The following is a 115,102-nucleotide window of genomic DNA, read 5'->3' on the forward strand; positions in this document are numbered from 1 at the left end:
AACACCTCACATCAGGGAGAAAATGACCTCAAATAATTTGTAGCAATATTTGTAGCTAAAAGTGATTGTAAAACTTATTGCTTAATGCAAATGCATGCCACACAATTCAAATGTTTCCATTTTTTTATTTAAAAACAGCTGAAAATCAATGTTGGCCTTTCTCTTTGTTATTATGTATAATTATGTTGTGTCTGTCAAATAAAAATAATTGCATTATAGTTTGCATTTTCAATGGGGAAAATGCCCCATAGATTGCAAATAGTTCTTTGCAATCTATTTTGCAAAGAACTGTAAATAGATTGAGGACCTTATGTGTTAGAGATCATCCAGATTTCCACTGTAGGACTTGAAAGACAAGATGGATGTGTGTTTATATAAATATATAGGCTAATGTGATGGAATAATCTTAAACCTTATGCCAGCCACTGCATAATCCATAGAGATGAGCTGATTTTGGTTGGTCTTTTCATGTCTGACAATACATCTCGCCATCTGTGTTTACAGAAAATCATAAAACCCAAAACAAAATGCAAAACAATTATTTTGGCTCTGCTGCTCTTTATTTTATCTAAATTACGTAAATCTACCATGACTGTTGGTTTTGCACACATATAAGTCAGTCCACCATTTGAATCCGGAGCTTGCCTGATGCACTCAGAGTTTACTGTAATTGTTTTTGGCTCATCTGTCAGCACCTCTGACCTGCAATTAACACTAGATTATTTCCTCAACCATTCACACCAAAATCCAATGTTCCTGTTCTTCTGGCTTGTTTACTTGGATCAATATTCAAACACTGCCAAAACTGCAGAGGTGAAGAGTAGCCTGCTGATTGCATTCATCTGCATAAGTGCTGCATACAGTGAAAGAGGATTTTCTGTTTGTACTCTCTTAATTTATTCAAGAGGAATTAAGCCACATTTTTGATGCTTAACAGTTATGAGAGCAATTTAGAATGATAAATATAATCGTGTCTGTTGTGAAGTACATATAAATATGTATTTCTAATATACCTACAAGTAGGTTTTAAAAAGTCTACAGATAGCGTCATCACTTGCATTTCAAAGGAGAAGCTAAATTCTTGTCCGTTTTCAGACACGTTCTATAGAAAGTTAAGTGGGCAAATTTTCCTAAACATTCCAAATTGTAATCTTTTTGTGAAAATAATATTTATGGTAATTATTTTGACATTTGTTTTTTTTTAAGCCAACTGTCTTATTTAGACATAACATATTCCATAAATAACCATATCATTGTCATTGTGTATACAGCATGCGTAATAACAGTAAAGACAATTTATTTCTACTATTGTAGAAATGTCATGGGCAAAAACCCATGTGATCTTTGCTAGTCTTTAATATTACATACCAAACACATTTATCCAACAATCTCATCTGTCATGGCTAAATTCAGACTCAGAAATGTGGTTTCAGTGTTTGAAAACATCTATGGATGTGATGGAGAAATGCACAGTGCGGGCAGAGGGTGTGGCCTCAATTGTCCTGCAGTAAGCAGTTTGCTGTGTGCAATGTAGATATTCCCAAGTATACTTTCATGAAACATAGTTGTATTTCATGAATTCATATCATTTTTTCAACCAAAACAACTTAACAATGTTAACTTTCAGTGTTCAATGTTTTAAATTCCAGTTTTATTGCAATATATTCATGTTAATTGCCATGGAAAGTTTCCAATCTTGAATATTCCCTGGAGTTTTGAAAACCCTTTCATCACAGTGCATCATGTTCTAGTTTCACAAAACCTAGTGGTTTCGCTATAGCTTAAAGCCTGAACTTTTAGGGTTATGAATACTTCTGGTTGCATTAAAGAATTCACACAGACAATGAGTAAATAAATCCTGCATTATGAGAGATTTTATTTCCCAAAATAAACACAGTCTCCTTGTTTTGCTGCTTTTCAGCTATGACTCTGCATGACAAATCAGCAAAACTGCATACCTAAAAACATTGTCAGACAACAAAAAAAAAAAAAAGAAAAAAAAAAGAAACCCCCAACCGCGCAGGCACAGTGCAAAGCCCTTATCAACACGTACAAACACAGCAGTCAGCCAGCAAATCCAACGCACACAAATGCATATGACGCAGCCAGATGAATGGCCTGGCCACGACACAATGGTGCTAAATTAAATCAGCGATGTCGATGTGGCCCAAAGCTCTCCCCCTTGCACAACATGCACTCACACGCAACCGAGGATCGACTAATAAGGCAGCTTTGTCTGCACGGTGATGCATTTAGGATCAGGTGATATCGGCCGTGGCCTGGAAGATGCGAGTAGTCGATCGCTGCTCATTATGCAAATAAGCATGGCAACAATTGTTCTCAAGCCCCATCGTTCTGATTCCTGAAATAATGATTTGCTCCCCAGACATTTTAAAATCTTTTGCATGCCCTTCTATTTAAAGATCAGCTCACACAGAAAGGCAATTGTACAAGCCAAAATGGAGAAGCATTTTTTTTTTTTTTTTTACTTTTTGCCAGACTAAGCATCAGGTGTTAGGAAGCCAGGGTACAAACACGCCTATTATTTCCACTGCTTCACCTCTGTCCCTACAGCCAGCAGGCACCTGTCTAACATGGGCCAGTTAGTAAACAGGTGGGAACATCAGTGTCACTCAGGCATGAACTGCCCCAGTTGAGCTTGTCAAAGCTCATATGTTCATCTGTGACCTTACTAACATACTGAGCTGAAGTGAGGTTATGAACTCAACCTAGTTTGGAAAACAGGACAATGGCTGAAGATTTCCAGAAAGTGATTGATTGTTGGCTGACAGAACAAAGGGGATTAATGTCTTATATGTTTAATAGCCTCCGAAGAATTAATTTAGAAACATAAGTCAAATGACCTTATCTTTATTTAGCCAAACTTTTGTTAACCCATGAGTCCAGTCCAGATTAGTTTGAGCAAAAACATTTAAATGAATGCATCGTTCTTTTTGGCAATTAACTTTTTAGCCACACATAGACATTATTATACATATACTGTATATGTACATGCTGTTTTATCTTTCCCTTTTAATAAGGATTTACTGGGAAATATTTTTATTTTAATCTTTAATATGCAGAACTTTAATTTTTTTTTCAGTCTGATGACATAATTTTTAAATATTGAATCAGATGATCTGATCAGTTTCTCAGCATTCGAGTAACCTTTTTATTAAATTCTTTTTTAATCTTGAGTAATTTCTTGGACGGTTCCTTTATACTTTTACTTGAGTAAAATATGTTGAAGTAGCCCTACTCTTATTTGAGGACAATTTTTGTCAACTCTGATAACAGGTTTTATAGTTACATTAACAATCACGTGCTAATTTAGAATACTAGAAATCAAAAACACATTTATATTTTTGTAAAAAAAGAAAAAAAAAATAACCGTGAGTTTTTGAATATTTTTGTGAAGATGATTTGATTAAAATAAGTCTTAGTTTTGCATCATTGTTAGGCGAAACAGTCATTACGAGATCAAACAGTTCTTTGCTATTAGGACTAATCCTAATTAAGATACAGTCTTCAGATCATTATTGTTATGTTCAAAACTTTCCTCACAATCAGTTTTCCTTTGCAGATTCTAAATGAGATAAAGGTCTTCACTCTGACAGAGCCTCTCTCATGATGGCTCTCTATCAACAATTTCCCAACCACAGTGACGCTGTCTTTCTCATAATCGTCTTATTAAAAGCAACTGTGCTGCCCAGGGCCTGGATTTCATACTAACAACCGGATGCTTTCCGCCAGAATCCTAATGCATTATTCTGTTTGCTTTAACAAAATTGCCAAGCTCATTGACTGAACATTGCAATTGTGGCCTCATTTAAAACAGCAGCATGAAAACAGGAAACATATTAATTTATCTTGAAAAAATAAAGGTGGCCTTTGACGTGGCTTTCTGCTCTGTTGGTATGCCTTTGAGTCCGCTCACCAGTGGTGGGCACAGGTGATGGTTGAAGCTAGTATCTGAGGTTTGTGATTCACAAAACCCTTTATTATGGTAGTAAAAGAAAAAAAATGCAGTTAATGCCAAGGAGACTCATGGTGGTGGGTTATGACAATACAGTTGTTTTCATGTAAGAAAATGTGTGGTTGTACCGTTTTTTTACCTTTCATTTTACAGTACAAAGTCTCAGTTTGTATCAGAAGAGTGGATTTTGTATTTGACCATCTACTTTGAAAAATGCAGGGTATCCCATCCTGGGGCCCCTTTTCATTAATATCTACAGCCTCCTGCTAGCTGAGATTATAACAAGTAATAGCTACCATAAGTATGCAGATGATACACAGCTCTAATACAATGCCAGGTGAATGTGAACACATGCATAGATTATAGAGAGCAGATGCTTAGAACAAATCAGTGCATGGATGTGCCATAACTTTCTTCTTAAGTAATTAATTTTGGAACAAAAGAGGAAAATCAAGAGTTCAGTACACAGCCTCAGCTATTACAGCTAAAAATGTCTGAACAACCAGAACCAGAATCTTGGTGTAATGATGGACCAGAGTCACAAAAAGACAGTTATTAAGTTGGTCTTCTGTCACCTGAAGAACTTTTCCACGACTAAAGTATGATTGCGTCTCAGCAAGAGTTTGAGAAACTCCTCCATTCGTTAACCATAGGCAAATAAAAAAAAAAAAAAAACTGATTACTGAAACAGTGTTTTCACAGGTCTCCCTAAAAAGTTAGACAGCTGCAGCTGATCCAGAACACTGTTGATTGTGTCCTCTCTAAAACTAGAAAACTGAAATTGTGTTCAGGCACAATTTAAAAGTACAAGTTATACAAAATATATGTGCTCAGGTTAGCTTAATTTCTCCTGACAAGTACATCTTAATGAGATAGTTTCCTTTAGCATTTCAACTTATAGTGTAAAACTAGTATAGAGATTAATTCCGTAGAGTGACATTGTAAATAGTTTCTAATTTTGATTACCACTAAACGAAAACCCACATATAGTTTCTCAGAAAAACAAAACCAGTCAAGAAAGATTTTTAACAGAAATTTTATGTTGTTGCCAATATCTTTACTGGTTTTATGTATGTGAATGGAAAGTTGAGAGGATGGGAAAACCTGGTAGAAAAATGTGTACAAGCAAAGGAGATGTTGGTCTTATGTACTATTCAGATTTTCTAAAATCTCTACTTCAAGATGTATCACTTTCTGAATCATCAATCAAATAAAGTAACTTTTTGATAATTGTTTTAGTTATTAATATAAACCTCCCGTTAACTTTACAAAGTGAGCAGTTTGCCATTTAATTCACCTTCACCACTACTTCCTGGTGTTTCCATGGACAGTCTTCCATACGAGCTGACAGGACCTGGGTGCAATGGAAAAGAATGGTGCAGAAGCAGCGGTTTGTTTGCTCGTCTTTCCCCACGCAGGATACTCACAAAGCTGTAGCATCCCCGCATCACCAGGTGCAGCGGAGCAAAACTCCACAACGTGGCCGCGAAAAGGGGCGGAGGGATTAAGGCAGGGAGGGGGCGTTGTCGCTGGAGGCAGATGGAAAAAAAAAATGAGAGAGGGAGGGCATGGGCTGGAAAGGTGGCAGGATTTTAGTAGAAACCTCCATTCTGTCAGACATGCGCAAGAGCAGAAGCTTCTCCACCGCTGCGCCGCGTTTCCGCCTTGGCTGAGCAAACGCGGGCGCACACAGTCCGAGAGGGGCGGGGAGCGAAGCCGAGACGCAGTGGTGGTAGAGAGGGGAGACGCAGCGAGCACGGATTCGAGCAAATTATACGCCAGCCTCCACGTTTTCCCCTCTTAGAGAGGCGACCTGTGCGGCGCGCGCCGAAGCCTTCCCAGCATGGACACTGCGCTAAAGGAGAGGCACTAAGATGTGACGCTCGCGGGGCAGATCAGGGGAGACAGAGAGCGCGCGTGTCTGTGTGTGCGTGCTCGTGGGGAAGAAAGTGGGCTGCCCTCATCTTTCTTTCTTTCCCCCCCCCGCCCGTTTGCCGGTGATTTCAAATCTGAGCTGCGCGGCGAGGAGATGAGGAAGTTTAACATCAGGAAGGTGCTGGACGGCTTGAAAGAGGCGTCTTCCTCCTCTTCCTCCTCCACGCCGTCTGTCCAAGTAGGGCCCCAGGAGAACAACCTGATCCAGGAGACGCTCCAGTCCGAGCATTTCCAGCTCTGCAAGGTGGGGGAGACTTCTGATTCTTATCAGCTCGTTGGGACTCCGGCTAAGCCATCCTGTCTGTGTGCGCCGTTTTATTTTTTGTTTGGCTTGCTCTCATCCCATTCCAGGATGCACACGATGCGGGAAAGCGGCAAATAATTATATAATTATTAGGAGATCCTTTGTTCTTTTCAAATCTTCATCAACTATTTCCAGGTTTTTTTTTTTTTTTTTTTAAAGAGACACGGGGAGAATCTACCGTTCACTGATTGCATTTTAGTTTGTAAACCCATTGAGAGGCAAATCTTACGGTGAAGTGACTGTGCGCTCGAAACAGTTTCAGTTTGGTTGCATTTTTGAACCTTTTCCCAGTCATCTGGTCACAGTATGGTGACATGCGTTGGTACACTCTGTGCAAAATGTCAGAGTTTGCCGTGTGTGTGCATGGTCTGAACTGTCATATCAAGGGGCTGGGCACAACTGATCCTTTCTTGCATAATCTGATGGGTTTGGATTAGCGAAACGCTTATCATGTGCATGTGTCTTTCCTTTCGCACACACTCTTCCCCCCCCCCCCCTCAAATGCGCACATCTTAACTCCACTCTTCACACATAAAAAAACATTACCAGGCTCTCTGTCCTGCAGGGAGTGATGTTGCCTGAAGTGACTCGGAGCCTGTTTGTAGGAAATAATGAAAAAAATAAATAAATAAAAAAAAATGTCTGCATCTCTCCATCTAGAGTGCACAGAGTAACAACAGAGGGGATAATTAAACACTCATGCAATTTTCATGCAGTGCATGCTACATCTCAGCCCACTGCAAAGTTAATTTGGCATTTCCCCAGTTGTGTTTTAATGATGGTGTGGAGTTTTAATAAACCACACTGTGTGTGCTGGGTATCGATCTCCCCCCCCCCTCCCACACACACACACACACACACACACACACTTCTGACCTCTGTGGTTGCTAAAGACTCAGTTCCGGATTGCTTTTAAACTTGTGATTTGCCATGACTGTTTTCATGTGTCTCCAATAGACACAGTTAGCTGTGTTAAACACTGAATCAGAGTTGGGGTGGTGAAGTTTCTGCAGAAATCAAGTTTAGACTTATAAAGACTGCCTGAAATAATAATGCAAGCAAGATGCAGAGATCAGACTTTTTGTGGTTCAGACTACTATCTGTTTTATTTTTTTATTTGTTTACTTGAATTTTTACCAGTTCTGATTTTTGTTTCCCTTTGGACTGCATGACCTAGGAGAGAGAAAGGGGACCAGAAAAGTATTTTCATACAGGAAGTAGTTTTAGGGCTGCTGAATTAGGATTGTTGCAATGTATGCATCAAAACATGACCATCAAAACATGACCTTTAACTTTAAAGACACAACAGAATAAATTAGAGTAAAATTTATAGCTAATTATTTTCAATATTTTTTAAATAAACAAGAGAATATATTACATTGTAGATTCACACTGTTATTCAATCCAGGTGTTAGTTTCTATTCATTTAGATGATTATGGGTTACAGTTAATAAAAACTCAAAGTTCATTTCCTTAGAAAAAATGAAGATTAGATGAAAAAGACAGTTGGTTTTCCAGTTGTCCTTACAACCAACACAAGGATGGTGACTCAAAAAAAGGTCATTGCTATAGAAGCTGAGTGTTCATAGACTGCTGTACATAATGTAAAGTTAAGTGGAAGGAAACACTGGTAGAAAAAAACCTCACAAGCTATAGAAATAACCACAGCTTTTTGGGAGAACCATGAACCAAAGCACAGTAGAGGATTTACATGGTGTGAACTCTGCTGGAGTCACAGCTTCAGAGCCGCCATACTCGTATGTGTCCAGGACCTGGACTCCAACTATTTCATTCCTTTTGCATTTAAGACACCGCCTAATAAAAATGCGTTTCGTCTTTAAATTTTAATCTATGAAATAACTTCAACAATATATAATAATTTATTGAGTCACTCCTCAATATACACAAGATCAGCTGTGTTGATGTGTTGCTCCTGATAAGCATCACAATTGGGATGCTGGAGAAGCCGAATGTTCCAGGAAGGCACATAAACTCTGTTCACTTTTGTATTGGGGATTGAATGACTGTCGCTATGATTTTTGCGTTTGTTTTGCAAAAATCAAAAACGCCTTACCTCTAAAGGAGAAAAAAAAAAATTGTTAGCTTCTGGATTTATGTAAACATACATGAAACACAGGGCAGATCAGGACTTTCTGTAGACACAGCAGTTCAAGCATGTTAACAAAAAAACAACAAAAAAAACAGCCAGACATCTGATTGAAGCATCTTCAAATGAGACTTCACACTCCCTCTTGCACCTTCCCTGTCTGCCTAGACCAGAACTGTCTGTAACGTCTCTGCAAGAGAGGCAGGTGTCTCTACTGCACTGAGTCCTCCTTATGTAACATGCTTTAGCCGTCTGCCACAAAGCAAACAAATCCAAGGGCCCACCGATGACTGACTGATGCCATAAAACCACAGTCACACATGCACCAACCAAGGAACATTTTTTTCCCCTTGTCATACAGGCCTGCAAGGGGACCAGATCATGAGCAAATGCACTTTATTGATGTATTTTATTTCCAGACTTCAGTGTAATCACGACTTTATGTGGGAGGCGGCGAGAGAGGAAGGACAACAACATAAAACAAGAAATGAGGGAGAAGAAATCTGAAAATAGGCCTGTGATTAGAAAAAGAGGCCAGAATATCAGCCTTTTGCAGAAGACAAACCTAGACAGAAACATAATTTGTTCCTTTTTCTCATCCTGTTCTCTCTCATCTTTGCAATTTCAAGCTTAATTCTTCAGTTTCATAACAGCCATCCACATCCATCTGGGCTATTTGTTTACCGAAATCAGGTGTGTGACATCCTCTAACAAAGCAACACCCCTGCTGTGAAATGCAAATTGATATTTTCTGTTATGAAATCTGACTTTTTTTTTTTCCCCTCCGTCTCCATCTTCTACCTGCCAACCAGACTGTCCGTCATGGCTTCCCCTATCAGCCATCGTCGATGGCTTTCGACCCCGTGCAGAAGATCCTGGCCATCGGTACCCAGAGTGGAGCTCTCAGATTGTATCCTTTCATTTACCTTTTGAACTGTTGCAGAAGTCTGTGCCCTGAGGCGGCAGCAGGTAAGCGAGCGAACATCAAAGCTGCCATAGTCTGAGGCTGATGGACAGTTCTGCTCAAAGGTCTTGAGTAAGCTTTCGTTTTTACGTGTTTTGCTTTTAGGAGTGAGACTTTCTGGTAACTTGATCATCAGTTTTTGCAGGCTTTCTATAGGTCTAGTTTCTTTTTTCCTTTCAGTTTGATCTGGTTTTTCTCATTTTTAGACAAGCCCAGTTGTGTTTTAACAGTCTGAATAACACTTGTTCGTGCCCCATTAAACTTTTTTAACAATGTTTCATGTTGAAGCCACCAGTATCGATGTGTTTTATTTGCACAGCGTGGAGGATTGCAATTGGTGGATCAACACAGGGCAGTTTGTAGCTCAAACGCTAAAAATTACAGATATAATAGATATAATTCCAGTTGTTAGATCAGTTCTGACCAACTTCATTTCCCCCCTTTGAAGAAAAAACATCCTCACAGGCCATCACCATTTTACAGTGGAAATGATGTTTTCAATATGATGTGAAGTGTTACTTTTCTACCATTCATAGAGTTTTATGCTGTAGGCCCAAAAGCTAAATTTTGATTTCATCTAACCAGAGCATCTTCTTTCACGTGTTTGCCACATCCTAAGAGGGCTTGTGGGAAACCTTAGTTAGGAATTCTTATGGCTACATTTTAACAGTAGGTTTCTACTTGTTGCTCTTCAATGAAGGTCATATTTGCCGACTGTGTGATTAATAGTTGTCCTGTCGACAGATTCTTCCTCCTGGGCGGTGAATCTCTGCGGAGTTATCACAGGTCTCTAGTCTGCTTCTCTGATTGATGCTCTCCTTGCCAGGTCTATCGGTTTAGGTTTTGCTGATGTGGTATATTCTTTTCATTTTCAAATGATAGATTAAACATCTCCTTGATATCATTTAGTAACCTCACCCTTTCTTTTAAACTTCTGCATGGCTTTTTATTGGCTCTCTTGCTATGTTCGACGTCTCTACGGTGTTTTTCACCAACATTCTCTTAACAAAATGCTGTGCAAGTGGATTAGGTATTTTCTGAAAGCAATTGGCTGCTCTGGTTTGCATTTAAGGATAGCAAAGTAAAAGAGGAATATGCTAATAAATAGCACACTTTTTTATTTGTAAGGAGTCTGTACACATTTCTGTTTTTGCATGTGTGTGTAGCACTTGTCAGCTGTGACTGCTCTGAACTGCTTTTATAAAAAAAAAGGTTAGTATGGTAAAGACTTTTCAAAACCATACATAATTTTCCCTGATATTTAAAATGATGCACCATTTTATTTGTGTAATTGCATAACATCCTGGTAATGAACTCTCAGGTTTATGGTTGCAACCAAACAGAATGTGAAAAGTTCAGCGTACTAGTGACGGTGTTGCCTCTGTTTTTGATGGTTTTGGATGAACAGCTCTGCAGAGCATCTGCATTTTTGAGTCTCAGTGGTAGAGGAATTGTAATTCTGCAGACCTCTCATACCTTTAAGATAATCATGTAGTACAGTAATGATGAAATGTGTTAAGTTATACCAACTCTGCAGTACTACTTTATGAGGGCCTTTTTTCCCTAATGACACTGCTGTTGAACCTTTTGTTACATATTTCAAGTGACCGAGTCCCATCATGTCCTGCGACTCGCCACAAGTGCACCGCTGTCTTGCAATTTGAGAACATTTACGCAAGCAAGAAACAACAGCTTGCCATGAAATGACACCACGGGGAGTCGTATAGCCTCAGAGAACGCCTGCAAGCGAGCCTGCGTGAGGCCACCTTTACAGCTCCTCCATGTGTTCCTCTGCCTGTCCAACAACCCTTGCCAGCTCATTACAGTGCGATGAAGAGCGGTCCGCCTTGTTGTCTCTCCTTTTCTACCTGCTGGCAGCCGTGCTCATGACTCAGTCCTCACCTGTGCTGCAATCGAGAGGATCAATAGCAAAGATTCTCTCGAACAGTCTCCAGAATCACAGTTTCAGCAAAAAAGTAAAAAAAAAAGCGTAACCTAGCCAGAGGAGATTCACACACATTAGTTGACAGGCGATGAAATGTCTGTGCTGGTGCATTTGCAGGAACTGGAGCATATAGACTTAATAGGGCTTATCTCTTACATGCTACTACATTCTTCCCTGGGATAAGCAAAGAAAGGCTGCAACCAAGAAGTCTGGCACCAATCAGTTTGGAGATCAAAATGCATCCTCCCTTCAGATTATCCTCAGCTGGGATCCTGCTGGGGAAAGTGGTCGCTTTGAAATCGAACGAAGGGAGGAATGTCTCACGTTTGACTGATGTGGATCAGATAATTTTATCAGTCAGACGAAAGTGAAATGGGAGGCGTATATCTGCTCCTTGATGCTCATCGTCCTCCTCTGTTATTCTGATGTTTAGTCAGCCCTGACGCTTTATCTGATGCCACTGTGACATTGAAGAAGGGGTTAAATAGAGGCTTCACAACTCATAAGACTTGCATTGCTGTATGCTTTGTTACTAGATGTGTTGTAGTTTTGGCTGGTTGTGTTCCCTCCAGGGAATCCCATGCTTTATGTGCATTTCTGTGCCTGGGCGACCTCCTGGACATTTGGTTGCACCACTCTCCCTTTGGAGCATTTACAGGAAGTGCAGATCAGAGGCTTTAGCCTGGCAGTGCAGCAGAGAGCCGAGAATTACAGCAGAAGCCAACGTGTACCCTCTGAGGAGAGGCCTGATCTATTCACACCACAAAGCCAATGGAGGCTTTATGGCTCTTCCACAAAACTGTCCCATGTTTCATGCTAGCCTCTGCATTTGCTTTGTCCTTCATCAACCGGCTGGAAAAACATCTGGTCAGCAAGAGAACCTGAGTTTGAGCTCAGGCTGAGAGAAGATGGAGAGAAGGGGGGGTGGAGAGGTCTTGGGGAGGCAGGCTATCCCTTTTTCTAGAGCTAATGGCCAAGAATAGAATCCTTATTGATCTGTGTGTGGTAATGCACTGAGTCAGATATGCCCAAGTGCATACACACACTTTATCACTCTCTCTCTCTTGCTCGCACGCCGAGTCAATTGTTTTCAGCACAATATATCCGCAGTGAAAAGAAGTCATGAGTCTCAGAAAACAGGTTCTGCTGCACAAGCAGTCACCTCATATTAGCTATGCGCTGATTTAACTGTGTAATTTTAAAAGAAGGAGAAAAAACCCCAAGCAGGACCAATGGTGCTACATAGCAAGGCTACATCATTTCTGTTTAAAGGCGGAATAGCAAAAAATAATAATAAAAATGAAAAATCGTAGACCCCTTTTTGTTTATTGGTCCATTATGTTCTAGCCAAAATGAACAGAACTACCAGAACAGAATCTGTATTCCTTGCAACGTTAAGCAGATCAGTGAAATTAAGTAAATGTAACTGGTGTACAAGGAACATTGAAGGCCAGCTATCAACATACATTAGCTGCTTGATGGAACGTCTGATTTTATTACTTAGAAAGCATCAGCTAATCTACAACTGTGCAAAAAACAAACAAAAAAAGCATCGTTAACACTTTGCCTAGCAGTTCTTTTAATAAAAAAGAGATGCAATTAGTTTATGCATTGTTTTTTTCTATAAGTAATTTGTTTTTTTCATTTTCTTTTTTTTCGGGCAAATGCCAATCAACAGCCATATCATTTTTTCTTCTTTTAAAAGATGGCCTGACTAGCTAATTCACAATTGCAATTTTCTCTCTAAGCACTTTCTTACTATTTTTGTGAAAACTATTGTACTCCAACTATTCAATTTAACCAAAATCCATATAATAGCTGAAGGCGATTAAAGGAATTACAAGATTATTTCCATTGAAGCATCAGAAATGGTTTCTAGCCCTTAATCAGAAGCAGAACAAAGTGCATCAGTAATGATTTGGTTGATAATGTGTTTATAAGCCAAAAAATATGGTTTATTTCTTCACTGATGCATTAAATATGCAGTAGAAATATATTGATTTTTTTCCAGCATTTGACCTACTGATCACTGGTGAGAGCCCTATTAAGGGAAAACTGGTCAATTGATCGGTGCATCACTGTTTCTAATTCAGCATTTTTATTTGCTACCCACCTACTGTATACACACAAAGCCAGTTTCTGTGTTTGAATGTAGGGAAATATTCTGACAATGTTTTCTTTGGGTTTTTTCTGTCATTTATAGTTCTGTGAAAAAGTATTTCCCCCTTAGCAGTCTTAGCTTTTTTCAGTTTTTATTTTGTTAGACACAATATTCATAATTTGAATGTATTTCTTATTTACTCAAGCCATCTTTATCTATTTTTTAGATGTATTTGAATAGAAACATTTAACTGCGACAAAGTAAACCTGAAGATATCTGAGAGTGCAAAACTTTTTTCACAGCACTGCATTTAGAAGAATCGTTGTAGTAATTTCCCTTTTTTGTCATTGAATGCATATTTCAGGTCAGTAGAACTAAATGGTTATTATTTAAAATAAATCTATACAAGCAACAATTCTACAAGCCTTTAATAAATAAATATTGACGAAGTTGTTTTTTTTTTTTAAATGATAAACTACAATATAATTACCATTGGCATATTAACTGGCTTAGTTCTTTATTTTGCATTTCTGTTTTTAATGAGACATTTTAAAAATATTAGCTACTTTTAACAGTGACTCAGAATTTATATTAAAACAAATTGAATATGTAATTCTGAGTTCAAGCTCTTTTTGTGCCTACATTTTTGGGTTCAAACTTATACTGCAAAAAATTTTGGCCGTAGGGTAATTGAATTAGGAAGTCTAGATAGTGGAGTTGTTGTTCAGACTAGCTCTTCAGATGCACTACTTGTGCTTCTCCTTTTTTAACAGCTGGTGTCACTATTGAGCAGATTTACCCCTTTTAAGTGAGGCCAGAAGAAGAGGTCTGTAACGTCACAGCTTGAATTTAGCAGCTTATATTTAAAGCCTTAAATGTTTATTTAATATTTGCAAACAGTATGAATTATTTTTTTAGTTCAGAGACAGGGAGGCATGTGGAAACTAACTCGCTCACTCTTCCTGGAACCTTTTCCTTCAGTATCAAAGGTCAGTTGTGCCAAACTATATAAAGTTAGTACAGTTTAGAGTCTGAGGTCTCTCACTGAGCACTGGCGTTTGGGAAGTTGGCACCAGCTTCCCAGATTCCCAGTGTTAATCTGTAAGGAGCAGAGCAGCACATGTAATATTCTGCCTTTTGCATATGACACTTTTGATGTAAAAACCATAAAACTGGCATTTTTATTCAAAATCATCTTAAACCAGCTTCTGCCTATCCTTGATTCTGTAATCCTGTTGTTTGCAGATTAAAGCTTCTCATTGAATATTTTTTAAGACCTTTAATAAATTTCATCAGCTTACAAAAAATGGAGAATAAATCCGTTTTCTGCAGATGGTGATGGAAAAAAGACTGCTTTATTTTTCTTTTAGAGGAACTGCATAATTGTCAAGGTTTTGGTCAGAGACATGAATGTTTTTAGCGTTTTAACATGAATATGTAGGCTTTTTGGGGGGCTCTACAGCTGTGTGTGACAATATTGCTGATTCCCCTTCTTGTTGGTGGTGGTCAGAGGAAATGGCAGCACCATAACTCAGAGGCTCTTAGGCAGTGGGAGAGATGCAGATCAATAGATCAAATTGTCAGTCTGTGCTCTTTCTGATTATCTCATCGACAGACTCAAGACATCATAGCTCTCACACACCCAAATGAGGGCAACACACATTCTTACTCACGCGGACATTATTTCAGAGCTGGTAGACAGAACATCAGTTTGTCTTTTGTGGACACATCAGTGGATGAGTTGCACAAATGTTAATGAATTTGCACGCAAATAATGTAGGCTGCACATGCACAGAGATGTTGGCGGAAACATGTTTGCAGACTTATCTCTGGACACACACAGGCATCATCAATAACTGCTGCGTCTGATAGTGGCCCTGTGCATCTTCTTGCTGCAGCAAGGATTGACTGTGACATATCTTTATCATTAATCTTCCTTCTGATTCACTCAGTATCTGTGCTGCCGTTCAAGCTTTTTTCCCCCCTGCAGTTACAAGAAAACCTCACTGAGCTGTGAGCTCCCTGACTGGACTACAGAATAGGAATAATTTCTGGTGTTAAAGCAAGGAATACTCCCGACCACATTGGTCAAGATGCTGCCCCTTTAATATTGGTGCATACAAGGTTCCTGTGAACAATATTGTATTTGAATTTGTTAGCAAAATTATAGAAAGTTGACATCTGCACCTCAGCATTGTCTATTGTATTTTTTTGAGGATTTTTGTAAGAAAGATTCACTTTATTATCAGTGTTATTAAAACCGTGATGATGGGTTTGCAGTGTAATGTACTAGCTTTTTTTTTTTCTTGCTCACTCTCTTTGTTATAGTTATCATAAATTATTTATGTTAGGATCAAGCATGATATAATACAAAGCTTGTGGAACAACAGTCTATTTTAAATTAGAAAATGAATAGTTTGAGTTAACCGAATGTCTATCATATTTTAGTAATTACCATAGTAAACGTTCCTATACCAGCAGTTTGTCTCAATATGCAAGTTTTGATATACTGTAGAACAGGGGTGGGCAATTACTTTTTCTATGGGGCCGCATAAGAGATAGAAAATATTGTGGAAGGCCGGGCCAAAAGGCTGAACATGTTGGTGTATAATACAATGTAAAAATACCAATTTCTGATCTGGGTCAATTTCACTCATTTTATCCTGCATACGTTTTAAAAGTCTGACATTTTTTCTGTAATATTTGGACAACTGTCCGCGGTAACACCTGCCAATTTCTTCCCATTTCAGTTCCAACTTGTCCACTCACGTATTTACCTCCGTGAGGAGATTGCTCCCTGTCGTCGTCCCTTTTAAAGACCGCATAGCTGCCAGCTCCTCCATAATCTTGAAGTCCGGCGTTATCCCACGGAGAAATATGAGTAGCTGGGCTGTGTCGCGGACATCATAGCTCTTGTCCAAAGCTACAGAGGAAAAAGTCAAAACTTGGCGCTTCATGTTGCAGCTGTAGCTCCAGGTTCCCAGCAATGTCCTCGATCCTCCTCACAGTCCGCCTGGACTTGCTCGAATGCGGCTTTTTTTTCCAGGGCATATTAGCACTGCAGAGTCTACCAAGCACTCTTTCACAAACTCCCCCTCCGAGAATGGCTTGCTGTTTTTGGCTATTTTGTGGGATATCAGAAAGCTGGTCTTGGTTTCTGTATTTCTGGATGTGTGGAGCTTGGTAAAAAAAAAAAAAGCCTTGCTGGGTTCGCACTTTAGCTAACAAAGCTTCCGATTTTTGCGCTTTTTCGGCGTCAGTCAAGTTTTTATATTTCTCCCCGTGTTTCGTCTGGTAATGCCGATTCAGATTGTAGTCCTTAAACACATCGATATGGTCCCCACAAACTAAACACACGGCTTTACCTCCAACTTCAGTAAATAAATACTTAGCCATCTGATTTTTGTTGAAAATCCTACATTCAGAATCTACCTTTCCTTTTTTTTAGCCTGAGCTGACATTTTGAGGGCTAAAGTAGTCTTCTGATAACGTTCAGTCACGTGCACGTCTTACATGAATAAGAAAAACAGCAACTTCAGAAAAAAAGCAGGGTATGTGGTCTGGGCCGTACAATGCCCAGGTCTGTCATACGGGCCAGGCAGGGTTACCCAGTGGGCCGGATGTGGCCCGCGGGCCGTATAATGCCCAGGTCTGCTGTAGAAGATATGACTTCCTTTTAAATTGCTTCTGGCATCTTCTAACTTTTCCTGCAACTCATTTTGAAACAATGGCAACAAAAAACAAAATAAAACAACTAACTTTGAGTTTTTGTTCTCAGCAACTGCATCCACACAAAAGAGCGTATTCAATGTGATGTAGTAGATCTTGTGTGTAGTGCCTTTCCCTAATGGGAAAACATTCTTTCTCTTTTATATTTTCAACCAAAAGGGTGCCAGTGTGAGCCATACAAAATGAAACTATCAGATTCACCAGCCAGTTTCTCATGTGATTTTATTGTTTAGCTTTTTGCACTGGATGCTTTTTGCTGAGCCAGTGCATCACAGTTGTATAAAGTGCAGGGGTGCCCTTAAATGAATGCCTCATTAGCAGAGCTCTGAATGACTGCTGATGAGGAAGTTTAGTCATTTTGATTCAGGTGTGTTGGGGAAAGGATGCGTGTAAATGTTGCGGGATTTGATGGTAGCTCTTGAAGACTAGATTTGATGTAGTGTGACATACAAGTCTAAATAAGTGACTAAGAAGTTACTGTTTTACCCTAACTGACCGTAATGGTCAGTGCCGTAGTTTATCAAATAGGTGTGAGTGCAAAGATTGGCTGGTGAAATTGGGGAGGATGAGGGGGTAGGTTTTCAAGTAGAAGAAAAATGCTGTGATGCCTGTCCTTGGCTTTCATGTCATTTCAGTGCACATCTGCTTTGCACCATTAATGGAACACGGGATGTTTGTCTGAATTGAAGGACTGTTAATCAAAGACCCCTCGCGTACTCTGGTTTAATCTTTTATGCCTTCTAAAGGTACTCAAGATCTTCTATTCTATACTTCCTTTTTTTAGATATACTGGGGCTACAGCTTTTTTAGTCAGTTCACAAACGGAGGGGAGAAGGAAGACATGAACTAATGGTCAAGAGGTCAGAAGTCAAACCTTGTACAGCTGCTTCAAGGTCAATTAAGCTTTGTACATGGGATGCCTGATCTAATTCTTCGTCTGTGCTCTCTTACTATTGTTTCTGTCTTATTCTTTTTGCTTTAAACGGCAGCAAATGTGACCAAGCTTCAGAAGCACTGCTGCCATGTCGCTTTGCTTTAAATTGTTTTTTATATTTTATCAGATTTGTTTCCCCTGCTTTTTTTCTGCTGATGGCTGACTTGCTGAATTGTTTCTTGGTGTTGGATAGGAAATAACCTTGAGGAGTCATATGTTAGACCAGGTACCTACGCACAGATCGGAGCTGCAAATCCAGCAAAATAATGCCCGTCTTTGTCAGTGACTCATCAAAATTTACAAGGCCATCCAGGGCTTTTGTTCAATAAAAAAATGAAGGGGGACATCAACGGCTGCTGTTGGTGGAATACTAAGTGCTGGCTGTAAATGATTGCGTTTTGTAAAACTTAATTTTGAGACTTTTGATTCTTGTTGCAACAGAAAAAAACAATTTGTTCACTTTGCATCATTCTGGAGAGAGAGAAAATAGAAATGAGACTGTTAGTGGGTATGTGTATTTTGTATATGGAAATTATCAATACATGAGAGGTCACCAATCGGTGCACTAATTGTTCCTGCAGACATACTTGAGTTCCACAATGGAAATGCCAAATTTTCATGGCTGGTTTGACCTTTATTCGTTCTCAATGAGAGAAAATGTATGGTTTTCATATAGTTGAGGATGGAGTATAAGACTTAAGTGTGAATCAAAAGCAAATCGGGAATGTCTTAAAACCATTAAACCCCAACCAGAGAGGAACGGTTGTAAAAGTATTTTAAAACATCACTATTTAACCCTAGTGTTTGTAGGCAACCGTAGAATATTTTTGTGAGATTAAAATATTAATAAAAAAAATCTTGTCTGATTTGAAGATAAAGTTCAGTTCTTATATTGTAGTTTACAGATCATAAGATGAGTCTGGACAACTGCAGGCTGTCTTGAGATGAGCGTTGAGCAGTGAAGTGAATATATCCATGCTGCATGCACTGCATACTTGTTTAATTTTCTTTTTCATTTCCCATCCTTACAAACTCTAATTAACTGGCTTAAAAGAAAAAAAAACTTGGAAAAAATCTAATGAAATGGTATTCCCAAATTAAACTGCAAGACCAGTTATAAAGAATGATAAATGCTTATATGTCACTAAACTAAACACAGGCCTGAGATGGCTTTTTCCCACATTTGCATTAATTTTGTAACAGTTGACTCAGCATGTTTAAAGGTAACCTGGCATCGTGGGGCCTGGTGGCTCTGATGTACTGTTGATATGCAGATTTAAAGCTAAAAACAATTGAGGATGCTGTGCTTCATTCCTTAGCATGTTGACAGCTGCCAGTAACTTCACTCTGCCAGTAACTTCACTTGTATTTGAAATGTCAAATGTATTTGATGGCTGATAAGATCATCGTGACATTGACTACATCTGCCTTTATTGTTTTGGAAAGAAGTGCAATACTTCCTGTCAGTACTGGTATAATGCTAATTTATTGGCTTTATTTAAGGAGAAGCATATTTTGTGATCATGACTAACTTTATTGGGTGGTGATGTCAACAACCCCCAAAAAGTGGTAGTATGGAATGTTTGGGACTGATGCTTCATGTGGCATTATGTTGTATTTATACTTCAAATATATGAACTCAATTATTGTGTAGGGGTTGTTAAAGATGCACAGTCTTACCGAGCTTTACCTTTTTTTTAAATTCATTTTTGTTTTCTATTATTCTTGATTTCAGACTTGCGCAGTGATTAAATAACCCGGTATTTCACCAAGCCAGTACATCAGTGTTTTGTGATTTATGATAGAATTGACTTGGCTTTTTTTGCAGCAATGTTTACGCCCTCTGTAAGCATCATGTTCTTCCTTATTGATTTGTGCTCATATTAGTGCAAGTCAATATGTTTCTGTTATGTGGAGATGCTCTGTGACCAAAGGGTTTGACCGCTGCTCACTCTCTATCCCACAGAGATCCCCTGGCATCAAAAGTGAAATTTTCAAAGTAAGTACTGTATCCTACACACTATTGGATTTGTTTAAAGCAATCGATTCAGGACTTCTCATGCAGGACTTTACCCCCTAGTAACACTATGCCTTCTATTGATTTCATTTGTTGGTCTGACATTCCTATTATGTTGACACTTTGGTAAACTCCCCAAAGATCAAACCATGCTGCTTAAAAAAAAAATCAACACAGCAGTTTCCTGACAATCAAAATAAATATTCTGAATATTCCATAAGAACGTGCACTGGTGGACAGTTTGAAGCACAGGCTGTCTGTGACATGACCAGAGCAGAGAAGGACATGAACTGATGGCTTGTCCAGTTGTATGAATATGGACTCGGCATACATTCTGTGAATCCATTGCTTTGTATAAACATCACTGTCATTTACCGTTCTGAATGCGACATCGATGGAGACTGACTTGCATGAAATCTACTATGCGTATTTGAGGTTGCATGAGAACGTAACACCTTCAATTACCTTAAGTAAACGCGATGTGTGCGAGGTGATTGCCTGACATTATCATCCACAGGTCATGTTGTAGGGATTTTTATGTACTCTGCTGCCTGAGAAAGTTGTTAATATGCGAGCCAAGAGCTTATTTGATCTAATAAGATTTTTGTTTCAAGGTGACCTGACTGAATAAAAAGTGTCTAGAAACTCACACAAATTGCCTTTTACGATCTAGGGATCACCCTAAAATAGCATTTTGCTTGGCTGTAACTTTAGTTTTAGTGGTTGAGACGTTGTGGTTTTGCCTGACATTGTTGCTGGGGTGTGGAAGTGTGGCGGGGTTGAGTCAAACTCCTGCTGTCAGGTTGCCACAGTCCCTGTGGTGCTTGTAAAGGGGACTGGCTTACAGAATGCTGTGAAGCACAAAGATTTTGTCATCTCGCTTTTCTGCCTGCCTTTCATGTGACCTTCGGGGCTCCGCTTGGCCGGAACATACTGAAATAATTTCAAGTGTTTCTTCTGCTTTTCCTCCTCCACCGTGCTGTTTAGTTTCTTAAAATCTGCTTTCTGCAATTTGCAGTCCCATGGATGTAATTATTTTGCTGTTTCTGGATGGTAAGATTTCTCTTAACAAGGTTTACAGACTTGTTTCCTCTTCCATGCACTCCCTTGTTTTGCTCCTGACCCCGTGTTTCATTATTTTTGTGTAGCTGCTGTAGATAATCTGCTGCTCTGGTTTGGGGTATCGGGGTGGGGTGGGGGGGAGCAAGGTGGGAAGTGTGGAGGATAGTCTCTGTTCTCTTCCCATTAATGTTTCATATGTTTTCTTTCTATTTGTCTCTGTAACATTATCCTCTCTCTCAGCTGCCTCGCCCAGACATCCAGAGGGTAGCATTTTTAATGTTCTTCTCAGGCTCTTTGTTCCTCACCTCAGCGACCTCAATGAAAACAATATAATTAAGGACTAATTCTTTGTGAAATCCATTATGAAATACATAAGAGGAGTTAATGTGACCTTTTGTTTTGTTACTACTGTAAACATTAAACAATAAACAATACAGAGGAATCTTCCAGTTTGCATAAATAATGTCATTTGTAGAAGTTACTGTTGAAAAATGCCCAATGCTTTTATGACGCAGAACCAAATGGATCCTTTAAAACTGAATATACTTTGAAAAGTAGCTCTTCCTATATGTAATCAGTAACATCTCATTTAAACAGCTGTAAAAAATATACATGTTTTTGTATTTTAAACATGAATTTTCAACTGAAGCAGAGCAGTCACTGAATAAGAGCAGAAAAAGTAAACTGAAAATGTAAATATGTTTTCCTTTTCAAAAATTTGAAAACTCTCAATTTATGAATATCTTTTTTACATTGATTAATGTAAATTGCATCTTCTTTGCTGTACTTCATAACTTTTGTTCAATTTATTGATTATTTAATAGAATACACACATAAATACACACCAATCAAAACAATAGCCCCCCTATCTTAGATCAGGATTTTTAGTCTGGTTCTATAATCTTCAAACTTCATCTTCTAATGTCAAAAAGCCTCAATATGGATTTTTAAAAGAAAATCCATATTGACTTCTTTGCCAAAACAAAAAGCATTGCAAAACAGCTCTTTAATGTACTTTGTATATATTTAAGTCCCAGACTAAAGGAAACGGCTGGAGACATTTGGGATACCCTAATCAAGATGTTTGGTCCACTAAACTTGGAGTCATATAGTATTCAGTTTTTCTTGACGTTAGTGGGATACATTAATTTTGCTTACTACCTACCACAAGTACAATAAAGACCAGCAAATGTTTGATCAATGAGAAAACTACCCTGTGTACCATGAGGCCAAGCAGTGACATTGGGCAAACCTCTGAACTCCAGCCTATCTGGAGTAAAGCAAGTAGTAGTCACATCAGATAACGTGCAGGTGATATTGAACTTTTTTCCACCAGGTCAGATAGGGATGTGTCAACAGAGTTGGGGATGATTCTAATCGCACAAAAATGACATTATGTGGTTTGGATGGAACTGGGACATCCTTAATAAGAGAAGCAATTTTCAGGTCAAGGTGAGGTACAGATGGCAAGAAAACTGTGAGAGACGAGCTGCAACTTGACATGCAGGGTGTCACAGCAGAACATCTTTGAAAGAGTTGCCTCGACTAGCTACAACATAAATTTTCTGTAAGATTTTAGGTTTGTATTTTTGCCATTATCTAAAAGACAGTTTGACTGCAGTTTGGTAGAAAGGAAGGTGTCGGTGAATGCATTTTCTGCTGACTGGGGATATTAAAGATATCTTGACCTTGAAGGATGGTGACATTTCAGTAAAATTAAAACTGTTTATATAACATATATATATATATATATATATATATATATATATATATATAACATTTCAAAAGTTCTTCATGTTTTCACTAAACACAAACTATCAAACAAATAAAAGCTGCAAAAACAATTTTTTAGTCTATTCAGTCAAAGGGGAAGGAAATGAGATGAGTGCTAAACAGAAAATGCTTAAGATGTATAAACAATAAAGATTTATCAAAAAAGAAAAAAGATGTTTAATTAACCCCAGAAAGGTGTTTGTAGCTATGAAGGAATATTTTTTGTTCTCTGTACTTCTTTTGGAGCTTGCATCTAACTTTGTCTTTGGTGATGTCAGTATTTTTTTCCTAGAAAGCCACAGGGACAAATTACTTTTCAAAATATTTAGTCCCGTTTCACCAACAGTTAATGATGGACTTGTGAGGCTGCAGTATTTTTGCCTATTGCCAACAGCAGCACATTAAAGAAATGCTTGAAATTTTGCTTAGCTGAAAAGACGGGCTCTTAATATCATCTCAGTGGCTTAAGCCTTGCTGCTCCAGCCTAAATAGATGGCATTTTCTAATGGACTTATCTGGAGTAAAGCCCGTGTCCGAAACCTCAGTCAACTGGAGCTGTGATGGCCTGGATTTTGGTGCTTTTGTCTGTTAATGAAGGGTATGCAAATGAAAGTGCTTGCAAGAATCAATCCCCCTGTTGCTCCAATTTATATATTATACTATGCCGCTTTGCTGAGCGCCTGCAGAGAAGATGCACACATGTCGCATGGCATGATGACTCAAGCTTTCATGCCCCAATGCCAACCCCGCCCCCTGCAGCTCTTAGCTTGTTTGCGATATATAGGCCCATATTTGAGTGCATATGAGAGCTAATATTAATCGTCCGTGCCTGCAACAAAGATGGTTGTGGGGCTGCTTGAAATGTTTTCACTAGAGGAAGTACAAAATGGATTGTGCTATCAAAATAATAAAAATGGTAGGTTTGATGCAAGAAAGTCAATGCAAATATATTTTATATGAAATAACATCAGTTTCTCTGAGCACTTTTTGAAAGTGTTTTTTTTCTTTTTTTCTCCACCGCACTAGAGATTGCCAGAGTCAACAGCATTAAACGAAACTTGAAACACCTGAAAGCTGGATTTGACCTTGGTGTGTCATTCACTGCCACACAAGCAGGAGAGTCCCTCTGTAGACAGAAGAGACGAGATGGAAAGAAGACTATTGTAATGATGAAATTACTGCAGACTGACCACATTCAGAGAGGAAGGGGAATTAGACAAAAACTGATCTGTCTGGAGTCCAAAAAAGCTGTCACACTGTTTCTTATTCTTGCATATTTAATATGTGTCTAAAAATGAAGAAGGGAACCAGATTTTGTGGAACACCAAGTTTCATCCCATCTGTGAATTTTTGTCACCTCTGATTTGCCCCTGTTATGTATCGTGAATGTATGATTAGGGGTCAGTACAAACTGGGTTCCTTTTACTTTGATGTCAGCCTCTGAATATGAAAGTTTATGGCCCTTTATACAAGCTGAGTGTCCCCAAATGATCTAATAGTTGAAGGACCTGCACACAGTTGAAGCAGCTCCAAAGGATCCAGCATTTATCATGTAATCTTACTTTTGAGTCATTTTCGCACATTTTTTTGCAGCACTTTCTGAGATGGTACATAACTTTGCACAAACATAGACACAAACTTTCCCCTTTCCCCGATGACAGCTTACCTGACGGCTTGGAATCAAAACACCAAGGTGGTGTTTGACATTTGAAACTCCTGTAACACGGCAGGTTTGCTCTATTGGATACAAGACAACCAAAACTAGAACAGTTTTAAATGATAAAGGGGCAAAATTACCACAGTAGTTTGGGATTTTTTTCTAACTAGATAGCAGCTGATGAATTGCCCTGGTCTTATTGGTTTTTCACTAGTTTTTCACAACACAAATAATGCCTTATTGCAACATATCTTTCTGGTCTGTTTTTAAAAAAACCCTGTGCCTTTAATGAAAAACCCCAATTACTGAGAATAAAATCAAATACTGAATATTTGTATTTGCATTGCATTAGTGTTGTTTAGTATTTTAGTATGATGAAAACCCTAATGTGTGGTAATTATGGGTATTCTGAGTTGTGATGCGCATGTGAAAAAAGTTTATTTTTATTTCCAAAACATTAATGGCATCCTGTGTAAGCTGATGCTAAAATTATCTATGTTACAGTGTCAAATGTAAAAGCAAGGTGATGCTGGCACATTGTAACGTTGAAGCTGCACTTCCACTGAAACACAGAGCAGTAATGCAGCACTGCAATATTCGCATTAGTTATTCTTGGTTTGCAGATATTGCTCTTAGAGTCTTGACTCTGAGCTATGTGGTTAGTTTTTTGCAGAGATTGAAAGGGAAACGACTGGCTTCTGATCAAACTATAATCAGGCACTCTGGCTGTTTGTGTGCTGCCAGATCAAGAGATAGACCCCATAATTTCCAGAAATAATCATCTTTACTCTAAATCAAAACAAGTGCAGTATTTGAGGGAGGGAACAAACTTGTAGCTTGTACATCACTGCTTCAATTTCAGAGTTGAAGCTGCTAATTTGTTTGATACACCAAAAGCCCCTACCATCCCCCAAACGCCAGTGGGAGTGAATGATGAGCAGTCAGTGGAGGAAGTCTCAGCCAGCGCTGCCACTAGGCTTCTATTAAGCCTCGATTGGGGTCTATTGGCTGGATTTCTCTTCCTGTCTGGTGCTTGGCAGCACTTTACCCTCACATTAGACGCAGGCATTGAGTGTTGATATCACAACGAGGAAAGATATGGAGAACATTAACTTGTTGAATTCCCTGCTGCTGATTTAACTTCATAAATACATCTAAAGCCATAGTCCATGCCTTATTTATCGGGTTGTAAGATTGTTCGAATTGTCATTGTTTTTACTCCGTATGGATCTTCTGCTCGTTTTAATTTTCAATTTTTTAATTCTTTCTTTGTTTTGGTGGTTCGCTGCATATCGACCCACAGCCCGCCCTGCTGCTTGTTTTAGAAGCTGTTGCTGCAGTGCCTTGCATTTTTAATGCCTTAGGCCGTTGTAGCTGTGTGTGTACATTGGTTGTATCTTTGTTCTTTAGGAGAGTTCATGGTAGTGTATATTCAGTGCAAATAGAACATTTTTTTAAATCTCTGAATAATAAAAATAAACAAAAACAAAGGCGATCCAAATTAATTTGGATCTTAAAAGTACTTTTGAAGAGGTGTTCACATGAGTGACATTAATGCAGGTAGTTCTATGCTGTCTGATTGTTTTGTAGAAGAGTGTTCCAGAGAAATGAGGCTTTGCATTTGAAGCATCTCTCCGGCAAGCTCTGAAATTGGTCCTGAGTGGCAGACGTGTGAGGTTGGAGTTTTATGACTGGGGGGAAAAAATGATAGTGTAGCACTGAAATTCTGTAAAGTAGAACGGGTCCTGGTCATGGAGGGCTATGAAGGTGAGCATAAGATATTCGACTTAAATTTTAACATATGGAATTCATCAAGGAGTTTGGAGGGAGAACTACACATTGGAGAAATTATGCCAAGAAATGAGTAGATGAAGGTTTTAGCAGGAGTACAGAGTGAATAGCAGAGGTAAGCAGTGAAGGAGACAGTTCTGAGAGGATGATGATGTGTCTGTGTGTAGGGGGGGAAGAGGGACTTATTATGGAATGGCCCAGAGTAAGACCAAAGGTTAGTAATCAGGTTAGTAAAAGCCTTAGGTCCAGTTATGCTTTTGACAGCATTACTTGACCTTTTTGATTGGATTTAGCTCTGCTTTGGGGAAGTGTATTGCAGGAAAAACGGAGAAATCATGTCTGAGTTCTCGGTGAGTGAGGAAAAAGTGTAGCACCCTTCCTTTATCAGGCAAATTATCAGTGTGCAGCAAGAGGTGGGGAAAAGGGAACAATGGTGTTCTCACTTTTGGTTAGTCTTTAACTTTATGTGGTGTTTCTAAAAAAGGCTTTAAGGCACAAGTTTTTAAATCTAGGTATGCCTTGACATCATCAACTGGCCCATATCTAATGTAGAACAACTAATCCTATAGGAGTGTGTATTGGAGAAGTTATACATTTCTTCCAACTTTTCTTCCATTCACTTTGTGGAAGAAAAGTTGGATAATTCTGTAACAGTTTATGCCTGAAAAAGAGATGGACACCTGCTCTAAATAAGGCTTGATGCTCACAGAAAACTCATCGAATGCACCTGTTGTTCCAGTTTCAGAGGGTAGGAAAAGTTTGGTGCCAACACATAAATATTATTGGTCATACATACACAAAGCTCAAAATCTTGGTGCAGCATTGCTCTTTGTGTGTGCAGGTGTGTTCTGAATACCAGTACGAGCGTGAGCTGGCTGCACAGCAGGAGTCCTGAAGGAGTGATGGAACAAGAAGGAGGAAGAAGTAGGAAAAAAGAGGAATCAGACAGAGAGGTGATACAGATAAAAATGACAGTGATGGTACTAGCGAGAGAAGCGGAAAGACGACAGAAGGGATTAGCACCAGAGCGAGAAAGATCTGCTTTCTCTTTTTTGTCCCCTGAACTCTCCTCTTTCTCCTTTTTCTGTCTCCCACATGCTTAGCACACTTTTGCTAAACACACAGTGATGAAACTGACTGTGCCCTGCCCTGTGTGCCCTCCACACCACATGGCATGTCTGCAAATACCCACATTTACAAACACAGACAATCCTCGTGACTTATGTAACGGCCTTTGTGATAATCTGCACTCCCTTTAAACCCACCCAGAATGGTGAGTTACATATGGTGATTATATTCGGGGCTGTCTCTTCTCCATTGTGTCTTTGGTCTTCACCTGTCTGTTTTAATCTCTGTTATTATCTAACAACACAACACATAAGTATTGAATCCTGTGTATGGACTTTTATTACAGGACAATGAAAGTCTTAGAACTGATGTGTAATTGAGTACGTGACATAATTTGTGAATGTACACAACTAATCCTGCCATATGTGCCGAGGCTTTCTTTTTAATCTACTGATTTGCTTAATTCAAAGAGTAACTTCAGTGCAATTACCAATGCAGTCCTCACTCACTGTTTTTTGTCTTTGTAAAATTATTCTTTTATACTATTTTTATAAATTCTTACACTTATAAGTCCAGATTGTCTTTTGAAAGCAATGTGACCTCAATATATATTTTATGTAGACTTTTGCAAGATTAAGATAAAGCCAATTTATTGTTCATCACCTTTTGAGAAAGGTCTCTGACATCTGGCAGAAATCATCCATATAACAAATAAAACACAAATAACCATTAAAAATAAAGTAGCAACTTTATAAACCTGTTATAAACTAATTAGCATCAAAACCATCATCACTCTATTAATCCAAGAATATGTCTTTAAAAAACCCATCTGACTACAACAGGGAAATTAAGAAACTGTAGTTGGTAAATGTCAGAAAAGTTCTGAACAGGGACAGTAAAGATCCATAACTTGTTGATTTTAAAACACTTGTATAAGAATACAACATTACTCTACAATTATAACGGTCCAACCTAATGTTCAAAGGTTCACTTGATGCACACCTAAGGACTATTTAGAGTGACCAATGAATGGTACCATCATGTTTATGGAGATAGCCCACACATGCACAGTGAGAACATGTGAACTCCATCCCAAGATCTCCTGTCTCCTAGAGTCATAGCAAATATTTTCTAACCCATTGCTGTAATTAACAGCTCCTGCAACTTAATGTAAGATGCAGGACACAGGCCATAAATAAGGAAACTTGAAAGTGATTAATAAAACATGTTTTTATGCTGCTGTGACTTAAAACAAGTAAGACAGGTGAGACCCCACTAGTGCTCCATCTCTCTACAGTTGGTCAGGAATTAATTACTTTTTGCTACCATATTAATTACCTGGTATCCTTATATCTTATTGTTTCAGGGCTTTTTAGTTTTACTTAAGTTATCTCCTAGCATGAGGTGATTTTAATAATGTAAGCCATATCTCTTCTCTTTAACAATTATTAAAATGTTAGTGAATATGTATAAAAATCTATTAAATGTGTTTTCTACCCTGCCTGTTTTTTTTTAAGTGAAACCTGTTGAAGCATAAATTACTGCACAGCACCTAACGTCTGTGAGGCAGATGGTCACCAACATGGGGAACTTTAAACTTTTGTCCTCCAGTCGAAGGACACTTTCACTGCTCTTTGTGTGTGTGTTTCTCAGTGTGTGAGTCTGTGCAAACGTGGATGTGGATGCTCACTAATGGTTACCATTTAAGTGCTGGGAATATTTGGCCATTGATTCTTGTAGAAGAGCAAAGGACAGAGCTCAGGTTCATATTTTATATGCTGTGTGGATTTTGGCAAGATGCCTTTTTCTTCTGGCAAGCGGACAGCGCCGCAGTGTATGGCTGGTGTCTAATTAGTCCTGAAGCAGATACAACAGAATTAATGCCCACAGGGAGTGATGTATAGAAAATTCAAATTCAATCCATCAACATGCATAAATCTATACATTATATATGCTGAAGGTATAAACTGCCATTTTTGTGAGATGAAGAAATGAAAATCATGATAAATGATTTTCATTTTTGCTACCTTTTTAATGTGACACATTTTGTACAATTTAATTGAAAAAAAACCCAAACAGACGTGTTAGGGAGGAAATTCTAAATATCGTAAATAAAACTGTTGCAATATCCTAATTTCACAATTCTGCTCAGCCATAAAACATCTGTGGATTCAATTCCAGGACTTGGTCTTCTTCTTTGGTCAGAGTATTTACACCCCACAGCTCGTCTTTGTGATATCTGGTGACTCTCATCTCCAGAAATTGTGCAAATATACACGATTGAATTTTTCTAGTTCACAGAGCTCTTCAGATTAGACTGCATACTTTCAGATTTAGTTTAGTTCCAAAAATTGTATTTGGTTCTAAAGAAACCGTTATCTGGTGACCTCCGTTGAAGCTAAGAAAATGTAATCCCTGAACATGATGCCCCAACGCTATATTTCACTGTGGGCAGAATGTTATCTTGGTAATACTAAATGTCATTTTTTCCCCAAACTTATCTTTTGATATTGTGTCCAAGTATACCATGTTTTCCCACATTGTTTTAGAGTATTCTAGACAAGTCTGGATATTTTGCTTGCAACATGGAAGCCTTTTCTTCCAATCTTACTTTTTAGCCCAGATATATATAGGATGTAAGAGGTTGCTAAGGTTGCAAATGTGGGAAAGGTCAAGAAATCTTCATTTTAGATTAATAAATTGAATTTAATTGATATGAGGTGTCAATTCTCAGATACTGAATGACTAGACTAAAGTCAGAAAGGGATTATAGAAAATACTAGTTTAAGGAGAAACATGTTTATGCAACTAATTTACTATACCTTTTAATTTTTTAGCCCCTCTTCAGACGGATTTTTGTTTTTCAGGATGCACCCAGGATATATGTGGCATTAAAGGTGGAAAAAGTTTTTAAATATTTCTCACAAAACTCATTTTAGCAGAGGGGTGTACACATTTTGTAGGTAAGTGTACCGATATCTACAGTTGGAACCATAATCTGAAGTTTAAAATAGCTAGAACTGTGACAAACACGACTGGATGAGGATCCAGGTTTATTTTGGGATGGGAGGACAGGGGAGGAAAATGAAAAAAAAAAAACAACCTAAAGCTGCTTCTTAAACTGCAGCATTTCTAAGATTATGCTGGATGGATATACTGTAAGGGTTTTTATCGTTACATGGGCTCCCAAGCAGTGAAGGGTACAGAGATTATTGCATGCTACAGAGTCTTCAATTAGTGAGGTCTTGCGTCTGTTGATGATGTTTGCACATGAAAGCCTTTGCTGAAGTGATTGAAGAGGTTATTGCTTGTTTACATCCAATTGTGTCTTGACAAAACTTACAGAAAGAATAATAATTAAAAAAAAAGTCTCCACACCCCTTGCAGCTCTGATCACCACAAGGCTGAATGGAGACTGAATAATAAAACACAATGACCGAGGTGCTACTGCATGGTTGGCAATATGCTGATTTTTGCTTTACTGGCAGCTTGCAGGCACCTTGAAAGCAAGGCCTGGCTCTGCATCGGTTGGCACATCGAAGCATATTAGAGGCCAGCAGTGGCTGATCTTCCATGGACTTACCTTTGAAAAGATTTGTTTGATATCAATGCCAGAGGGTGAGTATGTGTTTGTGTGAATGCTTGAGTCCAGAGAGATGAGAGGACACATTGATTGCATTGGGACAATTTTTTGGGGGGAAATATCTGCATTTGTTTGCGAGCTATTTTTAGCATTGTACACAGTTTCCAAGTTACTTTAGTCACTACACTGGTTAGTACGGTGTACAAGAAAAGCAGAGTACAGCATGGTCTTTTTAGATTGAAGGATTTCGTCCTGGCTCAAATACATTTTAAAATAGTCGTGATTTTGTAAACTAAATGTGTATGATGTTAATTTGAGATGAGGTTTCAGTTGCAGAGGTGGAACACATTTCTCTTTCTGCCACTTGAAAAGTGTAACACAAGTAGCTATCTAAATGCATGTGGTTGCTCCCGATTCTCACATTCATTATTCATAGAAAGGAAGAAAACTTGTCAAAGACTTCTTTTCCCCCCTTTTCTACTGGTATAAAGCCAAGCCGTGTTTTCCTTAAATTATTCCCCTCATACTCTTTTTAAAGTGTCCACTTGGGTTTTGTCTTTGAAAGTGGTACACCTGTTTTTGTTCCATTTTCTTCTTCCACTGAGACTTGTGATCGCTTTCGTTTTTTGTAAATGAGAGAAAGATGGATGCTTAGAGACAAGAATGTAGGAATTTGTATAATCCACAGTAAATGATTCCGTTCTCCTGGCTGTGGACTTCAGCTGACAAAATGAATGACAGGAAAGGGCACATAGATCCATTTTGCTGCCTGCATTACATTTAGGCCAGTATAATGAAAGTCTGGGTCATACAAGAGGTACCTAAAAAATGTTCTTAAACTAAAATGTTTATATATATTTTTAACCTTCTCATAGATTGGACATTGCTATCATTTCTTGAGCTCTGAAATCTGCAGGGGCAATGCTTAATATGTATAAAGTTACAACTACGGAAGTGAAATGTGTGTCGAGAAAATACAATATTCTGAGTTATGAGTGTTTCTGTACTAGCCCCTTGGAGATGTGAGGATTGTGCATTAGATTTTTTTTCATACATCATAAGGGATTATTTCTATTATAAGTAGATAGAGATTCAGGCAGAGTGAGCATACAACCAATGCCCCCAGAGATTTTTGAAAATACAGGCAGTATTTATTATGTATATATTGTTATTTCATAGAATATACATTTGTGAATCTAACCTACTAACTCATGGTGTTAACAATCCCTGAATATTAACTCCAAGAAATATATTTTTTAGAAATGCATCTCAAATCTAGAAACTGATTGATACCAAGTGAGAAATGGCAAACACATATTGTTGACTTATCAGCTACCAACCAACTTAATCCCACTCACCAAATATCAATAAAGACCCTTTATAAACTTGGACTCTTCCATTTTCTTGTGACTTCATAAACATGTCACTCCATGTTTATGAAGTCTCAAGTCTTTCTTTAATGCTAGTTGGCTCTTTTTTACTATAGATGTTGAATATGAAAAATGAAAAATGCAAGTAGTTGGTATAAAACAAAATGCTAGTCTGCAAATCCAAACCTCAGTAGTTGAATATTTGGTTCCAGATGTAACACATGAAACCAGTAGTTTCTACTCCATGATGGATCAACTGCTCCTATCTCCCCTCTCCAGTTGGAGCATTACTTTAACACACAGCGACATCACACCTGTAAAACTCACCGGGGATTAAAGACGAGATTAATTTTACGGTAAAATGAAAAATTACCTACGGCAATTTTATTACACACTGCAAACTGAACTGAAAATATGAGCTTTTTCCACATATAGTGAGGCTAGGTAATAATCTCCCTCGTTATACAGTGTGTAGTCTCAATGGGGCGTATTACCCTCTTAGCACATCTACGCATGCCTGAGGGAATAGCTGAATAAGATGGTTAAAACCTGTTGATTTCAGGAGGGTCTTGGTGAACTTGTCGGACTACTCTTGCATTTGCTCAAATTTCTATTTTAACATATTGCTGTCTGTCAGTTGCGATTCTAAATGAATGTCCTGCTTAGTTTATTTTATGTCACTGTAGAAATGTATTGACACTATATACATGTGCTGCACTGTATTATACTTTCCATGACAATGAGAGATTCAGCCTGTTAAATAGGGTCTCGGGACAGAGGATCTCCATCCCTAACATAAGCCCTTTTCAGGTTATCCTGTCATTTCATGCCCCTTTCTAAGGCTGACTTGCTCTTTATTATGAATTGCATGAAAACATGATTAACATTAAAATGCAGTTCTGAATATTAAATTGCATGAATACCAGAACATCTCTCCAAATTATATACACTCTCATTTGAAATGTGACTTTTAGCCAGCGTTGGAGGGGAAAAATTGCAATTTTTTTAGATGATATGAGAGCTTTAAAGTTTATAGGGACAGCAGCCGGGCAGCAGCCAGACAGCGGCTTTATCCTTGTGCTTGTCCTTGGTCCAGCACTCATGTAGAATACCTAATCATCCTGTACCAAGCTGATAAGTATCATGTAAAATATGGGCAACACAAACAAACTATTGTAGACAATGTAATCCACAAAGCTGCATGAGTTGCACTTTCCTTTTGATTTCTTTCAGAAAACTTTCATCTCCATTTTTAATTGAATACACCATTTATAAAGGCATCATACTCCAGTTTTCTTTGTTTTAATTACCTTAAAACTTGAAACAATGTATTGATTCTATATTTTGAAGTTATGGGGGAATAAACTTTTAATTAAAAAATGATGGCAACTAGGCTGGATGTTAATCACAGCCCACACCACTTTCTTAAATGATCCTAAATGTTCCTGTGGTCATTAGATTATTCCTGTCAAATAGTAATATAATAAAGATCAGCGGTTCTGACTCTCACTGACGGAAAACCGTACATGCTTTTCACATAGGGGCAACAACTGTCTGTACTGAATTCCTTCTCAGAGCAAGACTGACAAAAAAATATACCCAGTGGAGACACGGTCTTGGCCCAGAGGCTTAGACGTCTTTCTTTCAGGTGCCGTCCCCAGGGCTGGGACTGCTCTGCCTCAGTCATTTTCTTTCTGCTTGCGAAAAAGCCATCTCCACCTTGAGCCTTGAGGCTCCACCTCAATTAAAAGCCTTGAATATTGTTTAATTTGAGTTGGGTCTTTAGTATTTAAATTAGATTTCATAACCAAAGACAACACAGAAATATATATTTTTTTCTAAACTAGTCCTATAGTTGCTGAGAATTTTTTGCTCTTTTTTTTTTGAAAACCTGATGCCATTGATCCAAAGATTTAAATACCAAAAGGAAACCAAAAGCAACAGTTTTTTTGACAGTCAACATTTAGTTGATTGTCTACTGTATTTCCTCCTTTGTATACATTTTTTTGTTCACGACATGCTGGACTGTAAATACTATGTTGTTTTTCTCAGATTTTTTTTTCCTCAATTATTACTGTTTGTACTGGAACATGCTGTTTCAATCAAAAACATTTTAGACAACTGTAGGTGTGATGTAGTTTAATTATCAGGTAGTAATCTCCCACATGTCACGAGTTTTATTCTTTTTTTTAAGAATAATTACAGAAAAACTGATTTTCATTGCATAAAAGATTTATATCTTATATTTGGCACACAGAATAGAAGTTACTTATCTTAATGCACAGGTATTGTTAGTTATGTATGTGTCTCTTTTGCTTTATGTAGTGCCTCCTGATTAAAATTCTTTCACTTGCTTTTCTTCCCTGACAGCCCCTCCCACCCTCTGTTCATGTCTCTTTCTATTTTCACCTCATGCTGCCTTTTTTCAAAATTTCTTCTACTCTTTCTTATGCTTTGCATGCATTCACTGCAAGGGTCAGCCGCAAGCTGTTCAGCTGACTCAACATTTATTTTGCTCAGAGTTTGTACCCCCTCATCCCCTCCAGCTTCCATTTCCACCCCTCATCCCCTGCACTTCTCCATCTCCTCATGCTCTTTCCAGCCTTTAATTTTCAAAGGCTCCATTTTTTTTTTTATTTTAAGGATATTTAATCTTCACACTTCATGTACAGTCACACAGTGCTGAGATACTCTGGTAGAATAAGATGATGTACTGGGTTATCAACACCCTTCTATGAGTAGAATTGGCTTTTCTCCAATAACCAACTATTCATATTATCTCTACAATATGGGGAGGTCTTCTTCTTTCTTTTTTTTGTCTGTCTGCACTAGCACTGCTTTGTTTGCTGGCTTACTCTCAAACCTTTAAACAGAGTAAGATCATGCTTTAAGTGTTGCTTTTCAACATATTAAACACACATTTGATCTAGACCTAAAAAGATTCTTGTCTAAAATCTCTCACTTGTCTGGTGGGTGGAGCTTACCACCTTTTAAACCCCTTCCAGCCAATCAGCTTCAAGGAGAAAGTACAAGAATTTATCAGGCGCTCATTCACGAAAGTGACACAGGGAGACGTCACATGTACATCAGAAGTTTTACATAATAGGAGTTTGCTTCAGCATTAATTATTCAGACGAGAAAGTAAATTAGGCCCTTTTTTACTTGTAGTGTTCTGTAGTAGCCGTGGTAGTACAGTGTGCCTTGAATCCTCCTCCATGCTTTACTGTAGGAATGAAACATGTCGAAATTATTTGCTTAACATTTCTGCATCTCAATGACATGGACATTGAATCCAAAATCCAAATTTTGGACTTTTTGGACAAACAGATTTTCTGTGATTGAAAGTCCAAGTATTTTTCTCCTGGTTGTCATATCTGCATCTTTTGATACAATTTGGCCAGGAAGGCCTATTTCACAGTCTTCTCTGATGTTCAGATGTGCCTTCTTGAGATGTGAGTTCTCAATTGAGAGGCTGTTTGTTTGCTGTTTGAGGTGACTAAGTCCGTGCATCAGAAGTAATGCTTGATTTTTTTTTTATTCTTTATTTTTTGCTGGATTCAGTCACCACGAGTCAGTTTCATTATTGCACTTGATGGTCTGTGTAATTAAACTTTACAGTACTCTTCCTAAACTGTTAAGCTATTATTGACATTCATTTCTTAAATTAATGATGCACCATCATTTTGCTTTCGTTAGGTGAGTGGCTGGTGCAGTATTATGAATTACAACTTTAGTCAAATATGATTACTTACGGTATAGACCTTTGAACCTGCCCTACTTGTGCACAACCAACCAACTGATGGTTTCAAACACATTAAGAAGGCAAGACCCTCCAGAAATGAACTCTTGACAAGGTAATTAATGGGTTAATTAAAAATCATTTTAGGGAACTACCCCCTGAAGCTGACTAAGAGAATGACAAATGTTTTCAAGGTAGTCGAAGAAAGACATGGCTACTTTGAAGAAGTAGCCATGCTTTATATATATAATACATACAAAATATTCTGTGTTCTTTCATAGTTGGATGTCTTCTGTGTTAATTTATAGTGTAGAAATTGAAAAAAAGAGAAAAATATATGATCTCTCTGCCAGCTATGAAACCACGTCTCTCTTTTTATCTGAGGATTGCTGCAATGTTGAACTGTGTAACTCAGCAAATAGCTATTGTCAAGAATGTCATGTAGATGAATCTTTGGAACAGGGACCATAATAGATGTAGGAGTTGGAAATGTGTACGTGTGTGCACAACAAAGTGCATTCCAAGGCTATTGCGTGCAAGCTGAAGCAGTGACCATTATTTAGTGGCTCCGAAGCAGTTTAATTGTTTGCAGGCATAATAAATTAAATGTGTCGAGGGAGATTATTTATACAAGGGATGTGTTAAACAAATTAATCACCAGTTTTCCCATCTCTGGGTCTTTATCTTTTTGCGATGTAGAATTGGTGACCAGGCCTAAACATGACATTAGTGTGTTACTTGCATTTTTGTTTGATTGCAGAAGATTTGTGGAGGCTTTCCTGTTTTTGCAGCTTATGACTATGAAACTCATGAGGGAGCTGGGTTTTCATAGCTTCTCCAGGCTCTTTCTGTCATTGATGTATCATGGGCTGCTTGAATGCTCTGGCAGATGAGGGGAAAGGAAAACAAATTAACACAAATAAGTCATAGGGGGCCCTAAAGTGCTACAATGTGTAAATCTCTTAAGCTCAAGGGGTGAAGACCTATGTGAGCAGCGCTGATTTAGCTTGTGGCCTTTGCAGGATGGGAGTCATTGCTACTGTTGCTAAGCGACAATTGAAAACTTCCCTGAAATATTTTATATTTTTTGCTTGAGTTATGATCATTTCCAAATTTTTCTATTGCGTCCGAAGTTCAGAATAGAAACTGATGGAATATCCCCTAAAGAAAAACTTTAAAATTGATCAGTCAACAACAAAGAACATTGCTGCACGAATTTACAGTGACGAAAGTAATAAAACTGGCAAAGGTCAGAAATAGTTTTTAAAAAGTTGAAACCGAATCTTCATATTTGTTACTGTAAACGTTCAAGCTAAGGTTGGCACAGTAGCACACCTAGCTCTAAGAGATTGAAAGACAATTTTCTTCTGTCGTTTATGATCCTTGCAGTGATTATTCTTCCAAAGAAACCCAATACTGATGGCAGCTTTATTGGTCAATTTCCAAACAGCCATTACTTTAGAAATGGCTGTTATTAAAAAAAATGTTTTAGAACATCGGTTCAGGGGTCTCATTTATAAATGTAACATATGCACGAAACACACCTTGAAACGGCTGTGCTTAATTCTCCACGAAGAGGTTGTGATCTTTAAAAAAACAACTTGACGGGAGAACGTCGAGTTCCTCAGGCAAACACTGACCCTCTGATCCTACTTATACTCATTTTGAAGTCAAGAGAAACTGGCGACGCAGATGGTGAGGTGGGGAATTGAATTAAATTATACCCCAGATCTCTGTTCCCAAGATTAGTTTCTTATCCTTTGGAATCTTGAATTCAAAAACAGCAATCCACTGAGACTAATCATTTGAAGGTTTATAATCTTTTAATAACCTAAGATGCTTGGAATTGTTCTATCTAATGATCTTGCTTACTCCTTAGACTTTTTTTTATGTGTTTATGGATCTTTTCTATTTATGGAGCTCTGATTACATCAAGTCAGAGCTCTGTCCAACAAAGACAATTTTCTATTATCCCTTTTAATAATTACCTTTCATGTTGTCTACTCCTACTTGGCCTAACACAGTTTATCAACAAATGAGAAGTTTATTATATGCTTCATTAACTTTTGTCAAATTTAGTGTCTTTAGACATTAAACCCAGAGTTAAGATTTCTGCCTCACAGTTGATTTGTTTGCATTATGTAAACCTATAAACCGTGTGTACAATTGTGCTGCTTGCCATAACATAATGATTGAAAGCAACTATATTTGAAGATATTTTACTTTAAATTAACAAACAGAAGAAAGACAGGTGTAACAAAAAACAACCATTCCACCTTTATCCCACCCAGAGGGCATATGGTGACCATTGCAATGTTGACTTTTTCAAAATAAGAAGACAGTAGCTAAAATTGTTGAAAAGGCTGGGAGAAAATCGTTGTTCTTGTAAAGAAACCCAAAGTTCGATTTTTAGGAGAAGTGTCTATCTTAGTAACTGGCTTAGATCATTACAGGATCAATTGTGTGGAGGAAATCGGCTCTCAGCAACCTCTAAATCAGATCTAGCTGAGAGATGGATGACAAACGGCGGTTCAATAGTCTGAGGTCAAGGTAGGCTGCAGCATCATGGAAGACTTGGACTGTGGGAACAAACAACTAAGCTTCCGGTTTCATAATTTAAATGGGTTGTGAATTTAACTCTGTTTAATGCTGCAAAACCTTGTCCTGCTCTGGTCCTTCTCAGGCTAATTCCCTTTTTTATTTCAGTTTTTTTAATCACTTTATTCTGTTTTCTGCCTCCTAACTTCAGTAGCCTGATTCCTTCCTCTGAGCCCATTGCAGATCAGACTCTGATCTGGTCTCAACCCCTCCCTGGCAGAGTGATGTATGAGTGGCTAGCTTTTACGTCACTTCAGGCCTGACGTCATAGCAACTCAGTGCTCCCAGGCTTGCTCTTTCTGCCGCTTTCTCTCTCACCCTCCGTCTTATTGCTTTTCCTCTTTTTCTTTCTAAATATTCTTGTCATTCATTCTTTTCTGGTGTACATCACTTTGACATTTTCTGACCCTTCTGTGTTGGAAATTTTGAACATACAGTATTTTAGAAAGGGTGTGCATATTTTTCTTTTCTCTTTTGTTTGAACCAGGTAGATATCTTATCAAGTAAAATAAAAAAAATTTTCAAGAAAAGCTGAAAGCCCCTCCTCTGGTGTCTATCTCATCTATTTCCAGCTACACCTTTAATAATATCCCTCAATATAAAAAAAAACAAACATAACTTTTGTAATTTTCCAGTGTTCTCCAGCTGTATAACTTAGCCAAATACCCAGCAATTTACCTTTGTTTATAAAGAAATAGGCCTGTGGCTTGGGCAGAAATAGATACAAGAAGAGCAATATGAAAGTGAATTTAGTCAACTTTGACTTCTAGAAAAGCTCCAGAAATTTTCATTGGATTTGACGGGACACGAAGCTGACCCACTTTCTGCTTTCACTCTCTGTCTTCCTGTACTCTTGTCTTGTTGCTATCGCTGCCCGCGGCCAGTCTGTCTACTTATAGAGTTGGTGCAGTGTGGGGAGAGGATGTGGACCGGGATAGAGACCTCACTCGGCTTAAAAGGAATGAGGAATGCTCCTGTCAGCAGCATCTCCTGTGAGGCCTGGCCCACGTTGATTGAGAGGGGGCACGTCAGAGGATCTTTAGGTCATGTTTGTTAAAATAGCGGAAAAATATGGACAGCTGAGATGTCGGTGATCTTTTCTTGGAAAGTGCTGGGTGTTTTTAAAATTCAGTAAGGGACAGAGTGTTTTAGGCTGAAATGCATTCGAGTATCACTAATAGACACTAAACACATTCTGCTTACTATTTAAACAGGGCTTCAAATTGAAGATTTGGGAGACCAGATATGTGAAAAATTATACGTTGGCTTTGTGGGGTTAACTGTTTTTATTTCAAAATGAAGATAGCTGCTCCTAAAATAGCATTGGTTAGTTACTAGAATAAGTTGCAGCTTGATTCATTTAGGTGTACACTTGAGCAAATATCTAAATCTAAAATTAAATGCCAGGTTTTAAATCTTTTTGCCATTGGTCTTCATGCACTTATCCATTGTCTGGTATGGACAGAGAATGTTTATGATTACCATAATTTCTTACAAGATAGTTAAAAGATTTTTGTTCAACAGTGTCAAAGATTAGTAATGCTAAATTAAAATAATGTGCAGAACAAAATGTTTCCTCGCATCCAGCCTGTCCATGGAAAATTGTAGTAAACCTCTTGCCTGAGGGATAACATAATATTTTGTAACACAGCATTTAGAAGGAAGTATATATTTCCTTTTAAAAATAAAGCAAAAGCTTTGTTTAATAATATGGACTTCATTGAGATTGATAGGATTCCTATGTTTATCTTGATCATTATACCAACCCCCTTACTTATGAACATTGAATTATCTCCCATTTAAATGCATACAAAATGCATAGATATTGTTAATACATTTCCAAGATGATTTTAAGTACTGTCTGGGTCACGGTGTGTCTGTGTGTGTGTGCTATGACAATGGAGTTGTCGGACGGCTGGCTCTCTTCAAATAGAAGGCGAAATGAGCAGTTTAAAAAGCACATCCTTAAATCCTTTCCTCTCTCTTTCTGAGCCCCTGGAAGATTTGGTTGCCAGGCAACATTAGGACAGAGCTTTCAATTAACTCACTCTGAGTTGGCTGGTTTGCACTGTTGTTGGGTCCAAAGCATTATGCCTAACACCTAACTGCGCTGCTGTATTTATGCTCATTAATGTTCTGTGCAGAAATGAAGGATGGGTTCTGAACAGAGGACGATTTTTGAAAGTTCCCAGATTTACACAGATCTGCAGGGAAACCTGCTTGTTTTTGTGACTTTGTGAGTCATACAACCTTTTTGTTGTAAAGTGTTTTTGACTTTTCCTACTATTATCATTATCGTTATTATAAAAAACAAAAATAACAGTGCCCAATATCTTACCAGCACCAGATGTTAACCAGTGTAATTTCAGTTTGTAGAAACAGCTTGAGCCCTGGTCACAGGGCTTCAGCATTCCTAAAAGGCTCACTATTTCTACAAACTTTTAATACCCCATGTTTTTCACCGTTTTCCGCTTCAATTTAAACTGGGAGCTTTTAAAATGTAAGCTTAAATGTCTCATCTTTATCACCAAATATCTCCCAGCTCATTGAGGGTTAAACAGGCCAAATCATTTTCATGCTTTTTAAGCTAAGCTGTCCACATGACTTGGTGGGAGATTCGATTGTTACTGACTTGGTTGCACCCTCCTGGTCTTGCGGTTCAAGTGTCTTCACTCCCCCTGGAGGCTTATTGGCTTAAATCCACTAAAGCTGGTGGATATTTTTTCTGGTAAAAGGATCCTCAGTGCTCAGATTTAATCCTTGGATTGCCTCTTTAAAAGAAAATAACATGGCATAATTCACCTGAAGAGTCTAGAAGCAGATCTGAGGAAGGTGAGAAGCTCCTTTCCCTCTAATATCTTGCTGAGGCTTTTAGGTGGGGGAACCTTGCTACATTCTCGTATTTGCTGTATGCTTGTTGATTTAAGAAAGTTGTTCAACTTATGGTTATTAAATTTCTTCATGTCTACAGGTATATGCAGCTTGGTGGCTTTGCTGACTCCAAATAAAATAGCTTCCATCACTGCATGCACATATTTGATAAACAGTAGAGGTGTTGACTCTAAGATGGTTACACCTCCATGAGACCTTCATGATAAATTGCCACCTCAGCTGATGTTCTTGGGGAAAATGAATGGACATAATCAGTAAGGTTACTCATTCATCCTCCTTGAACAGTGAAACCTCTTATTCTCTGTCAGCCTCCTCCTGTTTATCTTTTCCTCTGTTTACTTCTGAAATTCAATTCCTCCCTTCTGCTCTTTCCTTTCTCTGTAGCTGTCATAAGAGTTCTTCCAATTGCATTTATACTCTCACTTCAATTTTCTCTTTGGGATAATTTTTTGTACTCTGCATAATGTCCACCTTTTGTGTTTTGATTCAGTTTCTGTGTGTATAAAATTTATATGTTTTATATTTCTAATTTATATATATATATATATATATATATATATATATATATATATATATATATATATATATATATATATATATATATATATATATATATATATTTGGAAGTTTCTTTTGTTTTTGTCACAAGTTGACTGAATATGGTAGTCCACAATTGTCTGACCAGGTCACCTTATTGTGCTGTGAATATATGTCTTCCAAAGAGTTTTGCTTTCATCTCGACAGTCTGCAAAATATTTTCCCAAAAGACTTAGGAAATAAGATGTTGTAAAGTTATATAGTCAAAATGGACCTTCATATGTACAAGTTTGTGCATTGCCAGTCCTAATCGCACAGTTCAAAGGGGGTGAACCTTTCAGTAAACTAGAGTTAGTTCAGGGTTTTCTTACTTTTTTTCTGACAGTTGTAACAACTTAACTTAATATAAAGATGGCTGAGACGGTTCACCAGTTTCTTCTTGCATGTGAGAGGAGAAATAGATCAGCATAGTAACACCCTTATTTGTGTACACATTTCATAAAGCTTCAATCAGAAGTAAATAAAAGTGGTATGCTTACTTTAAAGCCTTCCTGTTCAAACTCACATATCTGCAGAGCTATAGTTCTTGACTGAGATTCTCCAGGTTTGGTCGTCCTGGGGTCGAATGCTACTGTCAGCATGAGAGTGGAGCAGCCGTCATCCAGCTCCAGTTTCTCATCAATGAGGTGGGTTCCATTTAGATTTTTATGCCTCAGATGCCAGATGACTGCAGCTTTGCTGTGTCACATCCTGAAGTGTTCTTTGGTATGAAGTTGAGCTTCAAGTTGTATAGGTGTGGATGGATGAATTTGACTTGTGAACACCAATTGTGTTTTTGACTAGAAACGTTTTGAATCAATTCAATGTTTTGTGATCAGAGATTTGTGGTCCGTTTTTGAATCTGTTTCTTGTAAGTTCATTATCTGCCTGATTTAGCCAATTCCTATTTCTATATTTTGAACAGAATCAAATTCTGTTCAAAATATTTCTTAATGCAAAATATTTTTTTATGCTGAAGGAGTAATTAAGAAAGTAATGTGTATGTAATATAATTCAAAACAAAGACAGTAGGAGTAAGGAATATACATTTCATGTATATTTAACATTTTATATTGCTGATTAACAATCTGATTAGCAATCTGATGTTGTCTACACCCAACAGCAGTATCTTAGATGTTATTGTTCTTTCCTTAGTTCAACACCTGAATCAAATAATGATTAATCACCAGGCCTCATCATATGGATTGCTCCACTATTTGTTTCAGCCATGTTTGATTACAAAATATCAAACTCATTTAGGACACGGGTCCTTGAAGACTGTAGTTGGAGATCCCTCCCTTAGAGAATGTGAAACATTAACCAACATTTACAAAAGGCTAAAAGGAACGTGGCCTTAATACATTCGACATTGCTGGGGTGGCTCCATAACATTTGGGTCCTAAATCGATTCCAAAAATCATCCAAAAGCACAAAGAAGGCAATTCTTTTTTTTGTGCCTCAAACCCTCAAAAAAAAGTATCTTACAAAATAGTAAAGAAACAAAATAAGCAAAACAACAGCTGCACCCTTCTGTAAAAATCTTTTCAGTTTTTACAAATTTTGTGCTTCCTTTCATTTACCCCATTTAAACCTGACTTACCCTGATTTAAAATGGATGAATTTGCTTTGTTACAACTTCCATACCAAAGAATAGTAAATCACAGATTTTTGAGCTCCTAGGTTCCTGAAAGGCCGATCACTGGTCAGGTGTAAGATCAGCCAATTCCTGTTGCACTCAGATGTCTTGGAGGACGACTGAGAATTTAAAAAATGCTTATGAATACCCCTGATTTAAAAAAATAAAATTACGATCTCAGACTGTTAGGAAAATTATCCTCCTGTTCATTTACTCATGAGTTTATTTTACAAGTTATGTTTTCATATTATTCTTTTCATATTATTCTTTTATATTATTACTCTCATATTATTCTTCTTTTTATATTTTTACTTAACTTTTCTTTCTTTTGTAGTATGTTATTAACTTTGTTTAGGATGTTTGCTTAGAAGCTAAAAACGTTAAACATTCATGTGTTATTAGTTCCATATGTAACTGATTAGTTGTGGTCAGTCACATGCCCTTGTAAGGGCATGTCCATAGGAGGTTCCAGAATGTAAAGACGGTTGGTCAATTCTCTGTGTGACTGTGTGAAGAAGCCCAACCTCCTTTTTCTATACAATAAAGAGAAATGCAAAGAAAGAACTGGCAGAATTGAGTCCAGACAGTGTTTGACAGCGATTCGTCGCGTCTGTTCTCAATTCTCCTATTCTGCAGAAAAGAAATTAAAAGAAACCTAATCTCTGTCTCTGGCTGATTCTTTGCAGGTTATGACAAATAAACCTATCACAGACGACATTAATATTAATGTGCTTATAGTCTGTTTTCATTTAAAGAAGCATTTTTGAAATTAAAAATCACAGCTTTTGAACCGAAGTTCTTATTCCTGTTTTACTTTTAACAGCTCAACCAATACCTTGCTTTGCAATGGCTCAAATTAAATTCAAAATTCTATCCTTATATTATTATAAACAATAAGACAGACACAAATATCGGCATGCTCTGAGTGGGAATCAGGAAGTCTTAAACATGCCCGTGGTCTGGATTACCTCCAGGCCATTCTGAGTCACTTAATAAAACCAACTTGATTATGTTTTGAAACGTATTTGGTGAAAGCAGCATTTCATGCTCAGTCGTGTGTGTTTTGTCTGTGTGCGCCCGTGTGATTTTGCGTCTGTGTGATTGTGACTCACCAGCTCAAACAAATCCTTGGGGAGATGGAGATGATTTTTAGTTCCTCCTACATGCACACATACACTTTTATACATCTTATGAATCATCATCGTTACCTGGGAGCAAACTGCCTGGGAATGTGATTAATATTCTTGGGGGGGGAATGCAGTCTGAGGATGTGTTTATGAAAAATTCAGTTTTAACCTCATGTATTTCTGAATGTTGGATTTTATTTTTTGATAAGTTAAAATAAAATTTAAAAAAAACTTTATGTCTGATGTAACAGGGAGCGCTGGTGAGTGCTTTGGCCGATGACAGCGTCCACTTGTGGAACCTGAGGCAGAAAAGACCAGCAGTCCTCCATTCCCTCAAGTTCAACAGAGAGAGGTAATCTGTTTGCGAAAACACTACAGCAGATGACGATCAGGATGTCCACGTCATTGTTTTTTTTTCTTCTCTCTTCTAAACGAGACCCTCACACTTGGTCTGGTGCAATATGAACTGTGACTTTCCGAGCAGGGGCATAATCACACTTTGCTGCTTGTGTCAACTGCTAGCGTTTGCACTTGTACAGTATGTAAACAGACAGCATTTCATTTGGCAGCACTGTTTCAGCGCCTGGAAAACCATTTGCAGGACAAAGATGCTCCCGGAGTGGCTGCTTCTCAGCTTCTATTGTACTTTCTCTGTTTGTCCCTGCTGATATTTAAACACTTGCTATTTGGGTTACTTTCTATTATTTTAGGATTTCCCATTGCGTTGGCACAGGTGTGATCCTTACCCAGCTGCAAGGGGGTAGACTTGTACATATGTGCCTCTTCGTAGATGCTGTTTTGTTCATGGTTATCTGAGCATTGATTCTCCATCTTATGTCAGAATGATTCCATCCAACCAGAAGCTAATGAGGTACATCCAGTGACTTTACTAAAACTGCAAACATTCCAACTACCAACAGCTATTTTATATTTAGCATCAGGTGAAAAATAGCACATTTAACTTTTTTTTGCACATAGTCAGAAAACTTTCAATGATGGTAGATAAATACCTCTATAAATATTAAAAAGCTAAAAACAAATTTCCTGATTTCTTCCAAATATGTCTTAAAATTTTTTTTAAATGTATTTATAAATATTGTTCAAGTTCAAAGAAGCAAGTGGAGAATAACCTCACCTCAAGGAAGTTTGTGTCCACTGTCTCATCCAATCACAAACGTATCCACTATCCATCATAGCCAATCATATCATCTGACAGTGATTTGCCTCGATGAAAAGACATGAAGGGGTTAAACGTCATAAGCAATAACCTGAGAAAGCGCTGATGTGATGGACAGGTGGCCAGCAGCAGCTTTTAGGGCGGATTGTGTTCTTGTAGAGGCGCTTGACCGCCTCTGACATTTAGTAAGCATTTTGAACGAAATGACCTCAAGTCATGGCGCCGCAGAAGAGCGGAGTTTCTGCGTTGCTTAAGAGATGTCAAGATGGGAAAGATGGGCTGCAAAGTCACTTGACACATTTCAAATGTGGATGGAAGAGAAGTTCAACTTCTGTAGCACAAGAAAATAGCATGTTCTTTTTGAAGATTATTACAAATCAAAAGTCAGACAACTGGAATAACAAAAAGTGGTATCGAAAGATCAAATGCTTATGGTTCTTGCTTTTTGTATCAGCTTCATGCAGATTAGTTTAACAACGTTGTTGGTTGTACTTTGATTTTTTTTTCTAAAGTAAAGTATTGCATCTAAAGGATTAGCCATGTTGCAATACTTTGCATCATCTAATGAGTATCAGGAATGAAAACATCAGTCACCCAAATCAAACCCAGTTGCTGGTAGATGCATATTTAAGTAAATTAAGAAAAAAGGAATAGTTGAGATCTACGTGACAAGGTAAAACTGAGTTTTTGTGGTCTTCAGTTTATGATCATTTGATTACAATTGCAAGATAGACCTGCACAGGGAACGCATTTTATCAATTCGGGTCATGATTTGAGTCAAACTGAGTATTCTGGGCTTGTTGAGCTGTTGGTAGAGGAGCAACAGCAGTAGATGCATTCAAATGATAAACTTACAGACTATATCAACACTATAACCTACCTGTCATTTCCAAGCTGAAGTTACAGATATTAAGTAGATAGGCACCCAGAAATCACAGTTGGGCACATATGTCTTTTTTTCCCCCCATAAAACAACAAAATAGATACAAATATATTTCCGTCTTGCCACTCTAAAGGCTGCTATCTGTGTGGTAGCAAATATATACCTTTGTTGAATAAATATATAATAAAATAATTATCATTCTGCAACAGAAGACAAGCTGTTGTACATCTAGCAGCATTTTATGCTTTTCGGGTCAATTTTGGGTGCATCATTTCTGTGAGTGTGTTCTGAAAAGCATTTTCACAAGAAGCACTAAGACACAGAATGAAAGCAAACAGGTAGAAAGGCAGATGAGCCCACACACAGTAGGGAGTGTGGTTGGTCCCATGGTAAATTGCAACATTTGTAGTTTAAAGTGAGCAAATTCCCTTAATAAATGACATTATTTTTGCAATATGTTTTCACTCAGATGATCTTTGTCTGATTATTAAATTAGTTTGACCTAAAAAAAAAACAGAAGAAACTTGTAAGGGGGCAAACTCTTTTCCTCCTCATTGTAAATTGTAAGTGAATAAAAACAGACTGAGTCATTTGAAAACGGATTTTATAATTAATATGAAACAATTTTGTTTTTCTTAGCTTATTATTATTACCTAACCAACAGGAAATATAATTCTACTAGCTGATAGCTATACCCTGAATCGCTGCACAGCAATCACCTTGGGGATTTTGCCATATCAAGGTGGGTCTGGACACAATCCCAGTGCCAGACTGCTTTGTTAGATAGTGTCAAAAGGGAGAAGGAACCAGAAGAAGCAGGCTCAGCTGAACAGAATGCTTAATGTAAGTCATACAGGGGGAGGAGTGTTCCAGTACTGCCCCTTTATCTACCATAACTCTTGTCTCTTAAAGCCTTCCTGTGTGCCTTTTGAAATGGAGCAGTTTACCATGCTCATTCTTTCAATGTGCAGTAATATTGTTCTGTGGAAGGTTAGAGACAAGTGGAAATGGAGCCCGGTGCCTAAAGCATACCACCATATGAATGAATTTGAAAGCCTACTCTGGTTCACTAGTGTCTGTAGTTAATGTAAATGAGGCACATGTGGCCAAGTGACTTGCCATTGAAATGTAACATAAATCATTTCAAATGGTTAAATAAAAAATAAAAACTATGGAAGTATAACTGGAATTAATATTTGATTATTGATTTACTCTGGTGCAAGCAGTCAAACCATCCATTCACCTGTGACAAGAAAAATGAATATCATAATGGTCTGTGCTGACTTCACATGGTTAGCTCTTTGGCATTCTTCCCTTGGTCTTGACCTTGCTTTTTACATTTTAATATAATTCAGTCATACTTAAAAAAGGCTCATTCTTCAAGGTTCCAGAATAGACAAAATAAGGGAAAGATTGCTTTTCTTTGCGTCCTTAATCACAGAAAATGACAATCCATATTTAATTTTAAACACCACAGAAAACTTTTTTTTAGCCAGTTATCACTTTTTTTCCCCTTGAGCCATATTTATTGCTCAAAATATTGCACTTTTTTATTTCCTCCAAATGTCATCTGCAGTTAGGCCTGATTGATGAAGTGAAGCCTAGCAACAATGTCACCAGATTTTAAGGGTGACATGTAATATTGAATGAGACAGATCTGTAAAACTAATAAAATACTTGCTCTCTGACACTCTGTCCCATCTTTTTAACTTTACTTTTCTTCTCTCTCCCAAATGCTTAAAATGTGACCGGCCCTTGTCAAGTTGTAGACAAGGTGACAATTTGAAACATAATAGTTTTACAGATGTTTACTGTACAACTACATACATGATACATCCTGAGTACAGAGAACATAGACTCTCAATCAGTTCCTCATTTGTTCATCAGTTGTACTTGTCATTTGCTCAAAAATATTTCTTGTTGGAGGGGGGAAAAAGGGCCCAGTGATTGAACTTGTCCCGCCCATTCACTTCACTTCAAAAACATGTCCTTAGTTATCTCTGCTTAACAATATTGCACTATATATTTTGGTAGAATTTTAGTCAACTTATTATATTTAGCAATGAGACAATTTTATCAAACATGAAAGAATGAGTGAAAACTGTAATTATAAATAATAATGTGGTTAAGAATGTCATGAAAAATGCTTCTATTAATTTTACGGTTTCCAAATCATCCCCTGTGCACAAAAGAACAGCGAGAGTACACATAGGCACGAGGTGATATCTTTTTTGGTATTATTTACATGTACTATATATTGAATATACCAGAACATTGTTTCCTCTTAAAAGACTTTAAAAATGTTTTCACCTAGAACAACGGCATAAACACTACACCAAAAGTCTGGTTTGCAAGATATTACTGCAGGTGTGTTCAGAAAAGTACTTTTATAATTTTCTTGACCTAGTTGTCTGAAAATATTTGCAGACATTCAGACTTTCTATAACCTTGAACCTTTTTTCAGTTTTTTCTCATCCAACAGTCATTTTTAGTTCCCCCCCCTCCCCCACTCCCCTTCCTCCCTTCTGACCAGAATTTGAGCTGATGGTTGAAAGCATTGCTGCAGAAAGCGTCAGCATCCACTCACATCTGATCACAGGCTCCAGAGGCGAGAAGAGAAGCGATGAGAGGAGGAGGAGTTGAGACAGACTGGGCCTCAGCCAGTGAGCAGTGATTCAGTATGTGGGAAGGAGTGTGGGGATGTAGGGAGTGCAAAAGAAATCCTGCCGAGTCATTCTGGCGTAGGATGCTCTCGTCACCTCTTCGCCTCGTAGGAATACGTTGCAGAAGTGGATGCTTTATTGTCAAAGCAGGGTGATATGATGCGATGTAATTGTGGAGGAGGAGAAACGCTAACTTACATCATGACTAAAAATGGATTTTTCCACTTTTGCTTATTTGCTGGAGATATTGGTGAATTTTGTTTCCATTGACAAGAACACTTTTAAGCTCAATTTAACTTGGAGCACTTGAACACCATGCAAGCTAGTTGAAAAGTGCTTTCAAATAGTTAATGTGTAGATAATTGCATGACACTTTTGTGTGTTTTTGCTTTTGATTTGCTTCTTTTTCATGAACTCACTTTCACAAAGGACACATCTATACAACCGCATCTGTATGCCTCTTGCAGTTTCTTGCACAGGCCTTTAGCTGCTGCATTGAGTGCACTTCTTGATCGACTCGTACAATGACACTTTCATTTCCTGAAAATGAAAAGCATGTCTTGTTGAATATGGCAACTTATTTATTAGTTGCCATATTCTATGGCCATATGCCATAGAATATGGCTATATGCCATATTCTATGGCATATGGCAGAAACTGCAGCCATGTTGGTATTAAAACTTGCAGCAAGCATCTCCAGACAAAGAAATTTGAAATGCACTGTAAACAAACAAAGTCCTGCCTATGAACTGCTTGCATAATAATAATGGTTTAAAAATGACTGTTAAATCTTGTATTATAATGCATCCTATATTTAAATATTTTTATGATAGGATAACTTCTAAATTAGAAAAAATGTTAATATGAATGTTAAGACGTATATTAGAATAGGAAAATATGCACACATATGGATATGTTTTAAGCAGTCCCAATAAATGTAGCATGAGATGGTTGGATTTGTTCAAAAGATTACACTAACTGTTGAAATCAGTGAAATATGATTACAAAGTGGCAAACAACTGCTATAAAGATATTGACACGTCAAGTTGGATACAAACTTGACATGTGTATAACTGCCTCATTCTTGTCTGCCTGCAATTAACGTATTAAGATTGTTTTTACAAGCGGTGGTTAACAAAATTGACTGCTTTCCCTTTTTTATATTTACAGTTTACAACCCAAACACAAAACACGCCAAGAATTCACAATGTTATTTTTATTAGTGATTCTATGAGGTGTTATTAGCTGTAGAGTTTATTCAGATTTCTCAGGATTGCAAATGAGCTTCAGACTCTTGTGAAAGTTCTCCCGTGATTTATCTGTTATGTTGATGCTGTGGAAAAAACGAGGAAGGTTGTCAAACATCTTCAGGCATAAAGCCTCATTACTCTGGCTTTTCTACTAAATATATGCAGACCTTGAGGTACTGTAACAGTAGTCAGAGAAACCTGTCAGGCAGGTGATCCATTAAACAGACAAACTAAAACATTCTGAAGTTTGAATACATTTGGTTAAAATGTACCTTACTCAGTAATAGGCACCTTTAGTGGTGGCAGTGGATGTTCATGTTTATTCAGTGAGTACACCATGTGAGCTTGGCTGCCACTGACAACTTTGGAAAAGTTGATCAATTCCACCACATGAGTGCTGCAACTTTACATGCCATGTGTACCAACAACAGTGATTAAAACATAACAGCATTTACCCATTAACATGTAAATACTTATTTAGCTACTTTTATGCATATAGATTGGCTCATCCATATATAGCGTTGTCATGCATCAATGCCCTCATGTCCTCTGTCAATTTCTTAAGTTGGCTTTGATACTATGAAATGTCACCACCAGAAGCCAGTTCTGAGTTGACTTGAGAATTTAGAGGGCAGTTTCAGACAATACCATGGTGACCATGGACAACATCTTGATGATGTACACTCAAAAAGACATAAAAAGATGCACCTCAGTAGATGGAGGGGTGTGAGGATGACTATTGTGATTTAAGAAATAGTCTTCCTTTTTGTTTACTATATACAGAGACATGATTTTGCTGAATCCGGTGAATTTTGCCTTTGCTCTCAGTGAAATTCTGAATATTAGTGCACCAAAGCATACCAATGCAATGCACCAAAGAAGCATTGGTGGTATTGATATTCCACAAAATTTCCTTAATTTCCTCAAATTTATACCAGCATAAGAGGTGTCTTTTGAAAAAGTAGAAAACACCAAAATACATGGTGAGACAGAAAACGGATAACAGTTGTGCTTGTCTACAATGAGATCCCTGACACAACATTAAAAGCTTGTGTGTGTGCGTGTGTATATATATATATATGTATATATTTGAATAATCCCACAATCAAGTGGGGTATTAAGGGTATTTTTAATATTATTTTCTTTACAGTCTGACCTTGTTGTTGCATCAGTAATTGGCACAGATCATCTTTGTGGCAAAAAAGTGTCGCTGACATTTCAATTATGCAAAGATGTTAATGAATTTCCAAATCTAAATACAATGGACAGAAAAACATGAACAATTTCGGAGAGATAACTGTGTTAAGTAATTAACATTGTGTTTGATTGATTTTTATATTTTGATTAGTTCTATAATTCCCTGGCTGCATCATCCTCTGCTGTCATAATCCAGTCCAGTATGTTTGAATAAATTATGGATCTACATTTTTAAAAAGTCCAATTTATAAATTTACTGTCTCACAAAATTAGCAAAGCTTAGTTTAATGAATTAAGCAATTCATATCAATTTTGTGTCTTGAATGTTTCTTTCCTTATTCAGCAGTTATGCCTCTAGACTCGACTGCAGTTCAGTAAAATTATCTCTGCAATAAAGAAAGCAATGCTAGACACAGGTCTGTTTAATTGGAAGTATTTTTATGAAATGCTTGAACAGCTTCTGTAATCTAAGAATCCGCCTAGTTAGGAACACAGAAAACCATACATTACAAAGGGCAATTTTCTGAATTATCCTGTCTCTTTAATTCATTTGCAGTGAACCATGCGCTCATATGTCTAGCCCACAGTGCAGTGAGTCTCAGAGCTGAGCTGTGTGGCAGGCGTCTGTCATTTCTGAGGCAATGTGTTTGGCCCTGGGCCAGCAAGCTGGCAGCTGCCTTTGTGTGTCGTGACCACTTGAAGCTGGAGATTTTACCAGGAGACACATGTATGCACAAACAATCGGGTGCATATTTGCACACGTAGACGCACATTGCGAAGTGGACACACGCATGCACGCACACCGACAAATTGCAAGCAAATTTGTATAATTATGCTCCTGACACTGCCTCTCAGTTTGCCCTCTCAAACTGGCTCTCAGAATACTTAATCAGCTAGTTTTCGTGCGTAAACGTGTGCATGCACAGACACACGGCGAAATTATGCAACAGATATTTTCATGCAGTATGTATGCAGAAAACATGAATGCATATTTCCCGCTGGGAAGTGTGTTGTACACAAACACAAACAGGCAAGCTTTTATGGGCCCGTAAATGAGAAACAAATAGTCACTGAGAGCACACAGATTGCATTTTATAGAATAATATTTCTGAAAAGCAGAACACACAGAAGTAATTGTGTATAAAACTGCTGCAGCTGTTAAAGGGGCACTCACTTACAGACAATATTTTACCCACTAGATGCAGGGGTGCTACAAACTGACAGCCCTTAGGTTCTTAGGCTGAAGTGACTTAGCGTGTAAAACATCTTGAATAGTCTTTTTGCAAGAAAAAAAATGCTATTAAATTGCAAATGCAATGCTTTACGTGTGTCCACTTGTGTAGATAGTTAAGAAGTTGCAATCTCTTTTTTCTGACTTTTAAAAATGTACTTTGGAAATATTATTGCATTTCTAGTAGCTTATACCAAAACATTTTGCTGGTAATGAGCAGGACATCAGGCTTGTGCATTGTCTGATGTGATACAAATAATGAAAGAATTCAGTTATTGGCTGCTACTTCAGTTAACTTGTAAATAATAAATTATGCATTGTTGTAGCAGCGATTGTAGTTTATCATCATCTCTATCTTATGTTTTAATCCCATGTTAACTGTTGTCATAAGTTCTCCACACACCAAAACATTATTAAGTGTTGACCAGTAATGCCTGTTGATGCATATTTAACTCATACCTAACTGTGGCTGGATTTAGGCCCAATTATGCCTAATACACGATGTACTTCAATTTATATATAATGGGTCATATTTAAATTAACAATATCATCTTGAATCTGTTTAACTATAAAACACAGAGAATTGACTTTTTAAATCAGTTTAGCCGGTAACGAGTAAATCAAAATGGGAAACCTGGCTGAAAAGTTTATTATCACCATGTACTGGACTAGATTGCCAAAAAGAATATTTGTAGGCAATCTAATAAAGTCTCTCATAACCCAGTATTTCTAAGCATTTTATTTTGTTGCCAAATTTTTTGTACTAATTTATTTAGTCAATTTAATTAGGAGACTTTCAGTTAGTTTTTGCAAAGCACTAGTTAATGCACATTCATTATATCAAACGTGAGTCATAACTATTGAATATTGCAGAATTATGCAGAATAATTAAGAACAGTAATTGAGACATAACATTTTATTAATCTTGACTCTGATACTGATCTGATGTGGAATTTTCATGTGTTTAATGTTTTAATTGCTCTGTAGCAGCTAATTTTGTTATTACAAAGGAAATATTTACATGCTTGATCACAGGATGATGTAATCTGAAAATAAAGAAGCCAGACTTTATTTTCTCTTGCTATGTATATAATATTCATACTCAAGGAGTAACTTAAGGGTTCTGTTTTGAGCCTCTGAAGTCTAAAGCTTTGTCTCAAACCGCTGTGCAGAATCAGACAGATCACTGGAGGATCTAACTGACCTTGAAATATTAGCATGCTGGATTACCAAGGTTGCACATTATTATTCCACGGGAGGATGGATGAAAGAACACAATGATGAAAAAGGGATGAGAAGATGAATGGACAGCCACGTTAAAGGAGGGAAGGGTTTATAACCTCTCATTAAATCTAAGTCTGATGGATGGATGAAAGGAGGAGATACCAAGAGATAATGAAAACAGGAGAATTACGCTTGACTCTTGCCCTCACGTGTCCTATGGATGTACAGAAAAATGGGCTAAATGGCTGAGTAAAGCCCTCTTTGGTGTGTCAGTCTTATCTTGAGTTCTCTGACCTGTTGGAGTGGTAAGTAATTCCCTCAAAGTTTGGCATAATTTGTCACCACTTATGAGACACTCAGTGATTTCCAAGAGTTTTCATCGTTATCCAAACATTTTCCCTTAATGTTTGGACAATGTCTCTAATGGTTGTTGCTTCTTTTTCCTTCCACAGAATAACTTTCTGCCACCTGCCATTCCAGAGTAAATGGCTGTACATCGGCACAGAACGAGGGAACGTCCACATCGTCAACGTGGAGTCCTTCATGCTCTCAGGCTACGTCATCATGTGGAACAAAGCCATTGAACTGTGAGTGGCCCTGACCTCTTTTTTTTCTTACCCTCTGATGGTTTCTCTCCAACAAAATTTCTCTCAAGTCTCTTTCTTTCTCCTTATCTTCCAGTTCCCACACATCTGAACACAGGGCTGCACAGGCCTTGTTTTCAAATTTCAGCTTCATATTTAAAAGCTGTCTCATAGTCGGTGGACTTTATAAGTCTGAACTTTCCTGTTACAATAACAGGCTTTTGTGATTGGTAAATAGGATTATTGTAAATATATTTTTTACAATTACGTAATAAAAAAAATATTTTTTTACACTTATAATAATACACACAATTTAAGTAAAAAAAAAAGCACAAAGATGAAAAAAAAAACATTTAAAGAATGCAATATCTTTGCTAAACAAGTGTTGGCGCTATTACTGTTTCAGCAATTTTAGCATTAAACATATCAACTTAGCTCTACTCTACCCTTAATGTCCAAAAATGATTTCTAGGATATATTTTGTCTTCATCCTTCTTTAGGTGACCCCATGAATTTTAATTTTCACATTTTAACAGACTTGATTTTGAGTTTTAACTGAGCTTTTCCAAGACATAATTTTTCTTCCAAAGAAGGCATGTTTGCTGTTGATTTGAACAAAAAACATGCTCACGGGGAAACTACAAAATAAAATCTCATCATCTTATCTTCAGTTTTCTTGAAAACACCTAGAGGTTTTTTGTCTAAACTACCCAATATGTGAGGCTGTTCATAACTTCACCTGAATAAAATAAACAGTTTTGAAGAAAAGGAACCCCACAGCATGATGCTGCTGTCACCCTGTTTCACTGTGGGTATTGTGTTCTGTAGACGAAACCCACTTTTGTTTGTGTGCCAAATTTAAGTTTTATAAATGTTGGTAATTTTCTACCCATCACTTCAATTTTTAGACTAATTTACTTCTGTTTCTTTTTGTTCCTTGTATTTGTGGATTACTTGAGTTGTTGGTGTTGTTCGAGGTTCACCGTAAGCAGAATAGCTTTCTAAGCTCAGCTATAGTTTTGTAATGACATAAGAAGTTATTCATAAGTGTCATTTCAAAGCACGGTATCAGGTAGTGAGGATGCCATCTCTGCTGTTTGAATGGATCCGTCAGGATGACAGGCTCCATTTTGGCTCCCCGCTGTAGAGACTTAAATTATTCACTGGAGCATTTTGCTTCACACTTTCCCCTCATCCCTCTTCTTGCATGTGAGCCCATATGCATGTTTGTGTGTAGATAGCAGGAAAAGATTAGGAGGGGGGAGTGGGTGGAACAGGTGTCTGCCGAGATCAGTGTATGGTACACACAGACGTCTCATCGACAGGGCTGCGGGGAGGAAAAGGCGAGAGTTGAGTGGTGGGAGAGAGAGGGGGAAGCGGGATTATGACAGAGGGGAGAGAAGCTGAATGGATGAGATGGGGCTTTCGCCTGGGGAAAAGGACACGCACGGAGGCAGAGTGATGGAGGAGATGGGTGGAGTTGTGATGGAGGGTTAAAAGCAGGTAGCACAGGGCAGGGCAGATAAAGGAAGTTGTGCAGATAAGAGATAGCGACCAGGGAGAAGGTTTCCAATTAAAGAAAAAAAAAGGGCAGAATGTAAAGAGTGATAATGATGAGATGGAGAGACGATATGAATGATAGATCAGTAGATACCATATGGCCTTCAGATTAAAGGACAAGCCTTGACTTTGACTTTTCTTGACAAAGCTCTCTTCCTCTGTTCCTCACCTTCACAGTTCACACTCTAAGTTTGTTTGGAAAGAAAAAATTCAAATAATTTTTTAAAACGTATATCAAAAAACTTTTCGTTTCAATAAAAGAAAACATAACATTCTAAATGCAAAACATTAATCAGTTATAATTAAATGTCTTGGAATGATATTTATTTGTTTAAAGAAATCCTGTTAACATGACAATATGCACAAATTAACTATTAGCTGCATGTTACCAATGCACTTCCTACACATGATCACTTAGTCACTTGGCAATTTTAGAGGAAAATCACCTCCTTTAAGATGGTAGAGGTGTCTGGACTGATTTCTCTGATATGCTACAGAAGCACATGGTTTGCATATTTTTGTGCACATGTGTGATTTGCTTTGAAGCAGATCAGAGAGGTGTGAGCTGAACCCCTTGTTCTTTGTCCTTGTATCTCTGTGCCAGCTGTAGAGGTCATAGGGTCAGTGTGCAGAAAACAAAAGCTTCTTTACCTCTTCTGTTTGGCCACTTGTGTTTTAATATGACAAGGAAGGCGATTACAATTGCAACTGGTACAATTATATAGGTAATATTGATTTTTAACAGGTGTTCCTGTTTCCATTTTACTGGAATTAGCTCTTTACAGATTTGCACGTTTCACATTTTCCCAGCTGATTGCTTTTTGTAAGGCTTTGACCTGCTGATGCTGATTTTGGCCGATTTCTCTTTGAGGAGTAACATAATAGAATATTAGAACAACAGCAAAATATTATTTTCAAGTCCTTATGTGTTTATATTAGGAGCTAAGGCAATGTCATACCATTAGTGAAAGAGCATTCACTGTTAAAGAGGTTTAAAAAAAAATACCCAAGACAAAATGATCATGGCCTTGACATTTTTCTATCTTTGTCATCTTAAATTAGCTGGTAACACAGTAAACACTGCTGTTATTGCTAAAAGAGAACTCTCCATGCGTTCAATTTCATGCCTTGACTTTCCAGAAAGCCATCAGCATTTTAAAAAATCAAGGATACTCCATAACAGGCACAGGTTGAAAGGTCAAAAGGGCAAAAGACAGCAACTTTGTTTACACTGTTTAGCCTTCCTATTATCTTCTGAAGAGTCGCTTCTTCACAGCCTAAATGATCCCAAAGAACGTCTTAATATACTGCAGAAAATGTTCCCGTAAAGTGTCTTGTCATCTTTTCTCTAACTCAGTTTTAACCATCTCACTGTTTCAGAGCGATGACTCAATGTCAGATATTTTTTCAGTAACATGTTGTCAACATGACCTGGTAGCATTTAGTTATGGTGCATTTGTTAATGGGGGAAAAGATTGGAATTTAGATTTAGTTTAGAAAACTGAAAGTAGTAGCTGTTTTGAATATAATTTGGATTCTGGGAAACCAAATGTTTTGCTTTGTTAAAACAGTCTTGAGACAGTTTTTTTTTAATATTATTCTCAATTCAAAACACATCCCCTGCATTGTTATCATTAGCATGGACATAGTGTTGCAAGAAGTACTTAAATGTTAAATTCCACACTCTGCTCAGTGCACCACTGTTCTCCTGTGACTGCTAATAGGCCACGATGTAGCGGTTTCTGGGGTCATTGTCCCTTGGGCCCTTCTATTTGGAGACAAGCAGCACCTGCTATGCCATTTAGCCCAAGGCCTGACCAGGCCCAACCCAAACCAATGCTATGTGCTCATGACTCACACCTCTGTTCCAAAGCCACTTTGCTGGAAACTGTACCGGAATGTAAAGTAAACACAGTGCACTATTTTGTGCAAATACACAAAATGTCTTAACATATGTGCCTGGCTGTTTGTGCGTCTGTGAGTGAGTTCAATTTGATTCAGCCACATAGTTACTGGCAGCAAAAGTTCAAGATGTGGTAGAGTAGAGTGATGAATCTTCACAGCTTCCTGTGACTGAGTTTATGTGAGCATTTTGACTTGCGGCGTCTCCTGTTCTGGTTCCTTTTTAATTTCACCTGTTCTCTTACTCAGAGGCCAGCAGCTATTGTAAATGTGTTTTGTCTTTTAATGCTACTATTTCTTGCAAAATGTAGTTTTGTGTATTTGTACAAAGATGTCACCTTATGTGTGAAAAGAGGGAAAAAATGTCTCTAAGCCATTCAGTGGTCACTTGTCATGCAGAATCTGGTCTAAGTGACCTGGATTTCTAACTACAACCATTATTGAAGTGACTACTTAAAGAAAATAATTTTGTTGTCTTATCTTATCTTAATTTTTTGTAAATTATACATTTTGAGTAAAAGACTAATTCATTTCAAGTAGGCCACACAATTTTGTCCATTTGTTTTGTCCTAAATAATCTAAATATTAAAATAATATTTTATTTAGAATCCTGATACTGATCTTACAGCTGCCAATATGAATAATATACTAATACATTTAATTTATAGAAGCCTGAAACAATCTAAAGGGGAACCTAGATCACTAGTAAAGTTTGAAAGCAATATTAGCATTAGCTTTGTTGATAACTTACTCCTGGTCAGAGAAACGGTTAAACACAAACACTAGCAAAAGTGTACTTTGCACTGGAACACAAAAACAACAAAGTTGATGGTAGCAATAGCTACTTCTAGGGAAGGGGCACATCTGAACACAAACATTGAGCTAATAACAGATACTTTGTCAGTAGCCCTATTTACTCAGTACAGAAAATGAAAAGATTAAACACTGAAACGCAGATAATACAGTTTATTCTATGTAAAGAAAAAAGATGGCTCTACATAAAACAAAACATGAATAGCAAATATGATTTAAAATGACTGTAAACACTACTGACTGAGGTGAAATGAGGCCACATATGGCATGGACAGACTGCAAATATGCTGCTTAAGCCATGCTGTTTCTCTGAAAACTGCAAGCTGCCTCTGAGATCATTACCTGCGATGACACCAGATGTTTGAATCTTCCTCTCTGTGTGCATAACTTTGTGTCAGGTTTTATCAGTATGCATAAGTGCTGGTAAAGGATGCTTTAGATGTGTTTAAACACATTAAATATATATATATAAATCATATGCTACATTTTTAAATACTGGGATTTTATCAAGCACAAAAAAGAAACTCCTTGCGTTTCCCCTGAAGAGATGTTGTCGAGTTTAGTGAGGTGTTTCTTTTTCTGTTGCTTAAATATCCCCACTGTGCCATCAACACACCCACCAACAATTGCTTAGCAGCACTTGTGTGCTTGCTTGCAAAACACACGTAAAGCAATAGTCCATTCTCTTTAAATGCACTGAAAGCATGGTTGGGCAGTGGTGATACTCAGAAATGGCGTTTGGTGCAGCACAGGTGCATAAAAGATGAGTGTCTGAACCAAAGCTATCAAGGTTATACTTGCCACTGGGTATTCAGTTTAACTCAAGCAGTCGCCAGGTTTTGCAAGTGTGTGCTTGTTTGAAATGAAAACCTTGAATAAGTAGCTGAAAAGACTTGAATGTGATAAATGTGAACGGTGCTATGAGAATAACGGCATGGAGACAAGCAAGCACACATGCATGTACACACCCCGACAGGTGTGTATGTGTGCAGTAAAGCATGTCCTGACAGCTTTTGGTTTGTGTGGGTGTGTCGGTTTGCTCGTGGCAGACTACAGATGGTTTTTGGGAGCCTATGTGCACTCTGCCCATCCTGCCTCTGTTGCCATGGTGATTCCTTTATCTCCAAACCTGAATGTGTATTTGCAGACTTTGTGAAAATGTTCATGTCGGATTTATGTGCTGTAAACAATTTAATCAGAATTTTTAAAGATAAATAGCAAAGATAGAATTAAGTCATTGGACAAGTAAGTATAGCTCCCTACAACAATGGTGGATTTTGACTTCCATAAGGAGATTGTTTATGCTATTGGGGATATTGTTTACAAGTGTGAAAGTGTTCAAATATGTCTTAATTGTGCTGACATGCATGTTTTTGACTGTGAATGTGCCTGCAGGTGTAGATAGCTCTTAGCTTGCATACAGACAGTGAATGGGTATTAGACACATCAAGAGATCCTGCTGCAGCAGAGCTTAGGTAATAAGGCTCCAGTACTAACAGGCTAAATATAGAGACAACCGACTGTCTGCCTGCCCACTAACTGTTACTTTCTAATAGACAAACGAGCACATAGACCCATTGTTAAATATGTTTTTCTTCTTTTGATTTTATTTATAGATTCTGGCAATGCACATCTTTTAAAATAAACAAAACATTTTTTGTTGCAGTTTAATTTCTATCTACATTTTTCTTAAATAGTATAATACAAAATTAAAGTATACTCAAATTAATCACATGGTGACCGGGAAGAAATTTAATCTGGACCAGCTTACTGAGTCCTGAATGCTCAGAGTTATCGCTAATGTAGTTTATTTTATGAAATATCCTTCTTTTTTCAAGTTTAAAAGTGAGATTTTAAGTTTCCCACCACCACACCTTAAAGTGTCCTTAGGCAAGACACTGAACTGCAAGTTATAAACTGATTTCTTTTAAACTGACCTATATGTGCATTTGTGTCTGTTTGACTAGAGAGCACTAAAAGAATTCAGTTCATTTTCCATTTATCATAAGAACAGATTTATAAAAGACGTACGAAGTACAATGTCAATTTATTTCTAGTAAGATTGAGAATAAGCTGTCACTGCATGAGAGTTTTCTTTCTTTTTCTTTTATACTTTGCTGTAAAATTAGAAGGAAAAAATTACTGCTATGTATTAAAGTTCACAGAGATAAATTACATTTGACCTAAACTGATACTGGAACCAGAAACTGTAATTGCAACCTTTCATCAGTACAACTCCAGTATTATTTTAGCATCAGAAAATCCTGTCACCTTCAGCTTTTCAGTGTGCCAAAAAAATTGTGCACTGTCATAAGATGGACCAAAGCAAAGGTGTCCAATTTTCCTCACTTTTGTGTTTCTTTCATTTAGCGTCACCTTCCTATCCTTGTGTGGCATCCTTATCCTTCCTCCGCCATATAAGAGTTATGCTTTTACAGCAACAACAATCACTGTTTTTCAGCAGTGACCTTCCCATCTCACCGCGTAAAGGAAGAGCAGGCTAGGAAATTTCTGAAACGGGGAATTTGACACAAAGCTGTCTGGAGGGTAAGACACAGACAGGAGGACGAGTGAAGAGGCGTTTTAGGCTTTCTCCACAGACATGCAAATTAACAGATGCATAAACTCACGTACACACAGCCACCAGGGACTGACACAGTCATTTATCACAACCTTTGGTGAATTTATGACTTTCGGCTGCTCTTTTTCACCACGGGGTGAGCAGCAGCATTGTCTTCTCTCTTTTTCCTTCAATCCTTTCGCTGAAGAAAAAAGTGCATCATTCAGTTTTATGTTCTTCTCAGCTGAATTATTTGAATAGTAGCTGTTTGCTAGTCAGACATACATATTGATCTGGCATTAATCACTCCAAGCACATTGTCAATTAACATATAATTGTGTATACACAATGCAGAATAATGCTTCCATTGCTTTTTTTAAGCTAGTATTAACACTCAGTTTTCACACAAATGCAATATGAAAAATAGATTACAAAGAAAAAATACTTATTTCAATATAGACAAATGAATAGCATCTGTTTTTGGCCATACTTGGCAACATAATTACCAATGTAATTGTCAAATGACTGAAATCATCTACATAGAACCTGTTTGACAACATGAAGTGAGCTAAAAAGTCTCTAAAACAACACATTATATCACAATATAAATGAATTCAAGAACAAGTGGTTATTGCCAAGAGGATACTGTATAAAACCAATTCTAAAGCCTTTGGAGTTTACCTATATGCTTTTGGAGAGTTTTATTTTGTTGTTGATTTTTATGTACCGTGATGATTAAAAAAAAAGAAAAAGAAAGTAGTTTGCTTTTATTTACTCAGGTTATCTTTGCTATATGTTAAAAATGGTCTGATTACCTCAAAGATTCAGATTTTTCCCCATGGCATTGCTGCTCTTTTTATTTTGTGTATCATAGATCAAAACTGATAAAATACATTTTCTCTTCTGTCTTTTTGTCTCTCATAAGTTCCTCCAAGGCTCACCCGGGACCAGTTGTCCACATAAGTGATAACCCTATGGATGAGGGAAAGGTAAAGCACAATTTTTTTGTCTACAGCTATAGATTTCTTCATTGTGGTTTAATGCTTAGTCCCACTTACAGTCAGAAATTTTCATACACATTACAGGCACCAATGTACTTTTATTAATAAGGGGCTTTCAATCATGAATTTGAACAAAGTTTCCCCTGAGTGGAATGATCATACAACAATGTCAGATAATGAAAAGTCTGAATTTAAAGTGGATTTTCTGTATTTAGTAAAATCTTCATGAAAGTTGCACATAATGCACATGATTTCTTTTTTTTTTTTGTTTTGGCAAATCTAGGCAGAATTGGTAAAGCTCATTTAACCTGGTTGGTTTCCTTAATCTGACTTTTAAGCAAAGTCTACACACATGTTCAACATAGTTAAGTTCTGGGTCATCCTTAAACTTAATGTTACTGTTCTATTTTGATTCCAAACCCATTATTGGGATGTGTTTAAGATTGCAGCCAGTAGTGTCCAGTTTCTATTTTGAACATTTAAGAACAACCCAAGAAAAAACAAGTTTCAAGCCTATTGTAAACAAGAAGTTAGTGATGCACCAGAGTCATTGCTCACACGTAAGCAGGTTTAAAATCAATATGGACTGATAGGGTGCTGACCAAGAAAGAACATCCTGCTCCAAAACAATTAATCAAATGCTTGACTAAAATGTGTGGCTGTTGACATTTACATTTAAAATGCTGCCTTAAATACAGTTTCAAGTTTAAAGCAGATAAGATTGAGCTCTTTGCTCATAATAATAAAAAGGTTGTTTGGAAGTCTGTCAAAAATTAAGAATACTGTACCAAGTAGCTAGCAGCATGATGAGGATTTTGTTTTCAATTCCACTGATGCAGGTGAACTGTACAACGTAGTTGAAAAAATGGACACACTCCAAATTCTTCAATTTTGTCTCAACACAACATATAATGGTTGAAATTAGGAAACAATTAGTTGTTCCAACTACATAGTGATCCAAAACGCAAATTAAAACTTGTTTGATAATTGATACAACATGTTAACATCAAGTTTGAGGAATAACCTGGAATTTAGCTTTGTTAAAATTTTATGAACTGCTTTTAAAAGCTGAGTCGCTGCCTGGAAATTAACCTATTTAAATACTCTCAACTAAATATGCAGAGAAGCATGGTGAATATGAATAATATAACATTTGTGTATATGAGATGAAAACTTCTACCTTAAAGCAGTTGGGCTTTTATCACCTGAATTTAACTTGTACTTTTAAATCACCCATGCAAAGTTGAAAGTTAACTGACAAAGGTCAAAAATGGTTCATGTGAAGTGAACCATTTCAAGCTGAAGAACAGAAGTAATCTAAGAACGCATATTAAAGGTTATTACATTATTTTTTTTTGTTTAGACCACACACAACAATGAAAGTAGGTGTTTTGCTTGTGAATATTCAGTAGTTTTTTCAGTTCTTATTGCAAATTCTTATTCTGCTTATCCCTTCTTCAGAATACTTGACAAATTGACATTTTTATGAATGCTTGGAGTTACCAAGCAACTCTTTTCTAAAGATGAAAAATACATGACTAGAAACTTTTATCCTGTCGGCCAAAAGAAAACCAAATATGGTCACATTGACAGACTACTGCTGTACATCTGTTGTGGAATTTGCTGATCACTGTGTTTCAAAGAAATGAAACGTCATTGTGTCGCAATCCTTTTTCGGTTGCTGGAAACGCCTTTGTTACTTGTCCTTTTTCCGACAATACCTTTCATGCTTATGTTGTGACCAAATAAATCATGCTGATCTAATTTATGCTTTGAGCGTGTTTGTGGCACGCTTACTGTCAAACAGATGAACATGTCTTCTCCATGTGTTTGTGAGTCGTCCATCTGCCTGTTCTAATAAGTCTGTGAGCTCTCTCAGCCATCATTCCGTCAAAAAATGCAGCACCGTTAAAACATTACAGGACTTCATGCATACATATTTTAATGTTTGCATGAACGTGCACATTGATGTTGCAACGCATTTCTGCATATAAGCTTCCCCCTAAATACAGTGTCCACAATATTCACTGTATGTAGAGTATCATTCCTACCTTCACATTTTGTTACATAACAGCTGCAAACTTAAATATCTTTAAGTTAGATTTTATTAAAAGATTTTAAGAAAATTATTTATCTTCATTTGTAAAAGACTTACTGTAAGAATGCCCCATTGCAGTGCTTAGTTCTCTTTTCACTGTAAGTCTCAGCACATGTAAAGCTTTCTGTTTGCTTTTTATATATAAATATTTTTAGACAGATGTGAAACAAACTGAAATCTGAATGTACTGAGACTGTGTGGTAGGTGTTGTTTCCTTAAATAGGTTGTCAAGAATCAAAGCAGCCTTTTGTTCTTTTTGCAAGCTTTTTTTTTTTTTTGCCTTTTCTGCTGTCAACTAGGAGTAACAGGTTCCTACTTACACTGACTTTCTATCATACTGTGCTGAAATGTCAAGAGTATTACTTCAGTTTCAGCTCATCAGAGGGTCGACTCTATCCCCTGGTCTCACTGAATGGTTGTTGCTCTTCCTCTGCAGCTTATAATTGGATTTGAGTCTGGGATCGTGGTCCTGTGGGATTTGAAATCAAAGAAAGCAGACTATCGCTACACTTATGATGAGGTAGGCAAATCTCACTGATTTATTTCTTCCCGTTTGAGTCTTTTCCTTTCGTTTTCAATCAGCAGTAAACTTACCCCATTGTCTCTTTTATAACCTTAAAACTTCATAAAATTTTCATGACCCACCTGATCTGTGTTTTCTAACAGGTAAAGTGTTTGTTAAAAATGTGTATATAAGTAAGATTAAATTTTAAATTTATCAGACCTGGGGCTTGCTTTTTTTTTTTTTTTTTTTTACAATACTATTAGAGGGTGGCAGCTGATTCTGTAGAAGCACCTGGGCTCTGTCGTCAATCGAAAAAGTAGAGTCAGCAGGATGCCCCGGGTCACTCTACTGGAGTCCCATAGCTTTATTGACTTCAGTTCCATGTGACATTGATGAAAACTTAGGTGGACATGCTAATTTTTACTGAGTGTTTGCTTTGCTTGGAGCTGTAAGAATAAGTGCAGACCATCAGTAAGTTTCAAAGCTCACATTTATTGACTGAACTGTCACACTGTGGCAGAAAATTGACAGGAGAACCAGGGCTGGGACACCGTCTGCAGTGTTATGAAGACACTGTTATCTGCATCTGTGGACTAGTGGGATCTTTAGCATAATAATGTGCCACCGTTCAGCACATCTCTTTCTAATTTCTAGCATAGACAATTTACCTTCTCTTTCTCTTGTCATATGGGAATACATGTGATTATGAAAATAGAGAAAATGTAATATGTGAAAACAATAAATAAACACATATATACATATTAAAACATTTACCTTGTAAATAACAGATCTGTTAAATTGGTAAAATGTAAATGAAAACATTTAAACAAATCGGAGGCAACTGAAAAGTACAAAAGGTGAACACTACCTGAATAACTTTTAATATCAATTAAAAGGTAATTTAACAGTGATATTGGCACTGAGTTTAGTTACTCTTTGACTGTTTGTGCTTAGATCTGCTTTGATCTAAATAAAAAGTCCAAGCAGATGATGTTGTTTTTTTTTTTATTTGTTGCATTTGTTAGATTTTTAATTCATTTTTATATCATTTATTCATATTCGGTTTTGGCTATTGATTTCTCCCAAATTAATAGCCAAATATGGAATAAAACCCTTACACAAAAAATAAAATTAAATATAAAAGTGATGTCTCAGCTGTTTTTAAACGTCATGGACTGCACTTTTTCTTTCTTCTGCAAAATATAGTGTGCACCAAAAAGTACTCATGTTTTTCTTGGTAATAATAAATAACACGAGGGGTGCAGAGTTATTCATTCCTGCCTTTTGGAGATTCCTGGAAATATTCTTTACAATGAAAAAAAGTACATACACATGCTTCAATGAATATATGTTGGTAAAAGGGTTATGGACCTTTAACTTAGATTCTGATTGCCTTTCTATTTTTTGTATTTTAAAATATACAACCTCTGGATAATTTTATTGTTCTTATTTAAGGCTAATAGACGTGTTGGACACAAAGAACACCCAAACTTGCATACATTCTGCTTGTTAATACTTCTACATCTGAAAACTGAATGTTGCATTGCAACGATTAATGCAAAACCCACTTGTAGTTTTATTTGCTCCCTAGAATGTTCTTCATAACTTAAAATGTGTTGTTTTTAAAGTGACTTTTTTGCGAAATAACAAAAGCTGCTGTTGCTTGAATGGATTTTAGAAGCAGGAGCCAGAAGTGAGTTCCCCCTAGCACCCATCCCATCCCCTCCTCTTCACTTTGCTAATTTGATTGACAGCAAAGTGCTGTTAATGCATTCAAATTGGCATCCAATTTTTATTAGCTCTTCAGTAAAGCCCATTGCCTACTTGGCACATCTGACAGAGGTCAAATGTGAAATTTAAAGCTTGTGGTAGTACGATGGCCAAGGTTTTTATTTTATTTTATTTTTTTAAACTTCACAAAGTCATTGATTTATAGGCCATTACTATGCCTTTAAATGCCTTGTAAAGCCTCAAATGTCATTGGTAATTTGTTGTTGCCTTTAGTGATGTCATTGCTTCTGAATGATTGACTCATAAATAGAATTGCAGGGGCAGCAGAATCATGTTGTGTAGGTTTTTTGATGCACAGGGGACTTGTGCTATTTTATTAAAAAAAGTGACATTGTGAGAAAAAAGTGTGAATGAATATTTAAGCAATGTCTCAAGACATGAGCCTGGAATTATGGCTTGGCCACAACACTTCTTCCAAATGGACAATGAGCCTAAGAATACAGCTAAATTAGTTCCGAAGTTTCTTAAGTACAACAAATGTGTGTTGAGGTAGCCAGCATAAATCTTGTTATCAGACTGAAAAGGTTTGTCAGAGTAACACGGTCTACAAACCTGACTCTTTTATACCAGGTCTGTCAGGAGAAATGGGCCACATTTTGGGAAAACAACTGAGAGACGCTTATAGAAGCAGACTCTCAACTTTTGACCTACGTTATAAACTTAAAAGTCAATTCTACTAAGGAATTTAACTCTAATTTTATAGTGGGTAAATGTCAAAAGTATCTTGCTCGTTACTCTGGCCTTTAACAAATAAATAAATAAAAAACTAACTGATTTAAAATGGGAAAAGTTAAGAATAGAGTAGAATCAAATTTAATTATTCTTTCTTGTGCCACAATGGGGAAATTAAGTTATACCAGCAGGAACTTAAATGGAAGAATGCACATTAACCCAAAGGTAAAAACAAAAAAATATATAAAAACAGAAAAATAAGGTAAATTTGTAACGAATGAAAAATAATATTGTACAACAATTAAAAATAAGATTCTCATATTAAAGTAAATTTACAAGTGAGAAAGATCATTTAGAAAAAAGACATGAGAGATGTGTGTGTATGTGTATGAGCAAAAAACAAATTCAATTAATGCCAGACAGTTAGGAAAACGGGTATGTTTTTTTTATACAGAGGCTATAAACATCTGGGCCCATATTACAAGAGAACCCTAGTGATGTCATTTTAGGAAAGTTATTAAAATTTCTGCAAATATTTTCTTAGAATTTTACCTAAATAAGATAAGCTATTCACAAAGCACCTTAGGCTTTAAGAGAGGTCCTAATGTGACAAAATGTCTGGAGTAGAAAGCAGGATTTTTACTGAGCCTACACATGTCTTAGGCAAGGAAGACTGGAAAGGAGAAATATTCCCCATATGATGGATAGAGCTCTGCCAATAGCAGTCACTGCTCCTGTCCTGTTTTTCTTTCACGTTTTTTACTTTCCCATTTTATGTTAGTTGTTTCACCAGATCATACAAGTTTATGCAAACAGGCGATCACAGAAATGTACTGACAGCTGAGCGTTCGGGTTAATATCAAATAGATGATATGGGGAAATTACCAGCATGGCAAGAAGATGAGATAAATCAAAATTATAATGAGGATGTAAATAGAGTGTGATCAAACATGTTAATGCTGTGTGACAACTCATTTCATTTTGCATAGTTTCATCATCATAACATACTTTTCTTAATTCTGTCAGTGACTGGTAATTTCTGTCCCCTGATTAATGGTGTATATTAGCTCTCAGCAGCTGGCTAAATCACTCTTAAGCTGGGATTCCTCTGCAGGATGTTTTAGGGGAAGACAGGAGCGCTTTGAAAATCCTTGGGAATACAAGTCCTATTTTTAGTTAGTTATGTTTAGAAAAAAAAAGTATGCACATTTTAGGTGGCAAATTAACAGAATTTTGCAGCTTCAAAGTAGGCAAATTTTATCAGTTAACCTTCTGTAGGTGCAACATATCCACACTGTCTGGGGCACATTATCAACAAATGCCTATTCTTAAATGAATGTAATCAATATGGAGGAATAAAAAAATGTGGTCAGTATATCCTTAAAGGATGTCTGACTTGTAAAACATTTATATTATTCTGTAGAGCCAGTTTTACAAATTGAGAATTGGGTTTACAACTGTTAGTGATTTCAGCATTGGTATGAGACTCTCAGAAGCGACTTTAAAGGAAGTAAGTGTCTAGCACTCTGGCCTTAGCTAAGAAAATAATAAACTAATGGGAAATAAGCTAAGAAATTAGGCAAGTGACTCAGACTGAGAAAATACCTGGAGCTTTTCTATCAATCCTGCGTGGCTGTGTGCCCATAAAGTAGCCCTAGCATGAACTAAAACTTTGAAGAGGAGCTTATGCTTATAAACCTAAATCTTATAAAACTAAAGGGCATACACACAGTCAACAGGCACTTGCTTTTACACTGATCTCTGTGGTACTGTTGTGACCACCAGTTAGGGATAATCATATCATTTTTCTTTCTTGGCGTGGCTCTGAGATACAGAGACTCACAAACACAAGCAGCACAGAGGATTATGTATTTTCAGTACGATAGGAGCGCATTCTGTTGCTTTCTGCGTCTGCTGTGCCCATCTCCCTTAGATAAACTAATGACCTCTCTCTGCTTCTGAGCATTACAGTCTCTAGAACTGAATCTTCCCAAAATGAATCTTCCCATGAGGGCTTATCCTCATCCTAACTCTAACTCTCCAGAGACTGGGCTTTTGCTTTCATAGGGTTTGAACTGGAGGAGTGAAAAGTAAGTGCTCATCCATTGCATTTCCTTAGATTTACTTGCACATGAAGGATGAAAAGATGCCGAAACACTGACCTCTTCTTTTGCTTCTCATTAAAAACGTAGCCATCAGATTCCTAGTAGGCAAATAAATTCAGTTATTAGAAAACATCTGAACTTTTTGGAGCAATTTGGCCTGGAACCCTCCTCCAGATTGACCATGTGCCACATCAGTAGGGTATTGTGGCTATTGACTTCACAATGAGGACATGGAGTTTAAATCTATTTTTATACAAGATGTTTAGGAAATTGCTAATAAAATTGGAATGCAAGATTTTCTTTAGTTATAAAAGGTTGGGGTTTTTTCAGCCCAAAACTTGAATGAGAGCTTGGTATTTTAGTAAAATACACATGAGATGGAGTTTACTGTGCTATAAAGGATTTACTAACAGTAGAACATAATAAATATGTGCACAACCAATCATTCAACAATTAGTCTTCCGTGAGATCATGACTAAGTGCAAACTCTTTCTCGTGAGTGTAGTCATCTATTCATCTATCAAATCCCTTTCTAAACCACATTGTACACTTCTAGCAATATTCTGTTTTTGTTCAATCCAACCCCAGTGTTTGCCCAGAAGCTTGCTGCCAAAAATCAAAGTCGTTGACAGAAATGAACACGGAAGTTTCCTGTCTTATTGTTCTCAAAAAAAGAGCAAGCAAACATTCTAAGCAGCTCTGGATTTAGAGTTTTGAATAAGCTAATTTTGAAGCTTGGTTATCATGAAAATTTTGAGTGAGACGGAATAAGTTTCTGGGTTTGACAAGATGGCTACAAAAAAGTAATGTAGGCTGATGAGTATAACATAACATCTGCAAGTAGACAGAAATGAAAGATTTTTTATTTTTTTGTTGCAGATGCTGTCATATATTTAAGAATTGTCAGCAAAATCTCAGAAGTTAACATGTCTTCTAAATAACCACAACATTTTTGCTGAAGTTTGAACAAAAACCTGAACCAATAAAACTTTGGTTTTACAAGCTCTTAAAGAGCTGAGAGAGCACATCATCCTCTATGTTTCTTTCAGTGGTTTGTCTATTATTAGCTGCAGATCAGCACTATGGGTTTCCAGTAAGTGCCAGCCAGAGAGCATCTGTCACGCTGACTCTTCCTCCCTTGTCCCATTTGACTCAACACCTTTGGACATAATTTGAACCTAAAGAATAGTCCAAAATTGTAGCCAGATTTTAATTCTATGCCCCTCTAGCCTCTTTTGTTTGTCTAATGGTTAATGTTGCTCTCTGACAGAATGCAGGATTTTATTTTGTTGTCGTATCGTTCTCGTAATAGTTTGAGCTTTCTCATTTATTCTGCTGTCAGCTCTACAAACAACCTACCATTTGCCGTGCATCTCTGAACTCATTTTCTTTTCTACATTTTGCAGATTGCAGTCACTTTCTCAGCACTCTCATTTATTTATGTCTCAATAGTTGTATAGAATTCTTCATATTTTTATATATACTGCATATTGAGCTTTTTTTAATCTTTTCTTTGCTTCTGGCTATCAATGTCTTGCTGTTAATGCTAGTAAAGATGAAATTGTGATAGTGTTTCCATTTTCTAGAGTAAATGTAAAAGCCAAGAAGTTTTTTCTTTTTTTTTTTTATAGAGGTGCTCAAACTTGTATTTGAGATTGTACACAACTTTTTAAAATTTACCCTCCATTGTAGCCTTGAGTTGGGCAACAATTGGCTTGTGTCTGATGTAGATGGGCAACAGCACTAGCTGTGTATCTAATCTGTTTGGTGTCTGTTTGTGGACGATTGAGAGTTGTGAAAATACATATTATATAAATTATAAACATTAAGGACAATATTGCAGTTACAGCAATAAATTATACATTTATTATTTTAATTCAATACTGAGGCGTAATCTGAGAAAGCTTATCATTATTCTGGAATATCATTGCCACTGAATAGCAACAGTCTAATATATCCTGACCCTATGTTAATTTAATGCGTACCACTTTTTCATTGTGCTGCATTATTAATGTGTGCTTAAATGTACTACTTGGTAACTGATTTAATTAAAAAATTAACATGCTATTACTATTGTTAAAATGTTAAATAATGTTAAATTATAAATTAGTGCTATAAAATTTATTATTTTAATGTTTGTGTAGAGACACATTAAGACAGAGAAAGAGGTGAAGCTTATTTTACACACTCAGACTCAGTCGTGATCTCAACAATCAACACAGACATGCAAAACCACCATAATGCCGAATTTATTTTGATTTTTAACTAATTATTCAAACCTTTAAGTAGACCTTCTGTTCTGAACCTAAAAAAACAATGTTAATGAGTTAGTAACTTGTTTTATTTGCCTTAGAAAGGCTTGGTAATTCTTGCAGCTGTTTGCAGATGTACTGTAGATTTTGATACAGCATCCTCTGGAAACTTGCACGCACTGCTGATGTTTTTGAAACAGTGTGTGCAAACTGGGGTGAACCTGCTGTGTCAGACACTGGCACTGTTGGGTAGCTGTAATTGTTGTCATATTTGAAGAGCATCGAGTAGCACCACTGTGTTTTCCCCTTCAGTCTTTTTAATCGGAGCTCACCTTTTTAGGCCATAATACACAGCTGACTAATGACTTTCCTCTAAACCTGCTGAGGAGAGTTTTAGTGACAATGTATTGTTCATAGTACCAGGAGAAGTTATTATAATTTCAAAACAAAAACAATCATGGGATGAAAACTCTCATAGTTTTGAACCCATTTATTTTTTGCATTTGTGCTTTCAAATCTGAAATGGATTATTTGTGACTTTTTAAGTAAACTCTGGTTTTATAATCCTTTTTTTTTCTTCTCCAAGATTAGTTATGAAGCCAGACAGATGACCATTCAAACTGTCTAAAACCAAGTGATGTCCATCAGTGTGCTGAATATTTCTGTTTTAAAAACGTTATGCTTCTACATAAAGCTAAGAATAACTTGACAATACCTACTTTTTAAATTAGTGAATAAAAGTGATTTCATGTAACTGTTCTTACAAGTCATTTACCAGGGTAAACCATTTCTCTGTCATTGTAACATATATTGTTAAGGGGTCAGTGTTGCTGAGCTTTGTGTAAACTTTTGACCTTTCATCTGAAATCACAGTTGGGATTAAGTTTCTCTTTTGGTACAAATCTAATGATTAATCAGGATACAGCAACCCCAAAATCTAAGATGCATGTGTGTTTTAGGATGAATTTTATCTCAGCCTCTTTCCTCGCTGCAGTCATGAAATATGATTGTGAATCATCTTTTTATTACAGAAAACATCTTAAGGAGCTCAATGGGGATTGTTTTATTCAGTGCTTATATAACGGTAGCAACTCAACAACAGATCCAAAGTGGATTTCTCATTCCAAAGCAAAAATGAATTGCTCAGTGGGAATCGGTGTTGACATTTTGCCCCGAGTGCTTGTTTTTGTAGACTTTCTTGTCATAGATGAATATTTGCGTGCACACAATTACCCAAGTATGTCTTGTGGACATAAATCTGTATTCAGTCACATTTTGGATAGTTGCATAGTTTTAAAGGACAAAGGTCAAAAGTTAAATTATGTATTTTTTGGTGAGGAAGGTTTATTCAAGTCTAGCCTTACGAAATGCTAAAAATGAGGAAGTAACTGAGAAATGAATGTTCCTTGATACATCTGACGTTTTTGTCTGTTATCGACAGGTGCATCTTATTTAGATTCTCATAAAAACATTTATTTAAGCAATCCAATTTGAGTTTTATATTCACACAGTGTCATATCTAAAACATATCTCTGTTAAAGTTAATGATTTTGGCCAAAAGCAAATGAAAGACCAACATTCAGATTAATAAATAGAATACGATTCTGGAGATATGTGGAGCTGCTGTCTAGTTCATGACTTTTGGCTTTACTGATCATTTAAAATAAATTTGATAAAACAGTAGATTTTAAAACCATGTAAGTGTATGTGACTACGGAGACTTCGAAGTGAGTGGGATCTGATCCTTATGAGCATGACTGAATTTACTAGTAAAATGTGATTTCTGGCTGAGGTTACAGCAATAAAAGATGCAACTTTGTTTTAGGACTTTTACTCCAAATCTGATTCATGGACCTGTTCAAGAGCCACTCTAGGGTTGTCCTTCAGTCCTCCACTGCATGTATTACTTGGTTGAAGCTCCTTTTGCATCAATAAGTGCAGCAATGAGGTTTTGCATGGAGATAATTAGCCTATAACAGGTCAGGTTCCTTGCCCTCGCCTCTTCTGCTTTATTGCGTTTGATGCCTCTTCTCTCCTTGGCAATCCTCCAATCAAACACAGTAATACCATGGCCATTAAAATGGGTATTAGTGGTTATGTGTAAGCAAATGCCAAGTCAGGTTGGAAAATGAAATTGGTCTTTCTATAAAGCTTATTAACTATACATTTCATAGGCACCTTTAAAGGTCACCTTAAATTATGAGGCAAATTTTAAAGGAAATTTGCAAAATAAAAAAAAGAAAAACACCACCTCACAGTTACCATAAAACTACTGTGGCAATTAATGATTCCCCTTTCTTGTAAAAAGAGGGAAATATGAAGTTCTCAAAAATTTCCTCCTAGACCGCTTTGCTGACCTGATAAAAGATAGTGTACCTACAGCAGCACATAACATGGTTTTCAGTACCAGGCTCTGAGATTTCATTAGCAACAAAATTCAAAAATTACTTTCATCCAAAGGACAGACTTTGGACAGCTCAGGAATAGTATGGTTCTTATTCTTCTTAGCCCAAATAAGATGCTTCTGACATTGTCTCTAGCTCCAGCCAAAGTCCTTGCCTTGGGAGACTCCATTCAGTTTCTAAATTGAGCTTTGCTCCACAAACTTTTATAGGATTTTACTTGTGGAATTTTTTCTACCAGAGTTTTTTCTTTAGCTAAGCTTTCCATATTAACATGCTTGCATGTAAAACATCCAGGTTTTGTGGCTTACCTTAACTGGTAATACATCAGTAGATGTATGTATTGAAAATGCATTTTTATTGGTTTTATGTAAAGTGCCAATTTTTTGTTCCAAAGTCTAAAATCTTTTGATTCTTTAATTATTGTAAGTCAAAATAAACAAAAAAATTATCTTAAAATATGTTAATCTGGGCGTGCCGTGGTGACGTGGAGGTTGGTGCGGCCCGTATTTGGAGGCCTTGGGTCCTCAACGCGGCCGTCGCGGGTTTGACTTCCGGACCCGACGACATTTGCCGCATGTCTTCCCCCCTCTCCTTCCCTGTTTCCTGTCAGCCTACTGTCACATGGGGGACACTAGAGCCCACAAAAGACCCCCTGGAGGGGTAAAAAAAAAATATGTTAACCTGTGTATTCAGTCCACCCAATGTGCCTCTTCTTTTCTTATTACTAAAGCCACCTTTTTGTTGGGTTAGGGTTAGTATGTGATCCTAATTTAGAAAAAATAAAATGGATTCTTCAGAATCTTATTGTTTCTACCTGACTAACCTTTACAGTCTTGTGAGGGATGGAAAAAGTCTTTAAAAGCAAAAGAGAAAAAGAACACAAAGTCATTTTCTTGGTCAGCCTATTGTACTCTGAAGTGATTGAATGAGACGTTTGTGTATGTGGTACTTTAGAGCTCCTATGGGTCCCAGCATGATACAATGCTGCCAGATGATACTCCAGCTAAGGCTGGGATATTGACTTCTCTGCCCTGCATCTGGTTTCTTTTGGCAATATTAATTTGTGCTTATTAGCCTTGCTGTAAGTGCGGGTGTCTGAGTGTGTGGTGCTATCCTGTGACTATAATGAGTGTTGACTGTATTCTCTCTTCCCTAAAGACCAATCTGTGGAAACAAGCCTAATGTGATAAATCATGAAATTAGTCTTTTTAATTGGTATTGTTTGATTTGATGAGTACCATGTGTTTTAATTACCCTGTTCATTCTCCAATTAAGCATAGTGGATTGTCCCCTATTGGGACTGTCAAAAATGAACAGACTTTTAGAACTCTGAAGGGTTGTTGCTGTCAGGAAACTATTGATGGTGTGAATGAAGGATCTTGGTAATGGGAATATGATTGATTTTTGTTAGATCTTTCAGTTTGATGCCTTGTCTTTAAGAGTCAATCTCATTAAATGTATAATGTTTATAACACTTGTTTGATCAGTTGCTTTGTTATAGTTTGCAAATTTGAATTTAAAAGAAATTGTTTACAAATAAGTTTAAATGAAATATCTTTAAAGTGTTCACCATTCCCAGTGTCATCATGAAATTCGGATTACAAAAAAAAAAAAAAAAATCTGCTCTGAATGTTTGAAGAAACAGGTGAATTAGTCATGGATAACTTGGACTATTTCAAAACCGTGTAGTCCAGATGTATTTTGCCAAATGGGAAATTTCTTCACACTTCATTCAGGACACCTACAGGAGTACATCAATGCCATTTGGCGCAGCACTCCAGTGATTCATTTGTGGCGAATTAATGACAAGCCCATTTTTCTTCATTGGCTGCAGCTCACTGAACCCACCACTTTTTCCACGCACAACAAATCTTCATACAAAGGAAACAAGGAAATTCCATAAGCAAATATCACTAGACATTAGACAACATGTTAAGGAATCATGTTTGAAAATAACTCTACATGCTGTTTTGGATCAATTAGACTTTCCTTGACTTAAAGGATATCCTATTGTGTAAATCTGTGTTTACTCCCTAACAACACTTAAAAAGAAATGCATTTAAAAAGAAGCTTTGGTATTGTGAGCTGCAAATCCATTTTCTGTGTTGAGCTAACACTAATTCATTAAATTTATAAAGAATGAATAGTGTCTCCTGTGTAAGATAATAGCATTTGTAGAACTAGAACTAGAACATTTCTTAAGAAATTTAAACGGGGCCTGCCAAAGTGTACCCGTTGGTTGGACCCCCGCATTCTGATGCTAAAAATTAGCATCAATGCTAAAGTAAGCTACAATGTGCTCAATAGCATGTGGGGAGTCACAAGCATTTTGAGTAACATGGACTTACTCCGTTCAGTATGTTAAAATTAGTGTATAAGCTAACACACAAGCTCTGCCTGTGTGACCACTGGATTATTGGTCATGTCGCTGATCAATGCCCTTTTTCTCCTTGCTGCACAATTTGGTGGGGTGGTCATATATGGCAGCATCCTAGTGGTTGCTGCCATATCCACAAAATTGAGATCACTCAATTTTTGTGGACAGTCCTTCTGCCAAAACGTCGTCTTTCTTGCCCAGACCCTTGCTTTGACACCATCCAGTCTCAGTGGTCAAAACACAGTTCCTTTGACTTCATTGCTTGGTTTCTGCCCTCTTATGACCTCAGCTATGAGACCTCCTGTAGATGAGTGTGTTTAATTCTGAATCATGTTGAGTTAACTGAATTTACTACTGTGAAATTCACTCATGTTAAAGAAAATGCTGCAGTTATTTTTTTTCCTGATAATAGTTGTAAACATTTATGTAGCTGTTTTTAAATGTTTAAATCTGTTACGGATCTACAAACACTCTGACACTGGGTGGTTGTTATGGAGATTTTCAAAATAAAATTGTTCGTTTTGGTTTAGAATAAGTGAAAAAACTGAGGGGGTTAGATTTTCTTTTTGTTTGTTTTCTCTGAATGGATATGTTCCTTTTGAAATTTAACACAGCAAGATTTATATAAATGAAAAAGGACAAACATTACCCACTGGTGTGGTATGAACACAAGCATTTTCCCTTTTCAGTTGTAGTTATTTTCTTAAAATTCAGCAAACTATGTAAGCTAGACACGCCACAATAGTTATGATTAATGATATAAGAGGAACTGAATTCATTAACAAATATTTTTTTAATGTGATAGTTTTGAGTTTTTAAACTTGAAACACAAAACTTAACTGGTAATCTTTTTACTGTCGCTTTAAACCTCTTACATGTAATAGTTAAAATACAAAATGTTGAAATGTAAAATATTGTATGTGATGTGCTCTTATTTCATACAGAAGATCCTTCTGTTACTTCAAGCATGTTTTACATGTATGATGTGAAATCCTAATGATAACCTATAAGCCCATATCTTGATCATTTCATCATGATCAAGAAATGGCTCTTAAAATGCTCTTCTGACTGTAGCATACCATAATAACAATTCAGAAGTCAAGGCATTCTTTTTTTCTCACATCTACCATCTGTCCATGAACACACAGTCACAGGCTTTTAAACCACTTACAAGTAACGTGTACCGTATGGCTTCAGCACTGCAGCAAACGTGTGGCGTAAGGGACATGGTGGCACACGATGTTCTTATCCTGTTCAACCACTTTCCCCTGACCTCCCCCATTCTCTCTGCCTTTCTGTCTGTAATTTCTTAGGCTATCCACTCAGTTGCCTGGCATCATGAGGGAAAACAGTTCATTTGCAGTCATTCAGATGGAACTCTGACCATATGGAACATCAGAGGCCAAGGAAAACCCATACAGACAATCACACCGCATGGTAAGGGGATGAAGACCCACAAGCTCCATCTTCATTCACAACATCACCCACCTATTTAATATTTTGTTACTAACACATACGCTGTGGGACTCTCCAGAAACCTGGAGTTAACAACTTTATGATCCATTCATCATAAGGAAATATGTATGTCGGTTTTAGTTTTTAATATTAGATTCAACTAGTGACAAATACCAATTGGTATAATGTTCAAAATTTCAATAGGAAATTAATATCTACCAATAATACATTAACATACAATATGGGTTTATGGCAGCATGCTTTTCCTAAGATGTAGCCTTCTAAACATTGTACAGATGCGCAGTGAAACTTTAAATATGTGACTCCTTTCATACACAAGACAATCCATCCATCCATCTTACACCCATTGGGGTCAGTAGGGGTACTCGTGCCTATCTCTGTCAAGGGGAGAGAGGTGGGGTACACCGTGGACAGATCGCCAGTCCATCGCAAGGCCAAGATAATTCAAAGAGCTTTAAAAACAGTTTATAGACAATTGCTTCTGGACCTGAGTTTGAAAATGTTAGGAAGAGTTCAGGCTCTTGGGAGCCGTGCAGCAGTCTTCCCACGCCCTGGATCACATGCAGTACAATCTAAACATTTGTTTTCAGAAAATTTTCTTTCGGAAGCCTTCATATTTAGAGCTTCCACTGTATTTGTTATTACTCTCTGTCCAGAAAGGCCTGTGATGCCCTGTTGCTATTTGTATTGCCGCCTGCAACCAGTTTTCCAGCTTCTTTTCAGAGAAAATTCAAAAAATCAGAGGATTAATCTGTACATCCACTATAAAGTCAGTACCAATGCTGTGCCCAAACAAAACAAATACAGGAAAAATGACCCAATTTCAACTACTTAATTATAAAACCCTACAGGAAATTATAAGTCAAATAAGCTCCAGTTCCTGCTGTCTGGATGTTTTACCCACACATTTCTTTAAGAAAGTCCTGCCTGTTATTGCTGCTGATCTGATCCAAATAGTAAACTCATCGCTCTCATCAGGCGTTTTCCCCCAGGCTCTGAAAACAGCAGTAATCAAACCACTTATAAAAAAGAACAATCTGGACAAATCACTAATGCAGAATTACAGGTCGATCTCCAACCTCCCATTCATCAGCAAAGTTATTGAAAAAGCTGTGTGTAAACAATTAACTAGCTTCCTAACTATAACCAACCTCTTTGACTCCTTCCAGTCTGGTTTTCGTGCTCACCACAGCACAGAGACCGCCCTGGTAAAAGTGTTCAATGACATCCATATAAATACGGACTGTGGCAGAACCACAGTGCTGGTTCTGTTGGATCTCAGTGCAGCTTTTGACACTGTTGACCATGACATATTACTGAATCGACTGGAGAGTTGGGTCGGACTCTCCGGTCCAGTGCTTAACTGGTTTGAATCCTACATAAAGAACAGGGATTTCTTTGTTTCAATTGAAAACTTTTCATCAAAGAGGTCAAAGGTCACATGTGGGGTACCCCAAGGTTCAATCCTAGGACCCCTTTTATTCAATATTTATATGCTCCCACTAGCTCAGGTTATAACAGGAAATAATATTAGCTACCATAACTATGCAGATGACACACAGCTCTACATTACGATGTCACCAGGTGACTCAGAGCCCATCCAATCACTGAACAGATGCTTAGAACAGATAAATGTGTGGATGTGCCAAAACTTTCTCCAGCTGAACAGAAACAAAACTGAAGTTATTATTTTTGGACCTAAAGAGGAACGATCTAGAGTCAATGCACAACTTCAGTTATTACAACTGAAAACTAGCGATCAGGCCCGAAACCTGGGAGTAGTGATGGACTCTGACCTGAACCTCCAGAGCCACATAAAGACAGTTACAAAGTCGGCCTTCTATCACCTGAAGAACATTTCCAGGATTAAAGGACTAATGTCTCAGCCAGATCTAGAGAAACTCATCCATGCGTTCATCTTCAGTCGTATTGATTATTGCAACAGCGTCTTCACAGGTCTGTCCAACAAATTAATCAAACAGCTGCAGCTGATCCAGAATGCTGCTGCTCGCGTTCTCACTAAAACCAGGAAGATAGAGCACATAACACCAGTTCTAAAGTCCTTCCACTGGCTCCCTGTAGCTCAAAGAATAGACTTTAAAATACTGTTGTTAGTTTATAAATCACTGAACGGCTTAGCACCACAATACATTAAAGATCTGCTTTTATTGTATCAACCTTCCAGACCTCTCAGGTCTTCTGGTTCTGGTCTGCTCTGCATCCCCAGAACCAGAACCAAATGAGGAGAAGCAGCTTTCAGCATCTATGCACCACGAATTTGGAACAAACTTCCAGAAAACTGTAAAACAGCTGAAACACTGACTTCTTTTAAATCTCAACTGAAAACCCACCTGTTTAGAATTGTATTTGAAATGTAATCAATTACAAATTTATTGATGTAACTTGACTTAATGATTGATTCTATATTGCATTGTGATTCTGTGTTTGTTATGATGTAAAGCACTTTGAAATGCCTTGCTGCTGAAATGTGCTATACAAATAAAATTTGATTGATTGATTGATTTGTAATATAAGCATAAATTAAATAATGTCATGAGCAAAGGGTTATTTGCATTTCAATTCTGTTATAGAACCAACATATCATCCATAAAAGTTGTGTCTTTTTTCCTGGAAATTTACCTATTATGTAATGACCTTTTTAGGGTCAATATGATAACGTGCACAGGAATTGTTATACATTATCACAGCTGATCACAGATTCTTCCATATCCAGTTAGTCCTGTTTCAGCTCATTTTTCTATGTTGTGTGCTGCCATGTTTCATTTGTTATAAAACTTTTTGCACATTTTTTCACGTTTTAGCTTAAACTAATTTCATTGTTTATTTTCAAGCCTGTGATGGCAGGTAACACATAATTATATTTTGGTCATGAGAGACACTCTTGTCATTTTCATCAAAAATACAATTATCAGGTCAATATTTGCAATGGAAAGAGAGAGTTGTAACATCATCGTAGTAGATGGACTGTTCATCCATTGTGTGCTGCACTCACTGCAGGCCCCCTCTTAAGCAGTAGATGTCATGTCAGAATAATGCTACTTCTTCACAGCAAGAATGAAAGCAAATGAAAAGAAGCACAGGCAGTACATTCTTCATACACAACATCACCACATTCATGGACTCCCATAGCAGGATTCCCTGCTAAATGTTACCTGGGGAACATGAACTGAAATGCCTAGGAGTTATTTAGCTGGTTCTTTTGTCCTCATCCACACTACCTAATTCCCCTGTAACAAAATTTTTGCTTTTCCATGCAGCCCTTTTGCTCCACAGATGTAGTTCATCAGCAGAATTTCCTGAAGCAAGAAAAAAAAGCCTTTGAGCTGTTTTCAATCTCTCTTGTTGCAAACAACCCAAAGACTAGCAAATTCAGGACTGAAAGAATTGCATTTATGAGGCAACCATTTTTAACAAAGTTTATATTTCATGATTTAGTTCTGATTGTTGCTGATTATAGTTTTTTACTTAATAATCTGCAACAATTTTGTTTCCCTAAATAGCATTTTCAGGTCTAGAGTAGCTAGAACACTTCCGATGGATCAAGATAACATTTTCCTAAGTTGGAGAACTTTATCCAGTTATTGCAAAAAGGATTGCTGATTGGCTAATTTTTACCCTATGCAAAATGGCAGTATTTATTTTCAAAGGGGAAAATTGTTTATCTTTTTATCCTAGAGAAGAATATCTCATTACTTTAAAATAATGCTAAAAGGCATTGTCATAAAAATATTATTATTATTTTTTTTAATTTAGGCTCCCCACATCTGAAAACCTTGATGGTCCTGATTACTTGTTGTTTAACTTCGGAAATGATGTACACATCTTATTCATAGAACTTGCTGTATTAAGATATTTTAACATTTTTACAAAATTGTCTAAATATATCCTATTTTTCAAACATATCTATTTATTTAATTTATTTTGTCTAAAAAAAATGATACCCCTTTGGTTAAAAATGGACATAGTCATTGATTTTGTTCTTTTTCTTTCTTTCAAAATCCAAGCTGTCCATTAAACATGCATCATGCATTTTGTTAGATGCATTCTCACTGAAAGCATTCCTCCACGTATTTGCCTGCTCATGATTCCCTTGCAGTTTCAATTAGAGGTTCTGTTGTCAGCTCGGTTATAATCCGCCTCTCTTCGCTGTACCTCGTACCTTAATACATGCACTCTATTGCTGTGGCTCTGTTTATGTCGTTCTACTCGTATGAAGATGTTTCACTTCATACCTCTCTGCCTCCCTGCATCACATATTCACACAGAACACCTTGACAGTTTCTGGACCTCAGCAAAAGGGGCAGATTGTGTGGGAGTGTCAACAAGTCGGAGAGCAAAAGAGTCTAGATGAGAACAAAGGCAGTAATTAAACCAAAGGGAAAAAGTTAGACTTTTCAAGCTGTTTTTGTATGCAAGGAAATGCAGAAAGGATTTCACCACACCAGCTTTTTAATTAGTTGTTTCCCTCACTGCTTCATACGTAATTACTTTGGTATTTGATGGGCAATTATGCAAATTCCTTTGACTGATTTAAATAAGGCTTTTAAGTCTCTCCTTAATTGTCTTTTTTGATATCCGTTATTAAAAGTGTTCTTTATTTTAAACAGATTTGCTCTGTACACCCTGCAGGAGGGATCACCTTGAAACATCAGGAGTCATTATGTTCAATGTCTTATCGTTATGAAAAAATCTAAATACATTTGAATTTCCTATATACTCAAAAACCCCTGAGGTTTAAATTGATTGTTTCGGCAGAACCACCAACAAACATCAGACCTCTGCAAATATCCATCGTTGTCTTCCTCTCCTCTGTTGTAGAAGTCTTCTGTTGCTGTTACGACTGTTCAGCCCAGCGTTTTAAGTGTTGCTTCAGGGGGAAAATTAAATGACGAGAAACACGAAGAGAGGAGGAGAAGAGAAAGCAACGGGCAAAGTAAAGTAACTTCTGTTTGTTCTATTTTAGGAAAACAGCCCAAGGATGGAAAGAAGCCAGAGCCGTGTAAACCCATTCTTAAAGTGGAATATAAAACAACGAGAAATGGGTAGGCTCCCTCTTACATACAAGAATTTTTTTTTCAAAAATAGTGTACACAGTTGACAAATAACACAGCATGTTCGTTAACATGGGTTAAAAGCTACTAAGCTGAATTTGCCAGCTTAGTAAAGTTTTATAGAATAAAGTTTCTGAAAAAAATATGTTTCTCTTTAGCTAAACCAATTATGGTACAGTCTAGCAGTGTGACTTTAATTATATGTACCCAGTTTGTTAAATACGCAATGTTTAAAATACTTAAGCCTCTATTTGTCTATCTATTTATATTTGAGATTTTAACCTGAAGTTTTTTTTTAATTACCTAATATTAAGGTGACTAATGTTATTGACAATCTTGCAGAAAACCTCTGGACAGACATATCAGGTATAGCTGGTCAGTTTTAAAAATGCACTTACCTTAACAAGAGTGACAAGGTTTGCTCAGTAGTTTTCACAACATGATTGTGGTTTTTCCTAAGGGAAATATTTCCATCCATTATTGTTGCAAACATAGAAAACGTGTAGCAGCTTTCTTTCAACCATCTGAGCAGCAACGTGCCGCAACAGGTGGGGTAAAGGCATAGCAGTTACCCTATGCTAGTTATAGAGTGAGAAACTTGTTGGCTCTGCACTTGGATTGGGATCTATAAATTTATTGATTTATTAAAAATATTGGTACATCTTGATTCAAACTGTTGCAATAGTTTGACGAAATATTGTTACTATGCTTCTTCTTATAATATCCAGGGACCCTTTCATTATATTCTCTGGTGGTCTGTCCTACGACACGGTGGGACGGAGGCCATGTCTGACAGTTATGCATGGAAAGAGTATTGCTGTGCTGGAGATGGATTATCCTATCGTAGACTTCCTCACACTATGTGAGACACCATATCCTAATGGTAAGTTTTGGTCAAAATTGGCAAACTTTCGGCACATCTGTAAGCAGTATTTTCATGCTCCTTGTGGATTCAAACACACACACACATACCTCTACTTTTTTTTAATTATGTCAGATTGCTTGTAGCATTGTGTTACTGCTGCAATAAATTTCCCAACGGAATGGATTCTACCTCTCTTTCATTATCTGAACAACAAAATATTACATTACATTTTAATTTCATACCTTCGTACATAAAAGGCTTCCATCAGAATTAAATGATCTTCTTTCCAATGCTGGTGCGTCAACAGTTTAAACAAGTCCAGCCTTTGCTAAACGACATGGGGTGCTGAATGTGTGTAATCCTGGGTGTAATCTCTGCTGCTATGTAATGTGCCACATGTACAGTTTGAGGGAGGATTAGTAGATTATGTAACAGTTCATTAAATCGCTGGGAACCTGATAGCACCATCCACTGCTTTTTATCTGGTGATGGTCACAACTGGGTTTCTGTTGCTGCACAAGACATGTCTGCTGATAGTGTGTGATTGTGTGCACTTAAATCCTCATTAAATTGCAGCATCTGTTTATACGGTACAACAATTGGCTTCAGAACATGCAGTATTCCTAAATGTAATAACACTGGAGGGTGAAAATAAATGGCTTCCACAGTCCCATGCATCATATTAGTTTATACGCATTCAAAAGACATGTTTCTGCTGGCATGGCCCAATAATCATTAACATAGTTTTTTTTTGTTGTTGTTGATGTTCATGTGTCACTCTGATCCTGTAAATATTCATTAATATCGTCCCTGCACAGCCAAACAGGTCAGCATTAAAACATTGCTCTATTAACCAAATTTAATGTGCTCTGATGAGAACTCAACTAAAATCTAAAAAATTTTAATTTATTCCTGAATATATCTGACTCAAAACCTTCAGCCAGTCTTTAATCAGTTTAAATTTTGCTCCTGTTGACATTATTTCTTCATGCAGAGCAATTTGCAGAAGCATGTTACTTCTGTTTTGACTCATTGATCATTTTGTTGGTACCATAACTCATTGTACATTCAGATAAGAATTACAGAAAAAGTTCACTTTTAAATTAAAACACTTATATTGTCAGGAATGGCCTTCTCTTGTCTTCAAACTGATTTGCATAGCCTTTCTAACATTTTTTATATTATGAACATGGAAATTTTATAAACAACCACACAGATTTTTGGTAATATTATGGATGAAATTTGCATATAATTTCAAAGAAGTACAAGAAGTTCAAAAACAAACATTTAAAAATGTTTTTTGTTGGACTGCAACCTTGATCAAGCCACTCAGAACATTCCTATTTTATGCTTTTTACTTGTCTGATTTACATTTTTTAATATAACATGTATAACTTGAACTAATTCCAGGATGACAATCATTATCAATGTTATATACTTCAGAAAATTTGGAAACCCAGTATTTTTGGATTTCCACTTACTTTTTTAAGTGGAAATGTTTGTAAAGCTACCTCCATTTCAGACATTCCAGTGTAACAAGCAGATGTATCTATGATGAAAATGAACCTACAATGCAATACTACTTAGATTTGTAGGTAACACTTTATTAGAAGCTTACCTGTATAAGACTGACATGACACTGTCTTACACATGACACAACACCTGTCATAAATATGTAGGACTCTAAAGGAATGCTTAAGACTGTTGTATGAAGTGTCATTTGGTGAATAATGACTTTTTTAATGCAAAGTTGATGCATTTAATTGACTTTTAATGAAAGTTTTAATGGAGCTTTGCATTAAAAGTAACATTATTTACTGATTCATGCAAAATTTACACTTTTAATGAACTTTTAATGCAACCTTTAGTGCACCTTTGCATGTTCATGACAGGTGTTATGTCATGTTTATGATAGTTTATGTCAGTCTTATGGACACCCCTTCAAATAAAGTGTTACCAATTTATTATAAGGTTTAGAGAAAGCTTGAAGCCAAAAAGCAATTTAATGCTAAAAAGACAGGTTTGTGCTTTTATTCCTTTATAAGAAAAAAAGGAAAAAATAAACTTTTTCAAGGTCCCCTAAAAATAGGCTCATAACTCTAGGCTGATGTCATTAAGCAGCTGTCAGCACGGAACAGCTTAGTGATCGCTGTTGTCTCTAAAGATTAAATATTTGCATACATTCACTACAAAAACAAGCTTGAATGGGGTGCCGGTATATTAGCTACAATGTTGGGCCTGTGAATTGTTCATAGATTACATGTTTTCATAAAAATCTATAATCAAAATTTCTGAAACTCTTTTCAAGACGGGTTATCCAGATAAAACACAGACTGATCCAGTTTGAATTTTCCATGACAATTTTTTTTATGTGGTTTGTAAGAATCAGGGGAGTTCTCCCAAGTGTTTAATAAATGATTATATCTGTTACCTTTTACAGATTTTCAGGAGCCTTATGCTGTGGTGGTCCTGTTAGAAAAAGATTTAGTGGTGATCGACCTTGCACAAAATGGGTAAGTCTTACTTTCTTAACTACATTAGTTAACGCTGCTTTAACCACTAAAGTTGACCTGGGAGAATCTCTGTTTCCATTTATTGTTCTCTTTTCTTGTCATATTCCAAAATGTAATGTACATAAAGCAAGCATTTACCACTTCTGTTAATGTGGAAACACTTCATGCATAACAAGTTGTGTGATCAGTGTTTGTTCCATTCTTGTTAACAGTTACCCCATATTCGAGAACCCATATCCTCTAACGATCCACGAGTCTCCTGTAACCTGCTGTGAGTACTTTGCCGACTGCCCTGTGGACCTGATTCCTGCACTTTACTCTGTTGGTTCGCGGCAAAAGCGACAGGGTTACAGCAAAAAGGTACCGTAAAGAACAGCTACCACATCTCATTGATAAAGGCCTCTTTCTTTGTTCAATATCAAAGAGTAAAAGGAAAAACATAACTGTAAAAGCCTCCTCAGAGAAGGAAAATAAATCACAGAGATCCTGTGGGCAACACATCTGCAGGACATGCATTTTCATTCTCGGTATGATCAGTACGTTTATATTGTATGAATCAGTAAAGCAGCATTTACAGTGACTTTAAGACACTTATCCCTTTTATATTTGCTTATACATACAGTATACTTTCTTTTTTTGTCACTTTACTGTTTCAGATCATGAGACATATTTTACTAGGAGTCAAAGAAAACCTGAGTAAATACCAAAAAATTAATTAATTAAGGATTTGATATATTTAGAGAAAAATAATTGAACCAGAATGAACAGAATAATTTGTTTATCAAGTTTTCCAATTACAATTTTTATACTGTGTCTAGTTGTAATCAGCAAGTATTGAAAAAATGTACCTATTTACATCGCTCAGTTAATATTTTAGACTCATAGATGTAGCAGTTTAGACTTTATTTCAAACCAGGGAGTTATAAAATGTGCTGATTTTAATTTTTACCCTTTATACCTTACTGACTCATAATATACAAATTATGTATGTAAATTATTTTTTAAGAAACACCCTCTAACCTTTATGCCATACTCCAAAAACAATAAAGTTGCAAGGATAAAGGGCAGTTTTATGTAACTACAAATTGAACTCCAACAAAATCTCAACAGTTTAATTATAACTAAAGTAATATTAATTAATGTCGTCATAAAGCAAGATATGCATAAATCTACTACTGCTCAGCAATTCTAGTTTTCTTTCTGCACACCTCCAGTCTCCTCTCATTCTCTTCTTCCTTTCTTATATCATACCAGACAGACCCCCCTCCTGCTCTTTCAGCCATTATGTATGCTTATGTTCTTTTCCTTGTCGCCTTGTTTGGCTTTCTGTTGGAAATGTCAGAATGCACTGACCTGAACTGGCAGCCTACCCTCTTCATTTTTTTTTCTGCTGAAGAAAAGCTTCACTGAGCTGCAGGGGGGCCTTCTCATATGAAGATCACTATGAGTCATACTGGTGACCTTTGTATGTGTCGAAGACTTGAGAGCCTGACCCCCCACTGACACACACACAATCTCTCACAGAGGTGTATAATGTGTTATTGCAAGACACACTGTGAGAGATGCCGAAAGACTCTGTGCGTGTTACCATCTGTAAATTCACACATGGAGATGTTCATCATGACATCTCTGTGCAGAAGTGGCGTGTACAGCGACAGCTGTTCATTGACATACCTGTTAACTAATGTGTGTGTCCTCTCTTCATCAAGGAGTGGCCTATTAGTGGTGGAAACTGGGGACAGGGCACACAGAGCTACTCCGAGATCATCATCACCGGGTAAGATGAAAAGCACTGTCACTGACGAGATGCTGCGATTATTGTCCACCTTAACTGCACTCTTTAGGTCAACTCAGTAAGAACGATTTTTACATTTTCCTTCGCAGCGGCCTCCTAAGTTAGATTTTTTTTTTTATGCGTTCAGCAGAAGCAGGGTTTTCTAACAGATCAGTCACACTGCACAGGTGACACTAAGAACTCTTCTCTTATTCCTTTCTGTTCACCTCTATGACTGGCTGGATAAATGAATGAAAATCAATGAATCAAACCACATTAACATTTGTGAAGTTGAAAGGTTCTTGGTCAGTATAAAGAAATAATACAGTAGTATGCAGTGAAAAGAAAAAAATAATAATATGCCATGAACCTTTTTACACATTTTCATCAAATTTAATCTCATAGTACATATGTACAGTGACAAACAATAAATTCTTATTTCTATTTTCATTACAACCTTAAATCTCAAACAGGACAGAATTGTGGGGCAGAATGCTTATTTTTATTACTTGTTTCCTTTCTTTCATTCCAGCATAAAGCTTCTAAAGTATTGCCTCATATTCACAATGGGATTTTTGGTTGGTCTGGATTTGACCATTCTGACATACAGTGATCTAATCATTCCATTGTTGGTCTGGCCAGATGTTTAGTTGTCTTGTGGAAAGATTAACCTCCCCCCGCTCGCTCTCTTTTGCAACAGGTTTCGCTCAGGGACTACCCTGCATTTAGCTCCAACATTAAACTCAACTGCAAAAAACATCCATGTTCCTGTTTTACAAAAAGCAACCCTCACAACATAAGGCTGCCAGCATCATGTTTTAAAATAGGAAAAAAATGCTGAGGATGATATGCCACATTATTTTTCCACCACACACGTTATTCTGTATGTAGGCCAAAAGGTTTGGTTTCAGCCTCATCTCACCAGATCACTTTCTTACAGATTTTGGCCCTGTCTCCTATCAATTTGTGGCAAACCTCTAGCTAGAGTTTTTGTGATTGTCAGTATTGACTTTCTTCCTGTTATTCTTCCACAAAATGTCTTTTTTTTTTTTATTCCAGTCATGCTGATGGAACAGTGAAGTTCTGGGATGCCTCTGCAAGTACGTTATTCCCACTGTTAACCTGAGCATCGTGCTTTCTGTTTATTTTTTTAGAATATCATTTTGTTAAAATAGAACTTTGAGTCAAAGAGGTAGATTTTGGCTCAAATGTACCAAAATTTTGTACATTTTGGTACATTTGAGCCAAAATGTACCAAAATTTTGTTTTGGTACATTAGATGTTGAGAGAACATCTAAGATATTCAATGTTATAGATTATTTTTGGTTTGTTCTCACAGAATTGAATATAGTGAATAAAGCCCTCGTTCAGTTCTGAGTCTTTATCTTTCTGACACTGCAACTTATGTTTTTTTTCTTGGCCTTTTCAGTAATGCTCCAGGTGCTCTATAAGCTAAAAACGGCAAAGGTTTTTGACAGGAACCGATCCAAGGAAGACAAGGGCAGCACTGAGGTGTCGGACGAAGATCCCTTTGCCATTCAGATTATGGCCTGGTGCCCTGAGAGCAGGATGCTCTGTGTGGCCGGAGTGTCAGCCAATGTTATCATCTACCGCTTCAGCAAGCTCGAAGTAACTACTGAGGTGGTGCAGGTGGGTTCCAGTTGTTGCCTTTATTTTAAATGTTGCTTTCTGCTTTTCAAAAAGTCAGTTGCAGCAGTGCAAGCATGCAGACACAACAGAGTTCCTACACAGTTTGAAAAAGAATTGGATTATCAGTTCCATTATTTCCATGTCTTCCTTCTTTCTTTCCTTCTCCCACTTTTTGTTTTGTCAAGATCAATATTTAAATCCTTCTCATCATAGATATGTTTGTCATAAATTCATGCAGAACTTGAGTCTTCTATATTTGGAAATGCACATAAATGACAAAAAGGTCTGCAAAGCTGAGTCTTGAAAAGTTTTGATTTTCTGGGGAAAAAAACAAAAAAATGAAAACCTGTGTTCAGCAAAACAAGGTAATTGAAACAATCTCCATCACCAAACACAACCCTTGTTTTCTTGTGATTTGCTTTCGACTCTCAGTCCCTGTCCCGATTTAAGACGCTTAGGCATATAAACAATACACACACACACTCAGAGGCAGTAAGGTTGCCATGCCAACAGACAGCAGTGAAGCAAGCAAAGCTAAAGCAACGTTATAATCTTCTTTGATAGCAACCTAAGTGTTAATGGCAGTGCAGTGGGAGTCTGTGTTTAGCTGAATAAAAACAAATGCAGTTAAATCTATTCTCTGTGCTGTTGCTGCACCTGGCTCTTTTCAATCACAGTGTGTGGGCAGTGCTGTGATGCATCTCACTGATGCCCTCTTTTTTTTAAGTTCAGAACTGTTTGTCATAAATATTTAAAACCCTCAAAAAGCATTCATGAATTTAAAGAGCCTGATCAAACTTACACACTCTTCTCCCACCTCACAAATGCTGCAGTGTGGAATCAGGGCTAGATATGAGGATATAGCTGGAAAAGTGTTTTTTTTTTTGTTTTGTTTTGTTTGTTTGTTTTTTTGCATAAGGCCAAACTTCTATACAACCTTGTAGGAGTGAAGAAGAGAGCAGAGAGAGGGAGAGAATCTGAAGAAGGGCACTGATCACTCTAAACTCCCACATGTCAATGGGGCTAATGAGGCTGACAGAATGCCAAGGAGAAAAGCTTATCGGCATTGTGTTTGAGCTCAGGAGCTGTGTGTATCTTTGCGAAGGCGGAGGTTGCAAAGGGGTAGCCTGGAGTGGGACTTAGAAGGAATAAAGTATTTCAGTATTAGAGGACCTCTTTGACTTTCAGTCTGCCCACACACATGCAGACCCATCACTGACAAATCCATTTGATCAGAGACGACTGTCTGAATGCATGCAGATGTCATTCATCATCACATTATCCTGTTGCTGGATATTGTTGGATTGTTGGCAACAGTAATTGGTGCTGCCATACAAAGCCATGTGTGAATGTCTCCACATTTTGTCACATTTACACTTTGCTGCTGTTTATTTGAATTTTATATGACAGTGCAACTCATAGTAGCCCCTTAATTTTGCAGTTGAAGGAAAATGAAATTTTAATAAATTTGCAAATTAAATTGATAGTAGAAAAAGTAAAACAAAAAAAAACAGCTTCTGACAAAAGTGGAAAATTACCTATAGCTATAAAATCTGTGCAGCATATCAGCTGCATTTGCTGTACAATGTATCATCCCCACTAAAATAAAATTCTGTTTATATTTCTGAAAAGCTTGCATTGGTCTTCGGCCTTCTGAAGTGTTTATGATGTAGAGCCAACTTGAGCTGCAATTTTAGCCTTCACAGTCTAAGCCATGCCTAAAATTGTTGCCAGTTCTTTGCAAAATAGCTCAAGCTCAGTCATTGTGGATGGGCAGAACCTGTAAACAACAGTTTTCAAACCTTGCCATAGATTCTCAATTGGATTTAGGTCTGAACTTTGACTGGGCCATTCTTACCCATCAATTTTTCACCACACCTAGCATTGCAGGTGCTGTCAGTCAGTTATGATGTTATCTGAGTAGAGCATTTCCTTTATGTTTGCCTTTTCACACTCTAAAATAGCTTGTGGCAAACAATAGGACTTCTTATGGCTTCCTTTCTAGACTGGTTTACCTCGTCCAGGGCCTTTATAAGGGGCAGATTTTTGGAGTGTATGACCAATAAATAGTCCCGTTGACAGATTATCTCCCACCTGAGCTGTGGATCTCTGCAGCTCCTTCAGAGTTATGAAGGGCCTCTTGGCTGTTTCTCTGACTAAAGCTTCCCGTGCCCTGTTACTTTAGACGAGCATTCATGTTTTAGTAGCTTTAAATAGAATAGAATTACTTTATTCATCCCAGCAGGGAAATTATTTAAAGATGTGCTCTGACCTGCCAGCCATGTTTATTGATCTATTAAAGACCAATAAATGCATCTGCAGTTAAGTTAGCAATTTTATGAAGTCTTACTTTTATACAGATTAAATAGCACATAATCTTTGGGGGATCCAAGTATACAGAGCTCTGTTTATAATGTGTCAAAGTGAGAAAAGGTTGCTGTGTATGTATAATTTTGCAAGACACAGTATAAATGTGGTACCTACAGTACCAGAAAACACTTTATATGTTAATCTGTAAATTTCAAAACCCCCATCATAAAAAAAAGAATGAAATTTGACAGAAAATAAAATTGAAAATGCATAGGAACCCTGAGATTTGCTAATATATTCTCATCTCTGCTGTCGTTCTGTGCACAACTGTGTGTGTTTGCAGTTACTAGAGGTGCGAATGCAGTACGAGCTGAACGAAACAGAGTCTCCAGATGGTGGAGGTGGCGAACAAACATCGGCACATCCCACCCCTGGTGCCTCCCCTCAGACCAGCGGCCCACCTTCACACCCTTCTACCAGCAGCAACAACTCTGACGGAGGCAACATACCCTGCCTTAAGTACGAGACAGATGTGCATAGAAAAGGGCTCACATGAAAGAAGTAGGAGCACTTGCATGCACATGAACACACACAAGTCTTGCTTTCAGCCTCAAGCACAGCTGCACAGAGTTATTCAGAGGCTTCAAGCATTCTCAGCCACAAACCCCCATCTACCCCTCTCACACAGAGCTTCATCTGCTACACATATCCAGCTGCACCACTTGTACTTCTCTTGTTTTTGTGCTCTTCTTTTGCCTTTTTCTCATTCCTTTTTTTTCTGTCTCTTCTACAGAGTGCGAAGTTCTCCTTTGAAGCAGTCTCCAGGCTACCAGGTGGATTTGGTGGTCCAGTCAGTGTGGGTGAGTGGAGAGCCTCCTCAGCAGATCACAAGTCTGGCGATGAATTCCTCCTACGGCCTGTAAGTGGATACACAGAGAGTTTGTAAGAACACTGGGATCTGTTTCGTCTTTATCTAGAGGTTTTGTTTGATATTAACAAACTTTCTATGCTATTATATTGCCTGATAAAACTAGTCGTATTTTTTTGTCCCTTTGCAACCTCAAACATTAGCCTTTTTTACAGGCATTTCATGTGACTGATCAACATAAAGTTGTGAACAACTGAAATGTATATGGAAAATGATGCATAGTTTCTAATATTTATATGTTTTTTCTTCATAGAATCTTAAGTGTACTGTGCATTTTAATCCGGCTGATGAGTCGATAACTTTGTTTCTAATCTATGTGTTTTTATCCTTGTTTCTTAAATTTCTTGCCCTTGTGCTTCTTCCACTCCCTCCATCTTTACTTCAATTGCTCCCTAGATTGGTGTTTGGCAACAGTAACGGCCTGACAGTGGTGGACTACATCCAGAAAACGGTAGTTCTCAATCTGGGAACAGTGGAGCTTTATGGATCCAATGATCCCTACCAGAGACAGCCTCGGTCGCCAAGAAAAACACGGCAGCCTTCGGGAGGTAAAGGACAAAGAAGACATGTGAAAGATGAAAAGTTTGGAAAAATTTCTGCAACCAACCTAAATTAAGATTTTAGATCTTTAAACAGAGGTTGTTGTTTTTTTTTCCATGAGACGCTAAATGACTGGCACCACATGTAGAAATAGAACATTGCTCAAAAAATGAAGGAACACCTAAATAACACAGTCTGTAAATAAAATCAAGCTGCCCAGCTAGCAATCAGCACTCGATGTGAAACAAGTTCACCTGCTGTTGTGTAAATGGAACAGACAATAGGTGAAGGCAATTAACAACACAACTCCTATACAAGGAGTGGTTGTCAGGCTGTCTCATTCTTTCTGGCTGACATCTTGGTCATGTTTGCATGTTGCACAATCCACATCAAAGTGATGTGCTATAAGGCTTTGAAGTGTCTGTCAGTACAGTGTCCAAAGCATGGCAGAGGTACGGGGAGACAGGCCAGTGGACCAGGAAAGGGAGCCATAGGAGGGCAACATCCCAGCAGCAGGACAGCTTCCTTTGTGCAAGTAGGAGCAGTAGGAGCTCTGCCAGGGCCCTGCAAAATGGTCTCCAGCAGACCACTATGTGCATGTTTTGTTTAAACTGTCAGAGACAGACTCCATAAGGGTTGCATGAAAGTCTGACGTCCACAAGGGGAGTCCTTGATTACAAGCCATTACCGAGCAGAGCCATTGGCATTTGCTAGAGAACACCAATATTGGCAGATTCATCACTGACACACTGTTTTCTTCACGGATGAGAGCAGGTTCACGCTGAGCACGTGACAGACGTGACAGAGTCTGGAGACGCCATGGAGAATCTTATTCTGCCTGCAACGTCCTCCAGCATGACCAGTTTGGCAGTGGGTTAGTAATGGTGTCGGGAGGCATTTCTTTGGAGGGCTGCACAGTCTTCCATGTGCTAGCCAGACATGCCCGGGCTACCATAAGGTACCGGGAGAAGATTCTTGTATTCATTGTGAGACTGTATGCTGGTGCAGTGGGCCCTCAGTTCCTGAAAATGCCAGGCCTCATGTGACTGACGTGTTTCAGCAGTCCCTGTAAGTTGAAGGTATTGATGCTGTGGTTTGCCCTGTACATTCCTCAGATCTGAATCAAATGGAGCACATGTTTTCTCATTCCATCCACCAACACCACATTGCAGCACAGACTGTCCAGGACCTGACCGATGCTTTAATCCAGATCAGGGAGGAGATCCGCCAAGGGAACATCTGTCACTTCATCAGGAACATGCCCATAAATTATAGGAAAGTCCTATAAGCACATGAAGGTCACACACAGCCCAAGTCTGACTTATTTTGAGGAATTTCAACTTCAGGCCGATCCCAAACCACCATAGGATAATGATTTTATTTCACATTGATCAGTTTTGTTATTCCAAATGCATGTTCAAAGTATAATGTAATAGAGATTTTCAACATTCTGTTCATTTCAATCTATGATGATATTTTAGGGTCCCCTTTATTTTTTGAGAAGTGCATGAACGGTGTACCTGAAGCTTAAACAAAATGATGCATAAAAACATAAGTGAAACCAAAATACTGCATGAGGCACACTAATAGTCTTTTTTTAAATAAATGTCATGATAAAAATTATAGATCAAGGTAAAAATGATGATGCATTGACAAAATGACTATTAAAACAAATATTGAACAAACTCATACTGTAATAAAAAATAAATCTAAGCATGTAGAAATATTATTCTGTTCTTTTCAGCCTTTCACTGGTGGCTATATTAATACACAAAATCCCAAAGGAAATTAATTCAAATTTGCATTTTTTTTTTTCTAAGATGACAGGTTTAGCTTGTCATTAAGCATGATGACTTGTTATTGCCTCGAAAACTTCACCACTGGTGCTTAGTCCCTGATCTAATCTGTAAACTTATCTAAATATGAGACACGCATACACTGCATCCACGGTGGCTTGCTAAAAAAAATTAATTCCCAATCATTTTTTTCACATCGTTTCAAGTTACAGCCACACATTTTATGTAGTAGAGATACTTAGGACTGTGGAGTGGGAAGGTTTGTCATTTGATGTGTACCAGTTTTATACATCAAGACTAAAATATATGCCCATTCCTTTTAGCAGAATTACTCATTCAGTCAGATTTCATAAATGAGTTCTATGAACATTCATTTTCAAGTTTTACAAATCAACCCGAGTTGAATTTAGATGTGAATTTAACTAGGCCGTTCTGACACAGAAATATCCTTTGATCAAACCATTCCATTTTTTGTTTGTACGCTTATTATTGTTATCCTGCTAAACTGTGACTTTTGCAACCACAAAACACTATTGCAGTGTTTTTAGCTGCAATACTCTACCCCATGATGCTGCAAATGTAATGTTTCACATTGGTTATAGAGTGAAGTCCAGAGTTTGGTTTCTTCATACAGCATTTTGGTTATAAGCAAATTAGTTGTTAGCAAACCCTTCTTTCACATTTCCCGCTTCCTAGATATCTTGAAATACGAAAGGTTCCCTATTGCTTTCTTTCAGCATTTTTTTTCTTCCCATCAAGGTCAGATTTGTTAAGTGCAAGACAAATGGTTGTTCTGTCAACAAATTCTTCATGTAATCTGCGAGTCTCTTCAGCTCCTCTTGAGTTACCATGGCCCTCTTGACTGCTTCTCTGATTAATGCTCTCTTTGCAGAACCTGTAGTTATACGCAGACAGGCATGTCTTGGTAGACCTGCCATTCTCTTTCTATTTTCGGCTGATGGATTGAATGGTGCCCAGAGTTCTGTACAAAGTTTGAGATATTGTTTCATTATCTAACCCTGGTTTAAAACCGCTCTGCGGCTGAATCCTTGACCTGCCTGTTATGTCTGCTGGTCTTTGTTATGCTGCTTTTTTACTAATATTCTCTAACAACTCGCTGAGGTCTTCAGGGAATTAAGTTATAATTAAGAGGACAGTTTTAATTAATTTTTTTTTTTCCATCTTTGAGGCTGCAGTGTATTTTTTAGTTAAAGGTATTAGAGTGACAGAGGGTCACTATATGAATAGCACATCTTTTAGATTTTTATTTGGTAGAAATCAAAACCATTCAATGCATCATTTTCTGACTGTAACATGACAAAACAAGAAATGGGGCAAGTGTTATGAACACTTTTGCAAGGCCAGGTAAATTGATGCTATCCAACTCTAGTGTGCTAGGCTTATACATGACAAAGCATTTTAACTCAGTGCTCACAACTCGACCTTTCCATTTTTGTTTATGGTCTCCACATTTCTGCTTCTGTACCTTTTCATTGCATGTTTTTACTCTCCCTGAGCTCCAAAGTATCTGCAACACGTAACTGGATTCAGTGTCGACACACTGCCATCATGTGCTGAACAACAGCAGTGCGGATACATTGCCTACTAGAAACCTAATTCCCATTTGTCTTATTAGCAAGTTTGCAAGGATTGCACACATGCTGAGTGATGACCTTATGATAATGATTCATCATCAATTGCTATTGAAAACAACTATTGAAAACTGGAAATATTGAATTTATTCATCCTCATTTTCACAATGTTGCAAAAATATGCTTGTATAAATACATCTGGAGTCACTATGGGCACCAGGCTGGTTCATGTCGAGGCTTGGAGAGCTTGTGTTGTATTCAGACGTCCAGCTGTGTTTGTGTGCCAAGAGGGAGTGCGGTCTGACTAGCTTTCTGCCTCATAGGACAATGTCACACATGCGCATGACTGCACACGGAAACATGTATGTGGCAAAAAGAGAAATAAACATTCAAACTGAATGAAAACAACTCCATTCTTTTCAAAGCAGAAAACTACACATCTATTTGTATGTTTTGCTTATTTTTATTGCATTTTTTGAGCTGACATTTATTGTTTACATTTTCAAAATAAAGATTCCAATTTGTGTTTTATCTGCTCCGCCGTAGGCTTGTGTGACATTAACGAGTGTTCAGCCACGTCAGAGGACCGCTGCAAGTCTCCAACTTCAGGTAACCTGTCCTTCAGTGTGTCTGTTGAAGCAGGTTTGTCCAAACATCACAAGTCCAAATTATGCATTATTTTATACAATGTAGACAGAGGCAACAGTTATTAAACATCAGTCTTTTTTGATGTTTTTCAGAAAATAATATTCTCAATTGTTGGTTATTAAAGCGGAACTTTATGGTGCACATTTTTGTTAAACCATATCATTGCTTTACTGTCAGTTTCACTCATCCTCAGCACAATTTTTTTAGTCCATACAATATATTCCCATTTCCACACATATTCATTAACCTCTTCTCAGAGTCCAACAGACAAAATTCTAATTTATTTAAAAGATCTCCATATTTTTGGAAACTGTAAATCTTTGTAGCATATATGAGCTTAGTGTGACTGTTGATAGTTGCAAAGTGAATGCAGCTTTACATTTAACAATGTGTAAGAGAAACCTATTAATTTGCATTATTTGTTTCAGTTAGAGAAATATAATTTTTGCAACACGTACCTGCGTAATGGCATAATTATGGAAAAAATAATAAAAGCGCTGTGATGCATTTAATTTGTTTTCAAGAATATCCAAATTAAGTCTCAACTTAGATTTTATGTCAATATCCTTAAGTTTTGTCTGGGTTTACTACATCTATCCCTCCAAATGCATAAGCAGATTTTATAAGCTGTAACAAAATACAGATTTCTGGTTTGCAGAGATGCTCCTCTGTTTGCATTCACATAATCTACATTGCTGGTACCCTTGGAAAACAAAATGGCCCAGTTTCATCTCATTATGGGTAGCTTGGCATCTGTGCGATAAAATGATGAAATTTAAAGGTCAGATACAAATCACGTCTCTAAGTCTGCCTGCTGTTTCCAGGTGTGATTGTAGTTCCAACCCCCATGTCTGGTGCCATCAGACCCCACAGTACGATACATCAGTCTGCTATGCATAATTTATGGTGAAGAGAGAGATAAGGGGCTTTCCAGCATAAGTTATATAGTCATTTGGTCTAAGCCCAAGTTTTGTTTTGTTTTTATTTTCAGAAATGTATCAGGGTTTTCTGGTGGGCTAAAACCATGGATTGCTTTTTTTTTTAATTACAGTTATTCTCTAAATTACTCAAAAAGAATTAAAAATTACATAAGTACACAACGTAAAGAAATTTAAACTTTATGTATACGTTTCCTTATTTTGTTTTTCACACAAATTTTTCACTTCTGCACAAGCCCATATGAAAAGCTGAAATTAAAGCTGCAGTTGGTAATTTAGATAAAAATATTTTTTTTAGCATATTTATTATAACTCTATGTCCTGACCACAGAACTTGAGACATATAATTTGTAAACAAATCAATCTTCTCTGGCTGTAATACCACAGTGGGGAGGCAGAGGAACTCTATTTTTTTTTTGTACAGACTATCTTTGTCATAGTATACTCAACATAGTGACAGTTTTAGCAAATACATAAAAAAACATATTATTTATAAAAGATACTGCAACTGATATTCTAAAGAACTATTGAGTTAAGAATGATACTTTGCCCATTAGAACTAAGCTGACTCAAGAAGTTGTTTCTAACTGTACATTTACTGTACTTTACTCCCCCTCCCCTTATCCCAAAAGTGTTGATGTCACACAGCAATCTTCAACAGTTCTACAATGGAGGTGGTAGAGGAGGTAAGACTGGCCCAAAGTTTCCATAAGAGGCTCTGTTGGCAGGACAAATATGGTCCCAATTTGGTACCTCTGTTTTGTTTTTTGTTTGTTTTCTTTGTTGTGAATACACTTTCTCTGTCCTTGGTGTTTATAGTCAGCAAATACTACTTGGAATAAATAATTTAAGTGAAGGAAACAAAAAAAAATGTTCAAAGTATGTCAAGGTTAGCTTCTGTTCCACAACCTTTTTGTTCTGTATGCATTTCAATATAAGTGGATGGCTTAATTTGTTTTTATACAACAAATTATTTTGGTAACACTTTAATTGACAGGTTGTGAATAAGACTGTCATGACACTGTCATAAACATGACATAACACCTGTCATGAACATGAGTAAGTCTTCATGAATATTTCTGACTGTTGTCATAAATATTCAACAGTCATTCGGTAAATCATGACACTTGTAATACAAATTGACATTATTCAAAATGTCTTTGTTGTGACAACTTGACATTAACCAAGAAATCATGATCTGACATAAATTTGTTATAAAAGTATTACTGATTAAACTTGAAAAATTGTGTAGCTTTATGTTATTAAAGCTAAAGTTTAATCAGTAATACTTTTATAACAAATTTATGTCAGATCATGATTTCTTGGTTAACGTTAAGTTGTCATAACAAAGACATTTTGAATAATGTCAACTTTGTATTACAAGTGACATGATTTACCGAATGACACTTTATGACAACAGTCATAAATATTCATGAAGACTTACTCATGTTCATGACAGGTGTTATGTCATGCTGTCGTGACAGTCTTATTCACAACCCGTCAAATATAGTATTACCATTCTTTTTTATATATTTAAATGCAAAAAATACATAACATTGAGAAAACTGAAAGTTCTTGGAGCAGAGGATGACCTAGAATGACGATGACATTGCAACTGCTTTGAGACAACTTAGTTGTATGATACACATCTTGCATGCTACTTGTATGTAGCACATGTGTCAGACTGTAAGTGTGTTTGCGTTTGCCGTCTGTCCTGATATGATTGTTTATAATATGGTATGAAACCCCAGAGCTCATCATTGTTCCAACTTTGTATTCATTTATCTCCAGTGTTTTGGTCAATGGTAAAAATAAAGTCTGCAACAACTGTAGTGTCACATTTGAGATGGCCCTAAACCTTATATTGAAGGATAGACCTATAGATCATTTCATTACCTAACTGTTTAGTATCTGCAATATTAAATTTAATAACTGAGCGTTTCAATCCGAGTTTTCTATGTGTTGCAGTGATGTTTGAATTAAGAGGGACTGGATTGACTGACATACCTCTCTGTCTGTGTATGTGATGTGACCTGGTCTGCGCTGCTCTCAGACATTTCCAGGAAACGGTCAGCGTGGGAGGAATGTGCCCAGAGCACTACTAATACAGGACTTAGAAAATATTTGACATTTAAGCTAAAGTGCTAAGTTTTTAGGACAGAATAAAAACTTTGTAAGTTTTATGTACACTGGATTGACTGGAACTGGGTTAAAATATTTTGCGAGAATAATACTAGATACCTTCTGTCAAAACACAGGAAACGCTGCAGCAATTTGCTCCACTGGAAACATTGTCACCAGGAGATAGACATGAGTTTATAGAAGATTGCAACTCTATTATGTCAGACTATTATATTTTTGTTAGTTGAAGCTAAAACTTAAAGAAATTGGCAGAAGACATCAGGAGTGAAGCCTGGGGCATAACTGTCTCAACACAGGAAACTTCTTCCTTCCAAACTAATAGAGTGATAGCTTTTCTGGATTGTGTTGGTGGTGTTGCATGGCCGTTCTTCATCTTCTGGTTAATCCTGTTAAGAAACCAGTCTCTGTCATGCAAACTAGCTATGTGGCTTCATGCAGTTTTCCTTCGAGGGACAAACGTTGTTCAGCCACACGAGATTGAGCAATAACAGGTCTGTATACCGCCTGTTGATACTACAGAGTGGATTGGTAAGTGAGGTACTTGGGCAAGGTATGAATGAATTCTGGCATGGGGCTGAGAAGACCACTTGTCTACCTAAAAGTTAAAGTTATAGGCGAACCTGCACTGACAGGGTAAAACTGGGTTTAAACCATCACGCCCCACCAGTACTGACTTGGGAACTGCAATCAGGCCTATGAGGAGTAATGTTGGTTACCTTCATGATGCGAGACCTCCACTTCCTGTCTGACTCCATGTTTAATCTAGGCCCTCATTACTGAGTAAGCAGTCCTCTTGTGTCCTTTATGGCTTCCACTCCTAAGTGTACAGTCCCACCAGCTTTCCTGCGCTTGCACTGTTGGTGCACAACGCTCAAGTACTGGTAATTCACAATCTGGCAGCACAACTTGGAACTCCTGCAGTGCTGTGCTTCTGTCGCCCCTCATTTGCTGATCGTTACCAAACTCTAAAGCTGAATAAGTGCTTGTCTAACTTATGTTGAAGGTGTTATCAAAACATCATACGTAGATGTCTTACCATCAGTTTAAGGCTGCAATGTAGAAACTCTGTTCCTGTCGAGAAAGATTTATACTAGAACAATCAAATTTTGTGACTGAGTTGAGTGATGTACAATCTTGATAATAATTACACCAAACAATGCAGATGAAATTTAGTAAGGTTTTTTTTGGGTTTTTTTTAGTATATGCATGCAAAACATGTTGACATGTTAATGTTGTGTACAGATTGTGCAAATACTTGTTTACATGCCTCTAAACTGTAACTAGGAAAAAAGCCATTTGCCAGTTTTAATTCTAAATAAAAAAACCATTAAATTTTAATAAACTTAGTGACGTCACCTGATCACATTGTTTCAGAAGTATGGTGCGCCTTAAAATTCTATACAAATAGGCATAAATGAGATGATGCTTTATGATCCAGCATGGTAGCTCTAAAAGTGAAAGAATTAATTTAGTTTCTTTTATTTATAAAGGACCTTAAACATACACACGTGCAACCTCATTTGTTCTTAGGGTAGCGGTATAGATTTCACTTTTGCTTTTTTGGAATAGAGTCTGGTCATTTATTAAAGCACTAATGTCAACTACTGACACATCTAAGCTTCATAACAATATGTAGAGAATGTTATATCTCTGAGTGAGTGATAAAACTGGTTTGTGCATCTTTTTCCTTCTGAAACAGCTTTTAACCTTTATTTACTGTCATTTGTTTTTCACTTCCACAAAAAGTTATGTTAAAAAATATTTAACTAGCTGTAAAACCACTCCAGTGAACTTGAATCACCTTTTTCCACTATCACTGTCTTCTTCCATTTCTGATGTTCTTTATTATTACTTCCTGGTTCTTGCTGCATGCTTCTTTGGCATGACAGTCCTGAATGGCCCTTGCAGTTTTGGTCTGTCTTACCACTCTTCTCTTTAGGTATTTGTACAACTACAGGTCCCCTGTTTTTGTGTTCTGTCACAGCATGCCTTCGAGATATAGGAGTTGCCTCTATGTTTTTACGTAGAACTTTTTTATGTAAAGCATTTTGGCTCCTCTTGTCAGTAAACCAATTCCCTGGAACATGTCGCAGCTTTTCTTTTTTTTCTTTAGGTGTGTCTCGGCATTGTGCACAATTCTTGTCCAGTGCTGGATACTTGGCTTTGCATGGCACCGTGTCATAGCTTAGATGTGTGTTTGTAAAGAGGGATGTTCTCTTTTTTCCAGCAAAGATGTCACGGAAATTAAGCTTACCTACTGAGCTAAAGCCAGACTTGGGTAAGCCTTGACTTCGTGTCTCCAAACATTTTTTTAAATATGATTTGCAGTATGATTTTATTGCTCTGACTGGACTCAGCCACATTCCATCAGCCCAGGGGAGTATATTTCTCTGGTTTTTAGTCTCAAAATTGGCAAGCTGTGCAGATGTTCTCCTGAGTTTGCATGTGTCAAAAGTAGCACTGATCTGGCCGTGATTAAAATATATTGAGCAGAACCGAATTGTTGAATTATTATTATTTATTTATTTTTTTTTAACTATATTGGGGTTTTCATAAAAGGTCAGTGGTGCTAACTGCTCACCCCTTCTCACTGCAGAGCTTTTTGTAACTTTTGCAGCTTTCTTTTTCTTCTGTGTTATTTGTGTATTTTCTTTTCTCTGTGTGATTGTTGTTGTTTTTTTTTTTTTTACATTAAAATGGTTTTCAGTTGGTAAAATGGAAATGTTTACTTCCAGGGACATTCAGCTCTTTGTCATGTTCAACACATTGTTTAGTTTCAGATCACTAGTTAACTTAAATAATTAAACTTCTGTTTCGATGTAAAATATCTTTGTGCCTGATATACAAAAGGAAAGAATATAAGACACCGAAATGTTTCTGAAAATTTTAAGTAAAAATAATCTTTTCCCAATCTAAAGCATATATGAGAAGCTTTTCAGTTAAGAATTTAAACGTCAACATTACCAATAGATATCTGCTTTTTCACTCATGTTTCATTTTATTGTGTGTATCCTTTGAACTTTGTCCACTATTTGCTCCATTACAAATTCAAATGTATTTCGTTGGGATTCCATGCGATTGACCGAGATAAAGTAGCACATACTGTAATTGTAAAGTTGAAGAAAAAACTATTTGAACAATTTGCTTTTTTTATTTATTTATTTACCTCTAAATTTAAAAATTGTGACTCTGCTTCACTCTCATACGTTTGTATAAAACATTAATGAACATATGGAACACACCAGACAAAATAAAGCTGAGATGAAGTGTAAATCACGGTTAAACACACAGCCAGTGTTTCGGTGGACTTTTTGGGATTAAAAGCATATTCAATTGTTATAATAGCCCTTACAACACTCAGATAAATTTACGCTACAATTGTAAAAGAAACTTTAAAAAACATTTTTGAAAACCATATATCATTTCCTTGCACTTTACAGTAATACTTTGTGTCAGTCTGTCAGATTAAATCCCTATAAAATAAGTTGAGTTTGGGATTGCGATGTAACAAAATGTGGAAAAGGTTCAAGAAAATTAATACTTGTGCAAGGCAATGTACAGATTAAGTTGATGTTGCTGCATTGCAGGTGCTTTACCTCTCTCTGTTTTCTCCGTACTGTCCTCCTGTCCGTGTGCCCACCGCGGGGTGCCAACCCATTAGACCACCGGGACAACTCTTTCAGCCGCTCCCGCTCCTCCAGCGTCACCAGCATCGACAAGGAAGCCCGAGAGGCCGTCAGCTCGTTCCACTTCTGTGAGACTTTTGCCCGGAAGGGAGACTGCACTTTGACGCCCTGTCTATATGTCGGCACCTCGCTGGGGACTGTACTAGTTCTGGCACTCACTTTGCCACCTGCAGGGGAGCAGCGGCAACTGCAGCCAATTATCATTTCGCCTACTGGTAAACTTCAAATAGTTTTTTATTGAATTTATTAAATTACATTAGAGTTAAACTGTAAGATAAACGGTACAAAAGACCAGCAGCAGAGATGCCGAGTGTGAAGCTTGACAGACTATTTCTTTTCACAGGTATGCTGGTACGGCTCAAGGGAAGCATCATGCGGATGGCTTTTCTGGACTCTGCTGGTTCCCTGGTACCTTCTGCATTTGAAACGTGGTGTGAGCCCAACGTCACAGCTGATGGTGAAGAAAGAGAGAAGATCCGAAAGCGGCGGCCCGTCTCCGTTTCACCTTCCAGCTCACAGGAGCTCAATGAGAGCCAGTTTGCTGTGGTGTGCTCTGAGAAGCAGGCCAAGGTCATTTCACTTCCTTCCCAGACCTGCATCTACAAACACAGTATCACAGAGGCTTCTTTCATCTTACGGGCAGACGTCGTACAGATGAACCAGTCAGTGTGCGTGGCTTGTTTTTGTGCCAACGGCCACATAATGACCCTCAGGTAAGGAGTTCAACCAAGGATTGTTAATCAAACAATTAATTTAAACATTCTAAATGGATTTGACTTTTCTTTTCCATTAAAAGTTTTTATCTTTCTTCAAATTAAACAACCTCTTAAATCCATTTAAATGTTATGCCAATTTTAGCATACTTTAGTGCCAAAATGGAAAAATAGTTGCAAATTGATTTTTAATTAACTGATTGTACAACAAATTGTTTTCATTAGACACCATTAAACCTGTATCAACATATATAATTTGTAAGTCAATAACTTGCAAATGTTATTGACTTACAAATAACATTTGTTATTGTTATTACTTTGGATAAAACTGGTAATTTGGAAAGACCAGACTGCAACTTTGCAGCCATGGAGCCTGAGCTCCACAGCATTCACAGATTGGACGAGGCATATGACCTCAGTTGTTTCCTGCTGTTGAGTTGTTACATCAAGTACTCAGATCCACACCGTTCCACGGGGCCAGCAGGTTTCTATTATCACAGCAAGGTGCCACTGAGCACCACACTGACCATAAACACTGACCTAAAAGGCAGGACAGACGATATAATTAGCTGAGGTGACATGAAGCCACCTGTTTTATTGGTTTATTAAAGTCTTACAATATACTCAAATATATATATATATATTTTTTACTGTCTTAATATGTAAACCCACACATCAGCTTTCAATAATTTTAGTTTTAGAAGTTTAATATGTATAACTTTAATTTATCAGTTTTTGATAGTATGCCTTTACTGTGAATTACAGATGGTACCACATTTTCTCCACTCAATTTTCAAACGTCTTTGAATACAACACTTTGTGAATGGCCAGCTTTACTGGCATGCACATTTGTGGCTTTCCTCTCTTATGGAACATGTCATGGTATGATCTGTCTGACTTACCAGGATGCACTTTTATTGTGCACATTGCGCAGACGATGTGTACCACATTCAACAAACCGTATCCTAAAGCATTGTATCCAACGTTGTAGCTAATGAATTTGTCAAGGTTGGAAACTCTCCACTCAGACAGCAGGTGGATTTCTATGCAGCGTGTGACGGGTTGTAATTGAGGAGGGGTGTATCAGTGTGACGGTCGTTTTCATCAATCACGGTTCCTTTGACAGACAGAACAGCCGTCCATATGGGTGTCTGTGTGGACAAAGCGAGGACGTCCAGCTGTTTCTTTGTGTTACTGTGTTTGTGTCATTATGTGCGTCTCCTCCAAATTGTCAGTGCATAAAGAATGCTCAGACATTCAGGGGATTTAAAGGTTTCAGGCAGTTACGAAACTCCTTTATCATGTTTAAATCATAAAATACGGCCTCTCACTAAGACAACCTAAGGAATGCAGACAACTGTTGCAGTTCTGAATGCTGAGGAAGCCTGGATACGGTGGGGACAATTATTAATAATCCATTCATTTCAAATAATTTCTATTGCTTCTATGCCTCCTTCCTAGTGTGCCGGGACTGAGACCACTCATGGATGTAAACTACCTACCTTTGACAGACATGCGGATAGCCAGGACGTTCTGCTTCACAAACCTAGGCCAGGCCATGTACCTTTGCTCGCCTACTGAGATTCAGAGGATAACTTACAGTCAAGAAACCTGTGAAAATTTACAGGCAGGTTACCTGGTGTTGAACCAACTCTTATGTTAGTTGTGTCTGCAAACTTTATAAAATGCAAAAAAAGAAAGATATTATATGCTTTCTAAAATAAATCCAACTTACAGAGCTTTTTATATTTTAGGAGATGCTGGGTGAACTTTTTACACCAGTAGAGACACCAGAGGCACCAAACAGAGGGTTTTTTAAAGGTCTCTTTGGAGGAGGAGCGCAATCGCTTGACAGAGAAGAACTATGTAAGCCAGAGTCGTCATAAAAATGTTCTCCTCTTAAATGTGTGCAATCAGACTCAACATAATCTTTTTCGTCCTCTGCCCTGTTCCTGCTTCACTAAGTTGGTGAGCTAGCGGCTGGGAAGGCATCTCGAAGTCTGGCCCAGCATATCCCCGGCCCAGGTGGCATCGAGGGGATGAAGGGAGCGGCTTCAGGTGTGGTCGGAGATCTGGCACGTGCTCGGATAGCGCTGGACGAAAGAGGCCAAAAACTGGGTGAACTGGAGGAGAGGACAGCTGCCATGATGGCCAGCGCAGATTCTTTTTCCAAACATGCCCATGATGTAAGAAAATGTGTTCAAAAAAATAATATTAATAAAAAAAGGTAACTTGTTGTGAAATCTCTCATAAAAACATGCAAAAAAAAATTCTTTAAAAGAACTTAGCATGTTGGGGTTTTTTTTAGTGTGGCCAGAATTTGCTGATTTATTGATATAACTTAATAAATATAGAAACAAAATTGTTGTGGCACAATATGCACAAAAATTGTGAAAAACCAAATCAAAAACTAGAGTCCGGTTGCATTTTACATCTCACAACAGTGAACAGGTGCCTTATTTGAATGTGCAGTACATTTTCTAGGTTTGATGTGATGGATCAGATTTTATTTAAAAAAAATTCTAAAACATGTTAATGTTCACCATTAAGACACGTTTTCTTAACTGGTGAAACAGTTTGCTCTTTCTTCGTTGCTGTTCGTTTGGGAAAACTAAATTACTTAAAGCTAAAGCACTTAGCTTTAAGTTATTTATGCATTGTAGGAATTACTTCTCTTACAATGCATTTTTTGGTAAATGCTAATTTTATTCATTTGCCCACTAGAGGGCAGGATAGAGCCACATATCATGACCTACAAATGTATGTGATTTGTGTACAAAGCATTTTTATTTTCTTTGGAAATTTGCATCCAACAGTTTGTATGTTGTTTTTCATTCACTGTATTTTCTCACTTGGACATTTTTCTCCTCTCTCCAGATGATGCTGAAATGCAAAGACAAAAAATGGTACCAATTCTGACGGGCCACTGGCAAGGAGCAGAGCTCTGTGGTTACAACGATCTCACTGACCTTCCATCAGCTCATCTGGACTCACACTGACTCCCCCCGCCATCTGTCCATCGAGCCGTCCGTCTGAGCCTCCTTCACTGGAAACATTTGGGAGTTTTTTCCCTAGCACAATGTTGGATACTGTTCTTACCTCAGTGTGAAGGTGGAACTGAGGTAAAGGGGGGCAACCTCAGAGGAAAGTAATACATAAGTGGTGACATTTTTTTTTATTTTGTTTTGGGGTTTTTTCTTTTTGTTCATGTTAAACCTCCCTTCCAAGGCCTCAGATTGGTCCATGCGCCTGAGGAGTCCTCATTCTCATTTTGCCAAACGTCCTTTTACTGTTGTCTCCTCTGTGTACCCTCTTGGCCAATATTCAGACCAACAGATAATGGCTGAAAGAAGACTTAATATTTAACCAAGTTACAATGAATTCATGTAAGAGAAAAGGAGTCTAAATAAATCGATATATCTATACATAGATCTAATAAATGTGCAATGCTGTATTCACTTGTAGACTTTTGTACTTTAGTGACAATTATGAAAGAATGGGATTTCTCATCAAGCCGATGGAAGAGAAGCGTGCAGAGTCTGCAACAATGTGGGCAGTCACAAAGATTAAAGCTACTCTCTGATGTATGCCGGGTATTTCCTCATCTTATTTGATCTCAAAACTCTCCTCTGTATCTTAGACTTTTAAACTGTTACAGAGTGCGTGTGCTTGTGGGCGTGAGGCAGTGTGTGTGTGTGTCATTTCTCTGTTTAATATTTCTTGGGGTTTTCTGCTCTGTATTATTCAAAAACTTATTTTTCTAAAGGTGTGAAAATGGTCACAAGACACAAAATTACTTTGTTCTTTCGAAAAGGGCTGGAATCTACGAGAAGAGCAAGGCTATCATTTCTTTATTTTTTTATATTGAATTGGATCTTAACATTTGACCCACTAGTCATCAGTCCAGAAAAGAAACACTATCAACTTCTGTCTATCTTTGATGTCACAAGCTTCTCCAATTATATATATAATTGCAGTGCTTCTTGGCAATAAACATCAGACAGCAGGTAAATGTTTTGTTTTGTTTTTTTTCCCCATCAAGGTACCACATTTTCTTTAGTAAAAATGCATTTGTGGGTTAAGCAGCATAATGGAAGATTTTGGATGCATCCCTGAGAGACAACCAATTTTATTCAAAACTTTGGAGAAACAAGACATATTAAGATCTGAACAATTTATTTATTTACCAAGCATCACTGTATTTTACATGCACTCCAGCTGTGCATGGAAGCACTGCAATCAGCCACAACAGCGTGATTGTGCATGCTGGCCACGAGCTCGGTCATTTACCTCTGTAGGACGACATTCCATTCTTTAACCAGCATTTCTCTCAGCCAGTTTGGTTGTGTTTAGTGAGGTTTGAGTCGGCACAAAATGCTAACCACTCCATCCTCTCATCCATTACCCTATTGCTCCAACAATATACATAGAGTTCCCTGCGTATATTTACACTATGACTCTACTGTCCAAATGCTGCAGGAATATTTTGGACCTAGAATGATTATCCACATTAAGACTCCATTGTGCATGTTCTTGATAATGTATTGAGCACCTTATTGTCAGTACCGAGGGAACCAGACGCTCCCAACAAGAGTCAATATACTCAATTTTGCTGCTCCCCCACGACTGTATTTCCTTACAAATGTGGCACCATTCAGGAGAAGATAAACTACTGCTCACAGCATAAGCATTATCGCCATAAAGCATTGCTACAATATGATTATATATATATAGATATTTTAATAGGATAAAATTTGAAATCAAATTCAGATTATTTACATTGTCTTTGTAAGATAACTTTCTGTGTTTTCTATGTTTATTTATTCACAAAGGAGACTTGAGTTCAGTGTCGGAAACGTTCATCTTGATTATATTTTGTTTGCTTGTTTCTGGTGGTGTTTGCAGTAAGCCCCTCCAAGTGGTGTATCTCCTGTGTGTCAGGCATCTAACCTTTATTTGTATATAAGTAAATAGTTTGACAATCTTAGACCAACTAGAAAGTAAACATTAAGGTTGCACAAGAAACAAATGAGGAGACAGGCCATATTTTTTCTGACGCCAAAGAGTTTCTTTAGCTTGTCCATTGAGTTATTGTTTGGAACCAGCGGTCACCCAGACAGACATACATATTCACTTTTCAATAACTTAGAATATTATTGAAAAGTTTATTTATTTCAGTAATTTAAGTGAAAGAGAAACTCACATTATTCAATGTCCAGAGTGATATATTTTAAATATTTTTTTCTGTTCATTTTTATGATCATGTCTCATTACTAAAAGTAACCAAAGTTCAGTTATTCTGTGTAGTCTCCCCAAAACTCTTGAACAAACTTTGCATAAAAATCCAGTTATCCCTGTTGATTGCACATCATTTTCAATCACACTTTTTCCTTCCACCCATTTTACCTTTAACATGTTTAAAGGCAGCCCTCGGTAAACAGCCACTTTTAATAGCAACTACCTTTTCTGCCATTAGCTTCTTTAGCTAAAGCCAGAAAAGGTGGAGAGCGTCGGAGACAGTCTACTGGATAACTGCCAATCAGCAGTCTTCCTTATGATTGTGTAGGACTTAACACAATATATTTCTTTAAAATTGGCTTGTGCAGTATTCCATACTGCTGTTAAACTGAATTTTGTGCTTTTATTAGCTGCAACCCATAATCACCAAAATGAACAGAAATAAACACTTGAAACATACCACACTATTTAATGAATTAATCTAAAAATAAAGAGTTTTGCTTTTTTAATTAAGCTACTAAAATAAATGAACTTCTTATAAAAGTGTTGTGATATTTGTAAGTTATTGTAATATAATACCACATATTATATTACACGTTCATATATGAAGAGTGGACAAAGACACAGTTTAACTTGGGAGTTCTATCGCCATCGCCATTTGTTGTTGAAATTACGATCGAATGCCATTTATTCAAAAGTACAAAAAGTGATGTTTTATCTAAAGTTAAATGTTTCAGTGGACCAAGCTGTGAGTCAGCGATGCCGTTCCATTCAGTCCAGAGCCACAGCTCACCTCATACAATACGTATGGTGTTTATAAATGTGTGAATGCTTGTTTGGATGTCTGTACGTCTGTGCCCATCTGAGTTACGTATTACTAATATTGTTTTCTGGTAGCTCATGTCCAAGTCTCTCCTTGTTAAAAAAAAGTGAATCTGGTTGAGTGTCAGACTACAGTTAACAGAGCTGCCAACACAGAAAAAATAGAATGTGTCAGAGGATCAGCAGATGATGTCAAAATTCTGGTTTATTAAAACACATGTTTAGTCTGTATGCAAATAGCCTTCAATTTTGAGACAAAGCTGTTATGTATTACCAAGTTGTTCCACAGCTATGGTGGATGTCTGGTTTTCTGTGTTCAGTATGGAGTGTGGATGCTAGCAGAAAAAAAGGAAAAATAGCCTGTCTTTTTTTTCTTCTATTTGTGTTTGTCTTTTTAATTTTGTTCATGCCCAACATCATGCTATTTATTTATTTTTTATTATGTTTTCGACCTGCTTCTGTGTGGTTTGTTACAGTCTGCAGTATTCTTACCTGGTACAACCCACACACTCAAACAGTTCGAGGGACTCCTGTGTATTTCCACACACCGTCTTCTGTCCCGGATTCAAAACTCATCAGTGGGGTGCAGTATTTTTCTCATTGTAGCCAATTTTCTTGTACAGTTTTATGCAAATTTCACATGGATGTTATGACTTTATCTGCTGCCACAAAATTTAGAAATTCTGTAGATAGAGATTACTGTGCAATGGAAAATAAAAAGTGAGAAATGTATTTTCTGTCCTTTATATTTATTTTTTCTTTTAGTTTAGCTAGAAAGGAGAAATAGGATCTACTTCTGTGCATTGCAAATATTTACCTTTAATGTAAGGCAATCTTCCATGGAAGTTTTACAGTGTTGCTTTATTACCTACTGATAAACTACTGATGTAGCAGGAGAGTGCTGGCTCTGGAAAAATTGTTGTAGTTGTTGCATAATTTGGTTCACAAAAATCAACTGCAGTGTAATGGACTGCACATAAATATTACTTTTAGCTATGCAATTTTGAAAATTCTTTTTCTTTTTTAGTTAATTTGTTTTTTAAAAATCCTCAAAAGTTTTGAATACTTTCTACTTCAAAATGAAGATAAGATAAAATTGCTTAAACATGGAGCTTTTTGTTATTTTCCTGCTTCAAATTACAAAAACCATAGATATGCTGAACTTGAAGTAAAGCTGATGAACAGCTTTGCTTCTTACTGGTTTCTGCACAGATTGTCTTAGGTTGTACTACAGTACTCAGCTTGTTTTGCAGTCTGCTTTTTGATGTATTTTAATGGCCGGTCTTTGGACTTTACAATACATTTTCAGAAGTACTGTACTTTGCAAAAGTACTTATTCCATTTGAACCTTTTTGCTTTGTGCCACATTAAAAACAATACATTTTAATGGATATTACTCAGATTTTATGTGGTAAAACATAAATAACCCATAAATGGAAAGTAAAAACAATTATTATTTTTTTAAAATTAGTTCCATTGGCTTCTCGATACATTATCTGATAGTTTTGCTTTTATCCAACTCCTAACCAGCTAACTTTTATTTCAAGTGTCCAGCAACTTTACATCATTGGACTGAAAAATGTTGCCCATCTCACTATGCCAACCAGCTCACTCTCCATTAGATTGGAAGGAGAACATATGCAAAAATAATTTTTCAGGTTTCGCCACAAGACTTGAACATTGTTTGATCTGAGCCATTTCTTTGTTGCTTTGGTTGTATACTTACAGTCATTGTCTTGCGGTTAGGTGAACCTTTTGTTCAGGAAACAAGTTTTTCTTCCAATGCATCTAGCTCCATTACTCTTCCCAAGAACTCTTCTCAGATTCCCTATTACTGCTGAAGAAAAGCCTTCGTAGTACTGCCATCACCGACACATTTCACCATGTCTATGGTGTGTTCAGCGGGATATCTCCAGTGATTTTTAGATATAGGCTAAGTTTAATTTTGTTTTCATTTGACCAGAGCATGTCCTTTTACATGTTTCATTTGTCCCTGACTTGGCTTGTTGTAAGAGCTAAGCTAGGTGTCTTTATCAAACACACCTAAACAAACAATGGTTCCTTTGTTGCAGAGTGAATAAATAATAGTTTTCTGTTCGACAATCTGCCGCTTTTCTAGAGTTACCAGGGGCCTCCGAACACTGATTAACTCTCTCAGTTCCTTGCGTGGCTGTTTCAGCATAGTCTTCTTAATTATTTTTTATAATAGATTCAACAGCGTTCTATTATATATTTAAAATTTCAGAGACTGCTTCATAAGCTTTATTCTTCTCCCCAACTTTATATGTGATCTCTCTGGTGTTTTCCTTGTTTCTCATGATGCTGTTTGTTCGCTGATGTTCTGTAACAAACCGCTGAAGATTTTATACAATAACTGAATTTATACTGAGGTTGAGTTACGTGCAGGTGAAGTCTACTATGGCAAATACAAATGCACACCGCACTTCAGATTGTCTTAAAAACCATGTATATCTTAAAAATAATTTTTTCACTTGATTTAGTTTATGGAGGATTGCAAGGCACCGTAGCTTTCTCTGGTGTGTGTTCATTAGGAAATGTATGGTCTCACTAATTGCAAAACATTCATAATCAAAACTGAGATAGATGCAAGAATGAAGTGTGCCCTGCAAAACTAAATGGAATTAAAAATGGAAAAAAAAACCTTAGCTAAAGTTATACCCAACAAATAGAATTATCTTTTACTTGTATCAGTAACGGTCCTAATGTTGTAGTTGAAGTTTCCACATGGAAGTATGCAGTTCAGAAGCAATGTCTACATACAGGTAGATGAAACGAGGCATTTGGATGATTCTCTAGTTTCTGAAATGTTTGAGTCTTTACACTAGAGGGCAGCAAATACACATTGATGCATGCAACGAGTCTGAACAGAACTAACGCCTTTATTAATTGAAGATTTATTAGATGTAATTAACCCATATCAAAAATATAAATGTGAAATGCCTTCACAGTGCTCCACTGATCATCAGTCAGACTAAAAGCAGACACAAAACAGTTGAATTACTGGTTCAATCATACTTATGGAAAAGGACAAATTTGGAAAGTGTATTGATAAAAGAAATATTTTAAACAGAGCTATGCATCCTACCCTGTAAACAGCAAACGGATACCCGAAAGCATGAAAGTAATTTTGACCACTCCATTTCCTCCAATGGTTGTCATGATTCAGGATCTTTAATGAGACATTATGTTATTGTTTCATAGAAGTTAAAATAATCAGATGAAGCAGAGTAATCATTATAAAGTG

At 37.2% G+C, this 115,102-nt stretch overlaps 1 protein-coding gene across 4 annotated transcripts; it reads left to right on the plus strand.

Moving 5' to 3' along the window:
- The first annotated feature begins 5,493 nt into the window (after window positions 1-5,493).
- stxbp5 (syntaxin binding protein 5) lies at window positions 5,494-112,569 on the plus strand. Of its 4 annotated transcripts, XM_023347670.1 has the most exons (27): window positions 5,494-6,155; window positions 9,135-9,232; window positions 42,687-42,768; window positions 45,136-45,236; window positions 54,962-55,096; window positions 62,854-62,917; window positions 65,464-65,547; window positions 78,448-78,571; window positions 83,595-83,673; window positions 84,411-84,565; window positions 86,988-87,060; window positions 87,273-87,420; window positions 88,770-88,837; window positions 89,894-89,934; window positions 90,264-90,484; window positions 93,138-93,313; window positions 93,588-93,713; window positions 94,119-94,270; window positions 98,197-98,259; window positions 99,869-99,922; window positions 103,606-103,656; window positions 104,998-105,279; window positions 105,408-105,777; window positions 107,239-107,404; window positions 107,532-107,643; window positions 107,743-107,963; window positions 108,655-112,569. In XM_023347670.1, exons 1-27 carry the CDS (start codon window positions 6,006-6,008, stop codon window positions 108,694-108,696), a joined length of 3,438 nt encoding a protein of 1,145 aa, XP_023203438.1. In that variant the 5' UTR covers window positions 5,494-6,005; the 3' UTR covers window positions 108,697-112,569. The 4 variants fall into 4 exon arrangements, with proteins under 4 accessions (XP_023203438.1, XP_023203439.1, XP_023203440.1 ...); XM_023347671.1 differs by lacking the exon at window positions 103,606-103,656; XM_023347672.1 differs by lacking the exon at window positions 99,869-99,922.
- Window positions 112,570-115,102: the final 2,533 nt, after the last annotated feature.

The sequence above is a fragment of the Xiphophorus maculatus genome, chromosome 15 (genome assembly GCF_002775205.1).
Source record: "Xiphophorus maculatus strain JP 163 A chromosome 15, X_maculatus-5.0-male, whole genome shotgun sequence".
Classification (NCBI taxonomy): domain Eukaryota; kingdom Metazoa; phylum Chordata; class Actinopteri; order Cyprinodontiformes; family Poeciliidae; genus Xiphophorus; species Xiphophorus maculatus.

Bases quoted from the DNA above. Each gene is read 5' to 3' on its own strand.
- stxbp5 (XM_023347670.1), top strand. From the start codon at position 6,006: ATGAGGAAGTTTAACATCAGGAAGGTGCTGGACGGCTTGAAAGAGGCG. The intron at 9,233-42,686 runs GTATCCTTTCAT...GAGATTCTCCAG, and splicing joins CAGAGTGGAGCTCTCAGATT to GTTTGGTCGTCCTGGGGTCG. The intron at 94,271-98,196 runs GTAAAGGACAAA...GCTCCGCCGTAG, and splicing joins AACACGGCAGCCTTCGGGAG to GCTTGTGTGACATTAACGAG.